Genomic DNA, 130,094 nt, shown 5'->3' with positions numbered 1-130,094 from the left:
GCAACAATTGTTTAGTTATATATTATAGACTTATAGAAAGAGACCTTCTAAAAACATTAACATGTATTACTGGCACGCAAAACCTTAAATGAGAATGAATAAATGAAGACTCGGCACAACACTTCTGAAAGGTTGCCGACCCCTGCATTAGACCATTCTTACTCCCATGGAACATGGTTTACACCCTCCACCATGTCTTTGATGTGTCTGCTACTCTCACCAGATCCCTCCAAGCCCCTGGGGCCGTCACCCTTTCCACACCACTATCTCCTGTCTTCATGACTCCGCATGCTTATCATATGTGATAGTGTTCTTGGGCAAAGAGGCCATCACTGCCATTGCTACATCCCCAGGCACGCAGGTGGCTGACTCCCTGCATGCATTGTATTCATAGCTGAAGGCTGCAGGATCATTGCATGGGAAGTGGAGAGGAGATGCACAGACAAATAACTGCTCTGAAGCTCCTGGCGGCTGTCTTCACACTCCCCAGCAGGAATGGAGGCTTCCTGCAGTCAGGGAAGGTTTTTGAGGTTCCCAAGCCCCTGGTACTCCTCTGCTCTGCCTTCCAGGACAGACCAGGTCTTTCTGGAGGTGAAGTTCCCACTCCCCACATTTCACATCACCATTTCATCCAAAGGTTTGGCTAAACTTGCAGCTATACAGCGCTGGGAGTTAAACCTGTCTTGGTGCAGCTGAGTAGGGAAAGCACTGCAGTCTGTCCACCCTGACAGCTACCAGCGCACTGTCGTGGCCACATTTGCAACGGCATTGGGAACGGTGCATTATGGACAGCTATACCAGCGTTCAAGTGGTAGCAACATGCTTTTCAAAAGCGGGGGTGGGGTGGAGTGTGACAGGGAGCGTGGGGGACAGAGAGAGTGGATTTTTGGAGCTGACACTGTGTCAGGATCTGCCTTGCAAGTTCCGACCCCCTCCCCCACCCCCTCTCACTCACTGAAAGGGTAGGTCCATACTTACCCGCCGGGTCGACGCGGAGAGTTCGACTTCTCAGAGTTCAAACTATCACGTCTAATCTAGATGCGATAGTTCGAACTCCGAACTCGCTCCCATCGACTCCGGAACTCCACCACCGCGAACGGCGGTGGCGGAGTTGACGGGGGAGCCGCGGAGTTCGATCCCGCGGCATCTGGACAGGTAGGAAATTCAAACTAAGGTAGTTCGACTTCAGCTACGCTATTCACGTAGCTGAAGTCACGTACCTTAGTTCAACAACCTCCCCCCCCCCGCCCCGTAGTGTAGACCAGGCCAAAGCAAACAGCAACTCTTTTTTTCCTCACAGACCAGATAAGTAGCCGCTGCTGAAACGGACCCCCCTTCCCTCCCGCGGCCGCGCTGCTTCTCTCCTCAAGCCCCCTCCCTTCAAGAAAACACTAGCTGTGGGCATTCCAAAGGGAGCCCCCTGCCTCTGCTCCTTCACAGCAAACAGGAGCTGTGTTTGGTTTTTTGATAAGCAGCTCTGGAGCCCAGAGTTCACAACAAAACAAAGAGCGGGACCTTCACTTAAAAGGATTATGGGAAGCTTCCGGAGGTCAGTTACAGCATACTAAGATTATTCCCTGTTTACACTGGCACCCCAGCACTGCAACAGCAGCGCTATACTCTTTATTCCTCTCGTGGAGGTGGAGTACAAGCAGTGCTGTAGCCAGGGAGATACAGCACCGTATGTGCCTTGCCAGTGAGGATGGGGAGCGAGTTACAGCGCTGTAAAGCCACCAACAACTGTAACTCTCAAGTGTAGCCAAGGCCCAAGTCCTGGATCCCTAGGGCTTGAGCTCTCTTTGCCAAACCATCACATGGCTCCAAGTTCTCTCTGTATTATCTTCAGTATCCCAGTAGCACTTTCCCCTGTGCGACAGGCAGTCACAGGGGCAGAGTCTGCACCTGGAGTCCCCTGGATGGGGAGACAGGAAGTGACTCCCCATCTGGTTTGTTCAGAAGAGTGTTAGGGCCTCTTTTAATTCACAGTTAATGATGTTGAGTTCACATGTTAATCACCTCAACTGTAAATGCTGGGCCCTGCTGCATATGCATTCACACCTGTTTAACTAACAGTGTCTTTTTAAACCAATGTGATTAAATGTCCCCCCAGTGCAGATGGAGTTAAACCTGTACAAAGATGTTTATAGCAGTACAGCTGTTCCCTTATGGGGAGGTGAATAAGCTCTACCAGAAAGAGTCACTTTATACTGATCTCAATGCAGCTGCACTATGGTTTGTAGTGCTAGAACTATTTAGGTAGAAAGTTAAACCAGAGCAAATCCCTGTGTGGAGGCTCCTCTTATTTCATTTTAAAAGCAGCTTACTGCAGTTTAGATTAACCTGATTCCTAATTGATTTGAGATGAACTAAAATAAGTCTTGTTCAACCCAAACTAAGAGTGTCCACACAGCCTTTCACGCAAGTTAAACTAAACTGGTTGAAAAACTTATTTAAGGCGCATCTCTAGGCAGGCCATTTGTCCAGTTTCCAGTCAGACAGTGCTGTTTTTGGAAAGGTTTGTCCCTGTGTAAACATCCAGTACCCGGTTTGTGACTAAGGATCCAAACATCACTGTGAGGATGGCAAATCTGTAATTAATGAATCCCAACTGACACAGCAAAATCCATAGATTTACACAAGAGACAACTGCTATAAAGATGGGCAGGAGCCAAGAGACTTTGGCTTGCATCCGAAGAAGTGGGTATTCACCCACGAAAGCCCATGCTGCAAAACGTCTGTTAGTCTATAAGGTGCCACAGGATTCTTTGCTGCTTTTACAGATCCAGACTAACACGGCTACCCCTCTGATACAAGAGACTTTGGGTTCATTCTGCACCAACAACGGAGGATCAGGTGCATCCGACGAAGGCCCAGCTCCCACTCCTGTTTGGTCTAGCTGGCCACTAGCCTGACTCGAGCAACGATAAGGACTGGTAACTATACCAGCTGCAGAATCTTTGGGGCGGGGGGTGCACACATGTGCGTGTCCATATACTGATTTTAATACTTGTTTAGCATTTTAAATAAACACGGCGTATTGCCTTGTCCCCTGAAAAAGATTCTGTGAGTTTTTATAAGCATTACAGGGGCAGGGCGGCACACTCTGCAAAATGGTGTCCTCTGTACAGCCTGACTTTGCACAAATGGAGCCTGTGAAGTCATGATGGCAGGGGCAGGGTTAAGCCAGCAAGGGTGAACCCATCCCATTCCAGGAATACTGGAATGTCCAGTACTCTTGGGATGTGTCAGTGGCCACCCTATTTGTCTGCATGGGGGGTTTAAACTGGATTAAGTTGAGTTAATTTGATTTAAAAACATATGTGCACACATATCACAGTCCTTCCCAGCACACTAATTCTGCATTTATGGTGAACTCTGGAGTCCTCTTGCACAGTGGATCCCCATGCTGCGAATAGAGTTCGATCCGTCTGTTTGTGTGCACACAATCCTGCTGCACACCCCTTTGGCAGTCCTCCAATAGCTATCCCACACTGCTTTTCAGGGAACTGTTAATGACCTGTTTACCTGCATGCCCTCCTCTGCTCTGCTGTCTAGTTCCCAGGTTGACCCATCCCCTGTTTAAAAGTTGGGATGAGGCCAAATTTTGCTCATTTGCTCCTGGGTTCAGGTGTATCACTGTTGCTGCAATATGACCCCAGGAGCCCTACGACACTCCTTGAGCAGCCTCTGGGAGCTGCACTGAGACCTGGACCTCAGTGACACTGGGGAAGAAGTGTTGGTTCAGGAAGTTCCAGTCACTGCACTAGAGATCTGACTTTGGACGTTGCTAAGTTGGTGTCACTGTGGAGCTGTGACTGGGATGCTGACCAGGGCCTGATAAAGGAATTTACATCCCTGTTACACACAGTGACCAGCTCAAGAGAGACCTTTATCTGTGCTGATAGGGCCCCACTCAGCGTTATCTGGCAGGGCTGTGTCTGTGCAATAGAGGGAGGGAGCTTTGGTGATTCCCAGGTCCCCTCAGGGCCATTAACTGTATTATCTGACTCAGAGATGGGAACCTCCCAGCATTTCCTGCCCCAGGGGAGTCTCTGCCCATGGAGGGGCATGAAACAGCCACAGGGGGCAGTGTGGGGGCAGGAGTGAGAGCGCCAGGGCCTTGCTGTAGGGGCCACTCTGTGCTACAGACTCAGCTATGTGGGGGAGCTGGTCTCAGCACGATGGAGGGGTGGGGTGAGCTGGGGAAGGGGATTCGGTGGCTGGGCCAGGGGAAGGGGAGTGAGAAACCAGCCCCAGGGCTGTGAGAGTGATGGGCCCAGGCTGGGTAAATAGGACCCGCTCACAGGAAGGAGCCCAGGCAGCTTGTCTCCTGTTCTCGCCACGTGTTCACCCAACCACATGGCTCCTCCCCAACTCCACGTCCTTCACCTGGGCACCTTCCTGTACAACCAGACTCCTAACCCCTCCTTGACCTGCTCTGTCCCCAGCAGCCCCCCCTTCAGTGCCGTCTGTGGCGAGGGAGCTGGTGAGCCTGAGGTGGGCGAGTGTTGCGCTGAGGTCAGACAGGGGAGGCTGGAAGCAGTTTGGCTTTGCAGTGTTAAAAGGGCTTCGTCGTTCACACCTAGTGACGCCGCTGATTTAGCAGCCCACAAGCACTATGGGAGTCACGAGATCCTCACAGACATTCACTTTCCTTTGTGTTTTTCTCTCTGTATCCCCCTGCTATAACACAACCAGACACCAGCACAGCTCCCTTGTGTACTGAGATGCTGATGCTGGGTGTGACATTAACCCCTGTCATTTCACAGACCCAATAGAGATGTAATTGGGATCCATGATACTTTATTCTTGTTTTACTGGCTTTAATTCCTGGCCTTGCTGCCTGACAATGAGCAGAATTGGGAATTGGGACCATGCAGAGACAGAGCTGGTTGTGCTGGCTCCTCCCCTGCTATTTCACATGGCCCCAGGGGGATGCCAGCAGCAGAAAGGTGGGTCCAGACCAGGGACAGGTGCTGGGAAGGTGCTATTGAGGGGAAGCCCAGGATGGAGTCAAAGCCATGGAGAGGGCGCGGGGTCCCTGCACTCAGAGCTGCTGATCAGGATGTGCCAGGCTGCCGAGGAGCCGCTCCCAGGCTGTAGGACAAACTCCCACAGGAGATGAGAACCCCCACCCCCCAAACATCCCCACACTGGGTTCCCAGAGCCAGGGGATGTGTCAGACCCGCCTCCAGTCACCAGCGCACAGAGCACGGCAGGCACCACATCCACCAACGGATAAACAGAGTGAAAATCTCTGCACTGGGGAGAGAAGGGAGCAGCAGAGAATCCTGGGGATGAATGCGAGGTGGGTGGCTGGTGCCTGGCTAGATTGTGCTGGAATCCTGCGGGGATGAGGAGCTGTAAGGACCGAACAGAACATGGGGGAGCAGCATCACCTGGCTGCTAACGGGCCAGTGGGCTGGACCCTTAAACTCCCAGCTACTCATTAAATATTGATGTAATAGCCTCTGCATACTTCGCCCCGTTCCCCCAAATTACTTTGATTAACCAAACCCAGCCCCCAACCCCCAACCGTCAATCACCTCCCCTTCCTCTGCTGCCCCTCACCCCCAAGTGCCATGGTATCTGCCAGCTCCATCCCCCACCCTGCCCCTGTTAATGCAGCATCACCCAGGGCTCCCTGCTGCCCGTGTCAGTGGCAGGGCTGGGGGTGTGTGTGTGGGGGGGAGGGGGGATTAAGTTTAGATTTGTGACCACTCTGGGTGCTGCCTGGGGGAGGAAGGATCCAGTCACACACCAAGTGACCTTTCTGTGACTCCTTGTGTTTTTCCCCACACTTTTGCAGTGACATTTACTAAAAATTCCCATGGTCCAATCACAGCCTTACTGAGAGTTACAGGGATGGGAGGGAAATCAGAGGGAATTCTAGTATTACTATTGGACTATGGAAAAAAGCATCATAATTCAGGAGATTTAATATGAATATTCAATAATTAAAGGAGAAAACTCAATTCTGAGGGAGCAGCAGCTCGGCCTGAGCTCCTGGGTCACAATGGAAGCTGCAGCAGCATCTGCCCAGGGAAAGGAGCCAGCACAGCCTCTCTCCCTGAACAACAGCCAGAGCCCTCTGGTGGGGGCAGCTGGGGAAACAAACCAGAGACAGACCCAGAAAAACATGGCCCCTGCTGCCCTACAACACCCTCCCTGGGGCAAACGTCCCATCAGCCCTTGTGGGATTGTTTTGGGAATGGCCAAAATAAAGGCCCAGATCCCTCTAGACACCCCCCTCCTGGAGTGTCCTCATTTCTGTCCCCACCAACTGCATCTGAGGAAGTGGGAGGCCAATGCTAATGGGGCTGCATCCTCCAGACTTTCCAGAGTCCCCCATCCTAACTGGTGGGAGAGGGGCTGCATGGGGGGGATTTGCCCATCCCAGCTGTGGAGGGACCCATCCAGCCATGCAGGACGGGTCAAAGCTATGTGTGAGAAGAGGAGGTCTCATGGGCAGTGTGAGATGTGGATGGAGAACTGGTCCTAGGTCAGTATTTTCTGTGGCCCTGTGAGGATTTGTGCCCCTCGTTGCAAGGGAGTGCAGCCTAGCGGCCAGAGTCCATAGAATTGCCCCTGGTCACAAGGCAGCATGGCCCAGTGGCTGTAGTCCATAGGATTGCCCCTGGTTACTGTGCCATAGGGCCTTGACACTGGCTCAGTGGGGAGATCCTACCAAAACACACTGAAGCTTACTGGGGGCAAGGTACCAGTCTGTCACCCCCCAAGTAGCTTCCTACCATCCTGAGAGTTGGAGTCTCCCACAAATCTCCAGGTTCTCCAGGTCCATCGCCTCCTCGGGCTCCTCCTACAGCAGGGCTTCATGCTGGCCAGGGGAAGCTTCAGATCCCAGCAAGTTCAAGAGTGCTGGCTGCTCCCACAAGAGCTTCTCCGGTAGGTCCTTCCCCTGCAGCCACCAGCCCAGACTGAGCTGAATTCCCTCCTTTTATAATCCCAGAGCACTTGGAGCATGCCCAGTATGAATGGGGTGGGACTTCCTCCATCAGAGCTACTATGTGGGGCGGGGTTTCCCCGCCACAGGCCACCATCTGGAGGGCTCTATTGTTTCTGGTTCTGTTTTGAACATAAAGAATTTAGGGGCAAAAGCATCAGGGGGGATGGGGAGAAATTAACAAAGGGAAAGTGAGGCTGAGTCCCAGGGGAAATACCATCCACCCGTCACGGCAGGGTGTGTGGAGGCCTCCTGCAAAATCCCTGCCCTGTTCACCAGAACCAAACTGGCTGGGGCAGGCGCTTCCCCACAAGGAGTTATTGTCCCTCCTACTGCTGTAGTTGGCTTCTCAATAGATCACAGAGGGGATTAAAGGTGCTGTTACCCCCAACTCTGTCATCAAGGGCCCCCATTTGACCACCCCACCCAATGCTAGGGGCCCCAAGTGTCTCCCATTTCCTGCTTCCAGATTTCTGACACAATCAGTACAGTTCTGCCTGCTGATGCCTAGAACATTTGCTGAAGTGTTGGAATTGATTCGATGCAGCACTGAAACATTATTGTGTTACACACAGAGAGATGAAATGCATTGAGTTGAATGTAAGGCCTCTGTACCTCAAAGCAGCACCCTGCAACCCCTATATTCACCTCTGTCTGATCATTATGATATGTTTTGTACAAAGTATGTGTTGTGAGGTAACATTTTTAAAGTCTTGATCTGTTGGGTTGTATGTGTTATTGTATGCGACGTGGTGAATATTTGCTATATGTGTTACTGAAATAGGTTGGGAACACCACAACTAGCCTTTCAGGTACAGCAATGGAGTAGCCAGACAGCAGTTAATGGCTCATCAACACCCATCAAGGAAAGAATCCACTCTCCAGAGACTGTGTACAATGGAGATGGTTTCACCAGTGGGGACTGAGTGACCCCCATGTCACAGCAAAAGATCTTTCCAGCAAGCTGGAAGAAACTATAACAGAAGGGAGTCCCAGGCTGGAAAAGAGTCCCAGCCTGTGTATTGAGGAACTAGACCATCTGTCAGGGGGAGACACTGCTTGATTCAAATCTTGTTTAGTTTGTAGAACTTAGACTCTGATTTTATTTTCATTTCTTAGGTAACCAGCTTTGATCTCTACATTTGCTATGTATTACCACTTACAATCAATCTTTCTGTAGTCAATAAATCTGTTTGATATTTAACTAAAACTGTGTGTTTTGGTTGAAGTGCTTGGAACATCTCAGCTCAGTTTATGAAGGCTAGTGCATGTCCTCTCCACTTCAAGGGAGGGGGAGCCTGGGTAATGAACTTACATTGGTCAGGCTTCTGACCAGGGCAGGACAATACAGTTCTGGGGTGCAAGGCTGAGGAGCTGGGGGGAATTGGCTAGAGCCTCCCTATTGATGGTCCATGAGTGTCTGGGAGATCAGTCATGTAACTCAGTTGGGTGTGTCCCTGCCTGTGGATGTCTGTGTAAGTGCAGCACCTGCCAGAGGTTTGTGGCTTGACATCAGTATCACAGCGTGAGAGAGATGCCCCAGGTTGGTTGGAAAGGGGGCTCAGTGATCCCACAGTCCAGATTGCACCCTGGGGACCCCGTCACAGTGTCTCAAACGTGGCCAAAGATGGAGGAAGGGCTGAACACCCCAAAGAGTCAAGTTCCCAAGTCCCTATTTTAGGCACTAAATCCTGGTTTTGGCCCCACCGTGATGCTCAAACCCTCTGTCAAACCTGTAGCTGCCTAAATTCACTTGGCCCCTAAGTTTTTTAATGAAAATGTTCCCTTTGCATCTGTGCTTGAGTCTCTAGGCACATGCAATGCTGCCTCCCTGTGGGCATCTGGAGGCCTATCTCCTGCCTAAGTCCCAGAGCGATGCGCAAACCAGTGGACGATAAGCTGACGAACTTCTAAGGGTCTGGCTGCACTGCAACAAAAGACCCGAAGCAAAGCTTGAGTCTACAGACTTGGGCTTGTGCTATGGCACTAAAAATAGGCCTGTCATAGGTTCCACTCAGGCTGGAACTTGGGCTGTGAGACAAACTCCCTGGCTGGGTTTCAGCACCCAAGTGGGAACATCTACAGCGCTATTTGAGTGCCACAGCGTGAGCCCCGTGTGAGCCCGAGTCTGTAGATCTGGGCTCTGAGACTCGCTGCTGTGGGTTTTTTTTGTTTATTTATTTATGTTGCAGGGCTCACATACCCTAAATGATATGCAGGGCCTGAGTTTATAGGCACGATCAGAGGCTGCCTCCTGGATTGGGTCCCATTCAAAATCCAGGCAGAGGAGCCTAGTGGTTAGAGCACTCAGCTGGAGGCGGGAGACCCAGGTTCCAGTCCCCCCTTTCTAGAAGGGGGGGAGGAAGGATTTGAAAAGGGGTCTCTCACCCCTCTCAGAAAGTGAGATTCTGATGTAGGGCTCCCTCAATCTCCCCTCCTGAAGCTGCCCCACTGTGGATCAATAGTGCCAGGTGAGTTGGAGCAGGGGGACTGGACCCAGTGTCTCCCATCTGGCTGCAGCATCATTCTCTCCCACTCTCTCTCCTGGGTGCTGGTTCTTTAACTGACGGGGGAGGGATCGATCTAGAAGGTTCAGTGGCAGCTGGGTGGGGGCAGCAGCTGGGATGGGCACATTGGGGCTGGGCAGTTTATTAATATTTGGTATTTTGGGATAAATGGGGCACAGTCTGCAGAGGATTTTCTATCGATAGTTGATGAGTTAATGAGATAGCAGCCAGGTGGTGCCGCTCTCCCAAGTTCTGTTCTATTCAGTCCTCACAGCCCCTCACCCCCGCAGGGTCCCAGCGCCGTCTAGCCGGGCACCAGCCACACGACTCACATTCATCCCCCGGGATTCTCCCCGGTCTCTCCTCAATGGGGAACATGTGTGAGATTTATGTGAGTTGGCAACTCTCCCCCCCACACACACATCTGGACGAAAAACTCGGGGCACCAGTTTCTCTCCCAAATACAGAGAAGTTGCTGCAGATTGAAATGGTAGGAAACCCCCCACAATCTGCGATTTTGTTTGACATTTGAATATTAGTAGTGAGAAAATGGGACAAAATCTGAGGGGAAAACAAACATCAATCATTTGAGGGAAAAGGGAAAGTTTTATTTAAATAAAAAAAGTAAGAATTCTCTTTTTTCCCCTTTAGCGATATCAGGACAGTTTAGTCACAGCTCCCTTCTTGTTGCTGGGGGCCTGGTTGGGTGATTCCCATGTGTATTGGGAGCTTTGTCAGCTTCTCATTGAAGATGGTGGGTGACTGAATCTTTAACCAGCAGATATTTTCCTTTAAGTCTTAAAGGGAAAAAACAGATGGACCAATATTATTTCCCTCTCAGTCAAGTCGCAGGGGCCCCACAGTGAGAGGTATTGAACAGTTGTAATTCACAGTGACCTCAGCTGCAGAGTGTTGGCACCAGGATTTAGTCTGCAATTTTACAGAGAAATTACAGACCAGCATTAGGAATCCAGAATTCTGACTGGATACCAAAGAACAGTGCTAGCCTAGAACAAGTTGGAAATGGTGATATTCACTAAACCACATCACAGTCATAATACCTACAAATAAAGACCACTCAGAAGTTATAATGTGGGGCTATCTCTGGATATGTAAACAGGCAGGACTCTGTAGGGCCACAATCTGGCCCAATATGAGCAAGACAAATGAGTTAGAAGTGGAGACAGAAAGGAGGAAAAGCTATTAGAGTGGCGGATGCAGCAAACTACATTGGTCCTGAATGGTCCAATTCCCTAAAGAAAAGGGAGGGGAAGGTATGGTACTGACTAAATACCCAGGTTTAGACCCCTAACCCCTCATAAATTACTTTAGGGTGTTTCCAGCCAGAATTTGAGTTCCAACTCATCTCTGCAGGGCAAGGACAACTGAAAAGAGAAAGAAATGGCATTAAATATAGTTCACACACTATGTTATCACAGGACATTGAGGGAAAACAGCTAAAAATGAAGAAGGAGCTTGAGGAAACTGGCTGACAATATTCTGATGATCTGCTCACATTTAAATGATAAAAAGGTAGATAAAATATAACAGATTTCACCCCCCTGGGGAGTCCCCCTCCAGCAGCTGGTGCCCCCTTCCTTGTGCTGTAGTTTCACCCTCAAAGGAGGATCTATAAACAGCCCTTAATTGCTTCTCTGAAGCTTAAGAAAGCCTTGGATTAACTCAGAGCATCGGCAAAACAAGAGTTCTCCACCAGCTAGCTCCCAGTCAGTCATCAGACCCATCAAGGAAGATCTACTTTGACAGACAACTGGAAGATGTAGAGTACTTTGCCTGTCTTGGCAGCCATCTCTGAGAGAGAGCAGATATGGACAACAAGATTCAGCACAGAATCATCTGTGCCAGCCTTGCCTTTAGCAGACTGTCTCGCCAGGAGTTCAACAATCACAACATCAGAACACACACTAGACTTTTAGTTTATAAAGCGCTGGTAATCCCAACTCTCCTCTATGGCTGTGAGGCTTGGGAGACCTGTTGAAAACACCTGAAAAACCTGAAATGCCAGCACCAGCACTTTCTTCCAAAGATCCACAACATAAAGTGGGAGGATCATCACACTAATGTCACTGTCCTCACAGAAGCCAACATCTTCAGTGTCGAGGCCCTGATTATCCAGCACCAGCTGAGGTGGAGTGGGCACTGTGTGTGCATGCCTGACGTATGGTTATCAAAACAACTGCTATATGGCCAACTCACCAAAGGAGAAGGGAAACGGGGAGGTCAAAAGAAACAAAGACATCCTCAAGATAAACATCAAGAGATGTGGCATTGACATCACACACTGGGAGACAGTGGCCCAGGATAGGGATAACTGGTGAAGACTTGTCAGAGAAGGAATGTCCACTTTCGAGGAAAATCACCTTGCCCTGGTCACAGAAAAATACCAGAAAAGAAAGGACAGACGACTGTCACACAGCAATCGTGTCCCACCCCTGACTTCCACCACCACCTGCAATGTCTGCCAATGAGCCTGTGACTCAAAGATCAAACTCCTCAGTCACCAAAGGACCCATAAAAATAAACCTTGTGAAAGAGATCATCCTCGACCTCGAGGGAATGCTGATCAGCAGAGGGGCAGACACGGCATTGGAGAAGAGCAACTCCACTTCAGATAGTGGAACACTGGGGGATGGGGAGGAGGTGCAGATTTAATTTAAAATTCTGTCTGTCAGGTTTTATAATAATAACAACATTTTTTTAAATTCCCCACAGAGAAACAAACAAACATTCTAGTACTTGCCTTCCCTCTGTCCCCTCCAGTCTCACAGCCGCTCTCCCTAACACACGGCTGTTAGAGCCCAGCTTTGGGTAACCCTAGAGAAGAACCCAAGTTACTAAGGGAGTCAGTCTATGGGAGAGGCAGAAGCTGTGTAAGAAGGTCTCTGATTGTTACCCGGGGTTTTCAGAACCCACAGCAGGGGTTTAGAACATCCCAAATATTCACCTAACAGCTGGCACGGTATTGAGTAATTAACAGCGAGTTCGCAGTGGCCAGGTGCTCACCTGCCAGGGAGAAAAGGTGTCAAGAAAAACCTCTCTCAAGAGGGCTACAGAGGACTGCTCCAAATATGTTCTATTCACTAATTTTTTGTAACTAACTTCTACAAAATACATAGGGCATAGTGACCCCAACTAAATCATCACTTTTCCTAACTTTCTATAAACTACTTATCATCAAGCATTGCTAACAATCTTAATCATAACAATACTTCTATATCAAAGGTGCCCGAAGTTGAGGTTTTCATCCACCAAGATTTTCAGTCTCAGTTGTTGACTTTTCTTTCCCCTCCTCCCATTCTGATTAGCAGAAACTGCCCGCTAGTTTTGACCTTGACTCTAAAAGCCTGTTTTTCAAATTAACCCTGAACTGTGCAGTGTTCTATTTTATTAATTCATAAAATGGTTGCATGTAGCATGATCAAAATCTGAAGTACACACACCCCTCAAATCCAGAGTAACATTGTGACCCTATAACTGATCCCGCGCTGCCCCACAGCCCAGATCACCTCGGCAGGGTTAGGGTTGTTCTGATCCTTCTTCCTCACAGACTCTCTGGTGACCCCACAGCCCAGGATCCCCACCCCCCACTTCCAGTAAAGTCTCCCCGAGTTGAATCCCTCACAGCCCAGCACACAGTGATGTGCATCAAATCTCTCTGGATTGTCAGCCAGGTCTTGCTACACATCTTCTCTTTTCATACCTTTCTTATACTCTAACACAGTGAGGCTGGAATGAGCCGTGTCTGGATCCAGCGTCACATTCATGGCAGCACTGCAGGGAAAGCTTTTCCTCAACCCATGAAGAAGTGAGCAGCATAAAGGGAAGTATCAGAAAAAGCCCAGCCCAAGGGAACAGGGGGATGCTGGAGAAGAACCATGGGGCAGGCTCCGTCACATCACTTGTTCCTCTGAATTTAATATGAAACAGACATGTGAAAGCCTCACAGAACCCCAGGGCAGAATTAAGTCTGGATGGTGGACAGTGAAAATGTTTCTCTTCCTCGTCAAGACCATGAACCAAGCAATGAGACTGGTTTCAGGATTGTTTGTGTGGCTTTGGCTTGGAATCTTCTTGGCGTATGATGTATTAGAGGGGTATGTTTGACTTGTTACTTTGTCTACATGTTCATTACAATGTTTCCATGGGAATTTTCTCTTCCTATAAAGAAAATGTCCCCCTGGAGTCTCACCATGTCTGTGTGATCTGATGGGTTCCTCCTTTTTCTCTTCAGTTCAGATGGTGGGACATCTGGGAGGTGAGAGGGAGGAGGAGGAAGATGAGATTTCATGCTGTCGTGTTTGTAACGACATCCCCACTTTTAATCGACATATGGTCATGGCAAATCCCAAAGGGACGTGGCCTCCTTGCAGACTGAACATCCCCCAAATCAATCTCTAGTTAAGTCCTTAACGTGGCCCAGCTGGATATTCAGTTTGTGTCCATCAGTGGTGATTGTATCTCACCACCAAAGCTTTTGGCAACCATGTGATCGCTGGCCACGCAGCGGCACTCTGTGGTGAAAGCATGCTTGGAAATTCCTTGGTCTTCCAGCCTAATAATATATCCATACTAATGGAGCCACCAAAGCCGAACCAGTGCTGATAGAGGTGATTATTGGATTCAGCTCTAAATATCCTTGAATATTTTAACTGATGTGATGGTGTTTTATTTATGAGAGAGAAAAAGACAGAGAGGGACAGACAGAGATCTTTAATAAGAATCTGGGACTCATATGGACTGAGATAAGGTGTTTAGGTGCTGGTCGGTGACAATGTTTCTGATTATTTAGTGTCTTTGAGTTTTTGTTCATGTTTCTTTAATGAAGATGTTTCCATGGGAATTTTCTTTTCATTTAAATAGAAACACCCACTGAAACCTCACCCTTTGTGTGAGATGCCAGAGATCTCCCGCTGTTCTTCTCCACTTCACACGGCAGCACGGAGGGAATAAAAGGATCACTAAGATTTCATTCTGTGACATTTACAATGGTATCACCACCATTAACTGTTCTATGTTAATGTTCCAATTATTACACAGGGATACATGCACTCAGATCTTTCTAAAGAGGCCTGATAAAAATTAATCTGAACCTTGCACTTCTATTTCCTCTTTCGTTTTGGCATCTCAAAGCTGCTGAATCAACAGCCACTAAACCTCACAGCCAACTTAACAAATACCATCTGTGGGAAAAATTTCCTGTTTCCTCATCCATATCCTGACTATCCTCCCCTCCCCTCCCCCGATTTGTTTCTCTCATTTTCCCATTGCCGCTTCTCCTAAGCTAGACCCAGATGCTGCCAAGACTGCAGTGCAAAGTAGCTTTAGACATGATGGAAACTTTTTGACTCTTAGCAGGATCAGGACCCTAAAGTGTGAGCTCTCTAAAGAGGCCAGATACAAATTAATCTGAGCCCTTCCACTTCCATTTCCTCTTTCATTCAGATACCTCAAAGCTGCTGAATCAACAGCCACTAAAGCTCACAGCCATCTTAAGAAAGACTCTCTGTAGAGGAGATTTCCTGTTACCTCGTCCTCCCCTGCCCCTCCACCCCCCGTTTGTTTCTCTGATCCTCCCATTGCAGCTTCTCCTAACCTAGACCCAGATCCTGCCAAGACTCCAGTGCAAAGTAGCTTTACACACATTGGATCCTTTGACGTGACTGAAACTTTGACTCCTGGCAGGATCAGGGCCCTGCACTGTGAGCTCTTTGGGGCTATTTACTCAGTGTCTGTGCAGAGCTCAGCACAACGGGGCCTCGTCCTCCATAGACTGTAACAGGAATAAAAATAAATGTATTTTATAGATGTGGAAACTGAGGCAGGAGCTGGTTTGCTCAATGGGCCAGATTCACTCCTGTGCTGACAAAGGGATAGAGGAGAGGCAGTTTGTGACTTCCCTGCTCAGTGGCTGCAGGGGCTGGTGCAGACCTCGGCACAGGCTGTGGAAGTCCTGGGATTGAGCCAAAGTTTCTCCCTTGTTTCAGTGGCCCCTGTGCGGCTTTTCATGAGTCAGCCTCTCCCTCGCCCCAAAAGAAATCATGGAATTTGCCCCAACATCATGGTTTGCTTTGTTTGAAGATTATATTGTGTCTTTTGGCCTTTTGATGTCTGAACTCCCCCTGTCACCCTCAATGTGTGTATGTCCTTCACCCCCATTCCCCGGCCTGGACTCTGGAGGGTTGCAGTGTGGTCTCCTCTTCCTCTTCCCAGGCTGGGTGTTGCAGGCAGGGGGTGGAGCAGAGGTGCTGGGCTGCTGCTCACAGGCAAGTGCACTAGATCAGAATCTGCTTCCCATCAGAATTTGCTACTTTGCTGTTATTGAACATGCTCCAGTGTCCTGAACAAGGAACAGCATTTCTCGAAAGGCGCAAACGTCCAAGGCTGAGATCCCTCATGTTACAAACAATACAAAGGTGACGTCTAAAATCTACATCTGTAAGGAAAACTTCTCCTGTCTGTAGGATGAATGTGCTGTACAAAAAGCTCAAGGAATTCAACAGGTATAAATGCCCCACCTCTGTGGGAGGGGAATTTTTCCTTAACTCGGGCCACTTTTACAGGTCAGTATTTAATTGGGAACAACCTCATACTATCTATAAAAAATTACCTGGTGTTTGTGTTAACTTTTTAATCAGCGCAGGGTCAAGCTGAAGAAAACCCAGCAACTAATGTCATGCTGGCTCATTATTCAGCTTTTTCTTCTTTAACTGAGATTTCACAGCTAAAAAAAATAGTGCTCACCAGTTTGGGGGCTCAGGTAGGGGCTTGTGGGAGGGCAGAGAGCAGCAAGCGGTGGGTGGGTGAGTGCGTGGCAGCCTTAGGGAGGGGGGCGGAGCATGGCCAGGAAGAGGCAGAATGAGGGCAAGGCCTTGGGGGAGGGGTGGAGTGGGGCAGGAAAAGGGGAAGCGAGGGTGGGGTCTCGGGAGGGGATGTAGTGGGAACAGGGCCTTGGGGCGGAGCAGGGATGGAGCACCCCTGTGAAAACTAAAAGCCGGCGTCTATGGATTATACACGGTTTCTACCTCTGAAAATAGGAAATATCTCCTGTGTGATGACTCTGGTCATTTGAGGGGTTCCTGCCCACGCACTGCTCACTTACACCCCGTAGTAAGAAGAGATCCCGAGACATAAGCCCTTGCATTAGAGACCTGAGATGCAGGCCCGGCTCTAACATTTTTGCCACCCCAAGCGAAAACAAAGAGCGCTCCCCCCCGAGCGTCGCGTCGCCCAAGTCCCCCGCCTCCCCAAGCACCGCACTGCGCCGCCCAAGTCCCCGCCCCCCGAGCCATGCCGCTGAAGCCCGCCTCAGCCGAGCACCGCGCCGCCCAAGTCCCCGCCACCCAGCACGGCGCCCCGCCTCCCAAGCCCCGCCTCCCCCTAGCACCGCCCGGCCTAACCAAAAAAACCCCAAAAACAAACCCCGAGTGCCGCCCAGTCCCACGGTGCCGCCCCAAGCACGTGCTTGGTAGGCTGGTGTCTGGAGCCGGCCCTGCTGAGATGAGGTAGAAGCTGTCCACAGAATCTGACTAAGAAGTGCTAGTCACAAAGCACTCACGCAAACACACATCGACATCAAACAGTACCAAAACATTCTGATATCAAGAATGGTACAAAAACATTCCCCAAGGAAAACAGGAACACGCTGAGCTCGCCTAAAAGATTAGGTCAAGATAACAATATACAATAAATGTTTCAATTGAACCAAGGTGTACAAGGTGACGTCAGGGGGCCGTACTACCTTGTTTGTATCAGAGTATAAAGATGTGTCTCAGAGGGAGCATCTTTGGCTGGCCTAGGAGGCAGCGGAAAGTCCCACCACTGAATGAGCTACATCCATTGTCATGGGCATACAAGTCTTAGTATCTTCATAGAGTCTTCCAGGTGCTATTACCGTGCTTCGGCAATAATAAGCCTAGCCTGATGCCTTCATCCCTTAACTGATCTTGTGGTCATTGGGTGGTTCGCTCAAGGTCTGCTGTGCTAGCTGTCTGTGCAGGGCTGGGGTGGCACATGGAGGGAACACACACATCAAAACATCTGTCAACGTCTTGTCACAAGGGGTTCCTTGTAAGAATATGAGACCCCAGGATAGTGGGGTGGTGGGGGCTTGAACATCAAGGCACCAGCAGGAGACAGAATCTAGCAGTGCAGATACAGGCTCTATCTCCCTCCCTTGCTGTTTGTGGTCTGTCATTGTCCAGGGAGCAGCCCCCACACCCTACGCAAACCCTGAGAGGAATCCTCTGTTATGACTCCATTACTGTCCAAGAGGCAGAGAAGCACCTATGATCACAACCAGGGGCGGCTCCAGGCCCCAGCATGCCAAGCGCGTGCTTGGGGCGGCAAGCCATGGGGGGCACTCTGCCAGTCGCCAGGAGGGCGGTAGGCAGGCAGCCTTCAGCGGCATGCCTGTAGAGGGTCCGCTGGTCGCACGGCTTCAGTGGAAACTGCGGGAGGTCCACCGGAGCCGCAGGACCGGCGACCGGCAGAGCGCCCCCTGCAGCATGACGCCGTGCTTGGGGCGGCAAAATGTCTAGAGCCGCCTCTGATCACAACTGAACCTTTAAGAATCCAAAGTCTTTTCAAGATTAATGGAATAAGATTCTTTGAAGAATAATAATAAATCATCCCCTGAAACCACTGCCCTCATTCTGCCCTCATTTGAGACAACAACCTGCTTCCTGCAATACAAGGGAGCTAACACAGGAAAGTGGGAGGGGCAGAATTTGTGCAGGAGCCAAAAGGTGTCCAGAGGAGAGTGAAACGGGGGTTGGGGAGCACTAGGGAAGGGAAGGAGAGGTACTGATGGGTGGAATCAGGGACAGGGTGCAGGCGCTGGGGTTCAGAAAGGGGGAGATGCATGTCTTGTTTTCAGGGTACAAGTTCCCTTGGCACCTGTTTCTGTCTCTGGCCATGTGCACCGCTGCCCCATGCTAGGAGTGTGAGGTGCCTATCTCCCACCTAAGCCCCAAAGTGAGTCATGAACCGGAGGAAAATTGGCATTCAGCTGCTGATCTTGCATGTGGGGCCTGATCCTCCCAGCATGCTTCCCAGATTGGGTCCCATTCAAACAGCTGTTCAATGGAAGAGGTGGTGGTGCCCACCTTATAACTTCTAGCCCAGTGGTTAAAGCACTGAGCTTATAAATAGTCCATAGGTTACAGTCCAATGTCCATATTCAGGGTGACTCCAGTCAATGACTGGGGAGCTCAGTCCTTATGGCTTAAGGTTTCCCCCTCTTGAAACCCAAAGCAGATCTGAGATGAAGCAGGATCGTGTTCCAGGGTTTTTATACATTTTCTGCAGCCTTTTGGCCTGAGAAAACAATAGGCTTAACTTTCCTTCTTCTAAACATCATGGCAATTAGCACAGGGTAATTTATCCACTCAACAGTTCAGATACAGGTTACCACAACCTTCAAAGAGACATATACAGGGCCGCCCAGAGGGGGGGGCAAGAGGGGCAATTTGCCCCAGGCCCCCACGAGAGTTTTTCGGGGCCCCTGGAGCAGGTCCTTCACTCGCTCCGGGGTGCCCGGAAAACTCTTGCGGGGCCGGGCGCAGGAGCTTCTTCTGCTCCTGGTCTTCGCCGACGGGGGGTCCTTCCGCTCCGGGGCGGACGGACCCCCCACTGGCGAATTACCGCCGAAGCGGGACCCGCCGCCGAAGGGCAGCCCGGTCTTCGGCGGTAATTCGGCGGCGGGGGGTCCTTCCGTTCCGGGACCCGCCGGCGAAGTGCCCCAAAGACCCGCGGCGGGGCCCCCCCCGCCGCCGAATTACCGCCGAAGACCGGGCTGCCCTTCGGCGGCGGGTCCCGCTTCGGCGGTAATTCGGCGGCGGGGGAGAAGGCCAGCCGCGGGTCTTCAGGGCACTTCGCCAGCGGGTCCCGGAACGGAAGGGTCCCCCGCCCCGAAGACCCCAGACCCCCAGAATCCTCTGGGCGGCCCTGGACATATAGACCATAAAACTATTTCACTCCAATATCTTCCTAAATGTTAATATTCCTTTTTTGATCTTTGAATCAAAGCTGTAGTGATAGACAAGACTTGTTTGCTGACATCACAAGCCCTGAGCAAACATCTACCCTTCTACCTCTAACAATGCAGACTTGCATTTCAAAGCTCTGTTCATTGACATATCTTCCTAACCAGGTTCTACAGTTCGGCCATGGGTCAGGTCAGTCTGTGAGTTAATTAACTCTTTCTGGACCTGTCACCTTTCAATGAGATATTATATTACACTCACAACATCACAACCTCCTCTCCTCCCCATACTGTGCTGCCCAGTGGAGTAGTCAGAGGCAAAAAAAGCATTGAGTGCATTAGCTTTTTCCACAGCTGTCACTGGGTGATGGTGATGGTTGGTGCCAATGGGCTGTTGCTGCCTGGGGGGTGGCGCTGCTGTTGCCCAGGGCTGAGTGGGGAGCTGGGCTCTGGGTTGTTGGGTGTCCAGCTCGGAGGGGCTGGGCTCGGAGCTAGGGATCAGGGCTGGGGTCAGGGGGGTGCCTGGCTCAGAGGTGCTGGGGTCAGAGCTGGGGGGTCAGGGCTGTGGGGGGAGGATAGGGTCAAGGGGATGCTCGGCTCAGTGGGGCTGAGCTTGGAGGTGGGGGTCAGGGCTGTCGGGGGGGTGGTCAGGGTGGAGCCCGGCTCAGAGGGGCTTACCATGCCGCTTACCCCTGCCTCTCCCGGAGCCTCAGCGCGCCACATCCAGGAGCGGCCCTGGACGCGCTGCAGCGCCGTGGCTCCAGTGGGGCCTGAGCTCCTGCCGCTTGGCGGCAGCTTGCAGCCCTGCCCCCTTACCATGAGCGGCAGGAGCTCAGGTCCTGCCTGAGCCATGCCCCTGCAGCACTGTCCAGGGCCGCTCCTGGACATGGCACGCTGAGGCGCTGGGGGATGGAGGAAGGTGGAAGGGGAGAGCCTCCGACATTCTCATTGGGGCCCCTGTGGGGCCCGGGGCATGGGACAAATTGCTCCACTTCTGCGCCCCACACCCCGCCAGTGGCCCTGAGGACAGCACATTTGATGCCTTCCAATCAGTGAAGTCTCCTTCTGCTCCCTTCTCTCAGATGTATCATCTAGTCCACTCACCGCATTAGTACCTGTGGAGAGAACATGAAAAGGTTGCTCACCTGTATCTGTATTGCTGGTACATGGCTGCTCCTCTTTCTTCTTCTGGAGGTCACATGCTGCCAATTTTCTTCACCGTCCTTCTGTCCCTGCTGCGCAGGTTGCTCTGATTCTTCAGAACGTTGTGCCTGCAGAAGCATATCCTGACATCTGTCCAGGAAATCTTCATTTTCTCTTATGCAATGCAGGGTTGATACTAGGAACATCTGCTGAAGCTTCTGCCCTCACTTGCAATCAGAATCTCCTCCCAGCTAAAGGGCCACAGAGGGGCCCCGTTTGTAGCAGAGGGATGGGATGGGCAGAATCTGTGCAGGGAGAGGGCGCAGGAACCCAAGTTAGGACAGAGGGAGATGTGCTGCCAGACAGGGTCAGAGGGGGAAACCCCGGGATAGTGAGGGGCAGAGGGGATAAAAGTTACCACAATGGGGTGAGCCATCTGCTGCAGTAGATGCCAAAATAGGACTTGGGTGGCAGAGAGGCTTGTGTTCATTGCTGGGCCATCTTAGCACCTCCTCTCTTGGGTGTGGTGTTAAAGCACATTGCTGCGTACGTCTTTGTTACATAAAATAATTCACTGTCACTTTATGTGGGTCTTATCTGCTGTTTTGATTCCCTGAAAATTACTGTTTCCTATAAGCCACTGCAAATGCAATTTCACTCCATTTTACTTATTTATTTTTAATTCACTTTTAAAAGCAGCGTTTTGGTTACTCCTGTTTTCTTTAGGACACCTTGGTCAGCATGGTGCACATGGATGTCACTGTGCTGCTGAGTGTACAGTTTTAATAATAAATCATCACAGAAAATAGTAATTGATGCTAGTATTTAAACAATCACTTACCGTGTTTGTAGCAGAACATTTCCTATGTTCTTGCCAGGATTTTGTAATTTACAATTATTATTTCACAATTTGTGTTCGTTTTATGTTTCCTCTAGCACAAGTTTTTTTCTTTATCACATGACTTCTTAGATATCATAGACCCGTAGGCCTGGAAAAGACCTCAAGAAGCCATCGAGTTCATCTCCCCGTGCTATGGCAGGTTCAGTAGAGACTATCCTTGGCAGATGTTTTTTTCTAACCTGCTCAGATACTTTTGAAAATCCTATAGGTATCTATGTGCATTTTGAAGTGCCTAAATGGTTTTGAAAATTAGTCCTAAAGAATGTAGGCCCTATCCACAGAATGAGGGACCGTATCCTGGAAAGCAGTGTCTCTGGAAAAGATCTAGGGGGTCCTAATGGACAAGAACTAAACCTAAGCTCATAGTGTGATGCTGTGGCAAAAAGGGCTAATGTGATCCTTGGATGTATAAACAGGGGGGTATTGAGTAGGAGTTGAATTTACGGCACTGAATTTACCTCTCATTGAGCTGAATGTACCTCTGCATATGGCATTGGTGAGACTGTTACTAGGATACTGTGTTATTAGGATACTGTGTAGAGTTCAGGTATCAGTGCACAGTTCAGGAAATGGAAAATTACAAGAGGGCTATAGGAGCAGCGAGAAGGATCACAGTGGGAGAATTTATCCAGTGTCTTTGATGTCTATACACAAATGCAAGGAGCATAGGGAATGAACTGGAAGTATTAGTACATGAGCCAAACTATGACTTAATTGGTATCACAGAGACTTGGTGGGGTAACTCTCATGACTGGTATATTGGTATAGAGGGGCATTGCTTGATCATGAAGGACAGGCAGAGAAAAAAGGATGAGGTGTTACATGAGTGGTGGGTATAATAGGCCAGGGGAGGCTCTGCCTCCTGTGGTGCTGCCGCAGGACCCACATTGCGAGGTTTGGGGCAAAGTTTTTCCTTTATTATGCCCCATGCAGGTTCCAGGGTGGCTGAGGAGGCAGTATGTGCTATTCAGCTTCCTGGGTTCCTCAGTAATCTCCATGGACTCCAGGGGGATTATTGAGGAACCCAGGAAACTGTGTAGCACATAGCACCTCCTCAGCCTTCCTGGAACCTGCATTGGGCATATCAAAAGTGTTTTGGAAAAGACTTTTTCCCTGGGGCAGTTTGGGGAGGGGAGGTACAGCTGGCCTGGGGCTCCTCTGGCTGAGGGGGATGGTGCTCAGGGCTTCGTAGGGAGGGGGGGCTTGTGGCTCTGGTCATGGGGGGGCAGGAGGTCTGGGGGCTCTGGCCGCAGGGGGGAAATGGGCAGAAGGGGTGGAGCTGGGGGCTACTTCCCCAAAGGGGGTAGCCACTTGCTGCCCACAAGGTGCTATGTAATACATCAAGAATATACTCACTTGTTCTGAGGTCTAGAAGGAGGTGAGAGGCAGACCAGTTGAAAGTTTAAGTGTAAGGACCCAGGGACTAGAATTTGGGTCTGTAGCACCTGATATTCCCACAGTCCCACTGGAAGGCCCTGTAGAGGTACAGCCAGGGAGCACTATGGAGAATAGGAGCTGCAGGAAGTACCACCCAGGAGACCCAGAGTGACAGTACCCTGCAGCCCCTACTCAACCCCAGGGGTTGGCCTAGGAACATATCTGGGCACCCACATAGATCTTAGCTGGCTACTACTATACTGCATCTCCTGATCCCTGATTCCAGCTTGACTTTGACCCTGACTCATGATCCTAACCTGGTACTGCCTCTAGTCTCTGACCTGGCCTGAGTCTAAGGCCTGGTCTACACTAGGACTTTAATTCGAATTTATCAGCGTTAATTCGAACTAACCGCTCAACCGTCCACACCAGGAAGCCATTTAATTCGAACTAGAGGGCTCTTTAGTTCGAATTTGGTACTCCACCCCGGCAGGTGGAGTAACGCTAAATTCGACATGGCTAGCTCGAATTAGGCTAGGTGTGGATGCAAATCGAACTTAGTAGCTCCGGGAGCTATCCCACAGTGCACCACTCTGTTGACGCTCTGGACAGCAGTCCGAGCTTGGATTCTCTGCCCAGCCACACAGGAAATGACCCGCGAAAATTTGAATTCATTTTCCTGTCTGGGCACTTTGAATCTGACGTTCTGGTTGCACATCGGGGCGAGCTCCGCAGCACCTGCCACGATGCAGAGCTCTCCAGCGGAGGAGTCCGGGCAATCCCAGAATAGAAAGAGGTCCCCAGCATGGACTGACAGGGAAGTCATGGATCTGATCGCTGTGTGGGGCGAGGAGTCTGTGCTCTCGGAGCTGCGCTCCAGCAAGCGGAACGCAAAGACCTTCGAGAAGGTCTCGAAAGCCATGAAAGAGACAGGATACAGCCGGGATGCGATGCAGTGCCGCGTGAAAGTCAAGGACCTAAGACAAGGGTATCAAAAAGTCAGAGCGGCAAACGGACGCTCCGGAGCACAGCCCCAGACATGCCGCTTCTACGAGGCACTGCATGCCATTCTAGGTGGGTCTGCCACCACTGTCCCACCAGTGACGGTGGACTCCGAGGACGGAATAGTGTACCGGGACAGTTCCTCCTCGATGTTCGCCGATGGGGAAGCTGAGGAAGGGTCTTTTGAGGACGGCGCAGGCGACAGCGAACACACTCCCGCTTTCCCTGACAGCCAGGATCTCTTCATCACCCTCACAGAGATCCCCTACCAACCCTCCCCTGCCGTTAACCCGGACTCGGAATCAGGGGAAGGATCAGGCGGTAAGTGCTACACACGTATAAACATTTATTTTTTGTAACATTGTTATAGAAAAAATAGAAACTGTATTTACAAAATTCTAAATATTAAACTATATAAAGAGAAGGTCCACACAAATGGGGATAGAAAAATAATCCTCTAGCGACATTTCCACGAAGGTGTCACTCAGTTCCTCGCAAAGCCTCCGCATGAGGTTCGTCGGAAGAGGTGCCTTGTTGGGCGCTCCGTGGAAGCAGACTCTTCCACGCCAGGACATCCGAATATAGAGTGGAACCATTGCCTCGACTAGCATTGCTGCATATGGTCCTGGTCTGTGCAGTGCATCCCGTAACATCCTGTCTTTCTGGGCACGAGTGACCCGCCTCAGGGTGATCTCGTTCTGCAAATACTGCATCTAAGTAGGGCAATTAGTGTAGTGTTACTATTGTTAATGGTTTACAATTAGGTTGCATAACAATGACCCTCAACTAACAGCTACGTGCGAGAGGCCACAGAGAACAAGCATCCATTGATCGTTCCCGTGCACTGGCGGGAGGGGCTGCAAAAGGCTCATCCTTTCTGCTTTGCACATTTCCTTTAGCAGGAGAGCACAGCTAACCACTAACTGATAAGCAGTATGTACTGTAAGGCTTACCAGGACTTTGTGCAAGAGGGATGCAGCTGTCTCCTCGCTTGTGCGCTGTCCAGTGCAATGGCGCCGCCAATGAGAGCGTATTCCGAAATCTCGGACTAGTTCTGAGATCTCCTGAGACTTGGTTCCCTCTTTGGTCTTGTTAACTGAAACTGACTAGACTGTGTTTACTGTTGGCAAACATGTATGTGTTCAAGGAAATCACCTACTTTTTCGCATCACACAGCTTCGGCTCTTTCCCGGACTGCCCCGGCATCCCCCTCGCAGAGGCTGGCTCAGATTAGACGCCGAAAGAAAAAGACTAGGGACGACATGTTCCAGGAACTGATGGCCTGCTCCAGAGCGGAGGCGGCAGAGCAGAGACAGTGGAGGGACACCCTGTGTCAGCAGCATCGCACACACATGGAACGGGAGGATAGGTGGCGGCAGGAAGACCAGCAGGCGACTCAAACGCTGCTTGGTCTAATGAGGGAGCAAACGGACATGCTCCGGCGCCTTGTAGATGTTCTGCAAGACCGCAGGCAGGAGGAGAGAGCCCCCCTGCAGTGCATCTGCAACCGCCCTCCAACGCCAAGAAGTCCTGTCCCCCCCTCACCCAAAGTTATAAGAAGGAGGGGCGGTAGGGGCCGTGAGAACTGTCCCTGCACCGCAGCAGACCGCTAATGTTCGAGACACCTCTCGCGCTGTAAATTTGTACAAGTTCTTTCCTTACAGCATCAACCAGTCCCAACTCCAAGTTTAAACCCCCCACTGTGTACTACATTATTAACAGCGGTTTGGTGTTACTCACGGTTTCCGTCACGTTTCTCGTGTCAGAAGACTTTCTGTGTGTGGGGGGGGGGGTGATTGTAATTGCAGTGCATAGCCCACAGTACCATGGTACAGACTTGGGTGCAGGGTCAACTGCAGGGCACACACAGACTGCAGTCACTAGGCACCAGGGTCAGTCTGTGTGGTGTATGCTGCCCCGGGTCTTTCGTTGATGTGTATGCTTGTCCAGGGTCCTGGTGCCTGCCATCCCCGAATGTAAAGGCAGGCTTCCCTTCACATGCACTTCAACCGTAGCCACGATCCTCCCCGGTGCCCTGAGCCCCAAAAAGAGCCCTCATCCAGGGGCAGATCCTCACCCTTCCCCCACACCCCTCACCCCTTCCAACGCCCAAACCCACAGCCCACAGCCGTCATGTAAACCCCTATCCAAAGACGGCACCCCTCGCCCCTTCCTGCAAACCCACCCATTCCTGCAACCCTCCCCCTACATGCAGAACCACCGTAAACCGTCCCCCACCCCACAGAACTATGTAGGAGCAGGAGGCTGTCCGTCCTGTTTTGGACAAGCGGTCTGTACATCAGTGCACACCTTACCCAGCACAGAATGCTTACATGTTTCAACCAAGAAACAGAAATGCAAAGTCAACTAAAGATTTATTATTAATTACTGTTACATTTCATTAGTTTTAAAACGTGCTTTGGAAGTGGGGGAAACTTGGAGAACCGGGTTTGTGAGCTCAGATCTAACTGGACACATACAGACACAGGCCCATGATCAGGCTCTCTTAAAATCAAGTAGACAGTCACAGGTTACCCTGCTCTGCGAGGAAACTCGCTTTCAAAGCCTCCCTGATGCACAGCGCTTCCCGCTGGGATATTCTCTCGGCACGGGTGTCTGGCTGATCGTAAACAGCAGCCAGGCGATTTGCCTCAACCTCCCAAGCGGCCAAAAAGGTCTCGCCCTTGCTCTCACATAGATTGTGGAGCACACAGCAAGCAGCAATAACTACTGGGATATTCTTTTCGCTGATGTCCGAGCGAGTCAGTAAGCTCCGCCATCTCCCCTTGAGACGTCCGAAAGCACACTCCACCACCATTCTGCACTTGCTCAGCCGGTAGTTGAAGAGTTCCTTCGCACTGTCCAAGGCGCCTGTATAGGGCTTCATGAGCCAGGGCATTAGCGGGTAGGCCGGGTCCCCGAGGATCACTGTAGGCATCTGCACATCCCCAACCGTTATTTTGTGGTCCGGGAAGAAAGTACCTGCCCGGAGTCGTCTAAACAGACCAGAGTTCCTGAACACACGCGCGTCATGAACCTTGCCCGCCCACCCGACGTTGATGTTGGTAAAACGTCCCCTATGGTCCACCACAGCTTGCAGCACCATTGAAAAGTAGCCCTTTCGGTTAATGTACTCGCTGGCCTGGTGGGCTGGTGCCAGGATAGGGATGTGAGTCCCATCTATAGCCCCACCGCAGTTTGGGAATCCCATCGCGGAGAAGCCATCTATGATGACCTGGACATTTCCGAGAGTCACTACCTTTGAGAGTAGTTGCTCAACGATTGCGTGGGCTACTTGAATGACAGCAATCCCCACGGTAGATTTGCCCACGCCAAAGTGGTTCGCTACTGACCGGTAGCTGTCTGGCGTTGCTAGTTTCCAGAGAGCAATGGCCACTCGCTTATGCACACTCAGGGCTGCTCGCATGCGTGTGTCCTGGCGCTTCAGGGCAGGGGACAGCAAGTCACACAGTTCAAGGAAAGTGCCCTTACGCATCCTGAAGTTTCGCAGCCACTCTGTGTCATCCCAGACCTGCAACACTATGCGGTCCCACCAGTCTGTGCTTGTTTCCCGGGCCCAGAATCGCCGTTCCACACCATGAACTTGACCCATTGCCACCATGATCTCCACTGCCCGGCGTACCCTGCTTTGTGAGAGGTCTGCGCCACTCTGTGAATTCCTGTCCTCACCGCGCTGCCGGAGCCTCCTCGCCCGGTTTCTCATCAGCTGGCTGTGGAAGAGGTGGACGATAAGGTGCGAGGAGTTGACAACGGCCATAAGTGCAGCGATGATCGCAGCAGGCTCCATGCTCGCAGTGCTGTGGCGTCCGCGCTGTAACCGACCAGACAAGGGCGCGAACAGATTTCCCGCCGGCGCTTTCATGGAGGGAGGGCGTGATTGACGGTTCAATGATGACAGTTACCCAAAACCACCCTCGACACATTTTTTCACCCAGCAGGCATTGCGAGCTCTACCCAGCATTCCAATGGGCAGCGGGGACTGCGGGAACTGTGGGATAGCTTCCCACAGTGCACCGCTTCCAAAGTCGACGCTAGCCCCGTGAATGTGGACTCAGAAGTTCGAATTTGTGTATTTAGTATGGATACACAAATTCGACTTCATAAGGTCGAATCCACAAATTCGACTTAAGTAGATTCGAAATAGTCCTGTAGTGTAGACAAGGCCTAACCCTGACTCCTGTTTACAGAACCTGGCCTTGGGATTCCTCTAACTCTGACACAGAAACTCCCTTCCCTGGTGGGCAGACCTCAGCCCAGCTGTGACCGCTAGGCAAAACTGGCAGGCAAAACTATGTCCTGGTCCCATACAATGAGTTAAGATAAAAGGGGGGGGGGAAATAGAGGCTATGTCGTGAGAGAGGTCTACTATAGACCACCAAATCAGGAAGGGCAGGTAGGTGTGGCATTTCTAGAACAAACAACAGAAATATCCAAATGCAAGACCTGGTAGTAATGGGAGACTTTAGCTGCCCAGATACCTGTTGGAAAAGCAATACGGCAAAACACAAAAGGTTCCAGTAAGTTTTTGAAATATATCAGGGACAACCTTTTGTTTCAGAAGGTGGAGGAAGTAACCAGGGGAAAAGCCCTTTTAGACGTGATTCTGACTAATTGGTTGTGAATCTGAAGGTTGAAGACAATTTGGGTGAAAGTGACCATGAAATGAGAGACTTCATGATCTAAGGAGGGGAAGGAGTGAGAGTAGCAGAACAAGGAAAATGGATTTTAACAAACTCTTCCCATGGGACCTTAGCTGCCAGTTCTCTGAAAATCTACAGGAAAAAGGAGTTCAGGGGAGCTGGCAGTTTGTCAAAGAGACACTACTAAAGGCACAACAGCAAGCTGTCCTGATGTGAAGGAAAGATCGGAAGAACAGTAAGAGGCCAATATGGCTCCATCAGGAACTTTGTAATGTCCTGAAAATCAAAAGGGAATCCTAGAAAAAGTGGAAACATGGACAAGTTGCTAAGAATGAGCACAGGAAACCAGCACAAGCACATAGGGACAAAAGACCAAATCAGAAAATTAGCTACACCTAGCTAGGCACAAAAAAGGCAATCAGAAGAGAGTCTATACATATGTTAGGAGCAAGAGAAAGATGAAGGAAAGTGTAGGCCTTCTATTTAGCAAAGAAGGAGAGCTAATAACAGACAACATCAAGAAGGCTGAGCTAGTCTCTGGACTACCTAATAAGTACAGCTGGCCTGTACTAGGCTATTTGAGTGGCTACAACACTGGATTGGTTGCCAAATTTAGCAGACCAGGTCTTAAACCCAGCAGCATGGTGATAGCTCCTGCTTTCTTCTAGCCTTGTCCCTGTTTTAGCTAACCCAATTCTGATCTCTTGATTCAGATTCCTGATGTCTGACTTCAGCTCTGATGCCAGGCTCTGGCATCAAGCACCAGACTCATGTTTTGACCCTGGACTCTGACTCCAGCTCTGACCATGAGGCATGATTGCCCATGTCCCAGTTACTGACACAGGTGTTTAATGCCTATTTTGCTTCAATCTTCACTAAAAAGGTTAATTGTGACCAGATATGCAATACAGTTAATATTAGCAGCAAGGGGGGAGAAACAGCAGCCAAAATAGAGGAAAGAACAGGTTAAAGAATATTTAGATAAGGTAGATGTATTCAAGTTGGTGGTGCCTGATGAAATTCACCTGCGGGCACTTAAGGAATTGGTTGAAGCAATCTCAGAACTATTAATGATTATCCTTGAGAACTCCTGGAGGAGGGTGAGGACCCAGGACTGGAGAAGGCACATTGTGCCTATCCTTAAAAAGGGGAACAAAGACAACCCAGGGAATTATAGACCAGCCAGCCTCACTTCAGTTACGGGAACATATATTTAGAGCACTCTCCTATGACCCCAGTTCAAGTCCTTCCTCTCCCTCACACAGAGGCGAAGTGAACCTGGGTCCCCTCATACTGCAGGGGAGGGCTCTAATCACTGGCCTGAATGTAATGAGGCAGGTAGTGCCTCCTCTGGCCGTATTTTGAATGAGACCTGGTCTGCCTCTGAGCAGATCTCCTGAACTGGGCTCTGAAGGGAAGATAAAAGTGGAGGAGCACCTGTGGCCCCCAGGTTCATGAGTGTTAGGGATTGGGCAGGACACAGGTGTGTGGGTGCCTAGTGTGAGGTAACAGGTCACATGTCTACAGGTAGTTAGGGGGCTGCTACTGCAAAAAATTAGGCTCCAAATCAAGTGAGTTTAGGTTTTTGCTACTAGTAGCAAATTCCGATGGGAAGCAGTTCCTGGCATAGTGACCAGCTTCAGCTGCCTGGAGCTCAGCCCCTTCCCCTCCTGGGCTGGAATATGCCCCTTCCCACAGACCCCATTCTGGGATCCCTCCTCCTCCTGCTGTGTGGAATATGGAGCAACAATATACATGAGTAAGCCAACAAGGGCCTGATCCTGCAAACCCTCCCGTTTCACACAGCATGCTGGAGTCTCTACTGCTGTGACTAAGGGCTGCTGGGGAGACGGGGGAGGGGCGTTGCAGGGGGTGTCGGTGGCTGGGCAGGGCCGCCCAGAAGATTCCAGGGGCCCGGGGTCTTCGGCGGCGGGGGGCCCTTCCGTTCCGGGACCCGCCGCCGAAGTGTCCCAAAGACCCGCGGCGGGAGCCCCCCACCGCCGAATTACCGCCGAAGCGGGACCCGCCACTGAAGTGCAGCCCGGTCTTCGGCGGTAATTCGGCGGCGGGGGGGGTTCCCGCCGCGGGTCTTCGGTGCACTTCGGCGGCGGGTCCCGGAAGGGAAGGGCCCCGCACCGCCGAATTACCGCCGAAGACCGAGCTGAACTTCGGCGGCGGGTCTCGCTCCGTCTTCGGCGGTAATTCGCCAGCGGGGGGTCCTTCCGCCCCGGAGCGTAAGGACCCCCCGCCGGCGAAGACCGGGAGTGAAGAAGCTCCTGCACCCTCTTGCCCCGACCCCCCCGGGCGGCCCTGACCCTATCCACACCCCCATTTCCAGCCCCCGACCGCTCCCCCAACCTCTGCCCCCTCCCTGTGCCCTGACTGTCCCCAGGACTCCCTGTTCCCTCCTCACCCGGAGTCTCAGCGCCTCGTAGAACAGCTGCAGCGTGTCTCCGGTGGGACCTGAGCTCTGCCCCGCTCAGAGCCGTGTGGGGAGGGGGCGGGGCTGCGAGCTCCACGTTGAGCGGAGGGAGCTGAGTTCAGCCTGGAGCTCCGAGCCCCGCCCCCTGAACACGCAGCTCTGAGCGGGGCGGGGCTCAGGGGCCCCGGCGGAGACACGCTGCAGCGCTGTCCCAGATGCTGCTTGATGCGCTGAGGCTCCAGGAGAGGGGCGGAGGCGGGAGCCTCAGCTGTTCTCTTGGGGGCCCCTGCGGAGCCCGGGGCAAATTGCCCCCTTTGCCCCCCCCTCTGGGCAGCCCTGTGGCTGGGAGCATCTGGGCTGAGCAGCAGGGACACGGCACCAGATCTGGGCGGTTTGGAAGGAGCGGGGCTGGGGTGAGGGGGGGACTCGTGGTTTATCAGAATCTGGCCCGTGGGCTCAACGCCCGGGGAGCCCCACGGACTCCTCCTCTCCGGGCTGCTGGTTACAGCGTAACAGTGAGGAGGGGACTCCCCCCCAGCGCCTTCTCCCAGCCTTCGCCTTCAGCACCAGCTCTGAGCCCCCCCCCCCCCGAGATTTCAGTGACACTCAGACTTGGCTGTTAAAACTCCCTCCAAGGAGGGAGCAGCTACAGCCGGGCAGCGCCTGGGTCACATTCAGTCCGTTCTGACCCCCGCCTCCATTGATCAGCTGTTGCTTCCCGCCTCAGTCACTCTGGATTTCAGCTCCACCCGCAGCATCTCCCGCTCCACCTTCCTCCTTCTGCCTCCTTCAGGGCAGGGGCCGTGTGGTGCAAACGGGGTGACGCTTTTTGCTGGTGCTGCTGCTTTAGTTCCTTCCTTTATTTATTTATTCCAGAGGAATTTGCTCCGCCCCAACCAGCGCGGGACACGGACCGGCACTTTCACTTTCCTACTTTGGTACTTTCAGTTTGAAGCGCGCGGAAGGCCCAGGCGGGGCGGGGCTCGGCCCAGTCAATTCAGCTACAGATGTAACAGCAGTAACGCTGACGGGTCCGGTCTCAAACCCTCCGGCTCCATGACCGGAAATGGTGCTGCCGCCTCGGTGAGTGACTTGGGGATTTATGGTGCAAACTCTTCCCGGGGAATGGCCGGGTTCCCCTCCCCCCCTCGCCTCTCCTTGGTTATTTCCAGAGTCAGTGAATCCCTCCCAGCCCCACCCCAGTCTGCAGGGTCATTGCCCGGGGCAGGGCAGGGCAGGTGCTGTTACTACAGGTGCCTGCCAGGGCAGGGGGCGCTTCACCTCCCCCCAGAGCTCTGTCACTTGCGGGGAGGCCCTGAGTCTGTGCCCTGGAGCCCTGGTCAGGCCCCTTCCTGGCCACCGCTGGTCGCCCTGTGGGCAACAGGCCCTGGCGGCTGTAGGGGAAGTTCCTTCTGGTTCCTGGGAGGATTTTACAGCACAATTCCCACCACAGACAGACACCTGGTTCCGCTGCTCAAGCTAGTGCAATAAAAGTAGTGGTGTTAGCGGGGGAAGGGGGCTCAAACTAGCCACCCAAGTACATACCTAAGGGGGTCCAGGCGGGTTTGTTCTCAGGCACGTAACCCGAGCTGCTGCCTCTGCTACCCCAGCTAGTGCTACATGCTAGTTGAGGTATGCTAGCTCCAGCAGAGCTATCACATGTCTATCTACCCCCACGGGGAAGCTCACTCCCAACAGCAGTGTAGATGTACCCTGAGAGAGGTTTAAATGTTGCAGATCCCAGGGGGCACAGAGCTGGGATGACCCTGTTCAGAATTCATCCCTCAGATTTGTACCAAGGCTGGAGGCAATGAGGGTGGGTCACTGATATGTAAAATAACCCAGGGCTGGGGACTGATCTGGGAGATCCCCAGGGAGCCCTCACCTGGGACAGGTGTGGTCAGGTGATAGAGCCACTTTACTCCAGCAATCAGTGGCCATTCATACCACACTGGCTTGTTTTCCTTAAGATGTCCCGTTCACAGTAGTGTCTGAATGCCCCAACTAAGATTTGGAGGGGAAAAAAATCATAGACAGGAGTTGTAGACCGAGCTGAATGAGCAAGCATCTCAGAGAAGTGATTAAGAAAAAGCAGAAAGCCTCCAAGGAGTGGAAGATGGGCGGGATTAGCAAGGAAGCTACCTGATTGAGGTCATAACATGTAGGGATAAAGTGAGAAAGGCTAAAAGCCATGTAGAGTTGGACCTTGCAAAGGGAATTAAAACTAATAGTAAAAGAATATATAAATAAGAAGAAAACAAAGAAAGAAGTGGGACCGCTAAACACTGAGGATGGAATGGAGGTTAAGGATAATCTAGGCATGGCCCAATATCTAAATAAATACTTTGCCTTAGTCTTTACTAAGGCTAACGAGGAACTTAGGGATAATGCAAGGATGACAAATGGGAATGAGGATATGGAGGTAGATATTACCACATCCGAGGTAGAAGCCAAACTCGAACAGTTTAATGGGACAAAATCGGAGGGCCCAGATAATCTTCATCCAAGAATATTGAAGGAACTGGCACATGAAATTGTTCTCGCCCAAACATCAAGAGATACGGGGTGACTCCCATAGCATCGTTCTTTGTGGCGTTGTAGGCGTATGTTGTGTATTTGGTTGTCATGGTTTTTGTTCCTATAGCAACTGAGTTAGATTATTAGGGGATAGCCCAGCCAGCTTCGGCCAGTTGGGTGAGCTCTGTGTCTGTAAATAAAATGTTAGTTTTGTTAGCTGTCTGCTGTCTGGCCTCAAGTGATTTCTTCCTAAACTGGCTGCCCACAAGGATATAACAGAAATTGAAAACCCATTAGCAAGAATTTTTAATGAATCAGTAAACTCAGGGGTTGTACCGTATGACTGGAGAATTGCTAGCATAGTTCCTATTTTTAAGAAATGGAAAAAAAAGTGATCCGAGTAACTATAGGTCTGTTAGTTTGACATCTGTAGTATGTAAGGGTCTTTGAAAAAATTCTGAAGGAGAAAGTAATTAAGGACATTGAAGGTCAATGGTAATTGGGACAAAATACAACATGGTTTTACAAAAGGTAGATCGTGCCAAACCAACCTGATCTCCTTCTTTGAGAAGGTAACAGATTTTTTAGACAAAGGAAACGCAGTGGATCTAATTTACCTCGATTTCAGTAAAGCATTCGATACGGTTCCACATGGGGAATTATTAGTTAAATTGGAAAAGATGGGGATCAATATGAAAATTGAAAGGTGGATAAGGAACTGGTTAAAGGGGAGACTACAACGGGTCGTACTGAAAGGTGAACTGTCAGGCTGGAAGGAGGTTACTAGTGGAGTTCCTCAGGGATCAGTTTTGGGACCAATCTTATTTAACCTTTTTATTTCTGACCTTGGCACAAAAAGCGCGAATGTGCTAATAAAGTTTGCGGATGACACAAAGCTGGGAGGTATTGCTAACACCGAGAAGGACTGGGATATCATACAGGAAGATCTGGATGACTTTGTAAACTGGAGTAATAGTAATAGAATGAAATTTAATAGTGAAAAGTGCAAGGTCATGCATTTAGGGATTAATAACAAGAAGTTTAGTTATAAATTGGGGACACATCAGTTGGAAGTAACGGAGGAGGAGAAGGACCTCGGAGTATTGGTTGATCACAGGGTGACTATGAGCTGCCAATGTGATATGGCCTTTAAAAAAGCTAATGCAGTTTTAGGATGCATCAGGTGAGGTATTTCCAGCAAAGATAATGAATATCTGCAGACACACTAGGCAGCCTTTTCCACACCAAATAACAACGTGTTAGTCCCCTGGCCTATAGAGTCTGAAAGTCCTTAGGTCAGCACAGAGAAGCAAAGTTTAAGAGGGTTCAGCCTGGCCTGAGCTGGGGCTCTGCTGAGCTGTGCTGCTGGAGGGTCCAGCTTGGCTCACTCTCTCCCTGTCCCTTTTTTCTCTCTCAGTCCCAAGTGAGTTCCTGTGTCTGTGTCAGCCCAGTCCCTTAACACAGACACCTGACACCTTCTTTCTTTGTGCTCCAGCTCTGGGCTATTGCTCCTCTTCCCTGTAGAGAGGTGTGGGGAAGAAACTTGGTGTAGGAGTTGATGCTTAATCATTGAGGCTTCCCATTGTCTTTTCAAAATCCTCCATTGATATGGGTTGATACCAGCCCAGACAGTCCGAGTGGCTCTACATCTCAGACACCTAGCCTGTTCGGCCACGTCCCAGCGAGAGAAGCAATGCTTTCCCCCAAGCAGCAATGATGCCAAGGGGATCAGTACAGAGACCTACTGCTTGTTCATAAAAATATTTCAGTAAAATTCCCCACCTGTCACACCTTCATGGAGAAAATACACGGTATTAAAGGGCTCTTTAATACAGTGGAGAAAGACATAACAAGAACCAATGGCTACAGGTTAAAACTGGACAAATTCTAATTAGAAGGCACAGAATTGTAACATTGAGGGTGATTAATCACTGGAACAAACTACCCAGGGAACTGGTGAATTCTCCATCTCTTGCTGTCTTCAGACAAAGACTTGGTAACTTTCTGGAAGATGCTTCAGTCAAACACAAGTTTGAGCTCAGTACAGGGGTAAATGGGTGAGAGTCTTTGGCCTGTGGCACATATAGACTAGATAATCTAATGGTCCCCTCTGACCTTAGTCTGTGAATATTGGGAAGTGGGCTAATGTAAACGTAACTGATCCATGGACCAGTGCTATGAAAGTCAGACAACCTGGCACTGTCACTGCATCCCACTCACTCGCTGTGTGCTTTGTTATTTCTCCTGTTCCCCAGACCCAGCTACAATGACGGGGAAGGTCCCCTCGTTCTCCCCCGGCTCCACACTGAGCTCCGCTCTGCCCGGCTACGTCACTCTCTGCCTCGCTCTACAGGTTCACAGGCTGGTGTCAGGTAGGAGCTCTGGGATCCTTGCTGGGTTTGCTGCTGCTGCTATTGCTGATCATCACCATCCACCTCGCATCACTGCCTTGTCTTATAAACCGCATCTGATCAACCTGCCAACAACCAGCAACATGGAGAAATCACAGGGTACACCTGGGTCCCCAGGAACATGGTTACTATCATACACCATCTTGTCAGGCCTAGACAATACATCCATCCTACTGCTCTGGCTGATTTCTGGCAGCTTCTAAAACACAGAACACAGTGAGCACCACTACAGGGCTCGCAAACTATTTAAAAGGACACTACCCAATCCTATACACTGCACTGACAGACTGTATATGTCACAAATCAGGTTCTTCAGCCACAAAGGAGTCCTGAATCCTAGACTCTCCAGTTTAGACATAACAACCCACAAGTCATTCATGCTGCACTAGGCACATCTGACTAGGGCTCAGAGCTAGACCTCATCTCACAGTGAGGATGTGAGGATATTTGCTGGCTTCTTCCTTCTGTGCCTTAAGTGAACCCCTTATATTGTCCCACCCACCCCAGGGCTGGCTCCACAGCTACTTGGGCATTTTGGTTCCCTCCTGCTGTGGTTTCCATCCTGTTAATTTAACCAGCTCTCTCGGTCTCTCCTGATGCTGAGTCTCTGCACTGAGACCCCCATGTTCTGTGCAGTTCCACAGTGACCGGTTCTCTGTTTCCTGCACTTTTCTATCTGCCTCCTCCCCCTCTCCACTCTCTGACCTCTGACTTTACCTTTAAAGCCATTGCCTGCATAGTGATGATCTGTTTTCATATCTTTACACCTTGTCAGCCTTTTCACCATCCCTACTGCAGATGAGGAGGCCCCTGTGCTGAAGCAGCACGAAAAGGCCTTGGTGTATCAGAGACCCAGGCCCCAGGGTGCCTATGAGAAGTTATACGCTGTCCCTATTATTTCTGAATAAAGCTCTAACACTCACATGTGAACTCTGTGTGACAGATATTGCAGCCACGTGGCATTTTGGGGATATCAAATTCACTTTATGTATGTTCTGTTTATTTGTGTCCCCTTTATCAATGATATCTATACATGTTATATGTATCTTTGTGGGCTTGGGATTGTAATCTATGCCATGGGGGAGGGTTAGCCCATCTCCTTCAGAATTTGCAAACCATGGGGGTTAATTACTTGAGGGACAGGTAACAGCTCCAGAGAAGTACCACCCCTCGGGAGAGTTGCATAAACTGGGTTAGACCAGGTCCCAGAAGCCCAAGAGAACAAAGATTTTTGGTATAAAAGCTGGATTTGAACTGACTGGAGGCCCAAGATCTTGGGCTGCAAAGTGACAGGACCTATTAACCAAGAGGACAAACCCTTAGAGAAAGGTTTGAAAGACTTTGGAACCTACCAGAGAGTCCCATGTGCCAGATGAGAATTTTTTGGGACAAGTGTAACGTGTTCAGACCTTTTATTGGTTTATGCTCCGTCAAGCTTTTGTCTTTAAATGGTCTTTCACTTCTAACACAGGGCACTCTCTTACTGTGTGTCTTACTGCTGAATTAATGCCAAACCCCAGCCCCTCGTCAATTTAATTTCCTTTTTTCATTGTACATTTCACAGTGCAATTCACAGTGACTGGACCTGACCTTCCAATCACTGCCTCCCTAGGGAGTGAGGCCATCCTGTCCTGCCACCTCTCCCCCAGGATAAGCGCTGAGAACATGGAGGTGAGATGGTTCCGATCCCAGTTCTCTGCAATCGTGCACCTGTACCGTGGTGGGCAGGATCAGTACGGACAGCAGATGCCGGAATATCGAGGAAGAACTGAGCTCTTGAAAGACAACATCACCAATGGGAGTGTTTCCCTGAGAATACACGATATCCGACCCTCCGATGATGGACAGTATAAGTGTTTTTTTAAATCCAGCATGTCTTATGAAGAAGCTTTATTAGAACTGCAGGTGGCAGGTGAGTAACTTGTTCTGAGGTTTAACGTCTTAAACAGGGTAATAAGTGGCGTCAGAAGGTTCATTGTGAGATTACACAATTTTTTTCAGTATCGTGGGTCAGCAGCTCTGCTCTGGATAAGGTTGATTCTAGTTTGCTGTTTAATATCCGTTTTTTATAAGTTCTCTAAAACCCATACTCAGATTGTCTTGAAAATTGCTTTGACTCATTGGTCTCTGGGGTGGGGCTAGTGGCCCAAATTTGAGGGCATTGGAGCAAGGGGTTAATGAGACACACTAACTCCCTTAAACAGTCAAGTGACATTAACATGTTGTGGTTATTACAATTATTTAGTGCACACAAGGGGAAACAATGGCTGATCCTCCCCACACTGATGCCATCAGCTGGGATTGATCTCGGCTTGTGTCTGGCCCCTTCAGGGTAACAGTGGTTGATACACAAGACCCTGTAGTCCAGAGCCTGGTCTAAGAGTGGAATAATTGAGAAATTCCCCACCTCCAGGACAGGTAGAGGCAGGAGGCCTGACCCCTGAAGTTGCTGTCAGAGAGACCAGCAAGGGGACACAGGTGCAGCTAGTTCTGTAATGAGGACATGAGGTTTAGGCCAGGTGTAGTGAACACCTGTGTCTACATTCAAACACTGAGCCTACTCCACACAAACCACCCACAACTTGCAAAATGTTATTGCCTCGTCACCCTTGTCCTGTGGGTGTGGATTTCTTCTGGGACGTTGCCTTCACTTACCCCTCACCAAGCGCTGGTGATCACTGGTATATCTGACACAAGGCAGCTGACAATCTCCACGACAAGGAGTCTGAGCCCTGCTACTGACAGAGCCTGCACCGCTCAGTTCTGAAATGAGTCATGATTGATCCCTCAAGATACACCTGCACCTCTCCTAATGTCACTGTGACAGCTCTGCCAATAAGCTCCAAATAATCCCTCCACTGGTCATTACAGCTACACCGAGCATAGTGGATGCAGCTTTAGTGCATGCAACCAATTCCCAGTGGTTATTGCCAGCTCCAAAGGGGCAGAGTTAAGGTTGTTTGGGTGTTTACCTTCCTGATGGATTTCCTCGTTTTAGAGGTCTGAGTATTGCTGAACTCAGCGTTCTGGAAGTGCATGAGATAGTACAGAGTAAAGGTTGCCTGGAGGTAACTAAGGCTACATCTACACTACAGCCGGGATTGACAGAGTGGAGATCGATGCATCGGCAGTCGATTTAGCAGGTCTAGCGAAGACTCGCCAAATCGACTGCAGATCACTCTCCAGTCAACCCATGTACTCTACCCCCGATGAGAAGAGTAAGGTAAGTCAATGGGAGACTGAATAATAATAAATATTATTCATGTAGCTGGAGTTGCGTACCTGAGGTCGACTTACTGCGATAGTATAGACCTACCCTAAGTTTTTTTTTGTCAGTGAATGGACATGAGGAAGGATTATGGGAAGGTGCCATTGTTTGCTGTGTTCCACTGATTTGAATTGCAGCATGTATCTGCCTGCAGTGCAGCTGCATTCCCTGTGTTCAGTGTAGCTGTAGTGACCAGTGGAGAGAGTAGTGGGAACAGGGTCTCACAGCTGTCACTGTGATATGAAAGGGCAGGAGATAATATCAGGCAGCCTGAACTCTGTGCTTAGCGAAGGTTTTGTCAGTGAATTTTCTAGTTGTGTTGTGTTGTTGTTGTTTTTTTTTAACAGAGAAATATTTGTTGTAGGAGCTAGTGGCAATTCACGAGGTTGTAGTTCTCACCTTGGTTTGCAGTTGCTACATGACTGTGCCTAAGTAATAACCAAAAGTATAGTTAGTGCTTTTCTATTAGTAGACCTGAAAGAACTTTACATCATTATCCCCATTTTACAGATGGGAAACTGAGGCACAGAGGATAGAAGTGAGTTGCCCAAGGTCATCCAGCAGCTCAGTGGCAGAGCGAGGAATAGTCCCAGTCCTGGGAACTCTCTGTTAGGCCACTGAGTTGCTCCGTGGTTGCTCACTGCCCCTCCCCCCTGTATGTTCTATGATAGTGCAGTGGGGATAACCGTCGTGCTTTGCAATGTTAGCAGTGGGTAGCTGGTAACAGGGCTGGTGAGAGAAATCTCATCCCAAGTCCCTGCCCCAACACCTGGACAGTTTTATTACACAGCAGCTACTTTAAGCATGTGAGAGGAGACTCGTGTGTCTGTCTCCTTCTCCATCATCCCCCACGTGTAGCTCCCCTCTGCCCTGCGTTTCTGGGTGCCCACATCACAGGCAGCAGCAGACTGGTGGGCCACACACTCCCTTGGTTATGTAGCCTGAGCTGCACACTGAGCCGGGCTGCTCACTCCAACTACCAGGCCTAGCTGGGCCCCCTGCCCCTGGTCCAGCCAGACTTCCCCAGGACCCCAGCCATGTTGCAGGCCCACCCAGTCCAACTCCCCCTTCCCCACACACTCTGGCAACCCCACACAGGGGCGATGTGTATTTTAACTATTCATTTCCTGTGTTTCAGGCATTTTCTTTTCAAATATAGTTTCAGCTCGTTCCGAATTATCTCCTGGATACCGATTACATCTCAAAAAAGAAAAACAAAATCAAAACAAAAAATCCACCCACCTTGAAATAGGCCTTGTCTACACTGCCAACTTTTGTTGACAAAAGTTACGCTGACAATCAAAAAGCACCATTATAATGTAGCCCTTCTGCCAGCTGGAGTGGGCAGCAAGAAGGGCTGGGTTCAATATCCAGGGGGTTCCTTTTCGACAATAGAACCAAAACCGCTTGAGCCCCCACCCAGTAACATGGGAAAATTTCACTCTACCCTCTGGGCACTTCTAAGAGGCAATTCTTCCCCTCTCGCAAGCACAGAGTCTGAGACAGAAATAGTTTCTTTAATAAAAGTAACCTAGCATTAATCTGAGAGAACAGCACAAGCGATATTCATGAACTCAAAAGCATGAGCAAGGCACCCTCCGCAGTGTGTGCTGGGCAGTGTCCTTTGCTTCAGGTTCTTGAGTCCAACAACCAAGTTCTTGTAGGGTGCCCCTCGTTTAACACACCACTCACGATTGTTGTGCCTGGTCAGCACAGACCCAGAGTTCATGGCAGGAGCAGCATGCACAGAAATCTGTGTGCATGCTGCTCCTGCCATGAGTGGAGTGGTGGTGGGGGAAATGCACCTGCGGGCCACCTGGCTGCTGCTCCTACCAACCGTCCCCACCGGCCACCTGCCTGCTGGTCCCATTGGCCGCCCCTGCCGACCGCCTACCCTGGTTGGCCAACTGCTCCCTGCTCCCAGCTGCCCACTACTCCTGCCGGCCACCTGCTCGCTGCTCCCATTGGCTGCCTGCTCACTGCTCCTGCTTGCCACCCCCGCTGGGTTGCTGCTCCCACCAGCCGGATTAAGATCATTCAGATTAAGATAATTTTATTTCAGTTTAGCTCATCAGTAAAAGTGTGATCTGGGGCAGAAGGCAATACCTTAACCCTGCATTTCTTTGTTATCTAATGTCTGTATTTTGTGGGTGTGAGTGTGGGTGTGTTTCCTGGCTCTCAGAGGAGTCCAGTTTTCTGCTGCCAACTTCTGTGCTCTGGAAGGGTACAAGGCACAGCCGAGGCAACTTGAACTCCCCAGTAACAAAGTTTTTTGGTAGTGAATTAATTTAATGTTTGTCTATACTAGGAGCAGGCAAACTTTTTTGCCTGACAGCTGCATTGGGTTTCAGAAATTGTATGGAGGACCAGTTAGGGGAGGCTGTGCCTCCCCAAACAGCCAGGCATGGCCCAGCCCTGCCCCCTTTCTGACCCCTCCTGCTTCTCACCCCCTGATGGCCCCCCTGGAACTCCTGCCCTATCCATGCCCCCTGCTCTCTGTCCCCTGACCACCCACAGACCACCCATCCCTAACTGCCCCCCGCAACCCCATCCAACCCCCCCTCCTTCCTAACTGCCCCCACTGGGATCCCTGCCCCATCCAACATCCCTGTTCCCTGCCCTCTGACCACCCCGGCCCCTGACCACTACCTCTGAATTCCCCTGCTCTCTATCCAACCCCCCTCCCTCGCTCCCTGCCCCCTTACCACACTGCCTGGAGCACCGATGGCTGGCGGCGCAGCAGCACCAGGACAGGCACCGTGCCACCCAGCTGGAGCCAGCCATGCACCGTGCAGCACAGAGCACCGGCTCAGGCCAGGCTCTGCAGCTGTGCTGCCCCAGGAGCTCCCAGCTGCTCTGCCCAGAGCATTGCACCGACGGGTGCAGGGAGCTGAGGCTGTGGGGGAGAGGGAATAGCGGGGGAGGGGCCAGGGGCTAGCCTCCTGGGCCAGGAGCTCAGAGGCCGGGCAGAATGGTCCCACGGTGCCCAACTCTGGTCTATACATACACATGAACTGGTTACAATGAAGTAGTGCAAAACCCTATATGGACACTCTTAAATGGTTTGGAAATGGCTTATATTAATTAAAAGCTTGAGGCGATTCCTTCTTGATATAAGAATGTCACACAAGGGTTTGCACTGGTTTAAAAAAAATCACTTTAACAAAACTGGAGCAAGTTTCTGCATAGAACAGCCCTGACATTAAGATTAATTCTATCAAATTGGAATCTGGCCAGTTTAACTAATCAACCATATCCATGGACTCACATTCAATTCTCAGTTTAATAGGAAATGTCTTTTGATAACTGTGTAATAAAACTTTTGGTTCACTACTGAGCACTGTAGGATTGTCACAAGTTCATTTATTTCTTCTGTAGGTTTGGGCTCTGCTCCTGCCATCTCTGTGGAGGGACATCAGGACAGAGGGATCCGGGTGGTGTGTCGATCAGCCGGATGGTACCCACAGCCCGAAGCTCAGTGGAGAGCTCTCCAGGGGCAGCTCTTACCATCAGCCTCTGAAAACATATCCCCAGAGGCCAATGGCCTGTTTCAAACAGAGATTGCCATTGTTCTAACTGAAGAGTCCAGCCAGAAAGTGTCCTGCTGTGTCAGGAACCCGCGACTCAACCAGGAGAGAGAGTCACAGATTTCTATAGCAGGTCAGTGCCCGTCTGTGCCGCACATGGATAGACTGAGACGCTGCAGACATGAGCAGGGAGTGTTTATCATTGTGTCTCCTGTTTATTGGCCTGAACCTTCAATGTGCTGAACACGTCTTGTAAAGTCCTGAGCAACCTCAATTCTCTTTGGATATGTCTACACTGCAATTCAAAACCCGCTGGTGACCCAGGCCAGCTGGCTCAGGCTAAGGGCCTCAGGCTAGGGGCCTGTTAAATTGTGGTATAGATGTATGAGCTTGGGCTGCACCAGGGCTGCACAACTCGTAAAGCAGCGAGGGCCATATTACTCCAAAGAAAACAACTGAGGGTCGAAACCCCCCAGCCTCACTGAACCCCACCCCAGTGCCGCTGAAACACATACACACTCCAGCACCGCCCAGCCCCCCGGAAACACAACCCAACCCCCCCCCCCACTTGGCCCCACCATCACACCCTTCTTCTCCCCATAACCCCCCGCTGGCTTGCTGCATCCCTCCTAGTCAGTCCCCCACCCACCACTCACCTCCTCCTTCCCCTGCCAGAAACCCCCATGCCCGCCCCTAGAACCTCTGCTGGCTCACTGCTCACCTCTGTGCCCACCTGCTCGCCCCCGACTCACCACTCGCCCCCTCCCCCAGTATAAAGCCTCATTCAAAGACCCAGGGGTGACTATATTACTGCACACAGCAGTCAATCAATGCAATTGCAGATAAATCTCTGCATTATGCATTTTTGTATAACTTTTATATGACTTTGTATTGAACCTTGGTAATATGTTATAGGGGGCCCCTAAGGTAGGATAATTAAGGTAAAAGAAAAATGTCTTTTTGCCAGAAGTAGAATAAGATCTTCCCCCAACTTTGTAATCAGTTGCCTTCTTGAATGAACGAGGTGTGACTGAGGAAGGCGTGGAAGGCAGCACCTCCAGAGAGCTGCAACCCTTGGAGAGGGGCTGGGAGCCAGACCAAGGACAATCACACTTGTCAAGTGGGCAGACTAGAGATGAGCAGACATGCTGAGGGCCTCGAGGGTTAGAAGCAAGCGCCTTCCTTTGGGATCACCCTCGCTGCAGCATTGGGACAGCCCCCAGCCCAGAGAAAAGCAGCAAAAAGGACCAATTTTTATGAGACACAAGATCAGTGAAACAGATCAGCCACCAACTCACCGCCCTTCCCCTGCCGCCGGCTCACCGGTCCCCCTGCCACTGCCCGCCCGCTCGCCTCCTCAGCCCCCCCCTTCCCCCACCGCCGGCTCACCAGCCCCCCTGCCACTGCCTGCCTGCTCGCCTCAGCCTTCCCTCCCCCACCACCAGCTCACCTGCCGCCACTGTCTGCTCCCTCGCCTCCTCAGCCCCCCTCCCCTGCTGCCAACTCACCTGCCTGCCCAACGCTGGCCTCTTATCTTCTGCTGCTGCCCCTGCCCAGGGTTGGCTCCAGGCTGCAGCACACCAAGCGCGTGCTTGGGGCGGCATGCCGCGGGGGGCGCTATGCCGGCTGCCGGGAGGGCGGCAGGCGGCTCTGGTGGACCTTCCGCAGGCGTGCCTGTAGGAGGTCCACCAAAGCCGCGGGTCCAGCAGACCGCGGGACCAGCGGACCCTCCACAGGCATGCCTGCTGGAGGTCCACCGGAGCCGCGGGACTGGCAACCGGCAGAGCGCCCCCTGCGGCATGCCACCGTGCTTGGGGTGGCGAAATGTTTAGAGCTGCCCCTGCCCCCTTCCACTGGCTCGTCCTCACTCCCCAGCCTGCCACTGGCCTCTTCATTGTCCCGCCCACCAGGCAGCCAGCCGGCCAGCCAGCCATTGGCTTGTCTCCCCCCTCGCCGCTTGCCTACTCACCCCGCAGGCCGCACAGTGAGCCCAAGTGGGCCATATGCAGCCCGCGGGCCATATGTTGTGCAGGCCTGGGCTGGACTCTGCTACATCCACTAAAAATTCCATGCTGTGCTTTGATCTACCCCGCTTTAAAACAGGAACAGATCAAAGTGCACCAGGGAACTTTTAGTGCAGTGCAGCAGGGTGCACACAGCCAGTTAGTGCGCAGCAGGCCAGTGCACAGTGGATTTACACCCCAGCTTGCCGTGCACTAACTGTGTCTATAGATGAGCCACCGTAGAGCAAGGTGGGTGAGTTGTGCCTGCTGCCTTAGGGAGACACCTCCCTCTCTGGTCTGGGGTTCTTGTGTATTCAGATTCTGGATTCTAAGAAATAAAGTCATGATACACTGCAGCCTTCCAGCAGGAGTATTTATGCTTGTATCTCACTCTGTGTGTGTGTGTGTGCGCGCGCACGCACGCTGTGAACATCACAATTCTCTGTGGGGGTGGCAGAGGGAATTCTCCTTTGTTCTCAGTGAGAGTTGTGGGTGCTAAATATTTATGAAAATCTGGGTAATAAAGTCACTTTTCCTGACTAGCACAAGAGAGCCCTGAATATGGCCTGAGCGTTGCTACTTAGATTACATCTGAAAATACCAGCAATAAAAGTTCAGGCCCAAAATATGCAGAAACAAAATCTTACCTAAGAGCACCTTAATTTTTAGAAAAAATGGTTGTGATTTTATGTGTTATTATCTACCAAATAACTTGATTACTATCGAATGAATATTTCATCACTGTAAGAGTAAGAATGTTGTATTTGTAAAGCACTATTTGTCTGAGGTCTCATAGTGCTGCACTGCTGGTTAGTCTATGCTATGCCCAGCATTACCTGATTTTTATGACCCAGATGCACGCTCCCTACAGAGCCTCCTAGCCTGCAAGTAGGACCAGGAATCCCCTCAGGATTTCAAGTGTCAGCTTGTAATTTTTACATGGTTTTCAATACATCGCACTAATCACTTAGCAAGGACCCTCTAGACAGCCATTGCTCCAAGCCCAGGGAAGAGGAATCTGGAGGAATTATGACTCTGAATCTCCAGGCTCAACTTTTGTTTTTATTAAAATCCTGCATTAACATATTTTGGGCCAGATTCTTTCATGTGGCTGAGGAGAGTCGGGGGTGTCAGAAAGCTGGTCACAACTCTCTGATTCTAAGGGCTACTCTGCACTGGCTGCAGCTTGGGGATCACTTAGAGCAACGTAGGGAATGCCTGAACGTATGTCAGTGGGGATAGGAGCAGCATAATGGAGCTGCACCCGACCCCCCAACATGCCCCCTCCCATTAATTAACCATGTTCAGTAACCAGGCTAACTTGGGCTCTCACTGGTTTAATACTAAAGCACAAAGCAGCCACATCTCCCTGTGTATTTCCCTGTGAGATTCTTTTAACTAGTCACAGTGTCACCTTTGTCAATGTCCTGCCTTCATTCTGCGCGTGTTTGCTCCTAAGTCAATGGCACTTTCTCTTGCAGAGCTGTTTTTTCCGCGAGTCAGTCCCTGGATGGTGGCTCTTGGGGTGATCCTGGCTCTCCTGGCTGTTCTCATTCCCCTGGCCACTTACTGCTTCTGGAGGCAGCACAGAGCAAAAGGTTAAGTAACAAGAGGCGGGAACTTGGTGAGAGAGAGAGAGACAGAGATTAAAAAAAAAAAAGAGGAGTCCTTGTGGCACCTTAGAGACAAACAAATTTATTTGGGCATAAGCTTCCGTGGGCTAAAACCCACTTCATCAGATGCATGGCGTGAAAATACAGGAGCAGGTATAAATATACAGCACATGAAAAGATGGGAGTTGCCTTACCAAGTGGGAGGTCAGTCTAACAAGACAATTCAATTAACAGCAGGATACCAAGGGAGGAAAAACCACTTTTATAGGGGTAATGAGATTGGCCCATTGCAAACAGTTGACAAGAAGGTGTGAGTAACAGCAGGAGGAAATTAGTATGGGGGAAATTAGGTTTTGTAATGACCCATCCACTCTCAGTCTTTATTCAGGCCTAATCTGATGGTGTCCAGTTTGCAAATTAATTCCAGTTCTGCAGTTTCTCGTTGGAGTCTGTTTTTGAAGTTTTTTTGTTGTAGAATTGCCACTTTGAGGTCTGTTATTGAGTGACCAGAGAGATTGAATTGTTCTCCTATTGGTTTTTGAATGTTATAATTCCTGATGTCAGATTTGTGTTCATTTATAAATAAATGAACAAAGAGCCCCCTCCTACACTGAAACTCCATCCTGGAACCTGTACCCGAACCACCTCCTGCACCCCAACCTCCTGTCCCATCCGCGGCCACACCCCAGGGCCCATACCCCCAGCTGGAGCCCACACCCCAACTCCCTGCCCAGCCCTCAGCCACCTCCTGCACTCCAAACCCCTTTGCCCCAGCCTGGAGCCCTCTCCTGTACCCCAAACCCCTCATCCCAAGCCCATACTTCCAGACAGAGCCCTCACCTCCTCCCACACCTCAACCCCCTGCCCCAACCTGGAGCCCCATCCCACACTCTGAACCCCTCATTTCTGGCACCACTCCAGAGCCTAGGGGAAGCCCTGAGCCTCTGCGCTCTGCCCCCTGCCTATAAGGCTGTGTGGCCCCCGACTATTTTTTTTCTGTGGGTCAGTGGCCCCTGATAGAAAAAGGTTCCCCAGCCCTGCTTTAACAGATACGTTATGTGGGTTGAGTCATGTTTAGGTGACAGGGTTTAACTAATTTTGAGTTGTATGTAAAGTTTGTGTATGTGCCCAGAGAGAGCTATGCTGGACTCATTTCCAAACACTAAACAATCAGAACCATTAACTGTCACTGTCTTGTTCCCTGGGCCTTTCAGAGAATTCTCCGCACCAGCTGCCCTGGTGAGCTGTGGCTAGGATGCTGTAATAACACAAACACACTCAGGATTTGCACAGCTGTTCTGACACGCTGCTCACACTGGGCACAAGGTGCTCTAGCTCAGGCTGTGCTCAGCAGTGATAGTGACCTGAAAATCCAGCTTAGGAAGGGCACCTCCACCCCATTCTTTGCTGGGACACCCACTATCTACCAAGCCCCTAGGGGGAGCTCTTCCCTGTTATCCCTAGGACCAAGGGGCAGACACCACCCACAAGATCAGGATCTGGCCTAGGATGGAGCCAGCAAGATCCTGTTCCTTATCCAGCCCAGGTCAAAGTCCCATTCCCATCGCTCTCTTCCCTCCCCCATCCCCACAGTCGGGAGTTGGGGCCATTCAAGGGATGGGCACAGAGGGCACCAGACAGGGAACTCGATAAACAGAGACCTTCCTTCCCACAACAGCCATATCTGATGTGAGTGGGTCTAGGATTCAAGCAGCAGGGTCGGCTGCTACGACCCATAGAGGCCACAGCCTGTGGGGACAGGTTGACTCACCCATCGCTGCAGTCCAGTCCCAGGCAGCAGGGACACAGAGGGCAGAGTCCTCCACAGACAGACCTATCTGTGGGACCCATTTGTCCGGCTCTTTGTTTCTCTGTCTCATAACTACAGCGGAGCTGCGTTAAACAGTAATAGGAACTTCACCCTACAAGTGATGGAATGAAATCCAACCTCTCGCCCTTTTCTCTCTCTGTGTTGCACTGACACAGATGAGCTGCGAAAGGGAAGGGGCCTGAGCAGCTCTGTCTAGCAGCCCACATGGGCCAGGCTCATTGCTGGAGACCGGAGGTGAAAGCAAGCCGGTCTGGTCTGGTCCGGTGTTCCGACAAGAGCCAGTATACCATGCTGGACCGCACCGGCTTCCACAGCGGGGATTGAAAGGGCTCAAAGCTCCTCGCGGCTGTGGGCAGCCCAGAGCCCTTTGAATCCCGGCCATGGCTCTGGTGGCTGGGCTGGGGCCAGGATTTAAAGGGCTCAGGCTTCCCTCAGAGACAGGAGCTCTGGGCTCTTTAAATCCCTGCTCCAGCCCCGCAAGCTCTGGGTTCCCCCTGGCGGCCAGAGCCCTGGGCCCTTTAATTTGCCCCTGAGCCCCGGGGGGCTCCCAGCCACCTCTTCAGCTGGGAGCCCCTGGTTGATTTAAAGGCCTTGGGTCTCCCAGCCACAGCTGGTGCCCCAGGGCCTTTAAATCTTGAGAGGCCACGCCCATTCCAGATGAGGCCATGCCCCCCTCAGGACTCCGGCAGTACCAGTAAGTCCTGTAGGTTACTTTCACCCCTGCTGGAGACTATAAGACTTGTCCAGTATTTAACAGGATCTCTCACTTGTGATCCCACCTTCCACAGCCATGTAAAGAGGGAAGGGGCAGGATTTCACCCTCAGTGACCTGCTATGTGCTGTGTGTTTATGTGCGTGTGTTTGCTCTCATATCCAGGAGGCATTTTGTATTGGGGGAGGGGAGGGAAAGGGAAATGTATCATAGACAGCTGCAGCGGCACAGCAGCCAGCAAGCAGAGCTGTAAACAGGGGAGTTTCACTGGGAGTTTACAGGGGGAGTCTTTGGGGGAGACCTAGACCTAGGCAGAAGAACTGACAGGCTAGTGAAGGGAGGGGGTGCCAGTGTTCTGGTGCCTGTTGGGGGTTTGTTTTGGTTTTTGTTTCTGTGACTAACAGGTTTTCAGTGGGAAGGCTATGACCGATACAGAGGCAGCAGTGAAAGACATAATGAGGATGACTGGATGTGGAAGCTGCGGCATGTACATGATCCTGGAGGGGGTACCTGAAAGAGTTTCATCTGCGTGAAGTGTCGCCTGATAGAGCTGATGGAAGAAAAGATCCGAGGACTGGAGATGCAGGTGGAAACTCAGGTCGAGTTTAGAAGGGGGTTCGAGCAGATGATGGAGCAAAGAAATGAGGCGGCTGAAGGGATAATTTCAGACTTGCAGATGGAAGCAGGACCTAAGAATTCTGAGGGGAGACTGCTGGGTGAGGAAAGTGGACGGTGGAAGCATGTAACTAAGAGAACCAGGCAGAGGAAAAGACGGGCCAGTGAAGGAGAAATAGAGCTCAGGAACAGGTTTGCAGAGTTGGAAAATGAAGAAGGGGCACAGCAGGTGGTCGCTGAAGGTGAGAGGGCAAGGAAAAAGAGAAGAGCAGCTAGCCCTACAGGAAGAGGGGAAGAGTCAATGGAGACAACACCAAATATGAGCCCCAGTAGAATACAGGATGGGTTGCGGAGGATTGCAAGAGCGAACAGGAATCGAGAGGACTTGCAGCCAGTGGGAGCAGGGGATAGACCAGAGAATCATACTGTCACCAGGAAAAGGCAGGTCTACGTGATTGGGGACTCCTTACTGAGAAGAATAGACAGACCTGTAACCAGAGCTGATCCAGAGAACAGAAGGGTGTGCTGTCTGCCGGGTGCTAAGATACGGGATGTGGACCTGAGGCTGAAAAGGATCTTAATGGGAGCGGGAAAGAATCCGTTGATTATCCTTCATGTGGGAACGAATGATACGGCTAGGTTCTCGCTGGAACGTATCAAGGGAGACTATGCAAGGCTGGGGAAGACACTTAAGGAAATCGAGGCTCAGGTGATCTTCAGTGGGATTCTGCCTGTTCCTAGAGAAGGGCAACGAAGGTGTGACAAGATTATGGCGATCAACAGATGACTCAGACAGTGGTGCTATAAGGAGGGCTTTGGGATGTACGGCCACTGGGAAGCATTCATGGACAGAGGACTGTTCTCTCGGGATGGACTTCACCTGAGTAAGGAGGGAAATAGACTTCTAGGATGGAGGCTGGCACAACTGATTAAGAGAGCTTTAAACTAGGAATTTGGGGGAGATGGTTGGGAGATGTCCAGGTAATCTCCACGCCAGAATTTAACACCGAGAGGGAAGAAAACAAAGTAAGAGAGGATACAGCCCTGAGCAGAAGAATGGACATAAGGAGGAAGGGTAGTGTAGATACCAGTCTAATAGGTGATACTGGTGGTAGAATGTCTGTACCTAACCAGATAAAGAATGTCAGTGAAGCCAAACGGCAAAAATTAAGTTGTCTGTACACTAATGCGAGGAGCCTAGGAAACAGAATGGAGGAACTAGAGCTACTGGTGCAGGAAGTGAAACCGGATATTATAGGGATAACAGAAACATGGTGGAATAGTAGTCATGACTGGAGTACAGGTATTGAAGGCTATGTGCTGTTTAGGAAAGACAGAAATGAAGGCAAAGGTGGTGGAGTAGCATTTTATGTCAATGATGAGGTTAACTGTAAAGAAATAAGAAGGGATGGAATGGATAAGACAGAGTCTGTCTGGGCAAAAATCACATTGGGAAAGAAAGCTACTAGAGCCTCCCCTGAGATAGTGCTTGGGGTGTGCTACAGACCACCGGGATCTGATTTGGAGATGGATAGAGACCTCTTTAATGTTTTTAATAAAGTAAACACTAATGGGAATTGTGTGATCATGGGAAACTTTAACTTCCCAGATATAGACTGGAGGACAAGTGCTAGTAGTAGTAATAGGGCTCAGATTTTTCTGGATGTGGTAGCTGATGGATTTCTTCATCAAGTAGTTGAAGAGCCAACAAGGGGGGATGCCATTTTAGATTTGGTTTTGGTGAGTAGTGAGGACCTCATAGAAGAAATGGTTGTAGGGGGCAACCTTGATTCGAGTGATCATGAGTTAATTCAGTTCAAACTAGATGGAAGGATAAACAAAAATACATCTGGGACTAGGGTTTTTGATTTCAAAAGGGCTAACTTTAAAGAATTAAGGAAATTAGTTAGGCAAGTGGATTGGACTGAAGAACTTGTGGATCTAAAGGCAGAGGAGGCCTGGAATTACTTTAAGTCAAAGTTGCAGAAACTATCAGAAGCCTGCATCCCAAGAAAGGGGAAAAAAATCATAGGCAGGAGTTATAGACCAAGCTGGATGAGCAAGCATCTCAGAGAGGTGATTAAGAAAAAGCAGAAAGCCTACAGGGAGTGGAAGATGGGCGGGATTAGCAAGGATAGCTACCTTATTGAGGTCAGAACATCTAGGGAAGAAGTGAGAAAGGCTAAAAGCCATGTAGAGTTGGACCTTGCAAAGGGAATTAAAACCAATAGTAAAAGGTTCTATAGCCATATAAATAAGAAGAAAACAAAGAAAGAAGAAGTGGGACCGCTAAACACTGAGGATGGAGTGGAGGTTAAAGATAATCTAGGCATGGCCCAATATCTAAATAAATACTTTGCCTCGGTCTTTAATAAGGCTAATGAGGAACTTAGGGATAATGGAAGGATGATAATTGGGAATGAGGATATGAAGGTAGATATTACCACATCCGAGGTAGAAGCCAAACTCGAACAGCTTAATGGGACAAAATTGGAGGGCCCAGATAATCTCCATCCAAGAATATTAAAGGAACTGGCACATGAAATTGCAAGCCCATTAGCAAGAATTTTTAAATGAATCAGTAAACTCAGGGGTTGTACCGTCCGACTGGAGAATTGCTAACATAGTTCCTATTTTTAAGAAAGGAAAAAAAAGTGATCCGAGTAACTATAGGCCTGTTAGTTTGACATCTGTAGTATGTAAGGTCTTGGAAAAAATTTTGAAGGAGAGGGTAGTTAAGGACATTGAGGTCAATGGCAATTGGGACAAAATACAACATGGTTTTACAAAAGGTAGATTGTACCAAATCAACCTGATCTCCTTCTTTGAGAAAGTAACAGATTTTTTAGACAAAGGAAACGCAGTGGATCTAATTTACCTTGATTTCAGTAAGGCATTTGACACGGTTCCACATGGGGAATTAGTAGTTAAATTGGAAAAGATGGGGATCAATATGAAAATTGAAAGGTGGATAAGGAACTGGTTAAAGGGGAGACTACAACGGGTTATACTGAAAGGTGAACTGTCAGGCTGGAAGGAGGTTACTAGTGGAGTTCCTCAGGGATCAGGACCAATTTTATTTAACCTTTTTATTACTGACCTTGGCACAAAAAGCGGGAATGTGCTAATAAAGTTTGCGGATGACACAAAGCTGGGAGGTATTGCTAACACAGAGAAGGACTGGGATGTCATACAGGAAGATCTGGATGTCCTTGTAAACTGGAGTAATAGTAATAGAATGAAATTTAATAGTGAAAAGTGCAAGGTCATGCATTTAGGGATTAATAACAAAAATTTTAGTTATAAATTGGGGACGCATCAGTTGGAAGTAACAGAGGAGGAGAAGGACCTCGGAGTATTGGTTGATCACAGGATGACTATGAGCTGCCAATGTGATATGGCCGTAAAAAAAGCTAATGCGGTTTTAGGATGCATCAGGCGAGGTATTTCCAGCAAAGATAAGGAGGTGTTAGTACCATTATATAAGGCACTGGTGAGACCTCATCTGGAATACTGTGTGCAGTTCTGGTCTCCCATGTTTAAGAAGGATGAATTCAAACTGGAACAGGTTCAGAGACGGGCTACTAGGATGATCTGAGGAATGGAAAACCTGTCTTATGAAAGGAGACTGAAAGAGCTTGGCTTGTTTAGCCTAACGAAAAGAAGGTTGAGGGGGGATATGATTGCTCTTTATAAATATATCAGAGGAATTAATATTAGGGAGGGAGAGGAATTATTTAAGCTTAGTAACAATGTGGACACAAGAACAAATGGATATAAACTGGACACTAGGAAGTTTAGACTTGAAATTAGATGAAGGTTTCTAACCGTTAGAGGAGTGAAGTTCTGGAACAGCCTTCCAAGGGGAGTAGTGGGGGCAAAAGACATATCTGGCTTTAAGACTAAGCTTGATAAATGTATGGAGGGGATGGTATGATGGGATAGCCTAATTTTGGCAATTAATTTGGCAATTGATCTTTGATTATCAGCAGGTAAGTATGCCCAGTGGTCTGTGATGGGATGCTAGATGGGTTGGGATCTGAGTTACTACAGAGAATTCTTTCCTGGGTGCTGGCTGGTGAGTCTTGCCCACATGCTCAGGGTTTAACTGATTGCCATATTTGGGGTCGGGAAGGAATTTTCCTCCAGGGCAGATTGGCAGAGGCCCTGGAGGTTTTTCGCCTTCCTCTGCAGCATGGGGCACGGGTCATTTTCTGGAGGATTCTCTGCAGCTTGAGGTCTTCAAACCGCAATTTGGGGACTTCGATAACTCAGACATAGGCTAGGGGTTTGTTATAGAAGTGGATGGGTGGGATTCTGTGGCCTGCATTGTGCAGGAGGTCAGACTAGATTATCATAATGGTCCCTTCTGACCTTAAAGTCTATGAGTCTGAGTCTCTCCCTTCCTGTTTTAGCATAAAAGTGGTCACTCTGTATTTGGATGGAGGGAATTGAATTCACTGTTCCTCACCCCAGCAACCTTTGATGACAGGTAGCTGCCCCACTGCCTTCTGCCCCTGTATCTACCATTGCCCCACTGCCTCCCTCCCTCCTCGGTATCAGTCCTTGCATCCAGCTGTGAGGGAGAAGCACAGAAGTTGGATGTTTCTGTTAAAATGATCAACAGTGAAATAATTGCAAATGGTGACAATTAAATTGTCATCGATCAGGCTTTAATGTCAGCATCTCAGCCTCACTTGATAAGTATGAGCAGCAGACTCAGACAGATCTCATTGGGCTGGTGCACCCAACTTGCTTGCTTACACCCAGGTCACTTGTTCAATGCAATCTTCAAACCCAGAAAGGCTGGACACATTTTAATAAATGGAGGGTGAGATTTTCACCCACATTTCAACCCCTTTATGGTCAGTAAAAGGACCAAAACAGCGTAACTGGGCTCCAAAAGGCTTGGATCCAGCTAGGGGAGGATTCGCTCCAGTGCAGGCAGTGCAGAGAACAGCTGCGGGCTGCCCTCTGAGGACCCACTCATAAGCCCTGTTGTAGGGGTGTAGGGAAGATGGGCCTGGGAACAAGAGGCGGGTGTCAGGGTGGGACCACAGCACACGGTGCTGCAGAGATTCTGGGCTGTGCTGCTGCCCATATGCACCCAGGGAAAGGCTGCTGTAACTAAAGGCACAAGCTAAGCCAGAAAAACCCACTCTTATTATGGAATAAGTATCATATGGAGCATTATGCTGGTATAACATGAGTGGTTTAAATGCCCAACTTATTTTATACTGGTATAACCCTTATGCCCCTCTGAGTTGGCAGCAACAAGGGCCGGGTTCAGTATCCAGGGGTTCCGTTTCAATAACACAATACGAAACTGGCTCGAGCCCCCACCCAGTGACCTGGGACAATTACATACCATCCCCCCGGACGCATTTAAGAGACAATACTTCCCCTCTTGCAAGCACGGAGTCCGAGTGTAGCAAAATCCTTTTAATAAAGGAGGGAAACAATACAGCATCATGTTAGGGAAACACCACAAATAGGATTAATAACATAAACCATGTGCAAAAGACCCACCAAGTAAGTTTTGGCAATGTCCTTTTCCACTTAGGATCTTAAGTCCAATCACCCCAAAGTCCAACAACCCAAAAATCTCTGTCCCTGGTCAGTGCCGCCCCAGAGTTCAAAAGTTTATCTGCAGAATTTTACCCTCCAAGCCTGAGTGGAAATTGGGGGAGGGGCAGCACACAGGGTATTAAGGGGCACCTTACATGGTTTGAGGCTGACTGTTCCTCCTCTCCGTAGAGTTCTGCTGCAGCCTTCACCACAAAAGGCTCCACTCCACCAGTTACTCTGCTCCTCCAGCTGACCCATGAGTTGCTTCAGCTGTCCCTGCAAACCACTCTGCTCACTGTTCCACAGACCACTCCAACCATCCTATCATTTCAGCGTGTAATAGAGGAGTCCCAGTGCTAGTACACCATGGGCCAAAGCAAATTCAGCTCAGTAGCCTCTAGCTAAACTCTTAATAGGATCAAAATTAGCTCTGCTATTCAGTAGTGGAGAGAGGGAACACAATTGATGTTCCAGACCCTAACAAAACACATACCAATTCTCCCAACCCCTCTCAATTCACTGTGTTTTGGAACTCATGTCCCTTGTCTAGCAAGTACTACTTATTTGATGGTGAGATCCTCTGCCATAAAACAGTTTCATAGTCCTTCATTCACATAATCAGGATAACAACACTTTATTCCTCCTGCCCCAATAACAGAGAAATTGGGGACACCACAGCTGTCAAAGTGACCGTTTAGGGCTGCCATGGGCTCATGCTATGCAGAGTGTGTGTGCCTATGCAAACAAGATCAGCCCCTGAAATTCTTTTCCACACTCCCATAATTCACCACCAGATGTCAGGGTAGAGCTCATCCTGACTCTGCTTACACTGGTGTTACTTTGCCCTGCCGACAAGCCCTGAGTTACAGCGGGGGCTGCTTTGGCATCCAGAGCACCCAGGGTCAGGAGGATACAGGGCAGCGTTTAAAGCTGCCTGAGCCCTCAAGTGCCCCTGGGCTGCAGGTTCTGAGCACAGAATCTCACCCTGAGAGTTTAGATCACATTGAGCAGAGGTGTCCACAGGGCTGCCCAGGTCTTTTTCCTGAGTATTTTAAAGCCAATAACCTGCATGCATAGGTCTGATTATCCTTGTAACGTGCGTTACCTCACATTGATCAACACTGAATTTCATCCGCCATCAGGTTATCCAAGCTTGGTCCCTCTGAGGCCTGGTCTACACTAGGCGTTTAAATCGGTTTTAGGAGCGTAAAACCGATTTAACGCCAAAACCGTCCACACTAGGAGGCACCTTATATCGATTTTAATGGCTCTTTAAACCGGTTTCTGTACTCCTCCCTAACGAGAGGAGTAACGCTAGTATCGGTATTAACATATCGGATTAGGGTTAGTGTGGACGCTGATCGACGGTATTGGCCTCCGGGAGCTATCCCACAGTGCACCAGTGACCGCTCTGGACCGCAATCTGAACTCGGATGCAGTGGTCAGGTAAACAGGAAAAGCCCCGCGAACTTTTGAATATTTCCTGTTTGCCCAGCGTGGAGCTCCGATCAGCACGGGTGGCGATGCAGTCCGAAATCAAAATAAAAAAAAGAGCTCCCGCATGGACCATGCAGATGTGATCACTGTAAGGGCAGGCAAATCCGTTCTATCAGCGCTCCGTTACAGAAGATGAAATTCAGAATCCTTTTTTAAAAATCTCCAGACAGACGCCATAGCAGGGACTCAGCGCACTGCAGCGTGACAAGCGTAATGGAAAGCCAAAGAATCAAATGGATGCGCATGGACTGGAGGACTGAAGCTATCCCACAGTTCCTGCAGCCTCCTAAAATTATTTGCATTCTTGGCTGAGCTCCAAATGCTTCTAGGGTCAAACACAGTGCCCGCGGGTCAGGGCATAGCTTGGCAATCTACTCACCCACCCCCCACCCACCCCCAGAAGCGAAAGGTAAAACAATCCTCTGACTCTTTTACATGTCACCCTATCTTTACTGAATGCTGCAGATAGATGCGATAGTGCAGCACTCAGCACCAACATCCTTGCTCCCCCCCCCCCCCCGCCATGGGCAGCTGATGGTACAAAAGGATGGAAATCCATCCTCATCATCAGCATAAGCTGATTGTGCAAAAAGATGGAAATCCATCCTCATCATCAGCCTCAGCTGATGGTACAAAAGGACTGGTAACCGTCCTCGTCATCAGCCTATTGGCCCTAATTTTTTCTGGTGGATGGATGGTGCAATATGGCTGGTAACCATCCTCATCATAGCAACAGGGGGCTGAGCTCCATCAGCCCCCACCCTTCATGTGTAAAGAAAAGATTCAGTTGCCCCTGGACTAGCAGTGGGATGCTGGGCTTCTCTCCTACACACTGCTTAATGTCCTGTCTGGACTATCATAGCAGCTGGAGGCTGCCTTCCACTCATTTCTCACTAACAAGTCAGTGTGTCTTATTCCTGCATTCTTTATTAATTCATCACACAAGTGGGGGGACAATGCTACGGTAGCCAAGAAAGGCTGGGGGAAGAACGGAATCAACAGGTGGGGTTGTTACAGGAGCACCCCCTGTGAATAGCATACAGATAATAATTTCTGCGGGCTCTGACACAGAGCAGGTGGTTCTCTAGCACACTTGCCTATATTAGGCAGCACTGATTCTATTTTTAGATACCAAAAAGGAGGGATTGACTCAGGGAGTCATTCCCAATTTTTGCTTTTGTGCCCCTGGCTGATCGGCCAGGGGCACTTATGACAGCAGCCAATGGTACAAAACGATGGAAGGTGCAATATGGCTAGTAACCACTCTTGGCTTTTGCGCCCCTAGCTGATTGACCAGGGGCACTAGCAGCAAATGGTACAAAAGGACTGGTAGCCATGATCATCCTCAGTTCCAATTTATGGAAGGGTTTGGATGGTGCAATATGGCTAGTAACCATCTCTGCTGTCATGCAAAAGTAAAAGCATGCTTCTGTGTAGCGCTGCTGAATCGCCTCTGTGAGCGGCATCTAGTACACATATGGTGAGAGTCACAAACGGCTAAAAAAGCTCCATGATTGCCATGCTATGGCATCTGCCAGGGCAATCCAGGGGAAAAAGGCGCGAAATGCTTGTCTGCCGTTGCTTTCCCAGACGAAGGAGTGACTGACGACATTTACCCAGAACCACCCGCGACAATGATTTTTGCCCCATCAGGCACTGGGATCTCAACCCGGAAGTTCCAAGGGGCGGGGGAGGCTGCGGGAACTATGGGATAGCTAGGGAATAGCTACCCACAGTGCAACGCTCCAGAAATCGACGCTAGCCACGGACCATGGACGCACACCACCGATTTAATGTGCTTAGTATGGCCGCGCTCCACCCGATTTTATAAATTCTGTTTTACAAAACCGGTTTATGCAAATTCGGAATAATCCCGTAGTGTAGACGTACCCTAAAATAACTCAGACTTCTTTGGTAACCTAAATCATTGTGTGTTAGCTGCACATTTTGTCACTTTAGGACTTATCCTTTGTTCCATGTCACTGATAAATAGACCAGGGGCTCTCAAACTTCATTGCACCGCGACCCCCTTCTGACAACAAAAATTACTACATGACCCCAGGACGGGAGACCAAAACCTGAGCCCGCTGAAGCCCTGATCCCTGGGTGGGAAGGCCAGGGCCAAAGCTGAATCCCAAGTGCATCCGTCCCAGACAGGGGGCCTGTAATCTGAGCCCCAGTGCCCAGGGCTGAAGCCCTCGGGCTTCAGCTTCAGCCCCAGGTGGTGGGACTCGGGCTTCGGTCCCAGGCCCCAGCAACTCTAAGCCACCCCCAGCGACCCCATTAAAACAGGGTCAAAACCCACTTTGGGGTCTTGACCCACAGTTTGAGCACCACTGAAATAGACTAAACACCAGTCCTGATACCTGACTGTGAGGCTCCCCACTGCGAACCTTTTTCCATATGAAAATTGACCATTTATTCCTGTTCTATGTTTTCTGTCATTTAGTTGGTTTCTGATCCAGTGCAATACTTTACCCCTCACCCCATGATGACTTAGGATATGTCTGCACTACAGAGCTTCTAACGCTACAGCTGAACTGATGCAGCCGGGCCACTGTAAGATCTCTAGTGGAGCCACTCTGTGCCAACAGGAGAGAGTTCTCCCATCGGCATAATGATTCACCTCCTGCGGGTGGTGGTAGCTATGTGGGCAGGAGAGTTTCTCCCACCGACATAGCGCTGTGCACACTAACGCTTATGCCGGTGTAAATTATGTCGCTCAGGGGGTGGAATATTCACACTTCTGAGTGACTAAAGTTTTGGAGCCATAAGTGGTAGTGTAGACAGCCTTAGTTTCCTTAACAACTTTTTGTGAGGAACTTTTTCAAAAACGTTTTGAAATGCCACATCAGTTATGCCATTGGATTCTCCTTTGTACCATACTGGACTGACAAACTCTCTGACATTTAATCGATTAGTGAGACACAAACCTAGTCTACTCTAGGAATTTATACTGGTATAGCTACGTTTCTCTGGAGTGTGAATCCACACCCCTGAGAGATGCAGTTTACATTTACCAAGCTAACCCCTGGTGTAGACAGTGCTAGGTCGACACAAGGTGGGTTGCAGGGAGGTGGGTTACCTATGACAATGGGAGAATCCCTCCCCTCAGCATAGGTAGTGTCTATGCCAGGGGTTGGCAACCTTTCAGAAGGAGCTGTGCCAAGTCTTCATTTATTCACTCTAATTTAAGGTTTCGTGTGCCATTTTAATGTTTTTAGAAGGTCTCTTTCTATAAGTCTATAATATGTAACTAAACTATTGTTGTATGTAAAGTAAATAAGGTTTTTAAAATATTTAAGAAGCTTCATTTAAAATTAAATTAAAATGCAGAGCCCCCCGGACCGGTGGCCAGGACCCGGGCAGTGATAGTGCCACTGAAAATCATCTTGGGTGCCGCCTTTGGCATGTGTGCCATAGGTTGCCTACTCCTGGTCTATGCTGAAGCCCCCCAGCAGCAGTGGTGTAGCTGCACTGCTGTAGAGGTGTAGACATACCCACAGTTTTCTTTTCCAGCTGTGCTGGTTGGACTTTTTCCCATCATTCTCATAGAGCTGATTTAGAATTCTGGTTTAGTTCTTGTTTCAGCCAATTTACCAGGCACTGAGGTAAGGCTCACTGGACTGTAATTCTCAGAATTACTCTGGCCAAATTTTTAAAGCTGGGGACAACATTCCCAATCCTCTGAATCTCTGGAAGTGTAGCTGATTTTAATGAGAGATGAATATTATTGTTAGCAACTCAGCCATATCGTCTGATGTCATTTCAGAACTCTTGGGCGTTTGCCACCTAGCAGGGATCTACGCTGCTCAGGGTGGCTGCAGTTGTTCCAATATCTCCTCTTCACACCTCAATCCCTGATATTCATTTCCTGAACAGAGCAGCTCCAGGGCAGGTCTCTCCCCAACATTCTCTGTGGTGGAAACTGATGCAAAGAAACCAGTCAGTCTCTCAGCATTGTCCTTACCCTCCTCAATTGCTCCCTTTCCCCCTCCTGATCCAGGGGACACATCGATTCTCTCACAGGCTTCCTGATACTGATGGACTGAAATATTTCCCTGGTATTTGTTTTATCTCTCTGGATGTTCACTCTCCTAATTCCATTTTAGCCTCCTAATTCCCATCGTGCACTTCACCGGATGTACTGCATGCTCCTTTCTGCAGGCTTCACGGGGTTAATATTTTCCACTTGCTGAGGGATCCCTGTTTGGCTCTAACAACCCCTTGCACCTTGCCAGGTGGGGTTACAATATTTCTCCCCTTGCTGATTCCTTTGCTGCTCGGGAGGTGCCAGGCTCTGGTTGCTGATGTAGCCTCCAGGCTGAGTCTAAGGATTTTAACTTCCCTGCTTTAAGGTCTTTTTGACTCACTTCACATTATCTTGCAGAAGAGATATTAGGGTGGCCAGACAGCAAGTGTGAAAAATCGGGATAGGGGATGGGAGGTAATAGGCACCTATATAAGACAAAGCCCCAAATATCAGGACTGTCCCTATAAAATGGGAACATCTGGTCACTTTATGTGGTATTGACTCATTTCTCTTGGTTTTATTTTTAGACAGACTCCAGGCTGAGCTCAGTAAGTTCCATTCCCCCCGTATCACCCTGTGTGACATTGTCTCCTTCTCAGTGTGTCGGTGTTCAGGGGCGTTCTCACCCCTCTGTCTGTGTTTGGTTGCAGGGTGGAGACGTGCCCAGATCTACTCAGGTACTGTACATACCGGTGGTGTTTTATCCATGGTGAGACCCACCTCCCCCTGGGAGCTCTCTGCTCCTTTCTCTGCACAGAGCATTTTCCTATGACATTCAATAGGCTGGAAACAGCAATGTCACTGGGGTGGATGGAAAGGGGCAGACAAAACCCAGGCTTTTTGCAGAGCAGGGACATGCCCCCTTTGGGAAAGGGCTGATTGGTGATGAAATGCTGCCCCCTGGTGTCACCTTTGCAGGGGGTACCTGGGCTCTGCAGGATGGACATTCTTATCTGTCCATCATTTGCATTGAACTGCTAGGCTCTGTCTTTCCAGCAGCAGGGTTTCTATGCTCAGACCTGGCTTTAGCCCACAATTTCCTTCTAGCGTAAAATAGGGTGACCAGCCGTCCCGATTTTATCGGGACTGTCCCGATATTTGCTTGTTTGTCCTGCGTCCCGACCAATGTTAGGTCGGGACACTGGACAAACAAGCAAAGGCTCTGGAGCCCGAAGGGCTCGCGCCCTCCCCTGCCCCGACTCCGCCCCCTCACTGCCCCATTGTCTCCCTCCCCAAATCCCCGCCTCTTGCCAAGCATGCCATGCCCAGGAGACTCAGGGGAGTGCGGGGCCGGGGTGAGTGTGAGTCTGGCCTGGCCCCGAGCAGGCAGGACTCGGGCGCCGTACCTGGAGGGAGAGTAGGGGGGCGGCCCGTGGGGCTAGGCGGCGGCTGTTCTCCCCACCTGGGCAGGGGACTCGGGAGCAGCCGCTGCTGCAGCTCCCACTGCTGCGGGGGGAGGAAGTGGCCAAGCACGTGGCGCTCGGCGGCTGCGGCTTTGGTGCCCGGGCCCGAACCCCCCGAGCCCGGGCCTGCTGCAGGGACCCAGCAGCGCGCACGCTGCGCCCAGCCCCTGGCCAGTCGCGTCTGGGCTGGCTGCCCAGCTGGTGCAATCCCGCGGCGGAGGCATCGGCAGCCCTGTCCCGTTCGTTCCCCTGCAGGACCCGAGCGGGATGCGGGGGCTGGGGCCTGCTGCCCCCACTCCGAGGCCGCCCGCGGGATTGCACCAGCTGGGCAGCCAGCCCAGACGCGAGTGGCCAGGGGCTGGGTATGCGCAGCGTGCGCGCTGGGTCCCCGCAGCAGGCCCGGGCTCGGGGGGGTTCGTGGGCGCCAGAGCCACAGCCACCGAGCTTGGCCAGCGGCCGCTTCCTCCCCCCGCAGCAGTGGGAGCTGCAGCAGCGGCTGCTCCCGAGTCCTGCTGCCCACGTGGGGAGAACAGCCGCCGCCTGGCCCTGCAGGCCACCCCGTACTCTCCATCCAGATACCGCGCCTGAGTCCTGCCTGCTCGGGGCCAGGCTGGACTCACACTCACCCCAGCCCCGTGCTCCCCTGAGTCTCCCGGGCCTCCCTCCAGCGCTTGCGGAGGGAGGAGGAATCGGGGGTGGGGGATTTTTTTTTTTTTTGCTCTGCTGCCATTTTTTCCCCCTCTGCACCCGCCCCGCCCCCCCGCGTCTCGATATTTGACCTGGATGATCTGGTCACCCTAGCGTAAAAGGACCAGACAGGAGCTATTCAGTGTTCCCCTGGATCTGGGGTGAGGAAGGCCCTGTCCCCACTGCAAGGTGCAGACAGGTTTTTATAACCAGCTTGTGATGCTCCCCTGACCCAGTTGCAACAAATTGTGCCCCCGCGGCAACTTTTCTGCCTCACAGCCGTGGCTGAGCTGCATGTGTGTCTTTGTACCCAGCATGGTGCCTTACTGTGTGTGTGCCCTAGTGCATGCTGGGAGAGTCTGGGCAGCTCCAGCAGGGATCAGAGAGCCCAGGGGCCAGGCACACACATTGCAGCACCACTGGCCCAGGGGTCCATGCACTCCAGGGTATCCGACCGCGCAGAGCTGGGAGGGAGGGGGGCACCCAGGGCAGTTACACAAACACCGCTGGGGGTCCTGTTAGGGTCGCCACCTCTGAGGTGCAACAAAACAGGAAATCTGTCTGCTTCATGTACACCCCCTGTCCCCTCACCTGGGCACTGTCTCCCCACCCGAATCCCGGGAGAGGGCACCAGCCCCCAGAGGCTCCTGCTCCTGGACTGCCCCAAGTACCAACCTCACCCAGCAGGACATGGCACCAGAGCTACCCCGCTGCCCCCAGCGGTGACCCCCACAGCTGGTACCTGCACAGTGGTGACTGGCCCCTGCTGGCCCTGAGCTCCTGATCTCACTCACTGTTTCAAGCTGCCCCATCTCTGCAGCTCCCAGACACTCTGCACCCAGAGCTCCCTTTGCGTAGGCACCACCACCCCGCAGCTCCCCCGCTACAGCCACTGACACAGCTGGGACTTTTCATGTCCTGGGCAGACTCAGATTTCCCAGGAGAGTGACATGGACAAAGGGACAATCCTGGGAAAACCTGGACAGGTCGGGTTGCCAACTTTCTAATCTCCCAAAATCGAACACCCCTGTCCCGCCCCTGCCCTGAGGTCCTGCCCCTGCCCTTCCTCTTCTCCGAGGCCTAGTCCATCCCCCCTCCCTCTGTCGCTCGCTCTCCCCCACCCTCAGTCACTTTCACTGGGCTGGGGCAGGGGATGGGGGTGTGGGAGGGGGGTTAGGTCTCCAGCTGGGGATGCGGGCTCTGGGGTGGGGCCAGGGATGAGGGGTTTGGGGTGAAGGAGGGGGCTTCGGGCTGGGGCAGGGAGTTGGGGTGTTGGTGGGAGTGAGGGGTGTGGGCTCCAGGAGGGAGCTTGGGTGCGGGAGGGGACTCAGGCCTGATGCAGGGGGTTGGGGGTGTGGGAGAGGGTGTGTGAGGGGGTTCAGGGTCCCGGCAGCACTTACCGCAGTATTGTAGTGACCAGTCAAGGTACTAACAAACTTCACCAGGACTTTAGTTTTAAAGTGGAAACCTCTTTACCAAGCTGCTGCTGCACCCTCGGTAGCTCTCACTCACCTTCCTCAACTTCTCCCCTCCCTCCTTCCTGTTTCCTGTCCTTTCAGACTCCCCACAGCCAGTGCTCCCAGTTCTAATAATTACAAACATCTAAACACAACATTCCCTCCTCTCTTAAGAAACTCTCCCAATTAAAATAAACACTGGTGTTCTAACCACAGGAACAAATATGAAACAAGACACTATACTGTTGGCAGAAATATTACACTGAAAACACTGTAGATATTACATAACATAGTCTCTAGTGCAGACAGATGGTCGTCTGGGTCTGACAGGCCATCTCTCATGCCCCGGTTCCAGTGCAATGTCTTGTTGTGTTGGTTCTACGGTGAAGTCATCCAATGCACACTGGGTGTTGGCATAATCTCCTCTTGGTGCATAGGCAGGTGCAAGATAAGAAGCATTCCATACCTATCAATCAGAAAGTCGATAGGTGTAAGGTCCCTCCTTCTCTATGATTTTAAGAGGAGCTGTGAATTTATGGTCCCCTTTGCGTAAAATTCCAGGTTTTTGTATTCTAATGAAGGAACCACACTCAAACTTTGGTTCCTTAACATCCCACCACTTGTCTGTGAAAGCCTTAGACTTTGCTTGATTCCGTTCAACTGTTTTTTCTCACATCATCCTTGGTAGGGGCCTCAGGTCATGCCTTTAACAATCCAACAATGTTCAGTTTAGTATTCATCTGTTTCCCATGTAGTAACTCTGCGGGTGATCTTTGTGTTGTGGCATGTCGGGTAGCCCGGAATGCGTGCAAGAAATTGCTAGTGAAGGGTATCTACAATCGCCCTTCCAGTTCAGCCGTTCGCAAACTCTCTTTCAAACGTCTGTTAAACCGTTCGTTTTCCCCATTGGCGTGAGGGTAATATAGGGGTGACCTTCTATGTAAAATGTTCCTCTCTGCTAGAAAAGTTTCAAACTCCAAGTAAGTAAATTGGCGGCCGCTTCCAGGAGCTGCATGGAGCTAGGGCAGGCAGGGAACCTGCCTTAGCCCCGGGCCCCCGCTGCGCCACTGGCCAGACTTTTAATGTCCCAGTCGGTGGTGCCAACCGGAGCCGCCAGGGTCCCTTTTCGACCAGGGGTTCCAATAAAAAACCGGACGCCTGGCAACCCTATGGACAGGTGCCAACCCTAGGTCCTGTCCACATGGCCCAGTAACACCCTGCTGAGCCGGGTACAGGCAGCCACATGCCAGCCCAGGCCCCTGGCAGGGACGCTGAGCTGCCAGCTGACATGGTCACTAACCGTGTTAACTCTGTCACGTGCCACTCACCAGGCTTAGAGCCCCCAGGGCCCTGGGCCCAGCCCCAGGAACTGCTGTAACCTAGAACCAGAGCAATGCAGGGCTGGAACGGCCCTCGAGAGGTCACCTAGTCCAGCCCCCCACGCTAGGTCAGGGACTAGACTATCCCTGGCAGGGATTTATCCAACCTGTTCTTACAAACCTCCAGTGACGGGGATCCCACAACCTCCCCTGGAGCCTGGTGCAGAGCTTCACTGCCCTGAGAATTAGAAAGTGTTTCCTCCTCTCCAGCTTCAACCTCCCTTGCTGCAGATTGTGCCCATTGCCCCATGGACAGGTCCTCGCCCTGCCCGCTGGGGCACTGGCTGTGTCACCAAGCCTGAGCATCGCTGTTATTGCACTGAATGGCTGGCGGTGCTGGGCTGGCTCAGGGGGGCAGTGAGGGCATCTGGGGCCTTTCACTCCCCAGTCACCGATCTCAGCCCAGGCTCAGAGTCCAGTTCCCAGCGGACAGGAGCTCACATCGTAACTCTCTTAAATGGCAGCCTCACCGGCCATCTCCCCAGGGAGGCCAAGGCCTGAATGGGCCCCGGGGCGATTCCTCCCCAGAGAGGCCCTGACAGATGTCAGGGCTGAGCCATGTTGACAGGACAGTGAGGGGCTCACACGGCTGCTGTGATGTCCTAGTACCCTCAATACACAGAGCTCCAGCAGCCGGGGTGTAAACCCCACTCGTACCCCAGCACCGAACTCACTGCCACTGCCCCAAGGGTCCTCTCCTCCCAGGGCTGGGGGGTGAGTAAGGGGCACTGGAAGAGGGGGGCCAGGGGCCATGGCCAATCACTTTTACCAATGGGAGGGCTATTCCCTCCCACTTTTTACCAGCTGGGGGACGGGGCCGAGAGGAGAGACCAGGGGGTCAGGGTGTGGGGAAGAGGTGGTGTGACGGTAGGGGCTCAGGAAGGAGGGGCAGTGTGAGAGCGAGGGTTCAGGGGTGCGGGGACAGGAGCTCAGGGAGAAGGGCTGGCATGAGTGGGTGACCCCTCGACTTTGAGGGAGCTTCCATCACTCCTGGGGAGAGCACCATCCCGGATCCTGATCCATGGGCACATGTGTATATTTGTGGGTGTACAGAGCTTTCTGTGTGGAGACACTTTCACGCTCACCCAGGAACCTGTGCTGGGAGGCCCCACTGCCCAGGAGGCCGAGGGCTCTCACTCCCCTGCCCTGGGGGTGAAGGGAGGGGCCCTGGGGCTGCTCTTCCCCATCCCAGGAAGAGAGTGAAGGGGACGTGGACACAGACAATGTCCCCTCTTGCACTGTGAGGGGCAGACCCGGCTCCACCTTGGGCTTCAGAGCCTGAGCTCCAGCCAGAACCTGAAAATCTATGCGGCTATTTTTAATTCCAAAGAGGGAGCCCCGCAAGCCTGAATCTGTCCACCCTGTTCCAAGACTTGCTGCTGCAGGCTGTGTAGAAGGACCCAAAGTGTCTCCAGAGTCTGGGTGTGAAAGTTCCCAGCGTGTCTGTCCCAGGGCTGGTTAATGGGAGCAAGGGGGGTGGCTGGCACAGTCATTAGATGGAGACACCTGAGCTCCTGGGGCTCTGAGATGGTCTCTGTGACTGTTATCCACTCTGGGAGATGCCCAGGTGCAGCTGAAGAGGGTCTGTGCCGCTAGCATCATCCATGGGACAAATGGCTCTAGGCAGAGAGTTCAGGCTGGAGCCAAGTCTCCATTTTCAGCCTGATTTGTGGGGGTGAGATCGGGCCCGGGAGGCATTTGTCTGCCAAGGGGAAATTAACCAGCAGCTCTGGAGTGTTTCATAGCTGCTGTCCTGAGCCTGGCCTGCAACTGCGTTTCTGGGGATGTTGACAGTCTCTCGTTGCAAGTCACTGGGATGGGAGCTCCTAAGTTGCTCAGACAAGTTTGCAGTGGAGCTGAGTGAAATGTGTTGGAGAAATAGTTTATTTGCTGCAAAATTATATTTCGGGTCAAGAGAAACTATTCATGAATCCATGTCGGGTTTGCTGACTAGTTTAAATAAACAGACAAAGCTGCTGCCTCTTCTCTTCTAGCCTTTAGCCCAGTGGCTTGGCCCTCAGCTGGGAGCCCCAGGTTCAATCCCCCCGTGTGATGCCATGAGAGCTTGAACTGCTGGGCTCCAGGTGTCTGATGACGTCCCACTGTGTCCAAACACTGCCATGGGCACTGGGCCAGAGCGTGGGGGTGAGAATGACTCTGCAGTCCAGTGGGTCAGGCCCCCATCTGGGAGCCCAGAGTCCAGCTCCCCTGCTCCAGTGACCCTGTAATTATTGATCCATAACCCCAGTGAGGGGAGGGGTTACGGCCCCTGGCACAGCAGTGTCTCAGCCATGTCTGCCGGGGTTTCCTTGCACTGATGTAGCTGCACTGGTGCAAGTGCAGACGCACTGTGCATGTGTGAACTGGGACTTGTCCCCAGTGCAGCTTCTCCCAGATGGAGGGGGCAGTAAGTGGGGAAATGCCCCCTCCCCTCCCTACTGCCTTGGCCTCATTAGCAACAGCCAATTAGTGCACATTTATACCTCCCCCCCCCCCCGAATCTTCCACTGTAATGCCCCCCCAGTGAGCCCAATCCAGGCAACTGCCCCCGTGGGGGTGGGGCTCGGCCTGGCAAGGGTAGGTGCTGGCTGTGGGGTTTCCCTGGTTGGAAGGTGGGGCCTGTGCTGCCCACCATCATGGAGAGTCCCAGCTGCTCCCCCTGGGGCAGGGCTGCATCCCCAGTGTGTGTGGGGACAGCACCGACCTGCTCTGAGCGAGAAACCAACCACACATGGCCTGAAAGCAACAGAGATTCCCTGGGGCCTGCCTCTCCCTCCCAACTCTCTGGCTCCTGCCCCTCCCTTACCCTTCCCCCACCCCTGTGAGGGACCCTGGACCCTGCGTCTATTCTGACCCCTCACCAACATCCCTCCTTCTCTTCTCACTCCCTTTCTGCTCCCCTGGGCCCCTGCCCCTCTACTCCCACTTTGCCTCCCTGGCACATGCCCCTGCCCTCCACCCATCTCTGCCCCACTGGAACAGCCCATCCCTTCTCCCCCTGCCCTCCTGGCATCTGCCCCTCTCCCCCAAACATCCTCTGCACCCTGGAGCCCTCCCATCACTTCACACCCCTGCTATGTCCTGGCATCCACCTCTCCCCTTTCCCTCCTCTGTGCCATGTCTCCCACCCCTCCTCTCACCCCAATCTGCTGTCCTGGCTTTCGCCCTTCTTACTCCCCTCAGCCCTCCTGACACCTGCCCCTCTCCCCACCCTCTCTGACCCCTGGCACGCGCCCCTTCCCTTGACCCCCTGTGCCCACCCCTCCTCTAGCCCCACTCTGACCCCCTGGCACCTGCCTCTCCCCAATCCCCTCCCCTAACACCTCCCTCTGCCCACCTGCCCTGCCTCTCACGCCTCTCTGCCCCCTGGTGCTTCTCCCTCCCCTCCTCTGCCCTCCCTGTGCCTGCCCTTCTGCTCAGCCCCCTCAATCCCCTGGCACCTGCCCTTTCCCTTCCCCCCGCACCCTTCTGCTGCCTGCCCCTTTCCTCCAGGGCCAGCTCTAACATTTTTGCTGCCCCAAGCAAAAAAAAAGAGCGCCGCCCTGCCCCCGCGAGCACCGCCTGACCCCTCCCTGAGCGTCCCCCAAGTCCCCGCCCCCCCGAGTGTCACACCACCCAAGTTCCCGCTCCCCCGTGCCACGTCTCGCCGCCCAAGTCCCCGCCCCCCCAAGCATCGCGTGGGGCCACCCAAGTCTCCACCCCCCTCAGTGCCGCGTCGCACCGCCCAAGTCCCCGCCCCCCCGAGCGCTGCGTCGCACCGCCGAAGTCCCTGGCCCCCCCGAGCGTCGCACTGCCCAAGTCATAGACTCATAGACTTTAAGGTCAGAAGGGACCATTACGATCATCTAGTCTGACCTCCTTCACTATGCAGGCCACAGAATCTCACCCATCTACTTCTATAACAACCCCCTAACCTATGTCTGAGTAACCTATTCTGTCTCAGTCCCTTTAATTAAAAAATTGTGTTTTTTTCATAGAAACGATATTTTCCTTGTAGAGAGACAGGGGCAGATTAATCTACAAAGGGAAGGTGATTCCAAGGCAGTTCTGGAGGAGAAGGGAACGTTTTCAGCATCACTAAATTATCCCCACCCCCCCCTGCATCATATCTCGCCGCCCAAGTCCCTGCCCCCCTGAGCGTCGTGTGGGGCCGCCCAAGTCCCCGCCCCACCCGAGTGTCGCGTTGCACTGCCCAAGTCCCCACCCCACAGCGCCGTGTCGTGTCCCCCAAGTCCCTGCCCCCCTGCACCACGTTGCTCTGCCCAAATCCCCGCCCCCCCAGCGCCGCGTTATGCCGCCCAAGTCCCTGCCCCCCAGCACTGGCCAAGTCCCAGCCCCCCCCCAGAGCCCCGTCATGCTGCCCAAGTCCCTTCTCCCCCTCCAGTGCCACCTGGCCAAACCAAAAACAACAAACAAACCCCAATCGCCGCCCCCTCCCAAGGTGCCGCCTCAAGCACGTGCTTGGTAGGCCGGTGCCTGGAGCTGGCCCTGCTTCCCTCCCTCCCCTGTCCCCCAACACCTGACACTCCCCTTGTCCCCTTCCTTTCTGGTGCCCATCCCCTCCCCACCCTCTGCCCCACTGACCCTGCTCTCCTCTCGCCCCTCTGCCACCATCACCCAGGCCACCTTCTCTTTATTTCTCACCCCTGCCCCTCCCCTCGCCCTCTGGCTCCATGACACCTGCACCCCTCAGCACCCCTCCAGTCCCCTGGTGCCAGCTCCTCCTCTGCCCCAAGTCCCAGCTCTACCCTGGCTCCATCTGCCTTTCTGGTTCCTGCTGTTTCCTTTGCCCCCTCTGCCTGCCTGGTGCAAGTCCCTTCCCTCGCCCCCCTTTGGACCTCTGGTCTCAGCCCTTCCCCTCACCTCAGCACTGCTGCACTCCTCCTCTCACCCTGTCCTAACTTCTGGGTCCCACCCTCCCTTCATCCTCCCCTGGTGCCTGCCCCTTCCCTTGATTCCATGTGCCCCCTGGGATCCATCCCCTTCTGCCCTGGTGCCCACCCCTCCTCTCACCCCCTACAGCCCCCTGGAACCTGCCCTTCACCCCCCTCTCTCCTCCTGGTGCCTGCCCCATCCCTTGCCCCCTGCAGCCTCCTGGGGTCTGTCCCCTTCTTCTCCCATGGAGCCCACCCCTCCCCTCACCCCCTGCAGCCCCCTGGAACCTGCCCTTCCCTTCACCCCCCTGTCGTCCTGGTGCCCCTCCCTTCCCTTATCACCCCATAGCCCTTGTACCTGCCCCCACCCCATGTCCCTCCCTCCCCCTCTCTGCTCCTGTCACCTCCCCCTCCCCTTTCCTCTCCCAGCATCAGTCTGTCACCTCCCCTCCCCTGACACCTTCCAACCCCTCCCCCCTGCTTCTCCTGCCCTTTCCCCTCATTGTCTCCTCCAGGCAGAGGGGCCCTGACTCCCCTCAGGCAACAACCCCCCCCCCCAGTGATTAACAGGGACACAGGTTAATTTCCCTTTGATCCCAGTGACCAGCTCCTGCCCCCGGCCCTGACTCTGTGACTCTCTCCCCAGTGGACGTGACTCTGGATCCAGACACGGCAAATCCCTGGCTCGTCCTGTCTGAGGATCGGAAACGTGTGAGACTCGGAGACACACGCCAGGATCTGCCCGACAACCCTGAGAGATTTGATCCTTTTCCCTGTGTCCTGGGCGCTGAGGGGTTCGCGGGCGGGAGGCGTTACTGGGAGGTGGAGGTGGGAGACAAGACGAGATGGGACCTGGGGGTTTGTAGGGAATCTGTGAGCAGGAAGGGGCAAGTCACAGCCACACCTTTGGATGGATTCTGGATCTTGTGGCTGGGGAATGGAGGATACCAGGCCTGCACCTCCCCCTCGACCCCCCTCCCCGTGAGCGTCAGGCCCAGCCGGGTGGGGATTTTCGTGGACTATGAGGCGGGCGAGGTCTCATTTTACAATGTGACTGACAGGTCCCATCTCTTCACTTTCACTGGCACCTTCTCCGGGACGCTCCGCCCTTATTTCTATCCTGGTCTCAACGCTGGGGGTACAAACGCGGCTCCCCTGATAATCTGCCTGGTCCCAGCTCAGGCCGGAGGGAATCTCAGTCCCTGACAGTGACCCCGCGGCACAGACTGGCCCCTCCCAGCCCTGCTGCTCTTTCCGTCCCTGTGGTGGGGGCCTGTTACTGCAGCAACTGGACTTTCTGTGCTGACCGGACACTGCCAGTTTCCCTTTTCAACTGGAGGTCCCAGTCGAAAAACAGACACCTGGGAACCCCCAGCCCCCACCTTCCCCGTCCCCTGCCCCAGGGGTAGCAGATGGTGGGGGATGGGGTCATTCACTCCTGTCAGAATTTTCTACCCCTGTGAAATCTCAATGTAAAATATGAAAGAAAAAAGATTATTTTAATTGAGAAAATATTATTGTAACAAGGTGTAAATACAAGAATATTTTAATTTACATTTCAACAGTATTTCAAAAAATAAGCATCTAAATATATTTGTAGAAATGGAATTATTTACATGTTTTATCTTTCCCTCAAATCTATAGTGAAGTTTAACTTCTCTAAATAATGTCATTTGTATTTCAATTGTGGAATTTCAAGAAATCCAAAATATTTATCTTAACAAAATAAACCATTAAATTGTCAGATTGGGTTGTTCAGTTACAATGTACATGTGCTATAAACATCACAACTACACACATGTGCAGCTGCTCTCTCTCTCTTCTCCCCCCCACCCTTATTGTCTTGACTGGTTCTCTCTGGCAGGCAGGGCACATACACCCACCTGCACTACACCTTTGAAAATTAATAGTTGAAAAATGATAGAATTAATTAAGCAATATATTTCAGTTAACTCCCACAAGATTATATAATAATCTTTGAACTTCTGTCAGCATTAATTCATGTGATTTTTAACTTTCTAGCTACATCTAATTGGTAATCAAGATATGACCCTTCCTTTCTTTTTCTCACATCAATTAACAAAACACAGTCCCCAACCTCAAATGCTCTCTTCCTATCGATAGAAATCTCTTCTACAATCTCCAGTTTTTAGTTTATTTTTCTTTAGACATATTATTTGCAAACAATGTACTGACAGTGTGCACTGTTGATTTCAGTATACTGCCAGTCTCTTCATGTTCTTTGTTATAAGGACACAACAAATGTAGTTTGATAAAGAAATAGAGAAGGGGTTGTATTCCTCTACTCAATCATCACAAATTAACTTAATTGTATTAAAGACACTGGCACTTAATCACATATAACATGAAATTTGGTGAAGCTTTTTGGCAAACCTTTCTTCTCGGCCATAAATCAGTCGAAAGGGTGATATTTTTGTTGCCATGTGAGGTTTAGAGTACAAAGAAAATAATGTTTCTCCAGGAAATTCATCACAATTCCTCTGGGTTCTGTCCACCACTTTCTCTAAAGCTCTGTAAAAATAGTGACTGACTGATCTAATTCCTTGAAATTAGCTGTTGAACCTAGTTTCTTGAAGATCTAGCTGAGCAGAGTCTGAGGGGAGGCACATCACATGGCATTGCTAGGACTCCTTTTTGTTTTAAACTTGATGCGTTATGAACATTTTCAATGTAATAATTCAGTTTTGAAGATTTAGTCACAATATGCCATCCATGGCAGAGTGCCCTAAACGTACCTTGATTATTTGAAAATAAATACCCTGAAATTATCTTTTAATGGATTCATTTGTGTTTTTATCCAGTCTACTGGTGTCTAGGTGGCATGGGATCCTGAAGCTTTGTGTTTTTCCTAATTTTTAACTCAGGGAAATATTAATCTAATAATAGATCATTTTTCCATAAAATTTCCTTCAGAAATATCTGCATTCCTTTCCCTAGTTCTCACTGAATTATGTGTAGTTACTGTGTTCCCTTATCCAATCATACTGTGTTATTACATGGGGAAATATGTTGGCAAAATGTCAATATACAACATTGTTTTTACTATCTGACAAGACACAATAATGTGTTGTCACTCACAATTTACAGCATGAAGTCTCATGAAGAGATTGCAGGCAATGTTCATTTTTAAATTTCTGACTCTGAATGGGCTCCCCCATCAGTTCCTGCAACCCCTGGCTGGCAGACCTCTGTGTGAATGAAGCAGCAGGCAGTCTGCCAGGGAACTTCCACCAAGCGTCTTTATGACTTTTTATGGTGCATCACAACATAGCAGCAGTTACGAGGAGCCCCTTCCTGCTCCAACTGAGAATTTTATACTGCTGCTTTCTTCTCAGCGCTGAGCTAGTGACCTCATCAGGCTCCGTACAGGTGCAAGTGATCCCCTCTGCCCTTCCAAACCCAAACTTCTCAGTCCCTCCTACTCTAACTGCACCCGGTGCCCTGGGTGTTATCACTGACCAGGGTGCTGGCTTCCAAAGGGCTCAGTTTGTAGCTGCTAACAGTTCCTGTCACACGGCCATGATGGTGTTATTGACCATATTGTGGAAATAACACCCAGTGTAAACTGTTACCTCCTTTTTCAGTTCAGAACCTAGATCTGCCAGTATCTGCTCTGCACAACCATGTGGATATATAATTTCATGTCTTCTTCTCCACCTCATGTGCTGTCATAGTTCTAAGTGGAAATTCTTCGACCTCTTTTGAAAAATCATCCATAGCTGTCAGTACAAACTGGTATCGCTTCTGTGGTACTGGATATTGTCTGATTAAATCTGCTCCCCGCAATCCCCAGGTTTTAACAACCTGTGTGCAAGAACACAGGCTAGAGTTCTCATTTGGATCTTTCCTATGACATTTTTATTATAATCTCATATATAGTAAAGCAAAGTAAACGTTATAAAATGTGGTTTCTATAATAGCTGATGTCTCCACACAGTCAGAATCTAACTTTTGGTGTTTTTCAGACATAAATAAATACAGGCCAAACTTCTGCAACTGAAAACTTGCATAAATACGCTGCCACTGTGCTAGCACAACGGGCAATAGAAGTTGTTGCTGCACTGTGTTGGAGCTGATTAGAGGCTTTATTGTGCAGCAATAATAAATACAGATCATGATAAACAATTAGCTTGGCTAATGTTTAAAAACACTTCAGATGTATTTAACATGGGGAAAGATGCAAAGTGTTTGATTTAACCGGGAGCCATCCGCTCAGGTCCACTTCATGGCAGGGGTTGTAAAGTTAAGTCCAATCCAAGCAGGACATTTGCCTGGCATGAGATCCTGTATGAACTCTGCAAAGCATATGACAGTGACAGCAGGGTGACCAGAACCTTCTGTAACTCCCTGGGTTCTCTGCTGTCTTTCCAACGAAACCAGAGAACGTTGCCCAGAGCACTCAAAGGTCTCCTTGGAGATCTAAGAGAGACTCAGACCAAGCAGTGGAAACACAAACTGCCTGATGGAACCAGCACAAAATTGAAAGGGCCTCAAATGCCACAGCTCTGGACAGTTTCTTGTCCCTGAAGAAGTCAACCCTATTTTAATCTACAGTCTGTGCACTAAGAATTTCTGACTTACCCAGCAAGGCAGAAATAGAACCCAGGTCTCCTGATTCTTAGTCCAGTGCCATAATCATTAGACCCTTCTGACTCCCCTGGAACATGGTTTCTTTACACCCTCCGTGCTGGGCCAAGGGGCAGTCCCTCTGTACGTGTCCCATCTCCCGGCAGAGGTAGCACCAGGCCTCCCCTGTGGAATAATGCACCCGGTAGTGGGCTCCATGGTAGGGGACGAGGAAGAACCCCTCGAGCGCCTCTCCATCACATGCCGCCAGCGGCAGTTGAAGTTGCACCTGCCGGCCGAATGAGAGGACGTGATGGAGAGCGGGGTCTTTGCAGCCCAACGGAAGAGGGCTGATGACAGAGATTGGTCGCTCCAGGGTAGAAAGCGCAGGCAGTAGGGCAGCATTGGGCAGGAAGGGAGGGACAGAGATCAGGACTAACTGGATACCTAGGTCTTCCAACGGCTCCAGGGGGCCCCCACCAAACACACCCCCATGGCCAGACCCTTCACCACCTCCTGAGCAGCGGCCTCCGATGCTAGGAAGAAGACGACCTTTCCATACATTTTGGAGGCCGCCTCAATGGCAATGGTCCCCACCACCCTCGCCAACGCCTGCACGTAGGTCTCCACTTGGGGCAAGGTGGGCACCAGGAGGCAATGGATGCCGTGCTTCCTGGTCAAGGTGGGGGGCCCCGGCCGCTATAGATGGTTGCGGAGGAGATGATGTAGTGGCAGGTGGGGGGTCGCTGACACCTGGGTGTGTATGCCCTGGGGGTTGGGGGAGGGGCATCTGCAGAGCTGGTAGAAGGAGCAGCGGGGAGGGACGGCTCGGCCCTAGAACGTGTGTATAGCACAGGCCCTAGAACGTCACCGAGTGCTTCCTCCAGAAAACCTACGACGTGACTAAGCCAGAGCACATCTTCTGGAAAGACATCTCCATGCATTAGAGCCAGTCGGTAAGAAAAAATCTTTCTTCTGCAGTGACGTGAAGTTAAAGAACATGGAGAAGAAGAAAACCTCTACTCGGGTTGTTACTGGAGCTGAAGCAGAGAGGCCAGGATAAACACGGCTGGGGCCCAGGACTGACTATCCGCATATCTGCCATTTTCTATTCCTGGCTTTTTGACCATGAGCGAATCTCTTTGCTTCTGTGTCCCTCAGTTTCCACAACTATAACATGAAACTAATCAAGGTTCTGGTTTTTCTTTCTCCTATTTTGCAAGGCGGGAAACTTAGATACATTTGGGTCCTGTCTACACTACCGGTCTAGAGTGTCTTTGTAAGCTGATGACCCCCACATGTTGTTCAGAACCTATGGATAACACAAGCTCCTAAGTGTGTTCTGTGCTTAGCCCCTGTGGAACAGCTGGGCTGGACGGCCTTTTCTCGCTCTGCTCTGCGGAGCAGGTTCTGGGCACTAGGGATATGAAGAGGCTCTCAAGGACTCATTCTTGAAAATAAATATCAATGAACTGCAACGCAATATAAAATCACTGCCGCTATTATTGGTGGGTGATAAAATACTAGCAGAGTGGTAATTAATGCTGAGGACAAGACAGTGACACAGAGCAATCGGATTCCTTGAAAAGCTGGACCCATTCAAAGAAAACAAGTTTGAAAAGAACCAAATGAAAGGTCCTATACCTAGCAGCAAAGCATGCAGGCCACACCTACAGCATGGGGATATGTATCCAGGAAAGCACTAACTGTGAAGAGGATTTAGGGGCCATGCTGGGCAAGCCATTCAACATGAGCAACCAGTGTGATGCTGTGGTGACCAGGGCTAACGCCATCATTAGATGTAGGAAAAGAGCAGTGAGTAGCACAGAGAGGTGACACACCATCAGTAAGACTGATCCTGGAATACTTCATCCAGTTTTGGCGTCCACCTTCGAAAAAGATTTTGAAATATGGGAGATGGGGCAGCAAAAAGCAATGAAACGTTTTGAGGGCTGGAGAAAAATGCCTGCTAGCGAGCTATTGAAAGAGCTCAGCCTGTTTAGATTATCAAAAAGATCGGGAGGTGACGTCACTGAAGTGTTGAAGTGACTTCATGGAGAGAAAATATCAGGTATTAAAGGGCTCATTAATCTAGCAGAGAAAAGCATAACAAAACCCAGTGGCTGGAAACTCAAAAGAGACCAACTCATATTAGAAATAGGGCAGAAAATTCAACAGTGAGGATGAATCACCAAAGGAACAAACTAGAAAGGGAAGTGGTGGGAATTGCCCATTTCTTGATGTCTTCTAATGAAGACTAGATGCCTTTCTGGAACGTGTTTAGTCAAAAACTAGCTACTATGCTATAGAGAAAGCATGTGATATGCAGGGTATCAGATTACATGCTCTAATTGTCTCTTCTGTCCATAAAGTCTGATAAATTATGAACAAGTGAGCGTAGCATGGGGAAGAGCATCTTGTGTTCTAAAGTGTAGTCGGTGTCATCCCCACAATGAAGAGTCATTGAGTGGGGTGATCCAGGGGAAGCAGCTCAAACATCCAATGTGGCTGGACAGGGGCAGGACATCGGCACTGCAGGGGAGGGGTGGGTGTGGCAGTGACATCACAAGGCCTTTGGCAGGACCTCAGCCTATTGGACAAAGGTGGTGGGGAGGCGATGATCTCACAAAGAGATCTTGACATCAGCCAGGCAGGACAGGGGTGCAGGACAGGGGAAACCTTGGAGATCCCTGTGGCTTTGCTTCAGCACGTCTCCTTCTTGAGGTCTCTCCTTGAGGACTGAGAGAGAATTCACTTTCATGTACGTGAGCGCAAGGAGAACCCTCTTTGGAGTTTTCTCCTTTTCTTTTCTTGATTTTGCTAGAAAATAGACGTCCCTGTATAGACGGTAAGAGCCTCCGAGAGGTTTGGAACCTGTTCAAGCTGATCCATCAGGGGCCGGCTGAATTCTAGGAAAGGAAAACACTAGATTGTGGGGGCAGCATTTTATTTCCAATCTAGGACTTTGTCCCTGAGAATCACTGGGGACATTGGGGTTTCTCCTGTTTGTTTTCCCTTTTCCTGTCTCTCCCTCCTTTCTCTTCTTCTCTTGCATCTTTGTCCATTCCCCCTGCTCTCCTTTCACCACCAGGACCTGTCTGTGCATGTGGAGTGGGGGGTGGGGGCGGGATTCCACTCCAACTCTCATTGCGGGAGGCCCTCCCAAAGACATGTGGCTGGAATAGTGCTCTAAGAGTGACTCCCTCTGGTGGTGACCTGGGACATCTGGTGAGAACTCTCAGCTTTCTGATTCTCAGAGTCTCAATGCTGATTGGACGAGCATGGGGCTATTGTGAGGGATGAGACTCAGGTCCTTGTTACTCGCTTTTAAGAGCAAGGAAATAAGCCATAACCAAACATGTGTTTGATTGCTCTTGCTGCTTTTCTCCATTCATTGTCTGAGTAATTCATGATTCTCTCTCTAATGGGCTAGTTCTTCTAAAAGACTTACTGAATAATTAGGTTTTAATAAAGCCATATGCAAACCCATACTTTCAGTCACAAAGGAGTCAGGCGGCACCCTACAGAATGAGGGACAGTCCGCTGGAAAGCAGTGACCCTGAAAAGGATTTCGGGGCCATAGTGGACGAGCTGCTCAACATAACCTGACCATGTGAAACTGTGGTAAAAAAGGTTAAAGCCATTCTTGGATGGATAGAGAAGTGAGTATGGAAAGGGAAATGATCCAGCATTGGGGATACTGATCTTGGAATGTTGAATCCAGTTCTTGTGTCCACATTTTGAATATTATGTTAAAAAAATTGGATAGGGTACAAAAAAGATTCATAATTGAGTGATGGGGATGATGCCTTGTAATGAGACATTGAAAAAGCTCAATCTGTTTAGTATGTACAAAAGAAGAATGAGAGGTGAGTTGCTTGACTTAATGGAGAGAAAATGTTGAGTATAAAAGAGCTTTTATCTAGCAGAGGCAGGCATGACAAGACCCCCATGGATGGAAGCAGAAATCAGAAAAAGTATAATGACAATCAGACCCAGATTTGTAAGAGGGTGATTCATCATTGGAACAAACTACCAAGAGAAATGAGGGCTTCCCCATCTCTTGATATCTTCTAATAAAGACTAGATGCCTTTCTGGAAACTGTTTGAGTAAAAGAAAAACCCAGCTCTTCTGACATACAGGAGGCCTTAGGATTTGCAGGGGATCAGATTAAATGCTCTAATGGTTCCTTCTGGCCATAAAATCTACTAACTTATGAAAAGCTGATTGTGGCCTCGGGAAGAGCCTCTCATGTTCTACTATATAGTCGGTGTCATCCCCACAATGAAGAGTCATTGAGTGGGGTGATCCAAGGGAAGCAGCTCAACTATCCAATGTGGCTGGACAGGGGCAGGACATCAGCACTGCAGGGGAGGGGTGGGTGTGACAGTGACATCACAAGGGCCTTTGGCAGGACCTCAGCCTATTGGTCAAAGGAGGTGGGGAGGCGATGATCTCACAGAGAGATCTTGACATCAGCCAGGCAGGACAGGGGTGCAGGACAGGGGCAACCTTGGAGATCCCTGTGACTTTGCTTCAGCACGTCTCCTTCTCGAGGTCTCTCCTTGAGGACAGAGAGAATTCACTTTCACATACGTGAGCACAAGGAGGAGCCTCTTTGGAGTTTTCTCCTTTTCTTTTCTTGATTTTGCTAGAAAACAGACGTCCCTATATAGAAGGTAAGAGCCTCTGAGAGGTTTGGAACCTGTTCAGTCTGATCCATCAGATACCAGCTGATTTTTAGGAAAAGAAAACACTAGATTGTGCGGGCAACATTTTATTTCTGACCTAGGACTTTGTCCCTTAGAATTATGGGGAACATTGGGGTTTCTCCTTTTTGTTTTTAATTTTCCTCTGTCCCTCCTACCTTTCTCTTCTTGCTTCCTTTGTCCTTTTCCTCTGCTCTCCTCCCACCACCAGGAGCTCTGTGTGTGCAGCGGGGACCAGGGGGGTTGTGGGAGGCCCCCACAGAGAGGTGAGACTGGAATAGTGCTCTGAGAGTGATCCCCTCAGTGGTGACCTGCACCATTCTTTGGGCTATTTGATGAGAACCCTTAGCCTCCCACCCCTCAAAGTCTCAACCTTGATTGGCTGAGGAGGGGGCTATTGACAGGGAGGAAACGCTGGTCTTTGTCGCTCTCTTTTATGACCAAGCAAATAAGTCACAACCAGTGATATGTTTGACCAATGTTGATGCTGCTCTCCATTCATTGTCTCGGAGCAGTTGATGAGCTTCTCTAACATTCCAATTCTTCCAAAATACTTGCTGGACCATTACTATGAACAACTGTTGGTCTGTAGCTCATTTGAGAGCAACTCTGCTACTGACTGGCTGCATCAGCTAAGACAAGTCACTGCTCCTTAGTTTCTCCTTCTGTCAAGTATGAATAACAATCCTCTCCCACCTACCTCGCGCTGGGTGGATGATGGGGATCCATTGAAGAGTGTCACTAGTAGCAGTGCAGAATAGGAGGTGTCCTATCACACTGAGTCATATAAGATTATGACATAATATTCTATTTTATTGGTATTTTATTCTTTTGAGATTGTTAAGAGCAGCAACTACTTAGCTCAGACTGAAGCATCTCATCTAACTTTCTAGATCACAGTGTCTCCTCTTTGTGTACGACGAGACAGTTTAATGAACTGTGACAAACATGAAATGCTCTTGTTTTGCAAACATATATTTGTTTGCAAAGAATTTTCATCCTACGTGTTATGATTTCAAGAAACAAAGTGGTTTAGTCTGAATGGATTTTCTGACAGAAAAGGGTTTCCATGAAAATTTTCACCCCTTATTTCCTGGGCTCTATCCCTGCCTCCATGGGGGTTGTTGTCTGTTAGTTAGAACAGGAGTCAGGATTGTTGGCTTCTCTTTCTAGCTCTGTCACTGCTTTGCTGTGTGACACCTTGGGTAGGTGCAATGGGAATAGGGTCAATTCTCTAACTCCAGGCAGCAGAGAGCCTGGGTGAGGAGGGAGGCTCAAGCTGTCTGCGAAGGGGAAAGGGACGTTTCCAGGTGCTGAATGTCAAGAATTCTAAACTTTGCTAAAATGGCTGGTGGAGAGAAACAAGAAAGAGTTGGGGCCAAACTTGAACCATTGTCTTTTTTAAAGCCCATTCGGGGATGTGAGTCCCAGAGAGCCATAGAGAGGGGGAGCAACTTGCTCAGTCCCACAGATCAATAGGCAGCAATGGAACCAGGAGTGACACTCCCTCTCAAAGGCAGGGGGACCGGACATTAGGGCCTGGTTGCAATTGCCAGCTGTGGGAGGGAGTGTGCAGCAGTGGTTAGTGAAGGGGTCCATCCATGGCTCTGACACTCGGCGTGAGCCGGTAGCTGAGGCCCGTTTCCCATTACTAGGGTTGGGGTCCCATCGCTACAGCCCAGGGGGGCTGGGAGGCTCTGGGAAGGTGTATAAAGTGCTGGGATGTCAGGATCCTGGAGGCGCTGTCACCTCCGCACTAGGGCAGTGTTCTGCACCCTGCTGCTGCTGGCTGACTTTCTCCGTCCCCTGGCAATAAGACAGACTCTTGTTTTCACAGCCAGTTGATTGCCCTAGTGTCATCACCCTGCCTGCTGGCTGGGCAGGGTAACTCCTCAGGTCACCACCCTCTCCAGCCTGCCTTGGGCTTGGGGAGTGAGGAGGAGAGCGAGGGACATCTGCTGACCCTGAACATCCGCCATCCATCATACCATCACCTATAGCAAGTGAGTGGCATTAGGGTTCCTCGGTGGCTTCCCCTGTCTGTCTGGAGAGAGGCAGAAGATCTCCTAAGGGGGATTTCATTTGCAAACAGCCCCACAGAGCCCCTCATTCTCAGAGTGGGCAGGGGCTTCTCCATAGCCATCTCCAGTGTGTTTGGCAAGGTCCCAGCAATGGGGCTCCCAGCCCTTCCCTTATGGGACACTGTTCCCCAGGCTGAGAGTCTCTGAGTTGGGCCAGACCCTGTGAGCTGCTGAGCATGGAAATCAATGGGGAATGAGGAGGGCCCTGGTCTTCCTGTGCCTCGGGTCTTTGTGACTTTGAGATGGGGAATGGTTTCCCTGGAGAACTCCGGACACCTGGGTTCTGTTCCTTCTGTAGCCTGGGCAGGGGAGTGTGGCCTGGGATGGCAGGAGGGGGCTGCTTGTCCAGAGTAACTGATGGTCTTTGGGACTGACCCCATTGCTCTAAAAGGATGAGACTTCCTGGCTATTGCAGCAGCAGCAGGGATTAGGAGGGGAAACACTGGGGGCAGATCATGCAATGAACTCCTGCCAGTGTGTGTAGCTTGCACTCCCTGCACTCCTGTGGGGGGGGGAGAAGGGGCTGCTCTGGTTGGAGCAGGGCTGAGGAGGGACCAAAAAGGCCCATGAGTGAAAGGCTGCCTTGAGCCCAGACTCACACCTGCTCCCCGCTCAGTTCCAGGATGGCCGGGCTCCTGAGGATGTTCAGGAAGAAGGCTCTGCAGGTGGCCCCAGAGCCTGAGGGAAGCAGCTGCCATCTTCCCGAGGGGCAGAGCCACCTCTCCGTCCCCGCTGGTGGGGAAGCAGCTCCCGTCCAGGCCAGAAGGTGGAAGGGCCCAGCCTTCTGGTGAACAAACCCAGCTCCCGGCGCAGGCGCCGAGCTGGGAGAGGCCCCGACCAGGCCCAGATGGAGCTGGCTCAGGATGGGGTTTCGCAGACACTACCCAGCCCAGGAGGGGCGCCGGGCAGGGATGCTCTGGGGCTTGTTGTGTGGGCAGCAGCAGCCCCAGGAGCCCAGCAGGAGACATCGCTCTGCCCGGCCCCTGAGGATCTTCCAGCCCCCTCAGGCCAGGAGGTGGAAGATCCCTGTCCCAGCACCAGCAGCTCAGCATGGGACAGCAGCAGCGCCTGGGACTCTAACAGCAGCGATGCTGATGGACGCTGCTGCTTTGTTCCAGGTGAGGAGCCAGGCTGGGCTCAGGGAGGGGTGAGGATGGGGATGTGAACACCCTGGGCCCAGACACTCTCCCAGGGATATGGCGGGGGGGGGGGGGGGTCCCCAGCCCAGGTGTCTGGCCTGAGCCATGTGAACCCCACTGATACCAGCAGCAGTCACACAGCTGCCCCTGCAGCAAGGGGACCTGGGGGTGGGGCATCAAGAGCTGCTGCCACTTTGTCCCTTGATGCTGTGGGGCTGGGGGAGTTGGCACCTCCCATGGAGTCCTGGACAGTGGGGGGGGGGGCTCTGCTATGGGCTTCTGAAGCTGTTGGGGTCTGAAGGCATCCCTGAGAGGGAGGTGTGGGGCCCCATCTGCCCTGGGTGCCTGAGATGGGAAAGGGGGGGGTGTCTTTAATCCTGCTCTCCCCACCATGCCCCTGTCCTGCCCCCAAGTGGCAGCAGGCATCACCCTGTTCCCTTCTCTCCCTCGTGCAGGGACCCCCAGGGATTCAGAGGAGGAGGAATGGGTGTTCATGGCCACAGATGAATCTGCTCTCAAGGTCATCAGAGAGCAGCTCCAGTGCAGAGAAAAGGTACAAATGTTCCCCACCTGGGCTGGAACCAAGATTGTCCTGTCCCTTCCCAGCATCCCCACCCCCTGCCGAGGGGCTTGTCCCTGATGATCCACCACCCCTAATGGGGCCCTTTTACATCCATGATGTGGGACCCCCAAGATGGGGGTGTTTGTCCCCAACAGCCGAGTTCTCCTCCCCCCACAGGCACTGTCCCAGTTCCTGATCCTGCTTGTGTAGGAGTCGTGGGGGATTTGGACAATAGGTGGGTCCCCACCATCCCCCATTGAGGCCTGAGCCCTGGACCTGGTGTGGGTGGGGCAGGAAGGTCCCCAGCTAACAGGTTCTCTCTCGCTATCCCCCACTCCTGGTGGGTACAGGATGAGGGGCAGCAGCTCAGGTTCCTGCAGGGCATCTACCCCGCATGTCTTGCTGCACAGGACAGAGGGCAGGACACGCTGGAGCCACGCTGCTGCAAGGCGGCTGTGGTGGAGAGGATTGTGGTGAGTGAGACACATCATTCGGCAGCTGGAAGGAGGAGAGAGACATGGGATTGGCCGGGGTATCGCCGGGCTAATGGGTGGGGGCTGGGTGGTGTTGGAGGGGGCAGCAGAGGGCAGGGATTGCTGGGGCTGAATCCTGGGGAGAAGAGAAGGGAGAAATTGTGAGATTGGGCAGTGGGGGAATTGTGGGGCCGGAGGGCAGCTGAGACTGGGGGACAAGGAATCACATGGTCCCAGCTTGGGAGTCGGGATGGTGCTGAATGGGGGCAGGTTTGACAGGGAAGAGGAAAGAAGGGGATTGGGACTGAGCTGGGCAGGAATCCTGGAAGGGGGACAAGTTTGATGGGCAGGAAGAAATGGGAGGAGCGGGAGGTAGTGGGGGATCCTGCTGGCCATGTGGGGCACTGGCTGTGTAATCTCCTCTTTGGGAGGGGTCAGTAGGGCCCGAATCTCTTACGCTCCTTTGTCTCCTTCACGTCTCAGGAGCTCGTTGAGGAGCTTCCTAAAGACTCTCCACCCAGCGCCATCCTCGCCAACTGCCTGGCTGCAGTGGGCAACCTCAGGTACCGAGACAACCCCCTCTCCTCACCCCCCCGCCCGCTGGCTCCCCTAAAACCAGTGCTGCTCAGGCCCAAGGCTGGGAGTCACTGTCCCTCCCACTCCCAGGTCACCTCCCAGGAATGGCTCCTCTGGCAGAGCTGGTGGGGTGGGAAGGTTCACTCTCTCCTGGCTGGGCTGTTCTTTTCACTCCACTAACATTCCAGGGTCCTTGGGGAGGGGCTCACTCCCGGGCTCAGATACAGGAGGGGCAGCGGGCCCCAGGGAACAGGCGCTATTCCTGTCCTGCCACTGTCTGTCTGTGACACCTTGGCCTTGTCATTCCCTACTCAGTGCCTCAATTTCCATTCTCGCCAGCCTGGGCCTGTATCCCTGTGGTTTCGTGTCTATGTTGGCGACAGTCCCACCCCCGTACTGCACAGTCTAATACCAGCTCCTCTCTTTTGCCAGCACCATGAAACCTGCCCTTGAGCCTGACCTAGAGACCCACCTCTTGCAAGCTGCCCTTGGCTCGGTCTTCACCCTGGGCACGGAGAAGGACACCATCAACATCCAGGTACATCCTCCTCCTCCATCCTCCTCCTCTTCCAGAGTGGTCCTTGGTCCCCGCTCCCTTGATTTGCTGGAGCTCCAGATTTAGGGGTGGGGTAGGCAGAGATGGAACAAGCTGCAGGGTTGGATCCTTCTCGCCAGAGGATTACCCCTCCCTGGGGGATTCTGTCTTTCTTTGGCCTGGTCTACACTAGGGGTATGTCTACACTACAAGACTATTTCGAATCAACTTAATTCGAATTTGTGGAATCGACCTTATGAAGTCGAAGTTGTGTATCCACACTAAATACACTAGTTCGACTGTGTGAGTCCACAGTAACGGGGCCAGCGTCGATTTTGGAAGTGGTGCACTGTGGGAAGCTATCCCACAGTTCCCGCACTCCCCGCTGCCCATTGGAATACTGGGATTTCCCCCCAATGCATGCTGGGGGGAAAAATGTGTCGAGGGTGGTTTTGGGTAACTGTCATCATTGAACCGTCAATCACGCCCTCTCTCCCTCCCTCCCTGAAAGCGCCTGCGGGCAATCTGTTCGTGCACTTTTCTGCTCAGTGACAGCGCGGGCGCCACAGCACTTTGAGCACGGATCCCGCTGCAGTTATGGCCGTTGTCAACTCCTCGCACCTTATCATCCACCTCTTCCACAGTCAGCTGCTGAGAAATAGGGCTACTTTTCAATGGTGCTGCGAGCACTGGTGGACCATGGGGGACGTTTTACCAACATCAACGTTGGGTGGCCAGGCAAAGTTCATGACGTGCGTGTTTTCAGGAACTGTGGTCTGTTTAGACGCCTGCAGAAAGGTAGTTACTTCCCGTACCACAAAATAAGTCTTGGGGATGTGCAGATGCCTATAGTGATCGTCGGGGACCCAGCCTACCCGCTAATGCCCTGGCTCCTGAAGCTCTGTGCAGGCGCCTTGCACAGCGACAAGGAACTCTTCAAGTACCAGGGAGCAGTGAGCAGCGTGACCTGTGACTGTTCAGTTTCTTTACAGAGAAGCTGAACCTGCCCCTGTTTCTTTACCAAGTGACTGTTGACTATCATCTGCAGTTACATACCCCGCCCACCCCGCTTCCCCAACTTCCAACACACGTTTAAAAATAAAATACATGTTCCACTGTAACTTTACAAAGGTTTCTTTATTGATGACTTTGCGTTACAGGGTTGAAACTGGGACACGGACTGTGCTGGGTAGGGTGTGCAGTGATGTAAAGACCGCCTGTAAACTCGAGGAATGACAGGCTCCTGCTCCCAGAGCGGTCTGCAGTGCCGGACTGGATGTTTCAACGGAGCCTGCCATCCCTCCTTTTTGGGACTCTGTGTGCGGGGGCTATGTGGCCTTTTGGCGGGGGAGGACGGATACAGATTCCTCTGCTGCGTGGCTCTGTGGTCCAGGACAGGGACCGTTGCATGAGATCTGTAACCCCACTCCCCCGCTACAAAGTCACAACCCCCCCCCCACACAGAACCTGCAAACCACCTCCCATACCGACCAGGGTGCGTACTGACTGCAGTGTGTGTGTGACCTGCTGCTGATCCTGCCCCCATGTCTGTACCCTGGTAAAGGTGATTGTCCTGTCAAATTACCAACCCCCTTCCCCCCTTCAAACACAGTCTCCTCTAAAAGAACATGACGGAAACAGTAATTAACAGAAAAGTATTTTTTATTATCAACTAGACAGTTAGGGGATGAAACTGGGATGGGGGCTTGGGTGAGGCGGGAAGGAAAGGACTTCTCAAAATGTAGGGTATGAGAGCTTTTCGGTACTTGAGCACTCTGCTGGGGTGCAGTGACAGTTTACACGGCCTCTGGCGCCCCTCCTTCTGGTTATTTTGGGTGAGGGGGGTATGGGACTTTGTGGCGGGGGAGGGCGGTTGCAGATACACTGCAGGGGGGCTCTGTCCTCCTGCCTGAGGTCCTGCAGAACATGCACAAGGCGCAGGAGCATGTCCGTTTGCTCCCTCATTAGTCCAAGCAGCGTTTGAGTTGCCTGCTTGTCTTCCTCACGCCACCTCTCCTCCCGTTCGCTGTGTGAGCGCTGGTACAGAGAGAGGGTCTCCCTCCACTGGCTCTGCTGGTCCGCCTCGTCTCGGAAGCACCCCATAAGTTCAGCGAACATCTCGTCCCCTGTCTTTTTCTTTCGCCGCCTAATCTTTGCCAGCCTCTGTGAGGGGGATGCTGTGGCAGGTCTGGAGACAGTCGAAGCTGTGTGATGGGAAAAAGGGAGTGAATTCCTTGCAAAGATACATTTTTGCGAACAATGAACACAGTCTAGTCTGTCTCTGTGAATTCTGGGTTGAGATCCCAGTGCCTGATGGGGCAAAAACCATTTTCGCGGGTGGTTCTGGGTAAATGTCATCAGTCATCCCTTCCTCCGGGAAAGCTACAGCAGACAATCATTTCAAGCCCGTTTTCCCTGGATTACCCTGGCAGACGCCACAGCGTGGAAACCATGGAGCCTGTTTTGCCTTTTGTGCCTGTCACCGTATGTGTACTAGATGCCGCTGACAGAGGCGGTCCAGCAGCGCTACACAGCAGCATGCTTTTGCATGACAGCAGAGATGGCTACTAGCTATACTGTACCATCTACCATATCATAAATTGGTAATAAGATGAACATGGTTACCAGTTCTTTTGCAATGCACCATTTGCTGCTGTCATAAGTGCCCCTGGCTGCTCTTAGCCAGGGGCGCAAAAGCCAAAATTGGGAATGACTCCCTGAGTCAATCTCTCCTTTTTGGTATCTAAAAATAGAATCAGTCCTGCCTAGAATATGGGCAAGTGTACTAGAGAACCACTGTATCAGAGAACCAGAGAGCACAGCTGCTCTGTGTCAGATCCTGCATAGATTATGAGCTGAATGCTATTCACAGGGGGTGCTCCTGCAACAACCCCACCTGTTCATTCCATTCTTCCCCAGCCTTCCTGGGCTACCATAGCATTGTCCCCCCACTTGTGTGATGAAGTAATAAAGAATGCAGGAATAAGACACAGTGACTTGTTAGTGAGAAATGAGTGGAAGGCAGCCTCCAGTTGCTATGATAGTCCAGATAGGACATTAAGGAGTGTGGAGGAGAGGAGCCCAGCATCCTGCTGCTAGTCCTGGGGCAATTTAATCTTTTCTTTACACATGAAGGGTGGGGGCTGATGAAGCTCAGCCCCCTGTTGCTATGATGAAGATGGTTACCAGCCATACTGCACCATCTACCATGAAAAATTAGGTTCACCTGACACTGGGGGACCTGACAGATGCTAGTCGGCATGGTTACCAGTCCTTTTGCACAGCCCCATGTGCCAATAGGCTGATGATGAGGACGGATATCAGCCATATTGTACCATCAGCCATCCATAGCGTGGGGGGAGCAAGGATGTTGGTGTTGAGTGCTGCACCATCGCGTCTATCTGCAGCATTCAGTAAAGATAGGGTGACATGTAAAAGAGTCAAGAGAGGATTGTTTTCCCTTTCACTTCTGGGGGTGGGTGGGGGGCTGCGTAAATTGCCTAGCTATGCTCTGACCCACCGCGGACACTGTTTTTGACCCTAGAAGCATTTGGAGCTCAGCCAAGAATGCAAATGCTTTTTGGAGACAGCAGGAACTGTGGGATACCTTGCGTCCTCAGTCCCCCCTCCCTCCATGAGCGTCCATTTGATGCTTTGGCTTTCCGTTACGCTCGTCACGCAGCAGCGTGCTGAGTCTCTGCTATGCCGTCTGTCCGGAGATTTTTTAAAAATACTTTGGACAAGGCGTAACATTACAGTAATTCCCCTAATTAGATGCAGGACTCTCCGAGTGAGATCACCCTGAGGACGGTCACTGAAGGAGATAGAGAGCGCATGCTGCGTGAAAGCCAGCACAAACCAGGGCCCTATGCAGCCGTGCTCGGGGAGGCAATGCTCCCTGAGTACCTCATGAAAGCCTCGCGCGGAAAAGTGTGCTACCATGGAGCACCCAATAAGGCAGCTCTCCCCAGGAACCTCCTGCGGAGGCTTTTCGATTACCTCCAGGAAAGCTTCGTGGAGATCTCCCAGGAGGATTTCTGTTCTATCTCCATATATAGAGAGACCTCCTTTTCACATACTTCAGATTCCTGTTATATTAAGAATAAAAGTTTAAATGGTTAAAGCACTTACCGACTGCTCCTTCCCCTGATTCAGGATCCGGGTTAATGGCCGGGGACGGTTGGTAGGGGATCTCCGTGACGGTGATGAAGAGATTCTGGCTGTCGGGGAAACCAGCGTTGTAAGCGCTGTCGCCTGCCTCGTCCTCCACAAACCCTTCCTCATCTTCCCCGTCCGCGAACATCGCCAAGGAACTGTCCGTCGACACTGTCCCATCATCAGAGTCCATTATCACTGGTGGGGCAGTGGTGGCAGGCTCCGTAGCGTCCGTTTGCCGCTTTGATTTTTTGGTAGCCTTGTCTGGGGTCCTTGATTTTCACGCGGCACTGCGTTGCATCCCGGCTGTATCCTCTGTCTCTCATGGCTTTGGAGACCTTCTCGTAGGTCTTTGCATTCCGTTTTTTGGAGCGCAGCTCCGAAAGCACAGACTCCTTGCCCCACACACCGATCAGATCCAAGAGTTCCCGGTCAGTCTATGCTGGGTCCCTCTTTCTATTCAGAGATTACATGAACTCCTCTGCTGGAGAGCTCTGCATCGCTGCCGGTGCTGCTGAGCTCGCCCCGATGTCCAACCACGAAATGAGATTCTAACTGCCCAGACAGGAAAAGGAATTCAAATTTTCCCAGGACTTTTCCTGTGTGGCTGGTCAGAGCATCCGAGCTCGGACTGCTGTCCAGAGCGTCAACAGAGTGGTGCAGTATGGGATAGCTCCCGGAGTTCGTAAGTTCGATTTGCATCCACACCTAGCCTAATTCGACATAGCCATGTCGAATTTAGCGCTACTCCCCTCGTCGGGGTGGAGTACCGAATTCGAACTAAAGAGCCCTCTAGGTCGAATTAAATGGCTTCCTGGTGTGGACGGGTGCGTGGTTAATTCGAATTAACGCTGCTAAATTCGAATTCAAGTCCTAGTGTAGACCAGGCCTAGGAGTTTATGTCGAATTTAGCAGCGTTAATTCGACTTAACCGTGCAACCGTCCACACCAGGAAGCTAATTAGTTCGACCTAGAGGGCTCTTTAGTTCGAATTCGGTACTCCACCCCGACGAGGGGAGTAGCACTAAATTCGACATGGCTATGTCGAGTTAGCCTATGTGTGGACGGAAATCGACCTTAGTAGCTCCGGGAGCTATCCCACACTGCACCACTCTGTTGACGCTCTGGACAGCAGTCCGAGCTCAGATGTTCTGACCAGCCACACAGGAAAAGCCCCGGGAAAATTTGAATTCCTTTTCCTGTCTGGCCAGTTTGAATCTCAATTCCTGGTTGGACATCGGGGCGAGCTCAGCAGCACTGGCAACGATGCAGAGCTCTCCAGCAGAGGAGTCCATGCAATCTCAGAGTAGAAAGAGGGCCCCAGCATGGACTGACCGGGAAGTCTTGGATCTGATCACTGTGTGGGGCGATCAGTCTGTGCTTTCGGAGCTGCGCTCCAAAAAACGGAATGCAAAGACCTACGAGAAGGTCTCCAAAGCCATGGCACTCAGAGGATACAGCCGGGATATAACGCAGTGCCGCGTGAAAATCAAGGACCTGAGACAAGGCTACCAAAAAATCAAAGCGGCAAACGGATGCTCCGGAGCCCAGCCCCAGACATGCCGCTTCTACGAGGCACTGCATTCCATTCTAGGTGCAGCCGCCACCACTACCCCACCACTGACCGTGGACTCTGAGGATGGGATAGTGCCGATGGATAGTTCCTCAGGGATGTTCGCGGATGGGGAAGATGTGGAAGGGTTTGTGGAGGACGAGGCAGGCGACAGCGCTTACAATACTGATTTTCCCGACAGCCAGGATCTCTTCATCACCCTCACAGAGATCCCCTACCAACCCTCCCTGGACGTTAACCCGGACTCTGAATCAGGGGAAGGATCAGTCGGTAAGTGCTATAAACATGTAAACATTTATTTTTTAAAAAACAGGAATAAAAACTATATGAAAAGAAGGTCAATGCATATGGGGATAGAACAGAAATCCTCTTGGGAGAGTTCCAAGAAGCTCTCGTGGAGGTACTCGAAAAGCCTCCGCAGGAGGTTCCTGGGGAGAGGTTCCTTATTGGGTGCTCCGTGGAAGCACACTCTTCCGCGCCAGGCTATCCTCATGTACTCTGGGAGCATTGCCTCCACGAGCATGGAATCATAGGGCCCTGGTTTGTGCTGGGTTTCACGCAGCATGCGCTCTCTGTCTCTCTTAGTGACCCGCCTCAGTGTGATCTTACTCGGCGACTGCTGCATCTAATTAGGGGAAATAGTGTAAAGTTACTATTGGGAATGCTTCACTTTTCCTTTGCATAACAACAAGCGTCGTTTTACAGCCACGTGGTGGAGGCTGCAGAGGGGCAGCATACAGGGATCTTTCCCGGGGACAGCCGCGAGGGGGCGGAACAGGGGCAGAGTTTATGCTTTCCGGATTGCCTGCAGCAGGAGGGCACTGCTATACATTAAGTTTTAAGCAGCCTAAAGTCTATGGCTTACCATGCCTGGCTGCTACACGGATTCTGCTGTCCTGCCCCGCTTCTCTGATCTCCAGTGCAAGACCCCAGGCAATGAAAGCGAAGGCCGAAAATTCGAACTTGTCCTGAGAGTGCATGAGATAGGTGCCGTGCATGGTCTTGTTCACAGAGACAGACTAGACTGTGTTCATTGTTCGCAAACATGTATCTTTGCAAGGAATTCACTTCTTTTTCCCCATCACACAGCTGCGGCTGTTTCCCAACCTGCCCCGGCATCCCCCTCACAGAGGCTGGCGCAGATTAGGCGGCGAAAGAAAAAGAGTCGGGACCAGATGTTCGCTGAACTGATGGCCTGCTCCCGAGCCGAGGCGGCCCAGCAGAGCCAGTGGAGGGAGACCCTCTCTCAGTACCAGCGCTCACACAGCGAACGGGAGGACAGGTGGCGGCAGGAAGACCAGCAGGCGACTCAAACGCTGCTTGGCCTAATGAGGGAGCAAACGGACACGCTCTGGCGCCTTGTGGATGTTCTGCAGGACCGCAGGCAGGAGGAGAGAGCCCCCCTGCACTGTATCTGCAACCGCCCTCCCCCGCCACAAAGTCCCATACCCCCCTCACCCAAAATAACAAGAAGGAGGGGCGCTAGGGGCCGTGAAAACTGTCACTCCACCCCAGCAGAGCGCTCATGTACCAAACAGCTCTCATTCCCTAAATTTTGAGAAGTGCTTCCCTTCCTGGCTCACACAATCCCAAATCCCAGCTTCATTCCCCAACTGTGTAGTTGAGTATTAAAAATAGTTTGCTGTTAATTACTGTTTCCGTCATGTTTCTTTGCAGAAAACTTTGTGTGAAGGGGGGGGAGAGGTTTGGTAATTGCATAGGACAGCCACCATTACCAGAGTACAGACATGGGGGCAGGATCAACAGCAGGTCACACACAGAGTGCAGTCACTAGGCACCCGGGTCAGTCTGGGAGGTGTCTGCTGACCTAGGTCAGTCTGGGAGGTGTCTGCTGCCCCAGGGTCCTAGCGCCTGCCATCCACAAATGGCAAGGCAGGCTGCCCTTACCACGCCCTTCCACCCTAGCCATGAGCCTCTCCGATGCCCTGAGCCCCAGCCAGAGCCCTCATCCCCCTACACCTACTCCCCCTTCCCACACACCCCTCACCCCTTCCTACACCCCCACCCCCAGCCCAGAGCCTGCACCCAAACTCCGTCCCAAAGCCTGCACCCCTCACCTCTTCCTGCAAACCCACCCCTTCCTGCACAGCCACCTGTAACCGTCCTCCCCCCAGAGACCGCTCTAGGAGCAGGAGCCTGTCATTCCTCGAGTGTAGAAGCGGTCTGTACATCACTGCACACCCTACCCACCACAGTCTGCGTCCCTGTTTGAACCCTTTAACGTGAATTCATTAGTAAAGAAAACTTTGTTAATTAACAATGTTCCATTAACTTTATTTTCAAATGTGTGTTGGAAGGGGGGAAACCTGGTGAACGGGGTATGTAACCGCAGAAAAAAGTCAACAGTAACTGAAACAGGGGCAGGGTCAGCTTCTCAGTAAAAAAAATGAACAGTCACAGGTTACCCTGCTCGCTGAGGAACCTAGCTTTCAAAGCCTCCCGGATGCACAGCGCTTCCCGCTGGGCTCTTCTAATCGCAGGAGTGTCTGGCTGAGCGTAATCAGCAACCACGCGATTTGTCTCAACCTCCCATCCCACCATAAAGGTCTCCCCCTTGCTCTCACAGAGATTGTGGAGCACACAGCAAGCTGCAATAACAATGGGGATATTGGTTTCGCTGAGATCCGAGCGAGTCAGTAAACTCCTCCATCTCCCCTTGAGACGCCCGAAATCACACTCCACCACCATTCTGCACTTGCTCAGCCGGTAGTTGAAGAGGTCTTTGTCACTGTCCAGGGGGCCTGTATAGGGCTTCATGAGCCAGGGCATTAGCGGGTAGGCTGGGTCCCCGAGGATCACTGTAGGCATCTCCACATCCCCTACAGTTATTTTGTGGTCCGGGAAGAAACTACCATCCTGCAGGCGTCTAAACAGACAAGAGTTCCTAAAAACATGCGCGTCATGAACCTTGCCCGGCCACCCGATGTAGATGTTGGTAAAACGTCCCCTATGGTCCACCAGTGCTTGCAGCACCATTGAAAAGTAGCCCTTTCGGTTAATATACTGGCTTGCCTGGTGGGCCGGTCCCAGGATAGGGATGTGAGTTCCATCTATAGCCCCACCACAGTTTGGGAATCCCATCGCGGCGAAGCCATCTATGACGACCTGGATGTTTCCCAGGGTCACTACCTTTGACAGCAGTTGCTCAACGATTGCGTGGGCTACTTGCATCACAGCAACCCCCACGGTAGATTTGCCCACGCCAAAGTGGTTCGCTACTGACCGGTAGCTGTCTGGCGTTGCAAGTTTCCAGAGGGCTATGGCCACTCATTTCTGCACACTCAGGGCTGCTCGCATCCGGGTGTCCTGGCGCTTCAGGGCAGGGGACAGCAAGTCACATTGTTCAAGGAAAGTGCCCTTATGCATGTGGAAGTTTCGCAGCCACTGTGATTCATCCCAGACCTGCAGCACTATGCGGTCCCACCAGTCCGTGCTTGTTTCCCGGGCCCAGAATCGCCGTCCCACAGCATGAACTTGACCCATTGCCACCATGATCTCCACGGCGCGGGATCCCGTGCTTTCTGAGAGGTCTGTGCCACTCTCAGACTTCATGTCCTCACCGTGCTGCCGGAGCCTCCTCGCCCGATTTCTCAGCAGCTGACTGTGGAAGAGTTGGATGATAAGGTGCGAGGAGTTGACAACGGCCATAAGTGCAGCGATGATCGCAGTGGGCTCCATGCTCGCAGTGCTGTGGCGTCCACCCTGTCACTGACCAGAAAAGTGCGCGAACAGATTTCCCGCCGGCGCTTTCAGGGAGGGAGGGCGGGAGTGACGGTTGAATGACGACAGTTACCCAAAACCACCCTCGACACATTTTTCCCCCAGCAGGCATTGGGGGCTCTACCCAGCATTCCAATGGGAAGCGGGGACTGCGGGAACTGTGGGATAGCTGCCCAGAATGCACCGCTTCCAATGTCGACGCTTACCCCGTTAGTGTGGACTCACAAAGTCGAATTAGTGTCCTTAGTGTGGATACACAAATTTGACTTCATAAGGTCTAATCCACAAATTCGACCCTTGTTAAATCGAACTACTCTTGTAGTGTAGACATACCCTTTCTTTCTTTCTCTTTCTTTCTTTCTTTCTTTCTTTCTTTCTTTCTTTCTTTCTTTCTTTCTTTCTTTCTTTCTTTCATATGCCATGTTTTGCCCAGCAGCCCAGCTTCCATCCATAGCAACTTGACTGTTTCATACTCTTCTGCCTACAAGGCCCTCTGCAGAGACCTGCTAAGCTCATGGATCAAAGATCCAGGTATCATCAATCCTTGCTAATTGCCTGCAGTGGGATGTGAATGAGAGAGGCCAGGATATGTGTATGGGAGTCTCACCAGTGCTTCCCAGAGACCCCTCTTCCCATCCTGTGGCAGGCGTAGGCCCAGTTTCCCTAACTCTGACCCATGCTTTGCAGGCGCTACACAAAGTCAGGCCAGAGCTCCTGGATGCCATGCTGGGAAACCTGCTGGCAGAGTCCCCAGACGCCGACAGGCTCCACTGCATCTTGGAGGTGAGCCCCATAAGGAGGAGTGGGAACCAATTTTACCTTAACTCTTTGGGGGACTGGTAAGGAGAGACTGGAAGATCCATTTTCTATTCTGTCCTCCTAGCTGGGTCCCCAGTGGGCGTCCTTGGATGGGGAGGTCAGTGCAATGCAGTGTCAGGTCCTGCTTTCTTGAGGGACAGAGGAAGGAGCTGGGACTTCAAGCCAGAGCTCTGCCTGGTTCTGTTGAGCACTAACCACAGGGCCCCTGGCTGTCTTGGGGAGTGAGAGTCTGAAACACACACACCCTTTAAGACACAGAGCCCATGAGATTCCGGAGCTGGTTCTCAGAGAAGAGGCACATGCTTCTTCCTAGAGAAACAGGAGGACCTCAGGGAATCAGCCCTTCTCTCTGGTATGCTCTGAAATTCCTGTGGGGATTGTGCTCTCAGTGACTCACTACATCCCACCAAGGATTTCAGTAGCAGGGAAGGGCGAGGGTTCCAGTCTCCTTTCTGGTGAATTGTTCAGGAATCAGGACTTCTGGGAGGATGGGACCAGCCCCAACACCGAACCTTGTCCCAATCTAGAGAGACCCTGACAAGTTGTGACCTGCAGGATACAAACTGCGTCCTGGGGGAAAGAATCCCCTTCTAAAGCTCTGTGATCAATGACTCAGCTATTCCCCCTGCGCATAATGTATCGGGCCCCTGGGGCTTGGTGTTGGGGGGGCTCATTTGCAAAGCACCACCTGCCCATTGATCCTGACCTGCCTCCTTTCCCCACAGCATGTCAACCTCTGGATCGTGTCCAGCGTGTCCCAGGAGAGAGCCAGGGCCATTAGGAGCAGCACATCCCTGTTCAGATTTGCAGTCACGTTCCCTGAGTTTGATGTAAGTGACCTCTGACCCCAGCTTCCTGACTCCAGGCGTAGGCGGGCTGGCTCCAATGGGCTGTAGGATCTGCTGCTGCAGGGGCTGTGGGTTCAGAGTGTTCCTCTTGGGGAGGCAGAGTCAGAGCCGGGACTGAGATAGGCTTGAGTCAAGTTCTTCTTGTCCTGATTGTGTTGTCCCTGGGCCTTTAAGGGGACCATACTCCAGCCCCTGCTTGGCATCCCAAAGCAGCTCCTGGCCCCCTTGGCAACAGAGCAAATGAAGGGCCTATCCCAGGCTCCTCCCCCCCAGCATCTCCTGCAGAGGGGCTAAGGGGAAGGAGCCTTCTGGCCCAGGGAGGACAGGGATCTGACAGGAAAATGCTAATGGAGTCCCCTCTCCTCTCCCTTCCATTAGATCTCAGCAGAGTTCCCTAGGATGGGTCACCACGTGGCACAGCTGGCTCTGTTTGTCAGTGACCCAGACAAGGACATCAGCCAGCAGGCCAGGGAGGGGACTTACTGGCTCTACCAGCTGCTGCTCCAACAGAGGGGTAAGGAACCCGCTGGCACACAGAACCCAGTAGGGGTCTGAGAGTGACCCCAGGTGGATAATGGGACCCCAGACAATTTGTCTCAGCCTGACCCCAGCTGGAGGACAAGTCTCTCTCTGCCTCTGTTCTTCTCCACTCCACTGTGCAGCCACCAATGGGATTGGAAGGACACAGAAACTGCAACCAGAATGATCAAAGTGTCTCTCTCTCTCTCTCCTCCAGGCCTGACCATACACAAGGCAGAAGATCTGTGGTGCCACGACTGGCACCAGGACAGCAGGCTCCTGGGCTATAAACACAGCCAGGGTGGGGGAGGTAAGGACACTGTGGCAGGGCATGACACAGCTCAGGGAGTGGGGCTGGCTGGGGTCCCTGCAGTGGATGCCTCCTGGAGACAGGACAAGAGTCCACTCCTTATTTCCAGCTCAGAGTTCCTCACCCAGCATCCAGTGGGACAGGCTGGTGCTAAAGGTCCCACATTGGAACCTCGCTAGTTGCCGTGATTTGAGTGTCTTTCATGGAGCCATTGCTACGTGGCATAAGGAGAATCCCCGGATGGGTGAGTTAATAGACGATTATGGCTCTGGGTGTCTCTCTGCTCCTTGTCCCCCTGGCTGATCCCCAAGTGTCTGAGAGGAGAGCACTGGGTCAGTCAGTCACTATTGCTTCATCAGACCCTTGTTCAATTCCCTGCACCCAGTAGAAGCAGAGAAAGGAGTTGGGGGTTTGCCCAATTCCATTGCCAGTCAGGAAGCAGAATGTACCAACCTGGGAACTGGGTAGGGGACACAGTGAGCTCCAGAGCCAATATGGACCACATGCACTGCCTCATGTCTCCAGACCCAGCCAGGGAATGGCAGAGTATCTGGACCTCAGCCACTGTTCCAAAGAAGCACATTATCGCTGACCCAAGTTGCGGCTACTTGCTGCACAAGTAGAAAATCAAAGACTCTCCCCCCACCCCTCCCCCTGTCTCACAACTGTGGTGAGAACATCCAAACCTTGGAACACACCATAACCCAGTGCCCTCAGATTGGAGTCAAAGGTGAAATGGGTGATTTCCACAACATCACAGAGGAGGCCTTGGAATGGCTCCTGGATCTACAACTGCATCTACAGAATGCTACCCTATAGCCGCCACGTGAGTGAGACTGTGTGAGCTTGTCCTGCTTCCCACAAGCTGAATTGCTGCAGCAGAAGAAAAGTTTCCGAGGAGTGTGTGTGATGAGGCAGGGACATGAACCTTCGTATCCTGGTCACATTCCAGACTGGATTCCCTTTGGAAGAAACCCAGGAGCTGCAGAGGCCATACCCAGCTACTAGAGAAATCACTAATTTGGGGGGGGGGGGAATAGACCTTTGGCCTGTCAGCTCCAAACAACACCCCCACACACACACTTCTCTAGCCACTGAGGTGCAATACAGGGTCCCCTATCATCTCTATGCGCTGCACAGCAGAGTGGGCCCTGCTCACCCACATTAGAGATCCATTTCCAGCCCATCATGGCCCCTGCGATAAATTGCCCTCCAGAAAGAGCCACTGGAGGCTTTGGTCCCTAAGCATCTGCCACCTTTTAAGAAAGGGGCTTCCCTGAGCCATGGGACCCTGAAAGCCTCCTGGGGAATGAACTGCCTTGGCTATAGCAGCTCTCTCACCCTCCCTTTGGGGCACCAGACGCTGAGGCCATTCTATCTCCAGGACTTGGAGGCTGGCTCTGGGCAATCTGCTAAAGCCTCGTGTCCTGCTGGTTTTAGGTCTTTGGAAAATTCTTCTCTGAGGGGCAGAGAAGATCCTTCCTCCAGACAGCAATGCTGGCGATCCACGACCCCCTGCTGCGTGTCAGCCAGGCTGGGCTGCTCCTCACATACTCCATCCTGGGGGAAGACCAGCAGCTGCTGGGGGACAAGGTGAGCAGCTGCATTAGACTCAGGAGCTTGGGGCAGGGCCCAGGTCTCATTCCCATCCTATCACCATTCACTGGCCTGGGAGCAAGGAGCCTAGTGGGGACTTGTGGACTTCATGGACTTGTGTTCTTAGGATGTGACGCTCTGCTCTCACTCCTGGGAAGGGCAGGAGAGTCGCCTAAGTGCCCCCTGTGAACCTCTCCTGCCCCACAGAACTGCACCCATTTCCCCATGGCCTAGTGTCCATGTCACCCGAGCCACCACCCGGAGCTGCTCCCATCACTGTCAGCCTGGGAGGCCAAGGACTGATGGGTGACATCGATTGGCCAGGCAGGTCTGAGGCACATGGGTGGGGGAAGCTTGTCCTGCTGCTGGCAGGGCTGGACCCGCTCTAGAGAGAACAGGAGGATTCAGTCAGCAGGGGCTGCTGACCTGCCCCGTTCACCAGGGCTGCCATCCTCTGGCTTCAGCATTTGTCACTGGGGTGACTTGGGGAAAGGTCTCAACCTCCCCCCATCCCACTTCACTGCTGCCAGAATCCCTCCTGCCCCCCTCCCTGCGGTACCTGGGTGGGGATAGAGGTCGGGGCGGAGGAGAGGGTTCTACGAACTTGAGCGGTATCCCAAGGTGGGTTGGAAGTGGAACAGCTGTCAGGGGCACTGAGGGGGAAGTGGCAGGAGCTAACCCTACAAGGAGGGGGGTTGGCACTGGAGGTCACTAGAGAGGACAACAAGCCTCCATCCTGGGGATCAGGAGGGTGAATCCACCACTCAGACATGAGCAACTGCTGGGTGGAAAGGGTGCTGGTTCCAGGTGCCCTTAATCATCCCTGATTCCTGGGCAGTGTTTCAGGCCTGGTCTACACTAGGACTTTAAATCGAATTTAGCAGCATTAATTCGAATTAACCGCTCAACCGTCCACACTAGGAAGCCGTTTAATTCGACCTAGAGGGCTCTTTAGTTCGAATTTGGTACTCCACCCCGACGAGGGGAGTAGCGCTAAATTCGACATGGCTATCTCGAATTAGGCTAGGTGTGGATGCAAATCGAACTTACTAGCTCCGGGAGCTATCCCACACTGCACCACTCTGTTGACGCTCTGGACAGCAGTCCGATCTTGGATGCTCTGACCAGCCACACAGGAAAAGTCCCGGGAAAATTTGAATTCCTTTTCCTGTCTGGACAGTTAGAATCTCATTTCGTGGTTGGACATCGGGGCGAGCTCAGCAGCACCGGCAGCAATGCAGAGCTCTCCAGCAGAGGAGTTCATGTAATCTCTGAATAGAAAGAGGGACCCAGCATAGACTAACCGGGAACTCTTGGATCTGATCGGTGTGTGGGGCGAGGAGTCTGTGCTTTCGGAGCTGCGCTCCAAAAAACGGAATGGAAAGACCTACGAGAAGGTCTCCAAAGCCATGAGAGACAGAGGATACAGCCGGGATGCCAAGCAGCGCCGCGTGAAAATCAAGGACCAAAGACAAGGCTACCAAAAAATCAAAGCGGAAAACGGACGCTACGGAGCCTGCCACCACTGCCCCACCAGCGACCATGGACCCTGACGATGGGACAGTGTCAACGGCCAGTTCCTCGGCGATGTTCGCGGATGGGGAAGATGAGGAAGGGTTTGTGGAGGACGAGGCAGGCGACAGCACTTACAACGCTGGTTTCCCCGACAGCCAGGATCTCTTCATCACCGTCACGGAGATCCCCTACCAACCGTCCCCGGCCATTAACCCGGACCCTGAATCAGGGGAAGGATCACTCGGTAAGTGCTTTAACCATGTAAACTTTTATTCTTAATATAACAGGAATCTGAAGTATGTGAAAAGGAGGTCTCTCTATATATGGGGATAGAACAGAAATCCTCCTGGGAGATCTCCACGAAGCTCTCCTGGAGGTAATCGAAAAGCCTCCGCAGGAGGTTCCTGGGGAGAGCTGCCTTATTGGGTGCTCCGTGGTAGCACACTTTTCCGCGCGAGGCTTTCATGAGGTACTCAGGGAGCATTGCCTCCCCGAGCACGGCTGCATAGGGCCCTGGTTTGTGCTGGCTTTCACGCAGCATGCACTCTCTATCTCCTTCAGTGACCGTCCTCAGGGTGATCTCGCTCGGAGAGTCCTGCATCTAATTAGGGGAATTACTGTAATGTTACGCCTGGTCCAGAGTATTTTTCAAAAAACTCCGGACAGACGGCATAGCACAGACTCAGCACGCTGCTGCGTGATGAGCGTAACGGAAAGCCAAAGAATCAAATGGACGCTCATGGAGGGAGGGGGGACTGAGGCCGCAAGGTATCCCACAGTTCCTGCTGTCTCCGAAAAGCATTTGCATTCTTGGCTGAGCTCTAAATGCTTCTAGGGTCAAACACAGTGTCCGCGGTGGGTCAGAGCATAGCTCGGCAATTTACGCACCCGCCCCCCACCCCCAGAAGTGAAAGGGAAAACAATCCTCTGTTGACTCTTTTACATGTCACCGTATCTTTACTGAATGCTGAAGATAGATGCGATGGTGCAGCACTGAACACCGACATCCTCACTCCCCCCACGCTATGGATAGCTGATGGTGCAATATGGCTGGTATCTGTTCTCATCATCAGCCTATTGGCATATGGGGCAGTGCAAAAGGACTGGTAACCATGCCGACTAGCATCTGTGAGGTCGATCAAGGGCGCCTGGCCCTAATTTTTCCTGGTAGATGGTGCAGTATGGCTGGTAACCGTCCTCATCATAGCAACAGGGGGCTGAGCTTCATCAGCCCCCACCCTTCATGTGTAAAGAAAAGATTCAATTGCCCCTGGACTAGCAGCAGGATGCTGGGCTCCTCTCCTCCACACTCCTTAATGTCCTATCTGGACTATCATAGCAACTGGAGGCTGCCTTCCACTCATTTCTCACTAACAAGTCACTGTGTCTTATTCCTGCATTCTTTATTACTTCATCACACAAGTGGGGGGGACAATGCTATGGTAGCCCAGGAAGGCTGGGGAAGAATGGAATGAACAGGTGGGGTTGTTGCAGGAGCACCCCCTGTGAATAGCATTCAGCTCATAATCTATGCTGGATCTGACACAGAGCAGCTGTGCTCTCTGGTTCTCTGATACAGTGGTTCTCTAATACACTTGCCCATATTCTAGGCAGTACTGATTCTATTTTTACATACCAAAAAGGAGGAATTGACTCAGGGAGTCATTCCCAATTTTGGCTTTTGCGCCCCTGGCTAAGAGCAGCCAGGGGCACTTATAACAGCAGCAAATGGCGCAGTGCAAAAGGACTGGTAACCATGCCCATCTTATTACCAATTTATGGTATGGTAGATGGTACAGTATGGCTGGTAACCATCTCTGCTATCATGCAAAAGCAAAAGCATGCTGCTGTGTAGCGCTGCTGGACCGCCTCTGTCAGCGGCATCTAGTACACATACGGTGACAGGCACAAAAGGCAAAATAGGCTCCATGGTTTCCACGCTGTGGCGTCTGCCAGGGCAATCCAGGGAAAACGGGCTTGAAATGATTGTCTGCTGTAGCTTTCCCGGAGGAAGGGATGACTGACGACATTTACCCAGAACCACCCGCGAAAATGGTTTTTGCCCCATCAGGCACTGGGATCTCAACCCAGAATTCACAGAGACAGACTAGACTGTGTTCATTGTTCGCCAAAATTTATCTTTACAAGGAATTCACTCCCTTTTTCCCATCACACAGCTTTGACTGTCTCCAGACCTGCCACAGCATCCCCCTCACAGAGGCTGGCAAAGATTAGGCGGCGAAAGAAAAAGACAGGGGACGAGATGTTCGCTGAACTTATGGGGTGCTTCCGAGACGAGGCGGACCAGCAGAGCCAGTGGAGGGAGAACCTCTCTCTGTACCAGCGCTCACACAGTGAACGGGAGGAGAGGTGGCGTGAGGAAGACAAGCATTCGACTCAAACGCTGCTTGGACTAATGAGGGAGCAAACGGACATGCTCCTGCGCCTTGTGCATGTTCTGCAGGACCTCAGGCAGGAGGACAGAGCCCCCCTGCAGTGTATCTGCAACCGCCCTCCCCCGCCACAAAGTCCCATACCCCCCTCACCCAAAATAACCAGAAGGAGGGGCGCCAGAGGCCGTGTAAACTGTCACTGCACCCCAGCAGAGTGCTCAAGTACCGAAAAGCTCTAATATCCTAAATTTTGAGAAGTCCTTTCCTTCCCGCCTCACCCAAGCCCCCATCCCAGTTTCATCCCCTAACTGTCTAGTTGATAATAAAAAATACTTTTCTGTTAATTACTTTTTCTGTCATGTTCTTTTAGAGGAGACTGTGTTTGAAGGGGGGGAAGGGGGTTGGTAATTTGACAGGACAATCACCTTTACCAGGGTACAGACATGGGGGCAGGATCAGCAGCAGGTCACACACACACTGCAGTCAGTACGCACCCTGGTCGGTATGGGAGGTGGTTTGCAGGTTCTGTGTGGGTGGGGGGGTACGTGACTTTGTAGCGGGGGAGGGGGGTTACAGATCTCAAGCAACGGTCCCTGTCCTGGACCACAGAGCCATGCAGCAGAGGAATCTGTATCCGTCCTCCCCCGCCAAAAGGCCACATAGCACACGCACACAGAGTCCCAAAAAGGAGGGATGGCAGGCTCCGTTGAAACATCCAGTCCGGCACTGCAGACCGCTCTGGGAGCGGGAGCCTGTCATTCCTCGAGTTTACAGGTGGTCTTTACATCACTGCACACCCTACCCAGCACAGTCCGTGTCCCAGTTTCAACCCTGTAACGCAAAGTCATCAATAAAGAAACCTTTGTAAAGTTTCAGTGGAACATGTATTTTATTTTTATACGTGTGTTGGAAGTTGGGGAAGCGGGGTGGGCGGGGTATGTAACTGCAGATGATAGTCAACAGTCACTTGGTAAAGAAACAGGGGCAGGTTCAGCGTCTCTGTAAAGAAACTGAACAGTCACAGGTCACGCTGCTCACTGCTCGCTGGTACTTGAAGAGTTCCTTGTCGCTGTGCAAGGCGCCTGCACAGAGCTTCACGAGCCAGGGCATTAGCGGGTAGGCTGGGTCCCCGACGATCACTATAGGCATCTGCACATCCCCAAGACTTATTTTGTGGTCCGGGAAGAAACTACCTTCCTGCAGGCGTCTAAACAGACCAGAGTTCCTGAAAACAAGCACGTCATGAACTTTGCCTGGCCACCCGACGTTGATGTTGGTAAAACGTCCCCCATGGTCCACCAGTGCTCGCAGCACCATTGAAAAGTAGCCCTATTTCTCAGCAGCTGACTGTGGAAGAGGTGGACGATAAGGTGCGAGGAGTTGACAACGGCCCTAACTGCAGCGGGATACGTGCTCAAAGTGCTGTGGCGCCCGCGCTGTCACTGAGCAGAAAAGTGCACGAACAGATTGCCCGCAGGCGCTTTCAGGGAGGGAGGGAGGGCGTGATTGACGGTTCAATGACGACAGTTACCCAAAACCACCCTCGACACATTTTTTCCCCCAGCAGGCATTGGGGTCTCTACCCAGCATTCCAATGGGCAGCGGGGAGTGCGGGAACTGTGGGATAGCTTCCCACAGTGCACCGCTTCCAAAGTCGACGCTGGCCCCGTTACTGTGGACTCAGACAGTCGAATTAGTGTATTTAGTGTGGATACACAAATTCGACTTCATAAGGTCGATTCCACAAATTCGAATTAAGTAGATTCGAAATAGTCTTGTAGTGTAGACGTACCCTCAGTCTCTGACATGTTCTCGTTCCTCTGCAGCTGGAGGATGTCACAGCCAAGGTGATGTGCCAGCTCCGCATCATCCGGCACTTGCACCAGGTGCCTGAGGCGCTGCAAGGGCTGCGCCTCATCTGATGCCCTTAAAGGTTCCCCTCCCATGTTCAGCAACTTCTGCTCCCTGGTGCAGGTACTGCTCTGTCTCACTGTAAATGGGGGCTAGTGGAAGGGGAAATGGAGGCCCCTGTCACTGACAGAAACTCTCTCCCCTCTCTGTGGACCAGGCTCCTTCCCTCTGACCCCAAACGTCCTTCATCTGGGGCATAAGCTCTTCCCCTCACTCCCGTACCCCTCCCCTCTTTCCTTGCTCTGACCCCCATCCCATTCCCCGTGCTCCCAGGCAGAGATCTCCCTGCCCCATATGGCGCAGAAGGGCTTTGTGTCAGGGCTGCAGACTGTCTGCCCAACTGAAGCTCAGGAAGCTCCACATTTGAGGAAGTGAGGATGGGACAGAGGCTCAGGGCCTGCTTCACCTCCTGCCCTTTATTCTTCCTTTGGCCCTTCTATGGGCTCTCAGAGGGTGACATGAATAGGAACCTCCCCCCCCCCACCTGTCTTCTAGGCCCTGGGGGGTGTGACAGCCTCCCAGATGGGGGCAGTCAGAAGCTGAGCCACCTCAGGGAGCAGTGGGGACAGGTCACCTTGTCCTATGAAACCAAGCAGGGCTAGTTCCCAAAGAGGCTGAGAGGGAAAACCCCGCTCCCTCATGGAGGTAAGAGCCATTTACTTCTTTGGGCATATGGGTCTCCTGGGGGAGAAATGGGATCCCTGCTGCATAGCCTGGCTGGGAGCTTCCCCCATCCCTGGGACAGAGACATCTCCATCAATGTGCCACTCTTGTTTTTTTCCTAGCAAGAGGCTCCCCAGAGATGTCCTCAAACCTGTTCTCCTGGGAGCGTTTCTGGGAGGAGGCTCCCGTCCCTCAGTCTCCAACTCCATCATGCAGTCTCATTCACATAAGATCTCTGCTCTCCAGCTCCACCTTCCGCAGCAGGACAAACAAACCTTCAGCTCCTAGAGACCTGACTCTGACCTCCTTCTGATCAGCAATGGGGTTTCACCATCCCCACAACAAACCTGTCAGCCTCTGAATGATGAATGTCAGAGTCACCAGAACCAGCAAAACTCCAACTGCAGCCAGTCGAGCCTTTGTGAACTTAGCCCCTCTGGAAACCAGATCTGAACTGGAGAGGTCTGAACTCATGGACTCATAGACTTTAAGGTCAGAAAGGACCATTATGATCCTCTAGTCTGACCTCCTGCACAATACAGGCCACAGAATCTCACCCACCCACTCTTGTAATAAACCCCTAACCTAGGTCTGAACTATTGAAGTTCTCAAATAATGGTTTCAAGACTTTAAGGTGCAGAGATTCCTCCAGCAAGTGAACCACGCGTGCCCTATACTCCAGAGGAAGGTGAAACCCCTCCAGGGACTCTGCCAATCTGCCCTGGAAGAAAATTTCTTCCTGATCCCAGATATGGCAATCAGCTAAACCCTGACCATGGGGGCAAGACTCACCTCAACCCAAGAAGAGCAGGACTGGGCAGCGCAGGTCTGTAACAGGGAAAGGAGCGTGCTTTCCCCTGGGCTGCAGAGCCTGGGGCTTAGCCAAACTGATTACAGAATGAGTCCTACCTCAGGAGGGACCATGTATTGGCCCCAAAAGAACTGAACTTCAGCGGCGATAAAGCCCAGCTGGGCTATGAACTGGAATGAGAACTAGGTAGGAAGTTGAAAGCAGCAAGGAAAGCCTAGAAGGGAACTTGAGAAGAGAGGTAGGATGTGCCCAGTGAAACCTACAGCAAAGAGAAAAGAGCAGCCCTAGCTGTTGAGTACAGAGCCCTGGGCTGCTACCAGTGTCAGGGTGGGACCGGGTTCCTCTACTGGCCCCAAAGAAGGGGACATACATGCACCCAGAGAGGGTTACCAAGCCCAGCAAGGGAGGTGCAGGCTGAGCCAGAGCCCCAGCGAGAGCAGAAGAACTTTTTTCTCTGGGAAGACCTCTTTGGACTTTCAGTGTGTGACAAGCTGAGCCCCAAAAGCATGGACTAAAGGTCGTGAGCTGGCCAGAGGGCCGAATTATCAGGCAGAGAGACTGCCATGGTGCTGGAGTGACCATCAATGCAGGACCAGAGGGCACCTAACAATGAGTAGATTCACTGATTATTGGCATAGTCAGCAGGATTGAATTCCCCCTGTCATCCATGAGGGCTCATGGAAGTCTTGGTTACTGAAGGAAGGTCCGTCCCCCGAAGTGGGACTTCCCATTTGAGTTCCAGGGACTGGTTAAGCAGCCAAAGCAGGGCTTGGGTTTCTCCAGCAGCTCCTAGAAACCCAACAGAAGCAGAAGGAAGTGCAGGCAGAGCTACAGATGCAGCTGGTAATCCTGAGGGAGCAGCAGCAATACCTGTGAGAGATCCTGCAAAGGGAAATCAACCTGCTACGCCCATGGACAAAAAGAGCCGACCCTGGAGCATGCTGGGGCTGTGCTGAGAAGGTTGTCCCAGGAGTGCAGGGCATGAGAATGTGTACAAGCATAGCCTAATGCCAAGTTGGAACAAAAGTTCTTTGGTTTGGGTGCAGAGAAGCAGGCCATATCGAAAGACGCAGCCTACATAGGAAATTCCTGAGTGGCAAAAGGAGGGGCCAGGGCCCCAAGAAGGTAGAAAGAAAGGAGAAGGTGTCCTCTTGGACAAACACACATGAGGCAGGCTAGGTGGAGATGGCAGAGGTGGCCGTGGACCTTGCAGACCCTCCTCCAACACACCTGTCGGGTGCTGCAGGGAGGTGAAAGATGAAATGGTTGGCACAGAGCTGAATGAGGCACAAGAGTTGAGCAGTGGTGTGTGCTCAGACCCTGATGGAAAAGCTTTTGGAGGATGCAGCAGCAGTAGAAAAAAGGCTACAGAAGAAGCTAGTGGCTTCCGAACAAGGCTCTGCAAACAGTTGTTAATGAGAATGCGTGGCTGCAGGAAGAAAAGGATGGCCTCTGAGTTCTGGTGAGTACGAGGCTGTACGAGTGCACAGCCGGTGACAGCGATGAGATGGTGAGGGATGAATACTGGACAAGAGTAGAACTTGCCCCCGGGCTGGGCCGGATTTTAAGGAGGAGGGTATTTCACAGGGTGTCTTGGCCTGTGGCTGCAAAGCCTGGAGCTAGGCCAAATTGATGACTAAGTGAGCCCCACCTGAGAGGAAACAAGGGAAAACAGCAGCAAAAGTACAGAAGCAGCCCTAGCTGTTCAGTATACGGCCTTGGGCCAAAACCTGGAGTCCAGGGTAGGACTGGGTTCTCGCACCGTCCCTAAGGAAGGGGACATAGAAGACCATAGAAACCCAAGAGGGGCGGGCCAAGCCGAAATCAGGCTGAGGAAGAGCTCCCCACGAGGGTGGAAGCCCTAGTTTCTGTTCAAAACATTTTTGGACTTTGTTTGGAAGGAGCGTGACTCAGGAAGGAGTGGACTAAACGACAGTCACCTGAGTTACCAGACAACAAACTGCAAGAGTGACTATCAACGGGGTTGCTAGCCCAGCTAGAAAGCTGTGAGACGAGGCCTGGCCAGGATCTAGCGGTGAGTGAACTCTGGTACAAAGCTGCTTCCATTACGGAAACAGCCTGGCATTGGAGCTTGGGTGGGGAGACCAGGGAGATGGGAGGGGTTACTGAGGCTGGGGTGGGGAAGAAGCTGTGGGGCTGGGAGGGGAAGGACATGGCCCAGCTTGTGGGAGGGATCCTGCTGGCTGTGTCTGGAGCACTGTGTAGCCTCTTCTATGGTAAGTTCCCATAGGTCAGTGGGGCCTGAATCTCTCATGCTCCTTTGTTCTCTTTGGGCTTCACAGGAGATGTCTGGTGAACTGCCCGTGGACTCTGTGTCCAGCACCACTCCAAAATTATTCGCTACCTTCGAAGAAACAGGGCACAGCTCAGCCTGTTAGGTAGGCTGGAGACTCACACTTCACTCAAACACACAACACTGAGGTGCTTTGGGAAGCATAGTAACAAAGAAGAGATTTAAGTGATACTAAGCAAGAGAAAGAGACAAATGTCAAACAGACAAACAAAGCAAAACACACTTTGTAGTGACTAAAACTGAATCTTAAGAGTCACAATCTTGGCCTTAGCAGTTTGCAGACTAACATCTCAGCTTTCCTGACAGACCTTATTTGATGTCCCTGTACGGTACAAAAATTCTCTGTCGAATCCGACGATTTGATTGCTTTACCTTTCGGTTTCAGACCCTCTGTTCTCCTTCTGGGGTGCCTGGACCCTGATTGTAACATCTCTCTTCCAGTCTCTGTCCCAGCCTCTCACACAGATGAATGCTGCAGCCAGCTCAGCTCAGAGAGCAGTGGGGAGAGATGATCTCATCCTGTCAAACCAAGCAACATGGGTCCCATTGAGGCTTAGATGGAAGATCCCATGCATCTCCTGGAGGTAAGAACCGTTCACTCTTCTGGGCACTTGGGGCTGTTGCAACAAAGAGGGGGGCTCCTGTTCCATAGCCTAGTTGTCATCATGACTTTGTTTTTTCATTCTCAGAGGATGTGTCCAGGATCCTGGAGATTGTTTCCTGCAGGAGGTTTGAGCGGGGAGAGATCACTCACTGTCATGACCCCTTGGTCATTAACCCAGGTCTGCAGGGTTCATGGGAGCAGCCACACTCCAGCAGGCCACCTGGAAGCCTCCTAAAAACTGCTTACCTAGGACTTACGAAGTTCAGAACCAGTTGGAGGCTCCATCCCTGAGGCCTTATTGGCAGAGTCCCAGAGCAGCTAATTGGACCCGGGGACCTCCTTAAACCCAACAGCAGGAACAAGAAGCTGTGTGAACACCTGAGCTCCTCTGTCTTCTGGACCATGTATTAGCTGTTCCTGTTCCCACTGCCCAGGCTTGATTTCCTGGCATCCTGACTCGCTGTGGCCTGGTCTACACTAGGAGTTTATGTCGAATTTAGCAGCGTTAATTCGATTTAACTGTGCACCCGTCCACACCAGGAAGCTAATTAGTTCGACCTAGAGGGCTCTTTAGTTCGAATTCGGTACTCCACCCCGACGAGGGGAGTAGCGCTAAATTTGACATGGCTATGTCGAGTTAGCCTATGTGTGGACGGAAATCGACCTTAGTAGCTCCGGGAGCTATCCCACACTGCACCACTCTGTTGACGCTCTGGACAGCAGTCCGAGCTCAGATGTTCTGATCAGCCATACAGGAAAAGCCCCGGGAAAATTTGAATTCCTTTTCCTGTCTGGCCATTTTGAATCTCAGTTCCTGGTTGGACATCGGGGCGAGCTCAGCAGCACCGGCAGCGATGCAGAGCTCTCCAGCAGAGGGGTCCATGCAATCTCAGAGTAGAAAGAGGGCCCCAGCATGGACTGACCGGGAAGTCTTGGATCTGATTGCTGTGTGGGGCGATGAATCTGTGCTTTCGGAGCTGCGCTCCAAAAAACGGAATGCAAAGACCTACGAGAAGGTCTCCAAAGCCATGGCACTCAGAGGATACAGCCGGGATGCAACGCAGTGCTGCGTGAAAATCAAGGACCTGAGACAAGGCTACCAAAAAATCAAAGCGGCAAACGGACGCTCCGGAGCCCAGCCCCAGACATGCCGCTTCTACTAGGCACTGCATGCCATTCTCGGTGGGTCTGCCACCACTGCCCCACCAGTGACCGTGGACTCTGAGGATGGGATAGTGTCGAGGGGCAGTTTCTCGGCGATGTTCGCCGATGGGGAAGATGAGGAAGGGTTTGTGGAGGACGAGGCAGGCGACAGCACTTACAATACTGATTTCCCCGACAGCCAGGATCTCTTCATCACCCTCACAGAGATCCCCTACCAACCCTCCCTGGCCGTTAACCCGGACTCTGAATCAGGGGAAGGATCAGTCGGTAAGTGCTATAAACATATAAACATTTATTTTTTTTAAATCAGGAATAAAAACTATACGAAAAGAAGGTCAATACATATAGCGATCGAATAGAAATCTTCCTGGGACACTTCCACGAAGCTCTCGTGGAGGTACTCGAAAAGCCTCCGCAGGAGGTTCCTGGGGAGAGGTGCCTTACTGGGTGCTCCGTGGAAGCACAGTCTTCCGCGCCAGGCCATCCTGAGGTACAGTGGGAGCATTGCCTCCACCAGCATGGCAGCATAGGGCCCTGGTCTGTGCAGGGATTCACGCAGCATGCGCTCTCTGTCTGTCCTAGTGACCCGCCTCAGGGTGATCTCGCTCGGCGACTGCTGCATCTAATTAGGGGAATTAATGTAATGTTACTATTGTGAATGCTTGACTTTTCCTTTGCATAACAATGACCGTCGTTTAACAGCCACGTGTTGGAGGCTGCAGAGGGAAAGCATACAGGGATCTTTCCCGGGGACAGCCGCGAGGGGCTGGAACAGGGTCAGACTTTATGCTTTCCAGATTGCCTGCAGCAGGAGGCCACTGCTATCCATTAACTTTTAAGCAGCCTAAAGTTTACGGCTTACCAGGCCTGGCTGCTACACGGATTCTGCTGTCCTGCCCCGCTTGTCTGATCTCCAGTGCAAGACCCCAGGCAATGAAAGCGAATGCCGAAAATTCAAACTTGTCCTGAGAGCACATCAGATAGGTGCCCTGTATGGTCTTGTTCACAGAAACTGAGTAGACTGTGTTCAGTGTTCGCAAACATGTATCTTTGTAAGGAAATCACTTCCTTTTTCCCATCACACAGCTGCGGCTGTTTCCTGAACTGCCCCAGCATCCCCCTCACAGAGGCTGGCGCAGATTAGGCGGCGAAAGAAAAAGACTCGGGACGAGATGTTCGCTGAACTGATGGCCTGCTCCCGAGCCGAGGCGGCCCAGCAGAGCCAGTGGAGGGAGACCCTCTCTCAGCAGCAGCGCTCACACAGCGAACGGGAGGACAGGTGGCGGCAGGAAGACCAGCAGGCGACTCAAACGCTGCTTGGACTAATGAGGGAGCAAACGGACACGCTCCGGTGCCTTGTGGATGTTCTGCAGGACCGCAGGCAGGAGCAGAGAGCTCCCCTGAATTGTATCTGCAACCGCCCTCCCCCGCCACAAAGTCCTGTCCCCCCCTCACCCAAAATCACAAGAAGGAGAGGCGCTAGGGGCCGTGAAAACTGTCACTCCACCCCAGCAGAGCGCTCATGTACCAAACAGCTCTCATTCCCTAAAGTATGAGAATTGCTTCCCTTCCTGGCTCACCCGATCCAAAATCCCAGTTTCATCCCCCAACTGTGTAGCTGAGTATTAAAAATAGTTTGCTGTTCATTACTGTTTCCGTCATGTTTCTTTGCAGAAGACTTTGTGTGAAGGGGAGATAGGGGTTTGTTAATTGCATAGGACAGCCACCATTACCAGGGTACAGACATGGGGGCAGGATCAACAGCAGGTCACACACAGAGTGCAGTCACTAGGCACCCGGGTCACTCTGGGAGGTGTCTGCTGCCCCAGGTCAGTCTGGGAGGTGTATGCTGCCCCAGGGTCCGAGCGCCTGCCATCCACAAATGGCAAGGCAGGCTGCCCTTACCATGCCCTTCCACCCTAGCCATGAACCTCTCTGATGTCCTGAGCCCCAGTCAGAGCCATCATCCCCCTACACCTACTCCCCCTTCCCACACACCCCTCACCCCTTCCTGCAAACCCACCCCTTCCTGCACACCCTCCTGTAACCCTCCTCCCCCCAGAGACCACTGTAGGAGCAGGAGCCTGTCAGTCCTCGAGTGTAGAAGCGGTCTGTACATCAGTGCACACCGTACCCACCACAATCTGCATCCCTGTTTGAACCCTTTAACACGAATTCGTTAGTAAAGAAAACTTTGTTAATTAAAAATGTTCCAATAACTTTATTTTTAAACGTCTGTTGGAAGGGGGGAAACCTGGTGAACGGGGTATGTAACCGCTGAAAAAAGTCAATAGTAACTGAAACAGGGGCAGGTTCAGCTTCTCTGTAAAGAGACTGGACAGTCATAGGTTACCCTGCTCTCTGAGGAACCTAGCTTTCAAAGCCTCCCGGATGCACAGCGCTTCCCGCTGGGCTCTTCTAATCGCACAGCTGTCTGGCTGAGCGTAATCAGCAGCCAGGCGATTTGCCTCAACCTCCCATCCCGCCATAAAGGTCTCCCCCTTGCTCTCACAGAGATTGTGGAGCACACAGCAAGCTGCAATAACAATGGGGATATTGGTTTCGCTGAGATCCGAGCGAGTCAGTAAGCTCCTCCATCTCCCCTTGAGACGTCCGAAAGCACACTCCACCACCATTCTGCACTTGCTCAGCCGGTAGTTGAAGAGCTCCTTGTCACTGTCCAGGGCGCCTGTATAGGGCTTCATGAGCCAGGGCATTAGCGGGTAGGCTGGGTCCCCGAGGATCACTGTAGGCATCTCCACATCCCCAACAGTTATTTTGTGGTCCGGGAAGAAACTACCTTCCTGCAGGCGTCTAAACAGACAAGAGTTCCTGAAAACACGTGCGTCATGAACCTTGCCCGGCCACCCGACGTAGATGTTGGTAAAACGTCCCCTATGGTTCACCAGTGCTTGCAGCACCATTGAAAAGTAGCCCTTTCGGTTAATATACTGGCTGGCCTGGTGGGCCGGTCCCAGGATAGGGATGTGAGTTCCATCTATAGCCCCACCGCAGTTTGGGAATCCCATCGCAGTGAAGCCATCTATGACGACCTGGACGTTTCCCAGGGTCACTACCTTTGAGAGCAGTAGGTCAACAATTGCGTGGGCTACTTGCATCACAGCAACCCCCACGGTAGATTTGCCCACGCCAAAGTGGTTCGCTACTGACCGGTAGCTGTCTGGTGTTGCAAGTTTCCAGAGGGCTATGGCCACTCGCTTCTGCACACTCAGGGCTGCTCGCATCCGGGTGTCCTGGCGCTTCAGGGCAGGGGACAGCAAGTCACAGAGTTCAAGGAAAGTGCCCTTATGCATGCAGAAGTTTCGCAGCCACTGTGATTCATCCCAGACCTGCAACACTATGCGGTCCCACCAGTCCGTGCTTGTTTCCCGGGCCCAGAATTGCCGTCCCACAGCATGAACGTGACCCCTTGCCACTATGATCTCTGCGGCGTGGGATCCCATGCTTTGTGAGAGGTCTGTGCCACTCTCACATTTCATGTCCTCACCGCGCTGCCGGAGCCTCCTCGCCCGATTTCTCAGCAGCTGACTGTGGAAGAGTTGGATGATAAGGTGCGAGGAGTTGACAACGGCTATAAGTGCAGCGATGATCGCAGCGGGCTCCATGCTCGCAGTGCTGTGGCGCCCGCGCTGTCACTGACCAGAAAAGTGCGCTAACAGATTTCCCGCCGGCGCTTTCAGGGAGGGAGGGCGGGAGTGACGGTTGAATGACGACAGTTACCCAAAACCACCCTCGACACATTTTTCCCCCAGCAGGCATTGGGGGCTCTACCCAGCATTCCAATGGGAAGCGGGGACTGCGGGAACTGTGGGATAGCTGCTCAGAATGCACCGCTTCCAATATCGACGCTTGCCCCGTTAGTGTGGACTCACAAAGTCGAATTAGTGTCCTTAGTGTGGATACACAAATTCGACTTCATAAGGTCGAATCCACAAATTCGACCTAAGTTAAATCGAACTACTCTTGTAGTGTAGACATACCCTGTGACTCATCTGATTTGAGGGTCTGGACACAATTTGGTCTTTTGCTTCTGCTCTTCCAGTATCCTGACCCAGCTGACTCTCAACTTCTGTCTTCTGAGTCTGGCTGCCCATGACCCGGCCATGACACTGACTTTTCTATGATTCCTCCAATGCCCTTTTCTGCTCTCCAGCTCTGCTCTCCCAGCAAGACACACCAATCCCCTGGCTCCCAAAGTCCTAGTTGCTGCTATTCAAGGGCTCAGGGGTAGTGTTTGTATTGTCCCCTCCCTCACCATAGCTGCTTTTCCTACGGGAATCTCCCTAGCACAGAGGAGAAATCTGCTCTTCTCTTAGAATCAGTCCTGGCAGCAATACAGGAAGTCATAGAAGGGACGGTCTGCTAAGCTCCCTCTGCAATGCCACTGTCAGAGACCATTACTGGTGGGTGCCAAGTGACTGTGCAGGCAGCTCCTTGAGAGACTCCTAGGGGCAGGGTAGTTGTGTTTCATGGGGACCTCTGAAAGCCATGCAAAGAGTGCAGCATTGACGAGACTCCCCTGCTGTAACAAAGGGTTTCTGTTGTTCTACACAGTCAGCCAGTGAGGCCAGTTTGCAGAAAGTGGAAGAGCTGTTTGGTGATGAGTTGGAGGATTCACCATATAGGTGGCAGCAGCTGCAGATCCTGGAGTCCCTATGGTAGGGTTACCATGCGTCCGGATTTTTCTGGACATGTCCGGCTTTTTGGTTTTTAAATAGCCGTTCGGGAGGAATTTGTAAAAATCTAAAAAGGTCCGGGATTTCCCTCCCAGTGCAGAGCGCGACGCAGCTAACATGGCAGCTGGGCTGGATTGAGCTGCTCGCATCCAGGCCTCCAGCAGTCAGAGCCCCTCCCCTGCTCCCCTCTCCCCTGCAGGATCAGCGCACGGCACCAGCAGCGCTCGGGGGGGGGGCTGGGCTGCGCGCTCCGCGGGGTAGCGCAGACTGCGTCTGGCTCCGCACGCCAGACACGCTGCTCTGAGCAGCATGGTGAGGGGGGCTGGGGGGTTGGAGAAGAGGCAGGAGATCCCAAGGGACAGTCAGGGGACAGGGAGCAGGGGGTGTTGTATGGGTCAGGGGTTCTGGGGGGAGCCTGTCAGGGGGCGGGGTTGTGGAGAGGGGTCGGGGCAGTCAAGGGACAGGGAGCAGGTGGGTTTAGATGGGTCGGAGGTTTGGGGGGGCAGTCAGGGGACAGGGAGCGGTTGGATAGGTGTGGGAGTCCTGGGGGTCTGTCAGGGGTGGGGGTGTGGATAGGGGTCATTGCAGTCAGGGGATAGGTAGGGGGTGGAGTTCTAGGGGTCAGTTAGGGTGGTGGTGTCTAAGGAGGGGGTAGTCGGGGACAAGGAGAAGGGAGGCTTAGATAGGGAGTGGGGTCCCAAGGGGCGGTTAGGAGCAGGGGTCCCAGGAGAGGGCGATCAGGGGACAAGGAGCTGGGGGTTTGGATGGGTTGGGGGTTCTGTGGGGGGCAGTCAGGGAGCAGGAAGTGGGAGCGTGTGGATAGGGGGCAGAGCTACCACTCCCCCCCCCCCCCCATGGAGTGTCCTCTTTTTTGAAAGTTCAAATATGGTAACCCTGCCCTATGGGCCAAGCGTCCACTCCTGACAGTTCAGGCTAACCTCCTCCGTTCTCAGGGAGTCTTTGGCTTTAGCTGCTTGGCCTGCTTGTGTAGAACCGATGTGAATGAAATTGTTTTTAGTTATTCACTGTATCATTGTAACTCCTGTTCACCATTTCATTACACTTGCCATTTTGCCTACATTGTAACTTCTGTGCAAAACCCATTTTAAAATGCTTACTCCATTTTGTAGAAGGCTTGTGCTGCAGCCTCCATTTTTGCAAGCCATATAGTAATTTTATTAGTCTAGTTGAGATGTGTGAATGAGGTATGTATGGGTGACAGAATCAACCTCCAGCACCAGCCTGTCCTGATGAGATAAAGTTCAAATACCAACGGCTGAAGAACTAGACAACAGCCCTAACTCAAGCAAGAAGCATCCACCCTAAAAGAAAAAAACAATAGAAGGAAGATCAAAGCCAGGTCCCAGGCTGACAGTCACGCCTGCAATTGACGGGTGATCAAGCACCAAACCCAGAGGCCGCGTGACACAGCGAGACCTAGAGACTTTGAATCTGAACTAAAAGCCTATAAAAAAGGAAGAGTGAGATGAGAGACTTTGGGTAACGTTCTGCTATCAACATCAAGGAGCATCGGTGCGCGCCCGACAGAGACCCGGCTCCTCCTCGTGCTCAGCTTTCCTGGCCAGTTAGCTGCCACAAGCTACGATCCCAAGCTGCAAACTCAAGCTACAATCAGGACCGGTAACTATCCAGCAGCTGCAGAACATTTTGGGTGTGTGTGTGTGTGTGTGTGAGTGTATGTGTATAAGCATTGAGGTATTTTCTAATAAGTTACAGATCAATAATAAATGTGGCATCTTTGTCTTGACCCCTAAAACGATCCTGTATGAGTTTGTCCGTACAACACTTGCTGAGACAGAGGACTCAGGTATTTCCATCAGGCTGCTTAGTTGCAAATGCAGCCACCCAAAGAAGTGAAGAATGGAAGTGAAAGAGCAAAGCTGGACCATCCGCTGAGCTGCTGCAATCGAGTGAGCAGAGCCTGGGAGAGAAGAGGAAAAGCTCGAAGGTGGCTGGTGGCTGTAGGGAGCCCGGGGAAGAGAAATAAATAGTTAATGAGGAATCCTAGGGGCTTTGTCTTGTGTGGTGAAGGGTTTAAATGGGTTTATTTACTATCACATTAAACTTTAAAATAGCTGGTGTGACAGAGCCAGGCCAGTGGGGTACAGGAGTCTGCTGGAGGGCAAATATACTGGTCACTGGATGAGTAGTTTTCTGTTCCCTGAGTGACCAGAGCAGGGGCTGCACTAGAGTAATCAGGAACCTGCTAGACCCAATTAAGGCAGACAGGCTGATTAGAACACCTGCAGCCAATCAAGGCAGGCTAATCAGGGCACCTGGGTTTAAAAAGGAGCTCACTCCAGTCAGGGATAGGGGAGCCAGAGGAGAGGGAACGTGTGTGAGGAGCTGGGACCAAGAGGCACAAGGAGCTGAGAGGGAGAGGGTGTGCTGCTGGAGGACTAAGGAGTACAAGTGTTATCAGACACCAGGAGGAAGGTCCTGTGGTGAGGATAAAGAAGGTGTTTGGAGGAGGCCATGGGGAAGTAGCCCAGGGAGGTGTAGCTGTCATGCAGCTGTTACAGGAGGCACTATAGACAGCTGCAATCCACAGGGCCCTGGGCTGGAACCCGGAGTAGCGGGTGGGCCTGGGTTCCCCCCCAAACCTTCCAACTCCTGATCAGACACAGGAGGAGTTGACCCAGACTGTGGGGAAGATCACTGAGGTGAGCAAATCTGCCAATAAGTGCAGGACCCACCAAGGTAGAGGAGGAACTTTGTCACAGCGGGTATGACTGAAGGGCAGCAGGAGCGCTGCCAGCTTTTTTGGTGCCCTAGGTAATGGAAGGTTCCACCCCATAAATGGCGCCCCTGACAGAGGCGGCGGAAGGTCCCACCCTCAAAATACTGCTGACCACTGGGGCAGCCAAAGATCCGGCTGCTGCGGTCGCCATGCTCCCCAAATGTTAGTGCCCTAGGCTCCGTATCTGCCCCCACAGTGGAAGAACAAGATCTCGCTGCAGAACCTGTCCATGGTTCTGCGGCAGCTGAGAGCGCAGAGCAGCAGGCCCAGAATGCCATGGACAGCCTCCAGCAGGCCAAGCTGGCTGTCCAGATGGACATGCGGGACAGCTACTTGTGGTGTGAGTGACAGCCCCTTTCCCTTCCCTAGGCAACACTCCTGCCCACTCCCTGCCCCAAGGGACTCTGGGACCCCACGTGGTGCCACCTGGGAGGGGCTCAGGCTTCCCAGCATGCTCTGCAACTTCCGGCCCTTCACCTGGGTCTGGGGGGAGGCAGACACGGAGCCAGGGTCAGCACCTCATCTTGACCTTCTGCCTCCCCACCCAGACCTCTTCTGCCCTCAGTTCAGGCACAGGGTTCCCCGGAAAGGCAGATGTGGAGTTCTGAGTAAGGAAACTGCCGGCTGCTGTTTGTTTGTACCGTGTTCAGGGCACAGGAATGTCTGGACATTGTTTGTAACTAATAAAGATTGCACCAGAGAAATACCTGACTCCTATAATCAATTTCTCCTGCCAATGGAAGAACCTAGCAAGGCCCCAAACCCTAGCTAACTGCTGAGGTCAAAGGAGCAATGGTGCAACCTGGGTCAGTATCTAGACCTGTGGAGGCAAATGCGTTGGTGGGAAACATTTGCGGGGAGCTCCAGCAGCAAAGAGCCTGTGCAGAGGAGCAATTGCTGCTAACTGTGGACTTGAGCATGTCCAGCTTTGTGTGCCGAGCAGTCTCCATTGTCCCTTCTCTCAGGCCTGACACTCCTCTGCTCAGAGTCAGACAAAGCCCAAACTGGCTCATATTTCCGCCCAGCAGAATCGGTCCACACAGTGATTACAGGGTCAGTATTGGGCCAAGGAGATAGACCACATCAAAGACTGGTGACATCACCATTATCACCCAAAACTGCACAGACTGGCCTAGTGCCTATGGGGAGGGTCAGTGAGATGATTATCAGACAAACTGTGTCTGTGCGTGTCCATCCGTCTCCTTATCCTCTTCTTCCAGGTTCTGGCTGCAGAGGGAAAGGTTTGCCCCATAGTTAAGGTGCTAAGTTAGTCTGCACAGATCCAGGTTTTGCTCCATGTGAAGTCAGGTAAGTCACTTATTCTGTCTGAGCCTGAATTTCCCCTCTTCTAAAATGCAGGAAACAGCCCTTCCCCATCTCACAGCAGAAGAAGCACTGTGGGGGGCGGGGAGGCACATGGGGTCATGTGTCCCCCAGATTTAATGTTTGGCTTGTAGTGACCATGTTCACACAGACTGAGCATGTTTAGTAACATCAGCTGAAGGTGCAGCCCTCACTCTGTGCCCCCCGCGACACCATCGGCAGGTCTGGGTCGTCTCTGCACAGCAGTATGACGAGGCTAAGCCCATTGGCGTTTGTGACATGCTCAGACAGTGCAGGGATGGAGGCCAGATAAGGACCTGCAATCGCTAGAAGTGCAGCTGTTTCCTGTCACATCAACTACAAAAACATCACATTCGGGTTGTCACAAACTTTCCTGATTTCACACTGACCCTTTCACTAGCTGGTGTTTCTCTTAACACCCCAGCTCCAGGAATCCTGTGATTAACTGACAATCTCAGCTCTCATTTTAACAAAGGTCAGTTTCTTGCACTCATGGCTGAGAAGAAAAAGCTGAGAACATGGCAGCTCAGAAACAAACAAACACTCCAGAATGTAATTTTTTAGAAGAAAACCCTCATGTTTCCTTCAGCCAAACTCAAGATTTTGGATGACGTGGTGCTGACTGTACTGCCTTTGCAGTGATCAGTTTGTTTTCAGGCCTCTTGTCTCCAGCAAAGGCTCTAAGGACCGAAACATAAAAATGAACATTCTAATTTATCTCTTCACTTCGCCCCCAATACAGGGGAGCTGTGCTCATTTGCTGCTTGGGCCCACAGCCCGGCTCCATGCGCATTCCCACACTTTGCCCTCTCTGTCTACTTCCCTTTCTATTAATTCTTCTGTTTTAGATAAATGATGGCACTAAATTAGGGGGGTCTCCAGGGATAGCAGATAGAGATTTACGGCCTGAGTTCTCAGTGGCACAGGACTGCCAACCCCAAACTTTTGAAAATCATGAGTCGAGACCCCCAAAATGACACCACTGCCTTTTATGAGACATAAAAATGATAAATGTTGAGTTCTTTCGATTTGCCTTCTGGCTTCTCAGCCCTTTAGGCTGCACTGAGATCACCTTTTTATAGTTTTTCTCTGTAACCAAGAAACTTCCTTTGTTTAGGAAACAAAAGCCAAAAGTCTCACCTCGTCACATGCTTCCAGGACCTGGGGCTTTAACAAACACACCAAATATCAGGTAAAACCATGCTCTGAAGTGTCCCTAGCCTCTGTTTGCCAGAAGCTGGGAATGGGCAGCAGGGCATGGATCACTTGATGATTCCCTGTTCCGTTCATTCCCTCTGAAACACCTGGCATTGGCCACTGTCAGAAGACAGGATACTGGGCTAGATGGACTATTGGTCTGACCCAGTATGGCCGTTCTTATGTTCATGAGACTCATTCTAAAATCCTGAATAGTGGCAACGCTTTTGACACTGCACCTCCTTTACACTGAGGCAGAACTGCCTTAGCGTATGTCACAATCAGGCCTTTGAAACATTGATTCCAGTTTAACTAAGTTTTTGGCCTGTGAATTGAATATCCCTAGACTCAGAAGGATTAGATTTTATTGGTAGATGTCAGTAAATATTGATTTCACTGTATACACACAAACCATGGAAAAATATTTCCATTGATAAGTGAAATTTTTCAAATAGGCACAGTAAGAAAAATGCTGCTTGAGAACTTACTAGAGTTTGATTTAAGGAGATTTACTTAGTATATTTTGACGTGTGATGTTGACAATTTGTGTTTTAACAGTTACACTTTTTAACTTTTTGAATCTCTGTGTCAACTGTCATAAACTAATTTATTGTCTGACTAAAATATTGTCTGAATGCCCCTACCCGTTTCCCACACTGTGAACAATAATATTGATAAAAACTGAAACTGTGACAGTTTAAATACAAAAATACAAAAAAAGTCTTACAAATAAATATTATTCTTTATCTGCCAAAATTACATATTAAATCAAATGAATTCTGCCAAGCCTAAATATCACTCCTTGGACACGCAGTTCTGTCAGCTCAGCAGGACAAGGGGAAGCTGATGTCCGTGTGAAGCCCCAGTGACTCCCCCCACACACTCCAGCAGAGGGGGCTGATTGCAGGATCAGAGCCTTGTTGGGACGTTTCTCACCAAACCCTCCAGGGCTGGAACATTACCGGTGATCTGGCTCCAGCTCAGCAAACAGCCTGAGTCAGTTCCAGGAAGAGAAACACCCAATTGCTGCTGCTGCAGGCGGGGCATATTTCTGAGCTCAGGAAAGTGAAACTAACCCTGTGACACTGTCCAGAGGGAGCTATGGCCACAGACAACCCCGTGGAAAGTCTCCAGGAGGAAGCTACATGCCCCATCTGTCTGGAGTATTTTAAGGACCTGGTGATTATAGACTGTGGGCACAATTTCTGCCGAGCCTGCATCGCCCAGTGCTGGGAGGGATCAAATGCAGACGTCTCCTGCCCTCAGTGCAGAGAAACTGTGCAACAGGGAAACCTCAGGCCCAACAGGCAGCTGGCAAATGTTGTAGAAATGGTCAAACGGCTGAGTTTACAGGCAGCAAAGGGATCAGGAGAGGAGAGGGTGTGTGGGGAACACCAGGAGACTCTGAAATTGTTCTGTGAAGAGGATCAAACTTCTGTCTGTGTGGTTTGCCATCTGTCCCGGGCTCACAGAGAGCACAGGGTGGTTCCCATAGAGGAGGCTGCCCAGGAGTACAAGGTAGGGAATTGCTGTCAGGTTTAATGGGTAATAACTTTGGATTATAATTACAGGCTGATTTCACTGAATGTTACCTGTCATGGGTGTGATGCATCATTCAGCTCTGTAAAGCCTTCCTTGTACGGGAGATGCTATCACGAAATGAATGATCTGGCAGTGCGGCGACAGAATCAGAATATCAAGTCTTGAAAGATACCTGATGTGGGAAACTTTTCTCTGAGTTTCTGAATGTTTTTCACACTCAGCTTCCACTGCTGAAATAAGGGGACTTTTTACACCACGGTTGGTGTTAACAATCAGTGAGGTTTAAATCACAGGAGCTGCAGGCCAGTCTAGGTGAGTGTGTTACCTTCAGACTGGAGAACTGCTCATTTAAATATCAACACTGTTAATTATTTTGTTCCCCGTGTGAGAGCAGAGAGGGAGAATTACAGCTCGGCACCATTTATTGCCAGTGCCACCAGCGGGTGATGTTTGGGAGATGCCACCTCTTATTTCCCCCCAGTAAAGGAGGACCAGGCCCAGAGAGCCCAGCAGAGCCCATGGACTCCCCATGAGGGGAGTCCAGCCCCAGGAGCCCCTTAGTGCCGATCAGCAACTCCATCCTGTTCTGAACATTGCACCATCTACTGTGAACAGATCATGGTGTCTCTTTTTGGTGACTCGCGTGGGAGGAGCTTATTTTGTGGGTGGAGCTTCAAAGAATCCAGCCACCTTTGCCCCTCCCTGTTCTGATCCCTGCTCATTTATGAAGCTGTTTTGCTGGATGCAAAGGCTGCTTTTCCACCTCCTGTCTCTCACTAGCCCCTGCTGGCTCCCTCCCTCCCTCACTGCTTCCCTGCAGCAGCACCGCAGGGGTGTCACCGAACAGCTCCCCAGGAGCTCGCTGCAGCAGCAGCCTGGGCCCTTGGGCAGAGGGGAGGAGACAACTCGAGGGCTCAGAGAAAGGAGAGTGAAATGGGGAAATTTCGGGGGGGGGGCTCTGGGGGGCTGCCAGGGGTGTTGCACAGAGCGGGGCTGATGGGGCAGGAGCACGTTGCTGTGCTGTGTGAATGAATCACACGCTGTCAAAGGGGAAGAGAGCCCTGGATTATTACAGCTCTGGAGCAGTTATAATTATGGGTGGCACATTCCCCCAGACCGAGTGTTCCCTGGTCCTCACTGACCTCCAGCCACATCACAGCTTCACCCCGTACAGTTAATGGGACTACGTTGGCTCAGGTGCTCGGCTGCTGCCTGGGGGAGGCCACATGGGAGCCTGGACAGACGAGAGCACGTGGGGTCTTGTTCCTGGCCTGGGTCTGGGTACAGTGCAGCGAGGTGCTGCCCCAACCTCTTCACTGGCACCGGCAGGAGGGATTGTTCAGAACCTTCCCAGCTGTTTCCCCTCTGGCCTGTGCTCAGTGATGTGAAGCTTTAGCTCAAACACCGGCTCTGAGAAGTCCTGAGGGTACATCTTCACTACCCGCCGTAGTGAACCCATGAGGGCTTTGGGGCCGGCAGAGCCGCGTCTGCTGCCTCCTTCCAGGGTATTTACTGCTCTGGTACAGTACTGTCCACCCATCGGACAGGCAGACTAATGGCTGTTTATCGCACATGATGCCCCTGCAGGTGAAACTCCAGGGAGCCCTGGCCCCTCTGAGGAAGGAGCTGGAAGAGGCCCTGGCTCTGATGTCTGCAGAGGAAGAGGAGATCACAGAGTGGCAGGTGGGTGTCCAGGTTTATTCCTCCCTGAGCCCTTCCCCCTGCAGCGTTCCCAGGAATGACGGGACCATAAAGCTCCTGGATGTGGTTACGAATGTGCTCTGGTTGTTTGCTCCATTGCACAGTCTTGGTGCTGGCCATGGACAGCACAAGCCTCCGGCACTTGGGGATGCCGGGCATGAGTGCCGGAAACTCCCCAGCACCCAGATCAGCACCCTGCCCACTGCTCCACCCCATTTGTCCTCCTCTCCCCGAGGCCCCATCCATGCGCCTCTCCTGCTCTGCCCCATGCCCGGCTCCCAGTCAGCCCTCTCCCCAGAGGCTCCTCGCTCACCGTTCACTGTTGCAGCTCGCTCCTCTCCCCTCCCCCTCCTCCAAGTCCCCCTCGCCTGCCGCTTGCTCCTTTCTGCCCCCTCCTGCCTTAAGGGTGAGTGATGGTGGGGAGGGACGGAGAGGAGCACTTCGCGGGGACCCCACACACGACGGGCTCCCTAAAGGCTGCGATCCCAGGGGCACTGGGCACATGGGCATGGGGCACTCAGCCAGGCTGGGTGAGGCCATAGCCAGCCCTGACAATGCCCTGGGAACCCAACACCCATGTGAGCCCCCGGATGGCACTGAAAGGACTATTAGCACCAGCCCTAGTCCTGAACATTGCAGCCCTGGGAGCAGGTTGTCAAAAAAGGAGCATCGCCCACATCCCTCTGTGATGGCTCCCCTGGGTGTCTGAGTGCCCAGCACTGGGCACCCAAATCCCCCCATGGATGCCCTGTGCGGCCCCCTGTAAATCTCTCCTGCACCCTCGATTTCTCCCCACTCCCCTGTGTCCATCCCCTGCCACCTGCAATAACATACTGCTGCTTTACAAAGCACCCTAGACAACCCCGCTATGGAACTGGCCATATGGACTCTGAACTAAAACAAACCCATTATGGTACGTTTCCCAAAGAAGTAAATCTCCTTACAAACCTGATACTGATCTAATCCCCTGCTTCATGGACAGAGGCCCAGTCTATGTAACTCAGCATCTGGCTCACGTTTTCTCTGTGCCTTTCCTATTCTTCTATTTCAAGGGGAAAGTGAAGAATAGGAGAGAGATGATTGCAGGTGAATTTAACAAACTGCACACACTGCTGAGAGAGGAGGAGCAGCTGCTTCTGCAGAGCCTGGAGGAGGAGGAGAGGGAGACTCTGCAGAGACTACAGGAAAATGTAACCAAACTCTCCCAGCAAAGCTCCTCTCTGCAGCAGCTGATCACAGAGATTGAAGAGAAGTGTCAGCAACCAGTTGTGGAGCTGCTAAAGGTGAGACGGCATCAAAATTCTCCACCCATCCAGAATTAGAACTCAGATCCCAGGGTCTGGATTCCAGCAGTTAGAGTAAATGTGTTCTGCAGTTTACTGACAAACAGAACATCTGGCTAAGGGCTCCATCAGTTCCAAAATATCCCAGTCCATGTTAGAGAGGAATTCTCCTCATGGAGACCCAGTGAGGCCATGGGAGATTAAACGCATGATACAAGAATGATACTGAGCTGAACCCATCCCTGCTCTGACTCCAGAACATTAGACCCAATACAGTCGATAAACATAGATACTGATGGGTTGAATCCCTAGAAGGGAGAATCCTTTAGCTAAATTCCTGTCTCACCTACATAAATGAAACAAGTGTTAATGCACAATAGTGTACGAGATTTTACCACAAAACAGTGAAGCCTGGGAGGGTTGATCTAGTTTCTAGATGAAAGTTTGATGCCCAGAGTGAAACTCACACAGTTTTATGCACATTGTATTAATACAGAACATTTATTCTCTTTTTTCCTTTCAGGATGTGAAAAGCACATTGAGCAGGTGTGTTTCCTATGTTCATTGCACTTATATGCTTGGTGGTGGTTCTGGGATGATGTGTGTACAGAGCAGCTGAGTGATGATGGGACGTTTTCTTCATAGGAGTGAGAATGTGAAACTCCAGGAACCAGAAGCTGTTTCTACTGACCTGAAAAACGTGTATAAAATTTCCCTTGACATGAGGGAAGCGCTGCAGAGATTCGTAGGTGAGTGGATTCTACTGGGACATTCAGCTGTGTTGTGCCTGGGGCTCTGGACAGAGCCTGGGACCCCAGGACACGCTTGCACCCAGCTGACAGGCTTGGAACTGTGATAGCTGGAGGCTGATGCGCTGAGTGCTGGTCAGTTTGCCTGCTACCTACAGCCACCTGCTGGTACTTGGCCAGGTGTCTGACCAGGCCCCGTCACTCTGACATCCTGACCCCTCCATGGCTGAGTTACTGGGTGTCCCTGAGACAGGTGCTGTGAGGCCTGGACTAGGCCCGTCGTACTGGGAGCTGCACAGACGGGTAACGGATGACGTGTCTGTGCCTCTCTCCTGGGACACATGAGGGCTGCATTGTGTGGCCACCGCTCAGCACTGCCTCAGCCCCCATTAGCCAAGGCTGGCCCAGCTTTCTGAGCTGCAGGAGGGGCCGGTCTGGCTGCTGTGGTCTGACCTGGGCCGTGTGTTACTGGGTAACAAGCTGAAGGTGCAGCTGCAGAGGGTCTGTGCCACTAGCAGCGTCCATGAGACAAATGGCTCTGGGCAGAGAGTTCAGGCTGGAGCCAAGTCTCCATTTTCAGCCTGATTTGTGGGGGTGAGATCAGGGGCCCAGCGGGGCATTTGTCTGCAAAGGGCAAATTAAACAGCAGCTCTGGAGTGTTTCATAGCTGATGTCCTGAGCCTGGCCTGCCTGTAACTGCGTTTCTGGGGATGTTGACAGTCTCTCCTTGCAAGTCACTGGGATTGGGGCTCCTAAGTTGCTCAGACACGTTTGCAGTGGAGCTGGGTGAAATGTTTTGGACAAATAGTTTATTTGCTGCAAAATTATATTTCTGGTCAACAGAAATTATTCGTGAATCCATGTCGGGTTTGCTGACTAGTTTCAATTAAGAGAAAAAGCTGCTGCCTCTTCCCTTGTAGCCTTTAGCCCAGTGGCTGGGCCCTCAGCTGGGAGCGCCAGGTTCAATCCCCCCGTGTGATGCCATGAGAGCTCGAACCACTGGGCTCCATGTGTCTGATGACGTCCCCCTGTGTCTAAACACTGCCATGGGCACTGGGCCAGAGCGTGGGAGTGAGAATGACTCTGCAGCCCAGTGGGTCGGGCCCCCACCTGGGAGCCCAGAGTCCAGCTCCTCCGCTCCAGTGACCCTGTAATTATGGATCCATAACCCCAGTGAGGGGAGGGGTTACGACCCCTGGCACAGCAGTGTCTCAGCCATGTCTGCCGGGGTTTCCTTGCACTGATGTAGCTCCACCGGTGCAAACCCCTAGTGCAGACGTGCTGTGCAGGTGTGAACTGGGACTGGTCCCCGGTGCAGTTTCTCCCAGATGGAGGGAGCAGTAAGTGGGGAAATGCCCCCTCCTCTCCCCACTGCCCTGGCCTCATTAGCAACAGCCCATTAGTGCGCATTTATACCCCCCGAATCTTCCACTGTAATGCCCCCCAAGTGAGCCCAATCCAGACAACTGCCCCCGTGGGGGTAGGGCTGGGCCGGGCAATGGGAGGGGCTGGCTGTGGGGTTTTCCCGGCTGGAAGGTGGGGCCCGTGGGGCCTGCCAGCATGGAGAGTCCCAGCTGCTCCCCCTGGGGCAGGGCTGCACCCACAGTGTGTGTGGGGACAGCACCAACCTGCTCTGAGCGAGAAACCAACCACACATGGCCCGAAAGCAGCAGAGATTCCCTGGGGCCTGCCTCTCCCTCTCCCCTCTCTGGCTCCTGCCCCTCCCTTACCCTTCCCCCACCCCTGTGAGGGACCCTGGACCCTGCATCTATTCTGACCCCTCACCAACATCCCTCCCTCTCTTCTCACTCCCTTTCTGCTCCCCTGGGCCCCTGACCCTCTACTGCCACTTTGCCTCCCTGGCACATGCCTCTGCCCTCCACCCATCTCTGCCCCACTGGGACAGCCCCTCCCTTCTCCCCTTGCCCTCCTGGCATCTGCCCCTCTCCCCCAAACATCCTCTGCACCCTGGAGCCCACCCATCACTTCACACCCCCACTATGTCCTGGCATCCACCTCTCCCCTTTCCCTCCTCTGTGCCATGTCTCCCACCCCACCCCTCACCCTCCTCTGCTGTCCTGACTTTCGCCCTTCTTACTCCCCTCAGCCCTCCTGACACCTGCCCCTCTCCCCACCCTCTCTGACCCTGGCACCCGCCCCTTCCCTCACTCCCCTGTGCCCATCCCTCCTCTAGCCCCACTCTGACCCCTGGCACCTGCCTCTCCCCAATCCCCTCTCCTAACACCTCCCTCTGCCCACCTGCCCTGCCTCTCACCCCTCTCTGCTCCCCGGTGCTTGTCCCTCCCCTCCTCTGCCCTCCCTGTGCCTGCCCTTCTGCTCTACCCCCTCAGCCCCTGGCACCTGCCCTTTCCCTTCCCCCCGCACTCCCCTCTGCCTGCCCCTTCCCTCCTCCTGCCCCCCAACACCTGACCCTCCCTCTTGCCCCTCTGCCACCATCACCCATGCCACCTTCTCTTTATTTGTCACCCCTGCTCCTCCCCTCCCCCTCTGACTCCGTGACACCTGCACCCCTCACCACCCCTCCAGTCCCCTGATGCCAGCTCCTCCTCTGCCCCTGGCCCCATCTGCCTCCCTGGTGCAAGTCCCTTCCCTCACGCCCCTTTGTAACGCCTGGTCTCAGCCCTTCCTCTCACGTCAGCACTGCCCCACCCCTCCCCTCACCCTCTCCTAACCTCTGGGCCCCACCCTCCTTTCATCCTCCCTCTGCCCCGCTGGTGCCCACATCTCCCTGCACACGCCTCTGCCCCCTAGGGCCTGCCCTTCTCCACACCCCTCTCTGCCCCCCTTCTGCTCACCTGCTCCTTCACCCCCCATTCTGTCCCTTTGGCACCAATGCCTGTTCATTCGCTCCCCCCCCCAAGGCTCCACCTCCCCACTCCTCATCTCACCCCCTGGCAGCTCACCCTGCCCTTGATTTCCCCTGCCCCATTGGCGCTCCCCATTCCCTCACACCCCTCTGCCCCCTGGTGCCTGCCCATTCCCTTCCTTCCCTGTGCCCCCTGGGTCCATTGCCTTCTTCTGCCCTAGTGCCCACACCTCCCCTCTCCCCCTGCAGCCCCCTGGAACCTGCCCTTCCCTTGACCCCCCTCTGCCTCATGGTGCCTGCCCCATCCCTTGGCCCCGCAGCCTCCTGGGGTCTGTCCTCTTCTGCTCCCATGGAGCCCACCCCTCCCCCCACACCTAGGGAACCTGCCCTTCATCCCCCTCTGTCCTCATGGTGCCTGCCCCTCTTCTCCTCCCTCCACCCCCTCTGCTCCTGTTTCCTCCCCCTCCCGTTTCCTCTCCCAGCATCAGCCTGTCCCCTCCCCTCCCCCGCCTCCCCTGACACCTTCCCACCCCTTCCCCGCTCCTCTTGCCCTTCCCCCTCATTGTCTCCTCACAGGCAGAGGGGCCCTGACTCCCCTCAGCTAACAACCCCCGTCCCCGCCCCAGTGATTAACCGGGACGCAGGTTAATTTCCCTTTGATCCCAGTGACCAGCCTCTGCCCCCGGCCCTGACTCTGTGACTCTCTCCCCAGTGGACGTGACTCTGGATCCAGACACGGCTCATCCCGACCTCGTCCTGTCTGAGGATCGCAAACGTGTGAGACACGGAGACAAACGCCAGGATCTGCCCAACAACCCTGAGAGATTTGATAGATATTTCGTTGTCCTGGGCGCTGAGGGGTTCACGGACGGGAGGCGTTACTGGGAGGTGGAGGTGGGAGACAAGACAGGCTGGGACCTGGGGGTTTGTAGGGAATCTGTGGAAAGGAAAGGGGAGAGCACACTCACACCTCGGAATGGATTCTGGGTCGTGGGGCTCTCTGATGAGGGATACGAGGCAGGCACCTCCCCCCTAACCCCCCTCCCCGTGAGCGTCAGGCCCAGCCGGGTGGGGATTTTCCTGGACTATGAGGCGGGCGAGGTCTCATTTTACAATGTGACTGACAGGTCCCATCTCTTCACTTTCACTGGCACCTTCTCCGGGAAGCTCCGCCCTTATTTCTGTCCCTGGAACAATGCTGGGGGTACAAACGTGGCTCCCCTGATAATCTGCCCGGTCCCAGCTGAGGCCGGAGGGAATCTCTGTCCCTGACAGTGACCCTGTGGCACAGACTGGCCCTTCCCAGCCCTGCTGCTCTTCCCACCCCCAGTGGTGAGGGCCAGTTACTGCAGCAACTGGACTTTCTGTGCTGACCGGACGCTGCCAGTTTCCATTTTCAGCTGGAGATTCCAGTTGAAAACCAGACACCTGGCAACCCCCAGCCCCCACCTTCCCCGTCCCCTGCCCCAGGGGTAGCAGGTGGTGGGGGATGGGGTCATTCACTCCTGTCAGAATTTTCTATCCCTGTGAAATCTCAGTGTAAAATATGAAAGGATAAAGATTATTCTAATTTAGAAAATATTATTGTAGCAAGGTGTAAATACAAGAATATTTTAATTTACATTTCAACAGTATTTCAAAATCAAGCATCTAAACATATTTTTAGAAATTGAATTATTTACATTTATTTTTTTATTCTTCCCTCAAATCTATAGTGAAATTTAACTTCTCTAAATAACATCATTTGTATTTCAGCTGTGGAATGCAAGAAATGCAAAATATTTATCTTAACAAAATAAAGTATTAAATTATCAGACTGGGTTGTTCAGTTACTATGTATATGTGTTATTAACATCACAACTACACACATGTGCAGCTGCTCTCTCTCTTCCCGCCCCCACCTCTCCCCCTTTATTGTCTTGACTGGTTCTCTCTGGCAGGCAGGGCACATACACCCACTTCCTGCACTTCATCTTTGAAAATTAATAGTTGAAAAAATGATAGAATTAATTAAGCAAT

The 130,094-nt window shown here is 51.9% G+C and overlaps 3 protein-coding genes and 1 long non-coding RNA gene across 4 annotated transcripts; all 4 read left to right on the top strand.

Annotated features, from left to right (window-relative positions):
- The first annotated feature begins 35,763 nt into the window (after positions 1-35,763).
- On the top strand, positions 35,764-71,841 carry LOC123345973 (butyrophilin subfamily 1 member A1-like). Its single transcript, XM_044983110.1, has 7 exons — positions 35,764-35,869; positions 37,473-37,820; positions 42,555-42,836; positions 46,188-46,304; positions 61,103-61,123; positions 61,226-61,252; positions 71,022-71,841. Exons 1-7 carry the CDS (start codon positions 35,764-35,766, stop codon positions 71,579-71,581), a joined length of 1,461 nt encoding a protein of 486 aa, XP_044839045.1. The 3' UTR covers positions 71,582-71,841.
- Positions 71,842-95,038: 23,197 nt separating this feature from the next.
- LOC123346806 (maestro heat-like repeat family member 5) lies at positions 95,039-96,729 on the top strand. The gene is made up of 3 exons (XM_044984261.1): positions 95,039-95,290; positions 96,052-96,156; positions 96,553-96,729. Exons 1-3 carry the CDS (start codon positions 95,096-95,098, stop codon positions 96,727-96,729), a joined length of 477 nt encoding a protein of 158 aa, XP_044840196.1. The 5' UTR covers positions 95,039-95,095.
- Positions 96,730-96,916: 187 nt separating this feature from the next.
- Positions 96,917-104,464, top strand: LOC123345987. Its single transcript, XR_006572895.1, has 3 exons — positions 96,917-97,003; positions 98,444-98,596; positions 104,334-104,464. It is a non-coding gene; the product is annotated as an uncharacterized LOC123345987 (long non-coding RNA).
- A 16,461-nt stretch (positions 104,465-120,925) lies between these two features.
- Positions 120,926-129,745, top strand: LOC123345959 (E3 ubiquitin-protein ligase TRIM39-like). The gene is made up of 6 exons (XM_044983099.1): positions 120,926-121,491; positions 123,103-123,198; positions 124,269-124,499; positions 125,023-125,045; positions 125,145-125,248; positions 128,788-129,745. The coding sequence occupies exons 1-6, from the start codon at positions 121,075-121,077 to the stop codon at positions 129,345-129,347; spliced, it is 1,431 nt and encodes a 476-aa protein (XP_044839034.1). The 5' UTR covers positions 120,926-121,074; the 3' UTR covers positions 129,348-129,745.
- The last annotated feature ends 349 nt before the right edge of the window (positions 129,746-130,094 follow it).

The sequence above is a fragment of the Mauremys mutica genome, chromosome 12, assembly GCF_020497125.1.
Source record: "Mauremys mutica isolate MM-2020 ecotype Southern chromosome 12, ASM2049712v1, whole genome shotgun sequence".
Taxonomy (NCBI): Eukaryota; Metazoa; Chordata; order Testudines; family Geoemydidae; genus Mauremys; species Mauremys mutica.
Note: the sequence above shows the minus strand (reverse complement) of the source record. Positions and strands in the feature narration are given on the sequence as shown.

What these genes read in the sequence shown, in the direction of transcription:
- LOC123345973 (XM_044983110.1), top strand. Translation starts at nt 35,764, where the DNA reads ATGACGGGGAAGGTCCCCTCGTTCTCCCCCGGCTCCACACTGAGCTCC. An exon ending in ATTAGAACTGCAGGTGGCAG is followed by an intron (nt 37,821 to 42,554) that starts GTGAGTAACTTG and finishes TTTCTTCTGTAG; the next exon opens with GTTTGGGCTCTGCTCCTGCC. An exon ending in GTCACAGATTTCTATAGCAG is followed by an intron (nt 42,837 to 46,187) that starts GTCAGTGCCCGT and finishes TTTCTCTTGCAG; the next exon opens with AGCTGTTTTTTCCGCGAGTC.
- LOC123346806 (XM_044984261.1), top strand. Translation starts at nt 95,096, where the DNA reads ATGTGTATGGGAGTCTCACCAGTGCTTCCCAGAGACCCCTCTTCCCAT. An exon ending in GGCTCCACTGCATCTTGGAG is followed by an intron (nt 95,291 to 96,051) that starts GTGAGCCCCATA and finishes CTTTCCCCACAG; the next exon opens with CATGTCAACCTCTGGATCGT. An exon ending in TCACGTTCCCTGAGTTTGAT is followed by an intron (nt 96,157 to 96,552) that starts GTAAGTGACCTC and finishes CCCTTCCATTAG; the next exon opens with ATCTCAGCAGAGTTCCCTAG.
- LOC123345959 (XM_044983099.1), top strand. Translation starts at nt 121,075, where the DNA reads ATGGCCACAGACAACCCCGTGGAAAGTCTCCAGGAGGAAGCTACATGC. An exon ending in AGGCTGCCCAGGAGTACAAG is followed by an intron (nt 121,492 to 123,102) that starts GTAGGGAATTGC and finishes ATGCCCCTGCAG; the next exon opens with GTGAAACTCCAGGGAGCCCT. An exon ending in AGGAGATCACAGAGTGGCAG is followed by an intron (nt 123,199 to 124,268) that starts GTGGGTGTCCAG and finishes TTCTATTTCAAG; the next exon opens with GGGAAAGTGAAGAATAGGAG.